Consider the following 132,500-nt stretch of genomic DNA (forward strand, 5'->3'; position numbering starts at 1 on the left):
AGAACCAAAGTGTCAGAACAAGAAAATTATTAGATAATCAGAGGAGAAGGATGGTGATGGTTTGGATGGTGGTTATTTATGCACGGAGGAAAAAGAACACAGCATTCCAACACAAACACTTTACTGCTACCCACAGTAAAATTTGGTGGTGGTTCATCATGCTGTGGGGGTTTGGTGTGATCAGTGCAGGTACTGGGAATCTTGTGAAAATTGATAATCGCATTTTGGGCTGTTCATGCTCAGAAACCATTAAACCTGACTGAACTGGAGATGTTTTGTAAAGAAGAATGGTCCAAAATACATTCAGCCAGAAACCAGACTCTCATTGGAAGCTGTAGGAAGAGTTTTAGAGGCTGTTATTTCAGCAAAAGGATCTACCAAATATTGATGTAATTTTTCTGTTGAGGTGCATACATTTATACACCTAATTTTGTTTAGAGAATTATTGCACACTTTCTGTAAACCCTATAAACTTTATTTCACTTCTCAAATATTACTGTGTTCATCTGCTATATGATATATTTAACTGAAATTGCTGATCCTCGAACATTACAATTAAAGGATGTATTGTAGGCCTTTTAACACATGCCGCTGCAGTGTTACAGATTCACCAGAGGGAGACAGTATAGAGTAGTACATAAGTGTAGAAGTGAATGCTGCAAAAAAAAATGTGTGCATGTTTGTGTGTGTGTGTTGGGTGGATGTGGGTGTGTGTACGAAACCTCCCTCAACTCCCAATTAAGGAGCAGAATGGGCGGACCATGTCCAGTTTGAGAAGGCCCTTGGAGCAGAACGTCCTTCATAAGTGCTCCCACTGACAGTCACTCCTCTGCAGCAGTGTGGTGGATCAGCAGGCAGCTTCTTCACTATGGGACTCACCAGCGACCCAAACTTCCAAAAACTTGAGCAATGGTACAAGGCCAACGCCGCCAGCCTCAGCATGAGGCAGATGTTTGAGGCTGACCAGCAACGATTCAGCAAGTTCAGGTAAAATTACTTTTAAAGATGTGATTCATGTAAAAGGGATGTAACAATATATCAAAACTGACTGATACATGTGTTAAAACCAGTTAAAAAGACAAAAGTTGTAGAGAACTGGAGAATTGCTGAAAAGTATTGTCTAAGCTTAATAACACTGTAAGTTAATACGAAGGTAACATTGTAATAACAATATAATTCAAATGTAATAAGAATGTATCAAAGCTGTAATCCATGTACAATGAAATACTGTACACACCCTCATACTGTAATCTCTGAAGCCAATGAGACACTGCATGTGCTATTTTTTGGCATGGTGTGTGTGTGTGTGTGTGTGTGTGAGAGAGAGAGAGAGAGAGAGAGAGAGAGAGATTAAATGCCATGGTTCACATGCTGAAATTGTGCAGTTGAAATGTCATGTTATTTAACACTGCATGTATCTTTTACAGCATTTGTAACGTTTTTTTTAAAAAGGAGGATAAAATAGACAGCTTTTACAGGGCACCATTCAACCATTCACCATTCAACTAATCCTAGTGTATTTGTGTCAGAACATACAGTGTTTGGTATTTTAAAGCAGCAATCCTTAAGAGTTTTTCTTTTGAACTTTTAAAAAGTTTTATACCTGAGTGGTGATAAGACAAAATATTATAATAAATGGTGTCAAAGTGCTCTTCCTACCATTCCTACAAAGCCAAATATATTGACTCTTAAGATTTGGATGTCTAGTTGGTCCCAGGACCTTTTAACTGGCTTTAACAATCTTTTCTGGTTATCTAAGTTGTCTGGGCATCTGCATCGCTGATAATGCTGCTGATACAAGAGCTGCTGCGTAAATGGAGATACCAGAACGGCAAACTCTTCTTTAGCTGCTCATTCTTGCATTTCTTAAACCAAAGAAACACAGAATTGGAAGTGCAGTGAGCTGATGAGCTAAAAGACATTTCAACAGATTCCTCAATAAAATTACCCACCAGATTCATCCTCTCTGAAATAAGATTGCACCTTAATAAATGTTTTAATAGTAATTTATATCATGGTTCGTTCAGAAAACAATTTTATATAACCCCTAAAACAGTTCCACTACTGTTATCTGGCTCACAGTATATTGTTAATGAACACTAGCATTTAAGCAATTGAAGTCACTTGTGATAATTCACTTTATGTTAACAAGAATAATACTATTCAACTAATTATATACAATTTTATATAATTATATAAAATCTGCATTTAGTAATTTCTGGATTATGAATGAATGTAGTTACACTTATAAAGCAAATTCCTAGAAACCCAAGAATGCTTTACATCCATTTTATATACACAGCCATTCATACTCAGCACTCATCCACACACCACTGAGAAGCAGCAGCCAATAGCGCACAGCGTACTCTCAACCGGAAACGACCGTCCACCTGGAGGACTGCATCAGGCACTACAGCATTTACCCAGGACAGAGCGACAATCCATATCTGGGCACAATCATGCATACATACCACACACATACACATACACTCCAGATCAGTTTTTCTGGGTACCTTTTAGAGTATCTAATTTACCCAATCTCCATGTTTTTGGACTGTGGGAGAAAAACAGTGTCCTTGGCGGAAACCCACACAAGCACATGGACAACATGGAAACTCCACCCAGATAAGGACTCGAACCCAAGACCACAGTGCTGGAAGGCGAAAGTGTTAACCACTAAGCCACTGTGCCGCCCTGATTTCTAATTCTGGATATGAAATGTACTAATTATTCTTTACTGTTCTACAGATTTCTCTTATGTTAAAATCACCAACAGCTCTGTTTTTGGACTCATTCACACATTCTTCTGTTTTGTAATATTTGTTTTTAATATAGTGTAACGCTGAAGACAGACGATGGGGACGTTCTTCTGGACTACTCCAAGAACCTCATCAACGACGAGGTTATGAAGATGCTGATTGAGCTGGTAATGACCTGACAGATCAAAATATGAAAAAAATGATGCACAGAAAAACAAATCATAAAGCAGAAAACAGTGTAAAAGCTGTTTTATGTTGCCCACCTCCAGTTCTAATAGACAGAGTGTGATTTTTCGGCTGTACTGCACAGAATGCAGAAGGTCCTTGTACTCATCCGCTTTGCCTGTGTCTGCAGGCGAAGTCCAGAGGTGTGGAGGCCGCTCGTGATAAGATGTTCTCCGGCGAGAAGATCAACTTCACTGAGGTTAAAATACACTCTCACATTTCAGAGAGAAATAGTGAGAAGGGCTGAACAATACTGGAAAAACTGCTACAATATATATTGTGATATTACAAAATAGTGTAATTTTCACCAGATTTGACCAACATTACATTATCCACCATTTCATTTTTTAAATAGTGCACTAAGCGTATGTATATATTTTTTGCATTACATGATTATAAATACAGTGCCATGAAAATGCTTTTTTGTCATACTTACATTTTTTCAGATAATCAAACAAACTTTAGTATCAGACAAACACAACCTGAGTTAATATAAAACAGTTTAACAGTTTAACAATTTTATTTATTAAGGGAATAAATCAATCCAAAGCAACCTGGCCCAATGTGAAAAAGTAACTACTCCCCATTAATTACCTGTGAATAATCACATTTTTTTTGGAAAGCTGGCAACATGAAGCAGGATAAAAGATCGCAAAAAACAACACATTATCTAAAAAAAAAAAAAACAGATTAAGTCTACAAAGTTTACAAAGTCATTTATAAAGCTTTGGGACTCCAGCGAACCACAGCGAGAGCTATTATTTACAAATAGAGAAAACATGTAACACTGGTACACTTTCCCATGAGTGACCGGCCCACTGAAATTATCCCAAAAGGGCACGGGCAACTCATCCAGGTGGTCACAAAAGAACCCAGATCAACATTTAAAGAATTGCAAAGAACACTGCTGAACAAAAAGAACACAAATGCCCGTCTCACCAGGAAAATATTTGACAAGACTAGTGAAACATTTTGGAACGTGTGTGTCCTGTTACGTCTGGCATAACACTAACACAAAATTTCATAAAAAGAACATCATAGTGAAAGTCAATCATGGGGGTGCTAGTGTGATGGTCTGGGGCACCTTTGCTGCTTCCAAATGTGCTCTCTCGGACTCTGACTACTGATGACAAGCAGCATGATCTGGCAATCTTCATATCATAGTAACAGTAATGGAGCAAAAATGTTACATTTATTTTTAATGTAGTTAAACAGTAATACAGTCATCTTCTTGTGTTCCCGTTGCAACATTGTCTACCAGTTTTGAAAGAAGCATGACAGATATTTTTTCTTTTTTATTTGTAAGTTATATTCTGGGACTAGATTTTTGCTGTTGTGACGTGGTATGTTGTTGTGTTTATGTGTGTGTGTTCAGGGTCGTGCTGTACTCCATGTTGCTCTAAGAAACCGTTCTAACACCCCCATTACAGTGGATGGCAAAGACGTCATGCCTGAGGTCAACAAGGTCCTGGACAAAATGAAGGGCTTTTGCCATGTGAGTGACTTTCACTGCATACAGAGCACAAACACATTTAGACCTGTGAACTACATTAATCACAGTGAACACATTATTACACACATTAATACATTATTAAATGGTATGTACTGTTGATAGAAATTACATGACCGCAACAAAACCTAGCGGCTGTTTATTTCTTTTTCAATTTAATTGCGAAAATGATCATTATGCATTAATAATTTTATCTACATGGGCGCCGAGTGGTCCAGCAGTCTAAAGTGCTGCCACTATGAGCGGGAGGTCACTGGTTGGAACCCCCGCTCATGCAGCTTTGCCATCAAGCTGCCGGCGCTCAGAGTGTTCGCCCTCCTGGTGTGTTGGGGCATTACTAGTGAGAGTCCTAATGAGAGGGTTGGGTAATTGGCTGTGCACAATTGGATTTTTTTTTTTTATTATTATTATTATTTTTTAAAAACAATAAATTATTTTTTACCTAGTATTCGTTCTTTAATGTGTGCCTTCCTTGATTTTTGTCCTGCAGAAAGTGCGTAGTGGAGAGTGGAAAGGTTACACAGGGAAATCCATCACTGACGTAGTAAACGTGGGCATCGGAGGATCTGACCTGGTAAGTGCAAAATTTTAACTTTATCCTGCTCTGTAAAAAGAACACAGTGAAATACACAGTCATTTGCTGGCGGCAGTTAGCTTGTACATATTTGTCTATAAAACTGTCATACCTGTCACTTTGGAAGCCTCTGTCCAACTTGTTCCAATCTCCGGCCAAGGTCACCAGATTTCTAATTGTTCTCACTTTGTTCACACACTATATTATACCCTATGTTTTCACTCACTTCTCGCAGAGTTTTATATTTAATTAGTTTGTCCTGTATACAAAGCGTTACTGTTGTGTTTTTTGATTCTCTATATATTATCTTGTACTTTTGACCACACTTTTTGTCTTGCCTATGATATTCCTTGCCGTGTACTGACCCTGTACGGTTTTACTCTTTTTGGTATGTCTAGCCTTTCTTATTTTTGCCTTCTGTTCCAGAACCTGCCTGTTACTGTTTACTGATTTTGATATATCCCCTTTTAGTAAAGGCTCTTTTACTGATCCGCACATGTCTCATCCCTGTGTGGCCATGATAATCACTGTAATTGTTTTACAGTAATAATAATTTTACTATAAGTATTATCATTGTAATTGGCTGATGAATTGTTATGACAGCAGACTACTTTAAAAGGCTTTACTAAATTCATTTTAACATTTTTTTAATTTATTACAATTTTTACAAGGAGAGGAAAGACTAGAACATGCCTCCTCCGATACATGTAAAGTCAGCCACCACCTCTTTTTGAACTTTTTCTGATGCAACATTGCTAAGTAGCATCACAGCGCACTCAGAGAAAAGTGCAGCGAAAAAAGGTATCATTTGCAAAGATGCTTTCTTGTTTTAACTGCTGAGAAAGAAATCATGCTCTAAAATGACTGTAATGTGATTCTGTAGAACTACTGTAGAATAGTTACCCTCAAATGAAGATCGACCATGCAGCTTTAACATGTAAAATGCTACTGTATGTACAGGTTATACTTAAAGCAATTGTTTATTATACAGTAGCAATTCTGTAAAAACTACAGAAATACAGTTTATTACAGTGTATAATTTACAGTGCCAGCATTTGCATCTAACCCATGCTCCTCTGTGTTGATTAGGGTCCCCTGATGGTGACAGAGGCACTGAAGCCCTACTCCAAAGACGGACCTCGGGTTTGGTTCGTCTCAAACATCGATGGAACACACATCGCCAAGACACTGGCACAGCTCAACGCTGAAACCACGCTCTTCATCATCGCCTCCAAGGTATCTACAGCTAAAACAACACTGCTCAGCTGGGCTTATCTGTGTGAATAGGGAATGAATGTTTTTTAGGATGAAGTGATGTGGAAAATAGATTGGTTTGGATGAAATTCCTCTTACAGAATGAACAGCAGTGCTGTTCAGCCCAGTGCACTCTCATTATGTGAGACATATTTTCCTCCAAGACAGTAAAAGGGCTCCAGACTAACATTTTCACAACCATTCCAAAACCGTCCAAGAAAGCTTTCTGTCAAATATTATTTTAATATATATGTTTATGACTCTGTGATGACAACAGTGACACAACGATAAAATAACTATACAATTATACTTTTACTTTTATTTTTAGTTCTAAAATGTACGTTCACCCACTGAAATTATATTTAAAAGTAGGAAAGTTATAGAACAAACCAGGAAAGTAATTAACCTAATGTAGACAATAACATGTTCTGAAAATATATTTTAAAATTCTGCAGTAACAGAACTGTGTGTGTTTAGCAAGGGCATGCTGCTCTAAAGTGGGACACAAAGAGAGTTAATGAATGTTTCTTAAACTTTTACACAGTGATGTAATCAACCCGTTTATTTTAATTAAATATACTTTATTTTATTTAAGAGTCCGGTACATTTTTAAACTGCTGGCACGTCAAAGTCCATTTGCTCATCCTAGAAGCTCAGTTCTGCCATTAGCCTGTGGGTTGCACAGTTTCTCTAATTACTGTTGTTACTTTTGAAGCTCCCTAGTTGACTGAGACGGCCATCCAACACAATTACTTATTTTCCTTTTGCCCACTAGTGCCACATTGACCCTCCATCTCTTACGCTGTTACCAGCAAGCTGATTAACTCTTTGTTGAAAAAGGTCTTTCAAGTAGCAGATCTTCTCAAAAACTGCTTATAACTGCTTACATTTTTACTGCACACAATTCTCAGTCCCAAAAGAGTCCCAAAATATTGCCATAAATTAAATCTTAAACAAATAAAATCTTAAAAAAGGACTTGTTTACATCATTAGAACTAAAATGCTTTATATCTCCAACAGGAGAGTGCTCAATATATGATTAGTCTTAATGGGGCTGTTTCTGCTAAAAATGAGCAATAAACTTCCTTTTAAAATCACAGATCTCACTGGTAAATCATCACATTACACAACCTGCCCATTTAAACGGTCCTGCACCTGAAAAACCCCAGTATGAAATCTCATGCCTTAACACGCCTAGAAATCAAATGGGATTAAACTGAAAACAGTACAGCAACAGAGATCAGCAAACTACTGTCTGAGACCTCCATCTCCTAAAATCATTGCATGGTATTGATTACACTGTGAAACTGAACACTGACAAAGGCTTTTTATTTTCTCAGACATTCACCACCCAGGAGACCATCACCAATGCAGAGTCTGCAAAGGAGTGGTTCCTAGAGGCTGCAAAAGACGTAAGCCCTGAGTCCTAAAACCAGTATATCTGAATGTGCATACTAGATGATTTTTATTCATGTAAAATAATAACACCAACAGCATAATAAGAAAACATATCACTCTAATGTAGTATGTAGTGAGGTTGGTCAGTTCTATGAAGCAAATGTTAAATTCAGTTTTTACTCTTTTCCACAGAAATCTGCTGTTGCCAAACATTTTGTCGCCCTTTCCACCAATGGTGTAAGTTTATTTACTTTTACAATTAAAATAAGTTTTAAATTGAGTTTATACCTGACCTTTACATTATACTTAGAGTAATAAAAATGTCATAGATGTTTCTGATTGATTTATAGTAGATAAATTGTTCATAGTGATTACTAAATAATACATAGTAATTTGTGACTTATTCAGAGTAATAATTTATAAACTACAGAAAAGTAAATTGTAGGTAATGATACTGAAAATAACTGTGGCTGTTTCAAACACGCACTGTGACATTCTGAAGCAGAGCATTCCCTCGGGGCAGTATTCCAACATAATAATGACTCTAAACACACCTCCAACATGACCCCTGCCATGCTAAAAAAAACTGAGGGTAAAGGTGCTGAACTGGAAAAGAATGTCTGCAGATCTAAACCCTATTGAGCATCTGTGGAGCATCCTCACGTAGAAGGTGGAGGAGTGGAAAAGTATTCCAGTGGCAACCTGTGAAGCTCTGGTAAACTTCATGCCCAAGAGAGTTAAGGCAGTGCTGGAAAATAATGATGGTCAAACAAGATATTGACATTTTTGGCACAATTTGGCCATTTTCACTTACGGGTGTGTTGCGTTATTTTGGGGGCACCGCAAATTTACCCTGTTATACTGTAGCTGTACACTGACAACTTTACTATGTATTAAAGTATCATATATTCAGCGATGTCCCATGGAAAAATATAATAAAATATTAACAAAAATGTGAGGGGTTTAATAACTTTTGTCAGATATTGTTTTTATTCATAGTATTTAAAGAATGGTTTATAGTAAATACTGAATAATTGGTTCTAGTTACAGAACGATCAATTAAAGTCAGTAATTACTAATATATATATATATATATATATATATATATATATATATAATATATATACAATTGTGCTAAGTTTGTTTTTTTGTGTCTGCTTTGGCCCCCCAGCCCAAAGTGAAGGACTTCGGCATCGACACAGAGAACATGTTTGAGTTCTGGGATGTAAGTTAGTGTGTGTTTGTGTGTGTTGGTGTATCACTGTGTAAATCGTTTAGCCTACCTTACTGAAGGTTCAGACTCAGACAGAGGCTATTAATAGGCTGGTCTTTTGACCTGTGAAGTAGGTGGCAGGACGCACGCACTGGCAGCTGCAGGGTAACCAGAGTCTCCTCTCTGAGCGCTGCCCCGCGCTCAGCTGATATAAATACTGCACAACCTTTATCCCCACAGAGGTCAGCCTAACGCCAAAGGTCAGCAGGCCGGCTTTAGTCACATTGTTGATATTTAAAGGGCGAGGTGTGGACCGCATGCCCTTTATGATGTAGGCCATCTCAGAAAAGGGCCGTACAGTGTGTGGAGTACAGTGTATCGAGTTCAGTGTGTGGAGTAGACTCAGTAGCACTCATTGATGTTTAACTTTAGACATTTTGCTAAACAATAAATGTAAATTATATCCTTATTTAAAACTGAAAAAATGCAGAGGACAGCTTTGCATTGGGCTGTGTTTATGTTGAAGAGGCCTATAAAGCAGTATATTAGATCTGTGTCTAAGCTCACTTCCCATCTTTCCCCATACCATACATCACTGCACATGGAATGTCCTGAGAGGGAGGAGATTAGCCTCAGAGGACTCAATAAGAAGACTCAATAATGCCTCACTAGGCAGAACTCAGCTGTGCAGAAAAAGCTAGAAGCCCTTTTACTGTAAAGCCCTAATAAAGCACTTGTCTGCATATTCTCATGTATTGTTTGTAAGTAGTACCTACACAGGGCCAGCACTAGCCATTTGGGTGCCCTAAGCACAACCCCCCCTCTAGAAATTAACAATAATTTAATATGTCCCTGCATTTCTCTTCATTTCCAAAATGATTCTCAATAGTTAATTGTGTTGAAAACAGTCCCACATAAGTAGCAGGTAATTTAAATTGTCATAAACCCCAACATAAAATAACTAGCTAGCCAGCATGAATTACTTGGATCATAGTACTTAGTAGTCTGAACATAGCTAGTAGGGCCCAAGGTTGTTAAATTTGTTAATGGTAGTGTTACCTGGGATTAGCATACTGTAGCTATGCAGGGCTAAATTGTACAAATTTAACAAGTTATTTAAAACGCTGTCCTACCTGCAAGCGACGCCCAAGCATCATCTAGCTGTTTGTTGTTTTTTCTCTTTTCTGCCCCCTTTTCTTTTTGTATTTTTGTAATGCTTTTAGAGGAGCAGTGGTCTCTAATGAGTGCATTGAAATCATAAAATCATGATTTTAATGCTCATTATTTTTAACTACACCATTTTCATTTTCCAGTGGGTTGGTGGACGCTACTCCTTGTGGTCAGCAATTGGACTGTCCATTGCTCTGCACATTGGTTAGTCATGAGAGTTGCAGTTTGTTAATGTTTGAATGTGAATAAAAACTGAATTCTGTAATTTTATCCTGATTCATTACATTTAACACTGTTCTGATCTTTTTCCTTTTTTCAGGCTTTGAGAACTTTGAAAAGCTGTTGGCTGGAGCACACTGGATGGTAGGTGTTCATATCTTTCTGTCTAAATTCCTTTTAGAAATAATAAGTGCAGGCAGATTTTCCTGTACCAAGCTGAATTAAATGGGGAAATAAAATTTGTGAATTGCATATATATACTGTACTAGTACTGTATAATTAATTTATTCAGTTTTAAATCAAACACATCAACAAAAATGATAAAGAGTTAGGGGTCTGAGGTCTTTCAGAATTGGTTTGGTGTGATGTTAAAGGAATTCACCTTTAATAATGTTACCTGATTCTAAACAGCAGCCCTGTTCTCCCCCTGTTCTCTGTAGGACACTCATTTCCGCACGGCTCCACTGGATCAGAACGCACCTGTTCTGCTGGCCATGCTGGGCATCTGGTACATCAACTTCTTCCAAATGGAAACGCACTGCCTGCTGCCCTACGACCAGTACATGCACCGCTTCGCTGCTTACTTCCAGCAGGTGAGCATTTAGAGCATCTAAAACCAACAAGGCTGGAAATAACATCAACAGTTTCATATTTTACCCCAAGTTTAGCTGCAATGCTAAATTAGCTCACAACAATGGACAGTTGTACTTTACCATTAGCATTGCATGTGTCTATTTCAGTCTATATATTTCAGTCTTTAAGTAAGCAATGTTAGGCTGGCCAAACAAAATGATTGGCTGAGAGATGTTATAGAAATGCCAGTATTGCACAATTCTGAAGCTGGTAACTCTGATTGAACTCTGATGATCTTATCCTGCACAACAACTTTTGCTCTTTCATTCTGGAGAGGTCCTGATAAAAGCCAGTTTCATCATAACATTTTTGATGGTCTTTTGACTGCACTGATGTATTCCTTTAAAGTTTTTGAAATGTTTTGGGTTAAATGACCTTTATTTCTTACGTTTTTTTTCTTTACTTAGTTGAGTATTTCTTGCCAAAATATGGATTAAAACATTAATTCAAATAGAGCTATTTTAGAGCTATATCAACTTTACAACTTTGTTTACTAGATAATTTCATATGTTTTATTTATAGTTTGGATTACTTTAGTATTAATCTACAACAGAAAAAAAATATATAAGTAAATTTAGTTGTGTCCAAATTTTGACTGGTACTGTATTTCATTCATGCAACATATTGTAGTAAGCACAAGTAAACACCAAAAAACTCTAAATGCCAGAGATTTTACTACAACTATCATTTATTACAGTGATTTTACCTGTAAAATTGAGACATACTAAACTAAATTATGTGGTAAGTTGAAACACGTTGAACCTACTAAACTACACATCATCTAAAAGGACATAGTCTGTATAATTTAATTGCTTTTATAACGTTATTACAGATATCACAGTCCCTACAGCTTGTTAAGGTACTTCTCATTCAATGTGTTTTCTTTCTATCTACAATCTGCAGCCATTGAAGCTATACAGCAACACAGGTTAAATAAGGTTTGTTAAATAAAAGTGTTAAAAAACAGAACCAGATTATGTTTAATACTTTAGATTCTTCTAAGTATCACATTTCTCTTTGAGGACAGATCTGCACACTCTGGTATTTTAATCTCAGTATCTTCATGAGGGAGAGTCACCTGGAATAGTTTTCTCATCTTAAAGGAAGGAGTTTCTGGAGGTGCTGAACAATAGTTGCTGGTTTACCTTCACGCTGTGAAGCTTCAGCTCATCTCAAATCACCTCAAATCACCACTTCAGTTCATCAGGTTTAGAGCAGGGGATTAATGTGGAGGACAAACACCTTCTTTGCTTACTGCGTAATTCCAAATGTGGCCCTTAATTGTTTTGATGTCTTTAATATTATAACAAATAATATTTTATATTTAATATTTATATTTAATAAAGAAAAAAACATTAAATTAGAAGGTAAGTCCAAACTGTTGAATTTTGGTACTGCATTATGAGCCCACTAACAGATGTCACTTATTAGCTTTATTAGCTATTTAACTTGAGTGCACTGTATTACAATGTTTAATTTATTTGGTCAATAATTACTGTTGATTCATGTTTAGGGCGACATGGAATCCAATGGTAAATACATTACCAATCACGGCACCCGTGTCAACTACCACACCGGACCCATCGTCTGGGGAGAGCCTGGAACTAACGGACAGCACGCTTTCTACCAGCTCATCCACCAAGGTAACGTCCAGATGATGCATGTTACAGCATGAGGACACTGGACTAGTGCTAAATACCTGTTATACAACATGCTAATAGCCTCACTGCACCCAGATTTAAATCATTACCTATTTGTCCTTTATAGCAGTGTAAAGACTCAAAATTCAGTCCTGTCACAATCTTCTAGTCTTTAACCAAGTTCCATAAACAATTCCACCAAAAAATACAGTATAATGCTTTTATGTACTATGCTGCATACACTTTATGGACAAAAGTATTGGGACTCACATCTTAATCATTAAATATAAGTGTTTAATTCAGTCACATTGCTAGTAGTTTGTAAAATCAAGCATCTAATCATGCAGCCAATTTAGCGTGTCAGACTACATGAAGTTATTTTTTTATAAATATATATTTAGATATGGATTTCACCTATAAATGGACAGTGTTAAACAAACCAGTATATGTTTTATATTTTAGATTCTTCAAGGTAGCACCTCTTCCTTAGATGACAGTTTTGCACATCTTGGCTGGATTTTCTTAGTCAGCTTTAAAAAGTAGAGTCATCTGGAATTCAGGCTTTCAGTTAACAGCTGTTCTGAACTTATCAAGGGTTAATAACTTTTTAATGACTTTTTATGTGCTTTTAAAGTGTTTGAGAGCATCAGTTGTAAAGTAGTGAAGAGGTAGAGTTACAGATATACAGTGAATAGCCCTATTTGAGTGATGTTCTAATCCATATTATGGTGAGAACTATTTAACTAAGTAAAGAACAGCTGTTCGGAATGCTTGGAAATGTTTGGAGTGATCCCTTCTGTCTTCTCTACAGGAACCAGGACAGTCCCTTCTGATTTCCTCATCCCAGCCCAGTCTCAACACCCAATCAGGAACAACCTGCACCATAAGGTAGCCTACAATTTTCTATTACCATCTCTTCACTTTATCTCTGTCATGCACTGAATATAAGGCAGTGATGGGAGTAACGCCGTTACTTTTTTCAGTAAGGAGTAATCTAACTAATAACTCTGACTGTCACTATAACGGCGTTACCATTTCCGACACCCCGTTACTGCACATTATTTTAGCCGTTCAATTAACTTTATTTTTTAACTTCGCACATACAGACAAAGACGCAAGTGTGTGTCACAAGGGAGGGGAGGATGAGATAAGGTAATAATTGGCTAAGGTATAGTAAGATTACGTCTTCAGCCAATCAGAGAAAATAGATGGGCGGGTGTTTACACCGCATAGCGAGAGATGGTGAGTGAGGAGGACTCCAGTGGCAAAACAGCCTTTTTTAGATGGAAGTACCGACACTATTTCAAACTTACTGAGGTCAAAGGTAGAAGAACTAAAAAATTGTCATGGACAAACCTCTATGCAGGTACTTGTTTTTGCTGTTGTGCACTCTATTCATCTGGCTTTGCGAATAAAGCAATAGTTACTTTTACTGGTAACTACTTACTTTTATAGTGGAGTAACTCAGTTAGTAACTGAGTTACTCTTTTGGAGAAGTAACTAGTGACTATAACTAATTACTTTTTCAAAGTAACGTGCCCAACACTGTCATTAGGGTTGTAACGGAATATTGATTTTGTATCGTAAAGTGATATTTTGTTTTGAAATGCTGTTTCGATTTTTAAAAACAGTATAGGTTTTTAATTAATAGTTTTATGTACTGTAGTCAGCTCGCTGTGCTTTCCTCTGAGTGCACTATGATGCTACTCGATAATGCTGCATCAACAGTAATTCAAAAAGAGGAGGAGTCTGACTTCACATGTATCAGAGGAGGCATGTGCTAGTCTTCACCCTCCTGGTGTTGTGGCATCACTAGTGATGCATACCGATGAGTAGCAGCTTAATGGTGGAACAATTGGCTTAGATAAATTGGAAGAAATTAAACTATATAAAAAAAAGTTTTAACTCCACCTGGTCTGCTAGATAGCACTGTTGTACTCTGATGTTAGATGTTAAAATTGTTATGAATAAAAAAGTAAACTTTCCCCTAGATCCTATAAATATACAGATATTGTGTTTTTTAGTTCTGTTACAGTTTTCCTAACATTTAATTTAAGAAATGCGTACAGTATTGTATTTTATTATGATATATTGAATTGTAACTCCTGTATCATAATATCAGTTCACATTCAGATGAAGCATATTCTTGCCAAAACACAGCCCTACTATACATACACTCACTGTATGGACAAAAGTATTGGTACACCCGCTTAATTTTTGTTTAAATAATAAAAAAAACATTTTTATCCTGCTTTTGTTGGAGTAACTTTCTCTTTTCTCCAGGAAAGGCTTTCGAATAGATTCTAAAGCATTGCTGTGAGAATTTAATTTCATTCAGCGAAAATAACTTTTTATCTGCCATTAGGCATAGTGCCGATAAGTTCATGTTTATCTGATTCTTAGGGTCCTATTCTATTGGCAGTACATTTCTACATGGACTAGACTAGCTGTATGTGTGCATTTGCACACATTTGCACCGAATGCATACATTTTGTCATATAGTGTACACTGTATTTTAGTGATATAGCTTACTGTGTTTTTAAAACATTTCCTAGTGTAATACCTATGTTTGTGTGTGTATATGTGTGTGTGTGTGTGTGTGTGTGTGTGTGTGTATGTTTTTTTGTTTGTTTAGATCCTGATCGCCAACTTCTTGGCCCAGACAGAAGCCATGATGAAGGGAAAGACGACAGAGGAGGCGAAGAAGGAGCTGGAGGCTGGAGGACTGAGTGGAGAGAAACTGGACAAGATATTACCACACAAAGTGAGAACCCACTTACAGAAACAGATTTTACGGGATTGTGATGCCTCCTAGTGGTGATATGAAAGCTAGAATTGAAAATTATGGTTAGTCTGACCCCTAGTGGAAATTGGTGTAGTTACAATATCAATCTTTTATTTTTCAAATTATATTAGACGAGATTCAACTTTATTGTCATTGTGTAGAATACAGGTACAGAGCCAATAAAAAGCAATACACATCTAACCAGAAGTGCAACATTAATTAGAGTTAATTACATACAGAGACTCTTTACATTTTTACACAATTATCTGAACTTTCTACTCCTTACGTTTTAAAAATAGCCTCTTTACTCCTATTTCATTTCAGCTTGTTTTTTTTTTCCGTATTCTAATTGTTTAAAAACTCTCTATCCATCCAGATAGAGTGAATCTGATTTATAAGCATTAGCATTTTATTATAACATTATAGTTATTATGGCTTTTAAAAAATGTCCCCTTAAATTACTTTTACTTTTATACTTTAAGTATAAAAAACAAGTACTTTTACACTTTTACCTGAGTAAAAAGCTTAATACTTCTACAGAAGTATTTTAAACCCTAGTATCTATACTTCTACCTACAAAGTAATGAATGTCAAAACTTTCCACAACTTTGTGTACACAAAGTGACATAGTAATCATGACAGGTTGTGCAGTAAGAAATATATAAATACATAAGTCTAAGCATATCTATATACAGTACATACTGAATATACAAATGAGATACAGTATATACCTCAAAGATATTAGAGAAATGCAGTATGCAAATGAAGGTTTGAACTGTAAGAGCAGTGCAAGTAGGCAGTGATATATAGTAGAATTGAACAATAATATCTGCAGTAGAATTACTATAAAATAACATTAATGTGCAAAATGAGTGACACAGTAAAAGGTTTGGTATTAGGTATGAATAAAGTGCATTAACAGTACAGAGGGTGTAAGAATAAAGATGAGTGATGTTAAGTGCAGTGTTAATTGTTAAGAGTCTACAATGCATCATGAAGAAAGACAATGAGCAAAAGACCATATAAAATGACATCTTTAACCCATAATTTGGGTTAATTTCATTTGTGAGTCTTTATATGTCCATTTATCTCTCTGTTTAAAGGTATTCCTGGGAAATAAGCCGACAAATTCTATTATCTTCAAGAAGCTGACGCCGTACACTCTCGGAGTGCTCATTGGTGAGATCTTGGTTTTCTTTTTATTCATCTGTACTCCAAAATATTAAGATTTCCAAGTAGGAAGTTTTAACTGGAATGCCCCCACAACTCAAATTACCTGCACTAAAAGTTGGGAGAAATAGTATTAAACAGTTTGTTAGTGCTTCTATCTATTTGTGTCTCATTAAAGCAGCCCTACACACAGTTCTGTCCAATTTTTCTTTTTGGACATGCTTTTATGCTGTTTGGATGCACAAAAAACACTGTATAATTGCAGGGTCAACTCAAACACAAAACATTTTGAGCATAAAAAGTGGGACATATTTTGTTTGGATTTGCCATAAAACACCAGAAACTGATGTGGTTATACCTCACGTTATAGCCCACGCCTGGCATTAGACAAAGTGCCAATTAGGGGTGTGCCATATCATATCGTACACAATAATATTGCCAACAATTTTGAATATCGTGAACGATATGATACCCTGAAATATCAGCCACCCCTAATTATCACATTAGGGTACTACTTTTATACTATTTTTAAGAAAGGGGAATTTACAATGTTCTCTTTTCCCATTTTATCTCTACTTCAGACTACTTCATTTTACTTTAATCCTAGATGTATGGAGATCTTTGGAGAGCATTATTAGTATCATGACATTCTGGATCATTGACTTCTGTTACAAATCTGAACAAATTCTTGTATTGTTTAATATCTCAGTTAGGGATGTTCAATATCATATTGTATGCAATAATAAAATAACATTTTTATTATGTTGCAGTAGTGTATTCTTGATTTTTTTAATGTAATGTTTTGTCATTGGCATACTGGCAGTAGTTTCCTACAGGGACTAGACAAGCTGTATGTGTGGTTGGATTCACCTTTAAAAACACCATAAATTGATTATTAACCCCCTGAAGCACTCAATCAACTCATCCTAGCTATTTGTGATTAGTAGGACCTAACAAATATAACAAATAAACTTTGTATTTGTTTAGCAAATTATTTTAGCAAAAAAAAAACAATTTCAAACATAAAATTGGATAAGAGTGTTTACCTGTCTGTTTTTTTCTGTTTGAACTGGCTGTAGAAACTTTTGACTGGGATTCCCGCCGTCTTGTTTTTAATCAATTGAGTGTAGTGTTGTCATGTGACCACTAGATGGTACAAACAGTATCTTCATTTAATGGCCAAAAGGTCAGCATTTAAAAAAATAAGTATCATGGTGCAGAGTAGCAGAAATGGAATGTCCACATATGAGGACGAGGGTCTCAAGAGGGTGAAAAAGTCGTGGTAAATTGTGTTTTTAAAACGTGTGACGTCATTCTCAGCTCTACAGGACCTCCACACTTGTTTTACAGAAGTTACTAAAATATGTTAATTGCAATATTTTCTATGTGTGTTTCTGCAGCCATGTACGAGCATAAGATCTTCATCCAGGGAGTCATGTGGGAGATCAACAGCTTTGACCAGTGGGGGTGAGTACATGTTCAGTCCGGAGGCAAATCAGAATTGTTTCTTAAATCAGATCTGTTGAAATGACTGTATCCACTGTTATTTGAAGATGATCAGATCAGATTTGTTGATGTGTACATCACAAATGTGCACTATATTGCCAAAAGTATCCATTTGTCTGCATTGCATTTGGTAATTCAAGGCTTCGTTAGAGCTGCTCTGCTATGGAAACCCATTCTATGAATCTCTCTACTCTCTACTGTTCTTGGGATGATCTGAAGCTACATGAAGTTTGGAGGTCTGTAGTGATGTAGTGACTCCTCAGTGCACTATACTCCTCTGCATCTGCTGACCCCGCTCTGTTTTAAACTGATTTTACACTGACAGAGTGAGTTGCTGTCGTGCCTGAGGAATATTTAGTTTAGAATAATATAGAAATTTCACGACTGCACTCAAGGTACCATGCTGGAATTCACTGAGCTCCTGAGAGAGACCCATTCCTTCACTAATGTTAGAATAATGTCTGCATGCATAGGTGTTTTGATTTATACACCTGTGGCCATGGAAGTGATTGGAACCTGAGTTCAGTGATTTGTTGGGTGAGTAAATATTTTTGGCAATATAGTGTTAATGCAGGGGTTTCTGTGGTATCGAGGTAGACCTCCTGCAAATCTCGTTTGAATCTAATTTGCAAAATCAGTTTTCATGTGGTTTCTAACTGTCCAATTTACCAAAACTCAATCTGGATACAATCTAGATTTGGGGTGGCAGTCTAAACATAGCCTTTGACACAGCCTATAGCAATTGATAAGAACAAGAAAACAGTCTGCTGTAGATGACCACAGCATTAAAATTCAGGCCTCAAGGTTGCTGCTGCTGCTTTATCAATATTTATGAATAATAGTGAGTCATGAAGTTATAAAACCATATAAGTAGGTTTATTAGAGGTTACTCAACATCTCCACACAGTCTGAGGAGATTAAGCACTGTGCTAAATATTGTGCATATGCTTCCATTAGATGTTAGCTCCATTAGCCTTGTAGCATTAGAAGCAAACTTTAGACATTTAAGGCGGTAAAAAAACTGTGGTCAGTGGTGTAGAAGGCGTGTCCAACCAAATATTGGAATTAGCTGCATTGATCATACCCAAAGATTATACTTCCTGACAAAGAAATATTCACACAATATTATCACATAATATTTGGTTGGGCCACATTTAGCTTTGATTATGAAAAAAAATCTTAATTTCAATTTCATAACATATATTTCTGTCCAGAGTTGCATTATTTTTTCCCCAAATATCTAGTATTGATGATGGGAGATTTGGATCCAAAGATTCTCAATGAGGTTAAGGTCTGGACTCTGTGGTGGCCAATCCATGTGTGAACCCTGCAGGAAAAAATCCACTGATGGAATAATCTGGTCATTCAGTATATTCAGGGAGTCAGCTGACCTGAATATATATGAACCAACTGCAGCAACCCCAGACAGTACAGTAGGTACTAGGCATGATAGGCGCATCACTTTACTTCAGCCTCCAGATTCCAATCTTTACGCTCCCTAGAAAATTGAAATTCTCTGATAAGTGTTTTTCTTAAGGCAGTTAACAGCAGTTAAGTCCCAATCCCTGATCTCCCTTCACACTGTGTGCTTGGAAATGCTCTTACTTTTCACTGTTAATCCTGGTGTTGTTTTTCTACAATTGTATTTTACCAAACGTGATCGCTGATCACCATTATTCAAAATTTACATGTGACCCCATTCCTTCTATGAAGGTGATGTTTTAATGCATTAGACAGATTTTAGTTATTTCAGCAATCTCCTTAAATGTTTTCTCTTCTTGATAAATGCCAGTATTTTGACACTTTTGAAATAGATATATATCATGAATCTTTCCACATGGTTGTTTAACAAATGAGAAGCTACTCACTGCATCAGTTAGGATTAAATAACTTTGCCAGCTGAAACATAATCATCCTTGCAGTAAGTATTCACCTATTTGATTGGTGATCTTTTTGGCCAGGCAGTGTATAGCCCTATCCAGACATGATGTTTCTTGGGTGCTCCACGAGTAATTTTTTCTTTTATTGGGGTCCTTTGTGATTTTATTCCCGTCCAGAACGACCATGTACAGATTTTTCTCAGACGTCCTCTGAGAAAATTACAGGCTGAATTACCTGCTGTTTTTCGCTGAACTCCGTGGTCCTCTGATAATTTTGGTAGCGTAAAGATCCACGTCTTAGTTTCCTCACCTCACATATAATAAAATAGCTATTTGTCCACTGCCATGCACCGTAATAACACTTTGCATGCGTGTTTCCACGGAGATACAGTTAAACACAACAGCGAGTGGAAATGGAGGAGCTACTGAACGCGATATCATGTGACTGAGAAAGACAAAAAACTCACTGGTCCTCCTGTTTTTTCAATTGCAGTTCGGATGCATTAGTTTTATCACTGATTAGAAGTGTAAAATATTTTTTTTAAACATGTGATAAGGATGTTGGATGATCACTACCTAACCTTATCCCAAAGTATTGGCATCATTATTTTAGAGAACACAGTTCCACTGATCCACAGCTCAGTTCTGGGGGTGGTTTATACCCCTCTAACCCTCACAGGGTCTAGACATGCTGTGCCATTAATGAGTGCAACATGAAGTGGCTGAATGAATTCATTAAAAGTGGTGACCACAAACATTTGGTCATATAGTACTATTATCTCTCTCTCTCTCTCTCTCTCTCTCTCTCTCTCTTTCTTTCTCTCTCTCTCTCTGCAGGGTGGAGTTAGGGAAACAGCTGGCCAAAAAGATTGAACCCGAACTGCAGGACAAGACTGAGGTCAGCTCTCATGACTCCTCTACAAACGGCCTCATCAATTTTATCAAGAAGAACTTTGCTTAGACATACACACACACCCCAAAACATGCTTCACAGGCCCCCTGCACCGACCCCCCTGCCCCCCCAGGGCCCTCTGGGACGTCTGAAGCCTTCCAGTAGATTCTGTGTAAAAACAACCCACACAAAAACAAACAGCACTTTGATTTTTTATTCTTTAAATGTGGAAAATAGTTGCAAATCAGTACAATACCTCAACACAGAAACTTCACTAGCTTGAAAAAAGAAGTGTGGAGTACATAGTAATAACCTGCATGTTTGAATAATCAATTACAATTGAAGCATTACTTATAACATTAATTCTGCATAATTTACAGTACCAGTTAAATGTTTTTTTTCTATTGTAAATTTTATATTGAAGATATTAAAGCTGTTCAGAGGAACATGTGCAGAATAATTCTGAAAACAAAAAGTGTTAAACAAACCAGAATATGTTTTATACTTTAGATTCTTCTAAGTAGCACATTTATGTTTGGGAACAGATCTGCACACTCTTGGTATTTTAATCTCAGTGTCTTCACGAGGGAGAGTCCGCTGGAATAGTTTTATCAGCGTCTTGAAGGAGTTCCTGGAGGTGCTGAACAATAGCTGCTGCTTTTCCTTCATGCTGTGAAGCTCATCCTCATCCCAAATAAATAACCTCAAATCCACCATCTCAGTTCATCAGGTTTAGATAAGGAAATTGTGGAGGACAAACCACAGTGTAGAAAATAAAAAGAAAAGAGAAATGAAGAAAAACATTGAATGAGAAGGTGTGTCCAAATTTTGACTGGTACTGTATAAAGGAAATTATATGAAGGGTTTATTTCATATCCTAAATAACATACCATATAAACTGAAAGCACTGTACTGAACCCCACTGTTGTCTAGTTTCTATTGTTGGCTGAATTCGCATCAAATTGTTTTGACTTTTCCACCTGAGTAAAAATATAAAAAAAATTACAGCTCTTGTCTTTCATTTCTATTTTTTTATTTCAATCACCAGATGCTTTTATTTAAAGCGACTTACAAATAATAATGTACATTTATTGAGCAATTGAGGACATAAATGTTCAAGGTAAAAACAGTTTAGACAGGGCCTAAATGAGATCAAAGGAAATAGTGGGATAAAGAATAGTAGTTAGTGTGTTAGCGGTGTTAAGAGAGTAAGTGCTCTTTGAAGAGCTCTGTCTTCAGGAGTTTATTAAAGATAGTGAGAGATTCTCCTGATCTGGTAGTAGAAGGTAGTTAGTTAGAGGTGTTAGGAGAGTAAGAGCTCTTTGAAGAGCTCTGTCTTCAGGAGTTTATTAAAGATAGTGAGAGATTCTCCTGATCTGGTAGTAGAAGGTAGTTAGTTAGAGGTGTTAGGAGAGTAAGAGCTCTTTGAAGAGCTCTGTCTTCAGGAGTTTATTAAAGATAGCGAGAGATTATCCTGATCTGGTAGTAGAAGGTAGTTAGTTAGAGGTTTTAGGAGAGTAGGTGCTTTTTGAAGAGCTCTGTCTTCAGGAGTTTATTAAAGACATCGAGAGGTGCTCCTGCTCTGGTAGTAGAATGTAGTTTGTTCCACCATTGATTTTAATCCCCGTTTGATTCATGAACAATGCAACTCATACTAGCTGGTTCAGCATGAAACTGTCTCCTGACAGCAGCACAACAGACAGTTGAACCACTTGACATAATTTGGGAAATGGAAATCAAAATAATATAGTCCTGTTATATGACCATCCAAGGCATACCTGTACAACTTTTCATCACTTTCAACCACTCAGTACAAACCAACTTCTTCAGTGGGTAGTTGTGGTGCCCATTCAAGACCACCAGGTGTCGCCATCTGTTTCCTCAACTACTGGTCAACTTTGCTGAGTTCCCAGTGCTCCTTCTGTGGAACACAAGGTCAATAGGCCAGTTCTACTGTGTTCTTCTCAAATCTCCCCAAAAGCTCCACCGCTGAGTTACAGGCCATCCTCAGACAGAGGGGGAAATCAATACCAAACGCATGTGAAACACGTCACATCCTGGCCAAAACCAGCCCACAATTAAAGAAGTCAGGAGTGGACGCTGTGCGAATCAGTAGGCCATAACTAACTCAACAGAACAAAGGGTTTACAGATACCTAGAAACCCAATCAGGCTACACAGAGCCATGGGGTGAGTCTAATAGCAGACAGAATCATTTATTTATATATTTATTTATTTCTCTTCTGAAGTGCACGGAGGGCTCCCGGGCGCAAAAGAAAGAAATCCGAACCTCTAAGAGACTGGCTAAGGGAGCCTGTTGCCTGGCAACGAGCCCTTTTTACTTCAAACCTAACCTAGCCGGAGTTATTTTCGGGCCCGGTTCACGAGCATATTAGATGAGTTTTCGAATTGGTTCTGAAGTGAGTTTAGCTCAGCTCCTGCAAACAAAACACACCTTAAGCTCCAGCCTTGCAGACTGATGGGATACCGGTTCAATGCACAGCTGAGCTGCATCGATTAGCCTGTTAATTTAGTAAATCATGATATTTACTCATTGTAATGAGTAAAAAAAAAAAACCCTTAAAATCTCAATATTTTCTAAAAAAATATATCGAGTGGAATAAAGTGTTGTCACTATGATCTGGGGATCACTGGTTTGAATCCAAGATTATGCTGCTTTCCATCAGCAGCCAGAGTCTGAGAGAGAACACCTGGCCTTGCTGTCTCGGGGGGGCTCTTCCGGAAATGTAATAATGTAATGTACCTGTATGATATATATATAAAATATATATGGGCATATAAAGTAAAAACATATATTATACATATGTCTGTCTGCCCTGCGATGGATTGGCGGCCTGTCCAGGGTGTATCCTGCCTTCTGCCCGATGCCTGCTGGGATAGGCTCCAGCACACCCCCAACCCCCCCCACCCCCCCCCCCCCCCCCGCGACCCTTAATGGATAAAGCGGTTGATAATGACTAATATATTATACATATACAGCTCCGAAAATGAAAAATTTAAAGACCACTTCAGTTTCTGAAACAGTTTCTCTGATTTTACTATTTATGTAAGAATAAAATGAACACTGTAACTTTATTTCATAAACTACACATTTCTCCCAGATTTCAAATAAATATATTGCCATTTAGTGCTTGTTTTCTTAAAATTTCCCATTTTCTCCAATTAAAAGCTCTAAATTACAGTATTTCTTTTTGGAATTTGGGAGAAATGTTGTCAGTTTTACGTTTTATTTTAATAGTCAAAACCAAGCACAATAAAGCACAATAAAACTTTTATGTAACTTGTGCTTTTTATCTTATTTATCGTATTGTATCTCATTTTCTCTGCAATTTTAAAGGGCCAATAATCCCACCCCTGTTCATATTAATTCCTACTATCACTAGCAATGCCTAGGAGAGTGAAGCTTAGCTCATGCCTCCTCTGATACATGTTAAGCCTGATTCCGCCTCTTTTACGGCAGCCGCTATGATGCAGCATTACCGGGTAGTCAACAATGAGTAGAGATGACATGGCCAGTTGTGCTATCTCGGACTCTGGCTGCTGATGGTGAAGCAGCATAATCTGGGATTTGAATCAAAAGCACAAGCCTCTCTACTGACATTCCTTCTTGCAGCTTCTTTATGTAAATATATGAAAACTTAATTACCTCACATTTTAAAAATCATAAAAAGCCAGAAATTCTAATTAAACTGAAATAACACTCTAGCATTACTTATAACTATCTATTTTGTTATAATAATACAGCTTAAAGTCCTGTGACTGTCCTGCTCAATTCAGGAAAAAAGTCCTGCAGTGGTTCCTGCAATAGAAGCATAACCTTTTTCAACCTTTAGGCCAGACTGTCCTGTTCACTCAGGATGCAGCTTCTCTAATTGAAGGCTTTTTGTTTGCCCAGATACTTCAGCTCTGGTTGCCATGGTAACATGAACTCCATCCCCTCACAATAACCTTTGTGCAAGACTCTGCAGTGAAAGTGTTGAAGATATGATGGGCTGATTATCTGATATGATGTTCTGAATGTCAAAACCTAAAAAATTCTGGTTTGAATCAATTCAGTTCAACTCGACTCAATTATTCATGGTCTTTCTGATCAGGGTGGCAGAAGGTCTAGTTCCCAACAGGAAACATTAGGCAACATTATCTCTGCAAGGCAGGAATAATCGATTCAATTTAACTCAACTCAATCTTATTATCTCCACTTCCTTCTGGTCAGGGTTGCAGTGGGTACCGACCTCTATGGAAAGCGTTAGGCAGGAATACCCCATACCCTGTTCAAATAACCAAGAGTTATTCAGATAATCAATCCATCTTTGATTCAATTCAATTAAGCAAACATTTTTTTTTCTTATGCACTTCTTCTCAGTCAGGCTTGTGATGGGTCCAGAGCCCAGCAGGAATACCCCATGTCCTGTAAGGTGGGGACATGGGGACATACCTCAATTGAGAGATCACTCTTTCATTTTACAACTCATTTCACTCAATTCAACGTAACTCTATTCCTAGTCAGGGTTGAGAAAGGCCAAGAGACCAACAGAAAACATTAGGCGGAAATGTGGACAGTTCACCTTACAATCAATTGCATTTAATTCAACTCAACTCAACTCAACTCACTTATTTATTATTTTATTACTCTGAACCGGGTTGCAGTGGGTTCAGACCCAACAAGACACATTAAGCAGGAACAAAGGTGTGAAAAAATGATTTACATTCATTACTCTGTAGGTACAAGTATAGATACTAGGGTTTAAAGTATCAATTAAATTTTTTTCTCAAGTAAAAGAGTAAAAGTACTGCTTTCAAAACTACTTAAAACACATTTTCTAAAAGCCATAATAACTATAAAGTCAACATTAATGTAGATAAATGTGGGAGGCACTAGTCTCCCTGTTTCAGCTGCGTATATGCTAATTATAAATGAGTGTATTTTAGTAGAATGTAAATATATTAAAGAAGTTTAGTTGGTCTGGAGTTTGTCTGGAGTTCTGTTGAGTCTCTGCACAGATCATCTTCATACTAGACTACATACGTCTGATATGTTCTTGCTGGAGTGTGTGTGTGTGTGTGGGGGGGGCGTGTGCAGGTGTGATGGATCACAGTATAAACCAACAGGAATGTTGGAATGGTATGTGCTTATACTTCTCTACATCCAATCATAATCAGATTCACTCTATCTGGATGGAGAGATTCATTTGGATAAGTTTTATTTTTGAACGATGAAAAGCCGGAAGGAAATAAAGCTGAAATGAAATAGCAGTAAAAAGGCTATTTTTAAAATAGACCTACTCAACTACTAAAACATATATATTTAAGAAATAAAGGTTATCCTAGAACTTTAAAAGTGTCCTAAATAGCAGTTGCAAAGACCTTCAAAAACATTATGATGAAACTGGCTCTCATCAGGACCGGCCCAGAAAAGGAAGACTGAGAGTTACCAGTAAGTTCATCAGAAACTGCAAGTTAACAGCACCACAGATAAGATCACCTAAATGTGTTTGTTTAACATAATTCCTTATATGTCTTTCCATAGTCTGGATGACTTCAGTAAATAAGAAGGTGAAAAAACTTTATTACTGTATTTGGTACTGTAGTTTTTCTGTCTGCAGATAAAATGCTGTATCATTCTCCGTTTTATCTGATTCACTCTAGTGTAGCAGCCCCTGAGTGTCATCATCTTTTCTGTAAAAGAGAATAAAGCCGGTGAGAGCTTCTCCAATTTACAGAGTGCCAAGAGTCACATATTTCTTCATAGATCTGTTCTACATGCCTAGAAATGCTGACTCACGTTTAATGACGTCTGAGAGACTCAGTTTCAGCTGAATCAGTGAGAATAAAATGACCTTTTAGCTCATTTTCTTTTGAAATTAAACTTCCTTTCCTACGTCTTGCTGGAGCATCTGTGACCAAGACAGAAAGTCTTTGTGATGTATGAAGAGCCACGGTATCCAGGGTAATGTCAGCATACAACCAAGAAGGACGAACCACATCCAACAGGATTAACTGTGGACGCTGTAAGAGGAAGCTGTCTGAAAGGGATGTTCGGGTAATAACCCGGTTTGTATCCAAACAACATAAAACCACGGCTCCACCAGAACTGTCCGTCTGGACAATAAATTATTGTGGTCTAAAACCAGGTGTTTTAGTTTCATTTCCAACCCCTGTACTTCAAGTGTATTAAAATGATGTAAAAAGCATACTTTAATCTGCATAAATTCAAAGAAGATATACAAAAAAAACACTTAAAGCACTTAAAAACACTGTTGTATTTAAATATAGCTTTTAAGTATTTAAGTATGTATTCATTTTAATGCTAAAAGTATGTACTTTTTAATGTTAAGTTTACTTTTAAAAATATACTTAAATGCACTTTCCTTTTACAAGGGAAGGCCTGGTGTCATTGTGTTAAGTGCAATTTCATATGATGCCAGAGTAACATTATGTTAATTAGGTCCTGCAACCAGTGGCTTTATGTATTTTTAGAATGCACTCTCTGGAGCACTATTCCAACAGGACAATGCTCATCCACCCTACAGCCATCTCAACAGCTCGCCTTGAAGACACGAATACTATGCCACGGCCAGCAACATCACCAGACCTATCACTGATTAAAAATGTATTAAGTGCTATTTATTTTCTACATTGTAGATTAAAAAAAAAAAAAAACATTAAAAATAATTAAGGGACACATATGGAATTACATAGTAAACTGTAAAAAAGTGTTTATCCTCCACATTAATCCCCTGATTTAAACCTGATGAACTGAGATGGTGATTTGAGGTGATTTGGGATGAGCTGAAGCTTCACAGCGTGAAGGAAAAGCAGTAACTATTGTTCAGCACCTCCAGAAACTCCTTCAAGATGCTGAGAAAACTATTTCAGGTGACTCTCCCTCATGAAGACACTGAGATTAAAATACCAAGAGTGTGCAGATCTGTCCTCAAAGATAAATGTACTATTCTGTTTTGTTTACAGAATAATTCAGCATGCGTTCCTGTAAAGCTTTAATATAATCTTCAATGTAAATAATAATTATAATAATTAAATAAATTTACAGTTTAAAAAAATCATAAAACCAAAGAAAACACACTGAATGAGAAGAGGTGTGTCCAAACCTTTGACTGGTACTGTATGAGCCGGTTTGTTTGTCATGTCTATTGTGAGGTATTGTCTCTGTTATCAAAGCATAGCAAGCGGTTTCATGTTTGTTCCTGTCGGGTTATTGATCCCTGTTTTTCCCCGGTGTTCTCGTCTGCTTCTGGATTTGTCTCCTGGTATTGAACTATCTGCTTCTCTCTCGTCTGTTTTTTGTCGTCATCCTGTTTTACTGCTCTATTAAAACTCACTCTAGCCCTTTTAATCTGCGAGCATATGATTTGGAGCATATGATCTCCAACTGCTTTTCTGTAAATACACAACCAAATCTTACTTTATTTTGCTTTAAAAATCAATATTTTTAGCTATGAACTATAAAGCAAATAAAGATCTAGATATGTTTAGAGGCTCGTTTTTTGGGCTGGTATTTGTATTTACAGAGTAGAAATTGATGACAGATCAGTGCTTGTTAGCAATGATAGCCTAGCTTCTCACTTTCTTAATTAAAAGGTTCTTAAGAAGAAATTAAGCAGTTTTTTGGGGTTTGTTCAAGGTTACAAGGACAATACGATTCATTATTTTAGGAGCCAAGCTGTGAACAGTTTTGTGGATTAAAAACAAAAAAATTTACACCAAAAGCACACTTACAATTCTTTAATTTTCCCAAAAATTGACATTGTGCCTCATAAACCGTTTTTTTTTGCCAGTCAGGTTGTAAGGAGCAGTAAAGCCACTTGATGAAGTAAGTTAACAGCTTTATACAGGACTGAAGTAGCATTAGCATTAGCCTCTAACCACGCTAAGCGCTAACTCTTTCGCCATTCAGAAGTTCATATTATCGGACTGTAGCCTGCTGTTAACCCTGGCTAGCACTGCAGAAGCAGTATTAGCATTATCCTCTAACAGTGCTAGCTCTTTTGCCATTTAGAGGTAAGTATATAAGACTGTAGTCTGCGTGTTTATTGTGTTAAAACAAGCTACATGCGATGAACCGCTCGCTAATATTGCCCTGGCTTTCCAGAATACTCAGGGTTCCTCAGTGTAGCGCTGTCGGGCAGCATTAGCTGCTAACCGCGGCTAGCCTTAGTGGAACTCTGGAAATCTAAACTTTACTGACCCAAACCAACAGTTTTCAGGAGAGAAATCTGTGTAAATTTACTTCCAGCACTCATTTGACTTTAAAAGATTTTTTTTTTTAAGAATTACAGTTTTACTTACTTAGCTTAGCTTTACAGGTCGCAAGACCTGCTGAATTAGAAGGAAAAATGTGTGTATGAAAATAGACCAGAAAACAGACGTTTATTGATAATGCAACTTATAATCCGGTGTGCCTCATAGTGCGAAAAATTCGGTAATAATCCTGACATTGACTAATAGAACAGATCTTAGAAAAATGTTATAAAAAGAACAATAAATGGAGTTCTTGCTCCTGTGAGACTTCAAATGGTTTGGTGAATGCTTGGAGAACGTTACCTGCCCAACAGTACTTTCCCAACAGTAAAGTTTGGTGGAGGGGGGATAATGATTTTCAGGTGCTGGGCTAGACCAAGGGGTCTCCCTTAGGGGGGGTTTCTTATTGAAGAAGAAAAGATTTTGGTTGATGATTCTGTTTATTGGGTAAGAAAGGTAAAAATAATATAAAAATCCGAATTTTAAAGAAATTAATATCTGTTTTGAAAGATGGCTTGAGGCCATAACAGTGAGACTGATGGCAGTCTGTGTCTAGTGTTTGTTAGCAATGTTAACCTAGAATCTCTTATTCTAAAGAAAAGAAGGAAGCTGCAGATGTTGAGGATGTCTCGGCTGGTCGACTCTCTCTGGGGTCAGTGATAAATGATGTTTGTTTCAGTTTTCTCTGAACTGTTCCTTTAATGTAATTACATCAAACAAAGCCCATGTGTTTTATATGATTCATCTAAATGATTCTGACCCCAAACTCATTCCTCATATAGGGTCCATACGCTTCCAGAACATGACGCTCTCAGACTCGCAGTCTCCACAACACGTTTCCTCAGCTATACTCATCTGGCACGGACGACCCGCAGATCCTTTCCTCCAGAAACCCGGCGTCCAGTTCCCACGGCCTGCGCAGCTACATAGAGGTCAGCGTCAGTACGTGGGCAGGACTAATCATTTTGCCCAGTCTTGTGGTCAGCCCTGTTGGGTGGTCTATGGCCCTTAGCGAGTAAGGGCCGTAGAAACAGGGTCCTGCTGGGAATGGAATTCCATTTCTATGGTGAAGACAGATGTAGTGGTCTGTCAGAAGTTTGGGAAATTTTGGGCCTTATTTACAAACTTTTCTTAGAAAGAAATTAAGCCATTTTTACATCGATTCTGAATTCACTATTTTTTTTTTTATTATTATTTGGGGTGTGTTCAATGTTACGAGAACATTGGGATCTGTCGTTTTAGAAGACAAGCTGTGAACTAGTGAATGGACTTTTTGCTCTTACATATCTGTGATTGGTTTGGTGAATACTTGAAGAAAGTTTGGTTGAGAGGGAGTAATGTTTTTCAGGTACTGGGCTAGACCAGACCCCTTAGTTCATTAGGTAAGGGTGAAATTTTTGGTTGACCATATTGTTTATTGGGTAAGTGAGATAAAAACAATATTGTTAGCAAAGTATTGTTATAATATTGTTATTAGGGCTATGTATTGTAATAATATTATCAGGGCTATGTATTGTTATAATATAGACAATGACATCTCTATCAATCTGGATGGAGAGATTTATCTGGACAGGGTTTTTTTTTAATGATGAAAAGCTGAAATGAAATTAAGTTTAAATTAAATAGGAGTAAGAGGCTATTTTTAAAATCAAAGGAATAGAAAGTTCAGATAATTGTATAAAAATATTTTAATTTATAAATTCGTTACTTCACACCTCTGTTAGTGTCTGACCTCATGTTGGCTATATTCCTCTGAATGAATTAGTCATGAGGATTTGATTGCATTCAGTGACAAAAATGTTAGTGATGTGGAATGATCACCTCCCCACCTCATCCCAAACTCATCCTTTAAGTACTGAATGGAGCTCCATTATTCCAGAGAACACAGTTCCACTGCTGGTGTAAAAAGCGTTTTATGGTGTAAAGTGTTTGTGTATCAAAACTGCAGGTAAACATTCCATTAAATTAAACTTAGTTTCTCAGATTAGTCACTATTTTCCCATTATCAAAATTACATGTAAACTAAGAACTGACATGTAGCTCACTGGTAATTTTGGACAGTAAATTAAATGGCTATATTTGTGTTGTAGTCATGGTGATGCCTGGATTCTATCACCATTACTATATATACATCCAAAGCTGTCAGTTTCTCTGAACTAAACTTTTTCCAATCAGACCCACTCTGTGTGACATTAACTGACTCTATTAACATCTCAATAACCTACTTTACCTATTTGATTTAACATTTGACTCTAGAAATGACTTCTATGGCCACCAGTGTATAAAACCAAGCAGCTAGTCCTGCGGATTGCTTCTACAGACAGTAGTGAAAGAATGTGTCTCTCTCAGGAGCTCAGTAAACTCCAGTGTGGTACTGGTATAGGATGCTGTCCCTGTGCAACAAGTCCAGTCGTGAAATTTCACTACTCACTACTAAATATTCCACAGCCAACTGTCAGTGATATTATAACACAGTGGAAGAGACTGGGAACGACAGTGACTCTGTGCTCTGTCAGTGTAAAATAAAAGAGCAGGGTCAGCAGATGCTGAGGAGCATATAGTGCACAGAGTTCACCAACTTTCTGCAGTCTTTCACTACAGACCTCCATATTTCATATAGATTCAGATTAGATCAAGATCAGTAGTGTAGAGAACTTCAGGAATGGGTTTTCAATGGTCGAGCAGCTCCAGCGAAACCTCACATCACCAAACCCAATGCAGACACGTGGATACTTTTGGCAAAGTGTATATCTGTCCTAAGTCATCTGACATCTTTGCTTTAGCCTCACATTTTTATTATATTATCCTAAATTCTATCTTATTGGTTTGTGTGATTGGGCATTCATCAAAGCAATTAATTGCCAGTTGTACCGTAAACATGTACAAAGATGTACAAAGCCTCTTGTAAATTAGAGAAAACTGATACAGGAAGAGTCACGTCTGACTGACCCACTCAGTTTCAGAATTGAAGAGAAGAATTAGAGGTCTTGCAACTTTGATCTAGAAAGCACAAACCAAAACTTGGAAAAACTTATATTCCCAATCTAGCACCCCCAATAACACTTACAATAAATTTAAATTTAAATTCTAATTTATGGCAATCATGTTTATTTCTAGAATGTAAAACACCCACATGAATAAATACATGTTATATTTTGTTTTGTGCTAACACAAAAAAACATGATAATTAGGGTATAAACAATATGCCTTTATTTGTTTATAGTCTGAATAAGTTTTTACTTATAAAAAACTCCTTCCCTCCGCCAGGACATTTAAAATGGGTGATGGTTGGGTCTTCCAGCATGACAATGACCCACAACATACAGCCAAGGCAACAAAGAAATGGTTCAAAAGAAGCACATTAAGGTCATGTGGCCTAGCCAGTCTCCATACCCTAATTCCATAGAAAACTTAAGGTGGAGAAGCGCATGGTCTGTGAGTTATCGGCCTACTACGGACTACTGCTTCCCCTGAGGACGGGCCTGCAGACCACTCGTGGCTACTCACAGCCCACTGTTGGTCCCTGGCCTACAGGTTGAGAAACCCTGCTTTAGAGGAATATTGGTGTTGTTGCACAGCTTACATTCACCTGTAAAGTATTTCTCACGGCACAGCCCACCTCACAATCACACACACACACACATATAGTTCACCGCTCCTCCCCCTCCTGAGGTATATACCAGAACCTACCTTCTCCAATAATGGCCTCTTTGTGTTCTCAATTCTTCACTCACCTCTATTACTCAAAGCCACAAAACTGCAGAAACATTCAGCTCTAGTTAGACCTAACCCTTACCCATACACCCCTTAAATATTTTATTTTATCTTTGAGTTTGACCACACTAAAGATATGACACTTTGATACAATGTAAAGTAGGCAGTTTACAGCTTGTATAAAAGTGTAAATCTGCTGTGCCCTCAAATTAACGCAACACACAGCCATTAATATCTAAACCACAGGCAACAAAAGTGAAAACACCTCTAAAGGAAAATTGACAAATTGTGCCCATTGCGAAGAAGAGCATGATCCCCTCACTTTGGAAACTGGGCACGTGCCTTTTTTCCAACGCAGAAAGGACCCCAAACACACAACTGCTTTGCTGAGGAACAAGACGATAAAGGGGCTGGACTTGCAAAGTATGTCTACAGACCTCAACTCTATTGAGCATCTGTGGGGCATCTTCAAACTGAAGGTGGAGGAGATGTAATCATGGAGGAGTGGAAGAGGATTCCAGTGGTAATCTGTGAAGCTCTAGTGAACTCCATGCCTAAGAGAGTTAAGGCAGTGCCAGAAATGAATGGTGTCAGCACAAAATATAAAAACTTTGCGTGCAATTTGAAATTTTTACTTGTCATACAAGCTGTTCACTGACTACATTACATGGTATCAAAGTTATATATTTTGGTGTTGTCCTATGAAAAGATCTAATATTTTAAAAAAAAGTGAGAAATGTACTTGCTTTTGTGAGAAACTGTAAAAATACTTTTTGCTACAGAAACTTTAGGGAAAATCTGGAGACAGGTGAACTAGTATTAATTACTAGCCAGTACAACTCAATAAAATAAGTTTAAATGTCATGGCTGCAGGAAGGACGGGAAAGCGTATGCAAACATTTCTCGTTTTAATAAACAAGAAACCATAAACTAAACACAAAACAGGATGAATATATATATATATATATATATATATATATATATATATATATATATATTACCTAGGAGAACATAGAATAAACTATGACAAGAAACAAAGCAACCAAACAGACATGTGAAATGTACAAGAAAAGACACCAGAAACTCTTGGGACAGGTACGAGGGGGGCAGAGTTACTAATGACACAGGTGGAGGCACAGAAGTATAGGGCAAAGGCACAGGAGAACACAAATAGGGAGCACATGGCTAGGAAAACATAAGGAGACCAAAAAAACACAGGGATAAATCAGGAAGGACAAAGAACAGGACCTAGGACATAACATCAAAAAAACTTGTATGAATTTTTACATACACCAAGGCTCTTTCCTCAGTTTGGGATCATTTATTCTGTACCAAATTTATCTCCTGGCAACATATATTTGTGCTAGTAGATAAATTGGGTATGGCCACCCTTTTTTATTTACCTGAACTTTTTGCAAATGTTCTCAAAACAAAAAAAGAAGTGATTTTTTACAAAAAAGTTTATCCGTTTGAACTTTAAATATCTTGTCTTTTTAGTGTACTCAGTGGAATATAACATTAAAATATATTTGCAAATTATTGTATTCTGTTTTTCTTTGTGTTATCCAATGTCCCATCTTCATTGGCATTAGGGTTGTATTGGAACTTGACCCTCGGTCTCTACTGTCCAGGGAAGGCATTCAACTCAATTTGGGAGCATTGCTGTGAGGATTTGATTGTGATCAGTGACAAAAGAGACAAAAGTGTGGTCAGGATTTGAAGCTCATCCCTTAAGTACTGTTCACCTCTTTCCAGATAACCCAGTTCCATATCAGTGATGGCTCAGTGGTTAGAGCATTGGGTAATTGGGTTATTGATAACAATGTTGTGGGTTTGATACCCAGGTCTGCTAAGTTAAGCAAGGTCAGACATCTCCCCCAGATCTGGGGAGCACGGAGGGTTAAGGCTCAAGGGCTTTGCTCAGGGGCACAACAGTGGCAGCTTTCTGAACTTTGGTATAAACCCACAACCCTATCATCAGTAAATCAGTGCTCTAACCACCGAGCCATCCCTGCCCAGAGCTTTTCACATGTTCCCGATGAATTAAAATGTATTAGAATTTATGAGGGAATACAGTACGTACGTATGTGTGTGTGTGTGTGTGTGTGTTTGTGTGTACAGGCGTAGATCCAGATCAGCTCAGACACTAGATTAAGGCTGGATTAAGATTTGGGGAGATTAAGATTATCTTGGCTATTGTCCGGCTACTTCATGACCTAATTAACACGGTGACGCTTCTCTGTGTGCTCAGACTGTATTACAACCTGCAGCAAAATCTCAGCAGATTAGGTTAAATCAGTGCAGACAAATTCACATTTGTGTTTTTTATACAGATAGTGACATTATAAATGTATATAAAACAACTGAAGAGTGTTTATCCTATGCTACAAATTAGGTAGACAAAATGTCAAATCATACGTCATTAACAGAAGGCACTACAAAGCAGCGGTGAACAGAAGCGGTCACAGTTAGCGCTGAAAAACCTAGTATTCTTCAGTTCCTGCTGTGAACGAATTAAACACATACTCACCAAAGATGTATGGACTTACACTATAAATGTAATTTCTGTGTAACAATACTTTTTTTCAAATGTAATCTTAAAGGTGAAAAGGTGCAGTGAAACTTGATAACGAGGTTAAACTTTTGTCGAATAGGAATAGCCCACCTCCTTTCACCCAGCACTCCCAAATACATCACTTTTGGCCAATGCTCCCAACAGGCTTACAATGCTAGTGATAGAAATCACCATCTTTACATCATCAACAAGCTCAAAGTAGCTCAACACTTCATTGATAGAATTCTGAGGGTCCTGATATGTTAAACAAGTTTAAAAGTGCACAAATAGTTCAGAAAATAGATTAAAAACAGTACCTTCGGATAGTTCTCCAGCCACTGGAATCTTGAATTTAAGTCAACTGGCGAGCACAAATGAAAAGATTGGAAAGGGTAACAGAATTCGGTGGTCTCATATTCTGCCATTCTTGCAAAATTTGCCAGCTCCTGTCCAAAACTAATGTGTGTATTCATGTGACTTATCAGCTGTAGGTTCTTTCCTGCTCATCAGTCGACTTTCGTGACCATGCCGCTTTAAGGAATTGATCTTTAAGGCATCTGTGACACCAAAACCTTCATACTGATTTATTTTTAAGGGACTGAGGACACATGCTGAATGTTTCACTTAATATGTTCTCATACTGTCTCCATTCCTAGCTGAGGTAAAGCTTAAGTTGCACTTTTAAAGTTCTCAGTGACTTGTTTTAAATGTCAGGGTCCTCAGAATTCTACCAATAAAGTGTGGAGCTACTTTGAGCTTTTCGTTAATGATGTAAAAATAGTCATTTCTTTGAATGGGCAATGATATTCCCCTGTCACTAGCATTGTTAGCCTGCTGTGAGCATCGACTGTAAGCTCTGTATTTTGGAATTCTGGAAATGACCGGAGGAGGGTGCAAATGCTCACAGCAATGCTCCACCATCTAGCAGAAAACCTTTCCTGGAGAGTAGAGACAGTTATTCCAACAAAAGCAGGATAAACTTTCCTCAGGACATTTGATTTCAGAAGAAACAATGAACGAGCAGATGTCCCAATACTTTTGTCCATTCAGTGTATATATTGGTAATTGCTGAATGAATGAATGAGTTGTATTTGTGGATTACTGGCTGCATTTATACTGGGCATTCAGGATGTTCCTGGTGGAACTGCTGGTGACAGAAGTTCCAGTTTCAGCTCAGTTATATTTTAAGTAAAGAACAGCAGAGTTCCGGCCAAGAACATTCCAGCAGTCTGTGGTGTTTTAGCAGATACCTCAGGGACGTGGTTATCTGGCATCAGGGCAGGGCGGGCAGTTAGCAGTGGGAGCGCTGTGGGACAGGGCGGGGGGTGGGGGTGGGGGTGGGAGGGTGGAGGCGTTGCGTGCTCCGTCCTGATTACTGTCCTGTAATGTCCTGAGCTCTGATGAGCAGCGATAGCACTGTTGAGTAAACACTGTGATCTCACTGATGGCAGGAGCATCTGAACAAAACACTGAGCTGGGCATCTCAGAGACCTAATAATGAGAAAAGCAGATACTTATAGGGTTAAAGATTATTTATAATAAGATTGCAGAATTAGATATTTAAAGAAACATCATCACATGTTTTTATCATGGATCTTTTAGGGCACTGCTTAAGAAAACACTGGCATGTTTACTTTTTAACTTGTAAGAACTGTGCACTAGGCTCTTAAAATTTATTTTGGGAATTTCTGTATTTACCCTTAAAACTGTACGGCCGTGTATAATATAAAGGATTATAGCTCTTATTTTTAGTGGCTACTGAAAATACATTGTAAATAATGAATAATTCATAGTATTTACTGCAGTTACTGAATTATTTATAGTAGTTATGGAAAAAATAATGTCCAATTAATATTGCATGGTAAACAATAAATCATTCATAGTATTTTCTAAATAATGACAAATACTGAATTATTCACTGAAAATAATTAAAAAGTACAGGGGATAAAATATAATCAATTGTATATAGTGTAATTCATAGTAGACACTGAATATGCGGTACGTAAACATTTGTTCCAAATAATTCACAGTACCAAATAATTCACAGTAGGTACCGACTATTTCACCTCAAGATTAAAAACGAAATGATAAAACAATTATCATTTATTATTAATTAATTTTAAACAATTATTGATTATGGGGTTTCTCTAATGTTATTAGATACATAAGCATAAAACTTTATGCACATTTCACTGCTCATGTAAATAAAATAAACAAGAAAATGCCTCTTAAAAAATGTAATCTTATTTCATCTGCTGACATTATTCTGTCTACACTCACTGACTGAGTCTCCTACCTAAACACTCCTACTGTTCACACTCAGCATTCACTCATTCCACTTCCTCATTGTCCATTTTTCCTGTAAATGAAAAGGAATCAGGTTTATTACACTGCAGTTTGAACTCAGTCTTTATTCAGTCAGAAAGAACCACACAGTGATCCGGATTAAGTTAACTACAAAACCATTTTATTGAAAAAGCAGATTATATCATCTACGGTTAAATGATACGTCCCAACTTTTAATACATTAAATAACTTTAAACTTTTCATGTTTAGATAAATAAATCTACTTTCCTTTTTTATTTATGAAATATCTAGGAAAAATCAAAACATTGAGCGATACAAAAGAAAAGGTGATAGGACAGAAGGCGAGATGTGCTTTCTGAGAACTACACGAGAAACAAAGCTACAGCTCACTGCCATTTCCAACAGAAGCAGGTAAATAATAAAACGCTAACATTGCTTATTTACAGGGACTCTATGTGTGTTCTATGAAATAGTAGTACATTTTAAAAGTGGATTAAGACATTGTGGAGAGGGAGTAAATAGCACTTCTTTCAATCGTTACATTTCGGCCTGTCGGGGAATGATTGGAGAAGAGTGCAGGGTTGTAGTTCTTGTGCATTTTCGGTTTAAGCTATCTCAAAAATATAGCATCTTTCTGGAGCTAAAGCCAGCCGTGTGGGTATGGTAACCGGGGCACGCTGGCCGTGTGGAGGAGCATACTTAGGTGAACCTCTCTGCGCCCCAGAGTTACCGTCTGTGTTATAAACAGTGATGCTGGTGCGAGGATGCAGTCAGGATCGGCTACAGCACACTTCAACCTTTCCTCTGCTTCTGAAAGCCTGTCGACTCAGTAGTACTACAGCAGGACTGTGTGTGTGTGTCTATTGGGAAAGGAAACACACACACACTCTATGGAGTTGAAAGGAAGTGTGTAGCACAGGCAGTTACTGCCATGGCTTCAAGGTTGCCCATAGCACACATACCCACACACACAAACACACCGAGCAAGCAAGCACACAGAGCGGTCCCGCCACTAAAGCATGTGGGAATGCTTGCTACACACACACACACACACACACACACACACACAAATACCAAGCCTACTGAGATTAGAAATGTTTAACAGGAAACGAAAACAAGGAGTGAAAGCCAACAGTACTTTTCACAGAACCCAATCAAATAAACAGAAACTAAAGATACAGTTAAAACTTTCTTTAAATGCAGTAAAATGTCCAACTTACATTATTACATCATTCCAGATCAACTTTTTCTGAACACCTGATCTAGTGTACATGTTTCTATACCACTTTAATGTGAACCCACCCTACTTTTGTCCTTAAAAATAGTTATTTCCCAATGCTGCTGTTGTTTAACGTACAAAGATCTAAAAGCGCAACTACGCTATATTTAGAAGTTCAATCATGCACTCATGCACGCTATGCCTTGGATGGAGAACCATCATTCCAGAGAACACAGTTCCATTGCTCCACAGCTCAATGCTGGGGGATTATACCACTGACTCTGTCAGTGTTATGTTTATCTGCTCTAGAGTGTCAGTACTTCTCTACGGGGACTAGACAAGCTGTGCCTTTGCATTTGTTTTGCATGTATGTTAGCAATGGTTGCAACTTAAAGTAGCTGAATGCTGAATACATACTCATATTTTAGTATCTTAGCTCTAATCTTATGTATATTTTATCAAATTAACTAACAAATAAACTGTACCCATGTCATGGTTCTATCCTACTTACAAACCACTAACTCAGCGGCAGACTCAGGGTCCTATATCTATAGGCGAGCCGTCAACTCCACCCTGTGCAGATTGATTTAGGGCATGTCAGTATATCTTTGCTATCATAACGTCAGGAAAAGTACACCTTGCACGGCTCGAAACCAGCAAAAGCCATGTACAAATTTTCTTAACTAATCATGGGTGTGTTTTGGGTGTAACATGAAGCAAATCAATGAGCGTGTCACTTGCCATTCCCTTTAAGAGCCAGGTGCGCTCTGACTTTGGTGCATTGATGTTTTCATGGTGCGATGCTTCTGTGCTTCTCAACAACGGAATCTGGCCAAATTAGTTTAAATTAATTAGTGGCGCACCTGTGTTTTTCTCTGCCAAGATAGCAACACGGCAGGAATGTAACAGGCTGGGTGTAAGATAGCAATGAGCATTGTGACGTACCTGAGCAGGGTGTCAGACAGGGCACAAAATTTCATAAAAATTATTTGCTGTTAGGGTTAATGGGCTTTAAAGCATATATGCACAGTATGTCATATCAGAGGAATTCTACTGAATTCCAATCTTTGTACTGCTGGTTTTTAGTGTTTCAGTGTTTCAATGATTAGGTTCTGTGGAAAATACTGTTTGTTTCATTGTAGTTCTCAGTACAGCTGCGATTTCCTGCAAATTAATGTGGGTCAAGTGTAAGTAGTCTCTGTGCTGCTTAGGTGAGTCCAGCACCTTCCAGCATCAGCAGAATCATTCAATGTCCAAACCTCCCTCATACAGATACACTTACTGGTAAAAGAGCCAATTAAAAACAGCAAAGAAAACAGCAGAACAGCTCTCCTCTCTGCTCTGCTCCTGAGGCGTGACAGCTCCACACCTCTACAGCGCTTCCTCCCAGACAAACCAGTGTCTGGAAACACTGAGCCCAATCCCAGCTCTCAAAAAGAAACACTCGTCTCAGACACATAGAGGCACTCAGATCCATAGAGGACCTGTCAGTGCCCACATCAGAAAACAAAAACGCCCACGCTTGACTTTGCACTGACTGACCTCGGTCAGAAAACACAGCATTAGAAAAATGTGGATCCCTCTACAGTACATTTAATACAGAGTGGGATATGAGACCGCAATGAGCAGCTAACTCTTCTCATAATAATATCAACACAGTGTACAGTATATGTGCTGCTCTTGTAACCTCTGGAACGTTTTATGGAATGTGCACCAAGATTTCAGCATCATTTCAGCAGAACTGTGGCTGTGGCTGCTTGCCTGACCCACTAAAAACAAAAACGTGAGGGTGTGTACGAGGTAAGGAACTGCATCTCCCACCAGCATCACAACACACACATAAAAAGCACACAGACACACATTAACGGTGCAACTTGAAGGCAATGAGTGAAAAAACTGATAAGTGCGAGATACTCATTGAAAGGCCACTTCCAAGGCTTTAAAAGTCTTCTTTCTCTCCCTTTTTTCTGTCTGTCTCTCTTTCTTTCTCTCTCTTTCAGAATATAGCTGTGTGGTGGTCTGTCCTTTAGTGCCTCTGTTCAGCAGATCAGTTTAAATGATCAGTTGGAATGTGCTGAATCTTGTTGGGAATGATCAATAGTTTGGTTGTGGTTGGAGGTTGGAGGCTGGATCCATGGTGACACTTGTATTGGGTTCTCCTCGTGGTCTTGCATTGGTTTCCATTTGGGCCAACACTGGTACTTTGCTGGCCCTGCACTGGATGTACATTGTTCAGCCCACATAGGGGCTGCAAAAGCTCTTTGCTGGCTGTTCCCTAGCTCCATGTTAGCCTGCATTGCATTGTTCCATGCTGGCCCCACACTTGGTTGCTCCTTCAATCCACATTAGCTAGTATATAAGCTCTGGGACCAGTCTGTAAGGGTTCATATACCTGAATCTTAATTCAAATATGTGATTTCAGTCCAGGCCAGGCCTCAGGGTCGCAGTTGCAGGATTTGTGCTGGAGAGGAGAGATGAGGTTAGAGGGTGAAGGGATGCAGTCGTTTGTGAAAGCACACAGTAATCCATGGAGAGAGAGACGATCACGACTTTCTTTACATTCACTTGCTTCAGAGAAGGTGGTGGATGCTCGGAACATCAATGCAGCCCCTTTAGTAGGAGAGAAAGTTCCTCATTGACACACACTTGCACTACGCTCTGTGCAGTGTGTGTGTGAGTCAGTTCACAGCTCAGTGACGTGGAGCGGGTAGCCGGGCGGCGGCTGAGAGGGGCCGGGGGTTTTTAACCTGTGCAGGTGGCAGGCATGGCACAGCAGGTGACCGTCCAACGGGTAACAGCGGTGACCCTCCTCGTCGGTTAGCTGCAGGCCGCAGTCCTGTTGAAAAGATCAGACAAACACAAGTATAGCTCAAGTGTTGTCATAGTGATGTTCTTCAGATTCTAATCATGGAATGAACGCTGAGGTAAAATTAAATGACTGCATCAAATCTATGGTACCGGTCAAAAGGTTTTTTTTTCTACACTGAATATGAATACTGAAGGAAAATGGAACACAAATAAATCATGGAGTAACTTAAAAGAGTTTAAAAAAACCAAAATACTCTGTGAAGCATTTAGGTGCTCTTATCTGGAGATCTGTTAACTTGCCGTTTCTGAGACTGGTGTTGAACTCTGATGAACCTTTTTTGTGCAACAGAGGTAACTCTTGCTCTTGCTTTTCTGGGGCAGTCCTGATGAGAGCCAGTTTCATCATAATGATTTTGATGGTGTCTGCGACTGTACTTTCAAGAACTGGCTTTCATTTCCTAAAGTGATTTAGTTCTGGCCCTAATATAGATCAGAACATTGCTCAGATATAGCTATTTACTGTATACCAACTCCACCTCTTCACAACTTTACAACTGATGCTCTTGACAAGTTCAGCACAGCTGTTAACTGAAAGCCATTCCAGGTGACTATTCCTCACAAAGCTGACTGAGAAAATCCAGCCAAGATGTTCAAAGCTGTCATCTAAGCAAGAGGTGATGCTTTGAAGTATCAAAGTATAAAACACATTCTGGTTTGTTTAACATTACCATGTAGAACCTTTTTAACTAGTGAAAAACCACTGAATATAAGGTGTATTCAAACTTTTGACAGGTACATTCAGTACAAAACAGTGTGAGCATTAATAAAATATATGTTATTACAAGGTCTTTGTCTAACAGCATTTGCTGTAGTGGGAAGAGTCACAAGAATTAACTGTCCTTGGATGAACATTGGTGAAAAATTACAAACTGGTAAAAATTACACCTAAGAAAATATCTTTTTGGCCCAGAAACATTAGTAATTGTTTGTTAAGTCATGTGGTTGTTGCAATTTCACACAATTCAAACAGACTGAACAGTGGAATCTGCCGGTAAATTATTTACAGAGGCGCTCACAGTATGTTTATCTCTGCCCTACATACACATACGGTTCACATAACTGAATCTTCAAAGCTTCTACTGCCTGGTTTTCTAAGTACAGGTGGAGCCTACTTTTGGCAACCACTGACTTTAAAGCATGTTAGCAGTTTCTGTTTAATCTAGTTCTAGTAAAGTTTATTCTTTACCCTATGGGGCAGTTTCCCAGGTAGGGATTAAACCAAGTTTGGGCCTAGTCTGTACGTCATTCTAAATGCAGATTTTCCAACGAAAAGTTAATACAGTCTACAACTAAGCTTAATCCCTGTCCAGGCAACCGACCCATTAATACTACAGGTTTGCTATTCAGGAACTGAGGTATAGGTCATGTACAGGCCATGTAGAGTTAATTCTAATCTAAAACCAGGAACTTTTGTGCTTTTATATTGAACCACGATGAAAACAACACATCCTTCCTTCTTACCTCACAGTGATAGCACTCCACATGGTAGTCTTTGTCCATGGACACAACACGTATGGTCTCCTCCGAGCCCTGAAGACACACATACAAAAATTCAGTGCACATAAGATAAACAAAAGTGTGTAAAGTGAGTAAGAGTGTGCGAGAATGACTGCCTTTACCTCGGCTGGGAGGATGGGTTGGTTACAGGAGGCACATTTTGGGGCAAAGACACTGCGGAGAGAGCAAGAAAGTAATGCCTCAACATTAAAAAGCTAATATCCATCATCTTATAGGATGCACAACACATGGCAACATTTAAAAAATACTTAGCCAAGCTACATTAAACTCAATTCATCAGTTAATCTTTAACACAACAGATAATATACATTGCATTGTCATTTTTAATACAAACAGTAGCACATAAACAATTAACTATCCCATAAGTCAGATAGCATTAGTAAGCAAGTAATAGAAGCACTACGCAAAATCTTCTAGCTTGATTTGGGTTTGCAGGTATCATTAAAGCTTTTATGCTTGGTAGTGTTTAATTAGGGACATTATTTTAAGACTCAAATTAAGGAATATTTAAGACCACTTTTTCAATAATAAAAGGGCAAAAAAAACAAAAACAATACTAAATAAATAATGTGAGTAATATTGTAAGCTATTTTGCATATAAAAACCAAAATTGCATTTACGGTCTGTGGCATTTTAAAAAATCGTTTTTAGCAAAACAAATATAAGATAATTTAAGAATGGTTTAGGACTTCAGACACCCTGGTAATTTATCAGTATTTCGACTGGGTGTGGCAGTTTGTGAAGCTCTTACGTGTGATAGTCTTTAACACAGTAGATGTTGTTTTCCATGTCAACAGTAAAAGGAACTCCATCCAGTCCCTCTTTACACACCACACAGCGGAAACAGCTTGGATGATAGGATTTCCCCAGAGCCTGGAGGATCTGCATGCACACACAGTACACAAGTATGCCAAACCATTAGATAGAAACAAACAAAACAAAAAACGCTAAAGAACGGTTAAAAATTATAACAATGACCATCCAAACACTTTCCTTATTATTAATAAAACTAATGAGCACAAAAGCATGTCATGTTCTCTACATATGTGTGAGTGTCTGAGGATGGCTGAGTTTTAAGATGGGTGTAAATATGACAGTATGCCTAAACAGTTTTTGAAATTAAAAAAGAAATGATCTCTCATACCATCTCCATGATGAGGTGTCCACACACAAAGCATTTCTCCGCTGTCTGCTGGAACCCAGAATACTGCAGAACACACAGACATCCATTTGTTGAGCACTTAGCTGTTTGTGACTTTATTCATGTCTGTGTTAATACCAATGTATATAATAAATAAGGTAAATATAATAAAAAAAGACCATTGTTAAGATAAATCTACTATTAAAACCCTAACAAAACATAATCACTCAACTTAAACAAGATTATACTGTATATGTATGTACAAACATGGATGCTAAGCTAATTTCCATTATGTGTCAGTCTCTAGGGGGTGCTGCTACTCTCTATAGGACACAACACAGAGATGCACAGGAACAGTCACTGATGCTGACAATACTGATGACAAATAAAGAAAGCAGATTTTAAAAGGAAAATGTATACAAATAACACAACACTAATAAGTACCAACTATCTTCAAGTTATTGTCAGCAACATTAGCATGTATGGTATGATATACAGGACTGTGTAAATGTTTCAAACACCATTGAAAAGTATTATTTATTATTTTGGCAATACATGTTTATTTGCTTGGTAAAATATTAACACAGAAGTGGTCATTTTATGCTTATCAATGAGACCATTACAATATATACAGAGCTCTCCTCAGGAGAGTCATATCAACACCTGGTTTGGTATTTCAGTGCTTAAACAATAGTAAATCAGGTTAAACAGCTGATGGAATTGAGTGGGTCACTGTGCTCAATTGTTTTTCAGACTAGATCACGGGATATGGACTACTTTCTTACATAATGACATAATGACATAATGATGTTTACCCAACATCAGTTTAAATGTAACCTTGGGTTTTTACAAAACTCTCTAATTGCCTAGAAAAATTGTGATTAATGCATTTACATTATGTGCATTATTACATTATTAATGGTATAAAATATTTGCCCAGTTATGTTTAATGCTTTAATAATAATATTAATAATATGAATAAATATAAACATTAAATAATATTAACAGTTATTTGAATCAGCCAAACACAACCCAACACAAATGACACTGCTACTTTAATTAATCGTTGGTAGAATTCAAAATGCTCTCTCCTTATACATTCTACTCTAGTTCACTGTTTTGTTGGTTCTTTTCTTAACATTCTTTATTAACAAAAGCAGGAATTAGTTTGAGTTAGTTTGGGTTTATCAGATTAATGTTCTTAATGGGCAAGTACAACTTCTTGAGTTCTTGAGCTCCCTTTAAACAAGTGTAGCTCTGACCTGAAGTCACTTCATAAATTGAAAATCTGTGTAGAGGAGGCAGATCAGATGAGTAAAAGTAGGGTGGGTCAGTTTATTGCAAAACAACGTTAAGAACCTTAAACAAAACTAACTAAAATATTGCCTTTACTGGTTATATCATTTTCTGTTAATACCTTTCACACTGTGTGTTTATGTACTTCCCCCATTAAAACATACTTGTCAGATCTACTGGACAGATCAGATACTCACTTATCGATAAACGATAATAAGCTCTAATGGTTGAGGTGGGAAATAGTACAACAGGATAGAATCATTGCAACAAGAACAGAGTAACCAACAAAGCAGACATGGGCTAGGCTAAGGCAGAATCCAGGAGACAATAGCAAAGTCCAAAACCAGTAGTCAAAACAACACAGAAACCAGAACTAGTAGGGCAAAGACAAAAGCGAGTAAGCTAGGAGACAAAATGGAGATCATACACAGAGTAGCAAGCAGACAGGGCCACGCTTGATATTCAGTGTTGGCAATCTAATCCATTGTATGACAAGATCTACTCAAATAAGTATGGAAAAAAAAAATACTTTAAGAAATAAAGGTCAGTTCATCTAAAAATCATCAAAAACATTATGATGAAACTGGCTCTTATCAGTACCACAAGAGCAAGTTACCAGCCTTTAGATACCGCAAATTAACAGCACCCCAGATAAGAGCACCTAAATGCTTCACAGAGTATTTTAGTTTGTAGTTTATTGTGAACAGTAATAGTTCACTATATAATTTCTTACGTGTTCATTTAATAGTCTGGATGACTTGAGTACTGTAGATTTGAGGTCATATCACCCAGCATTAGATAAAAGGGAAGCTCATGAATGCAGTGACACCAGTTGCTTGTCACATACACTGTGTGCACTTCCCGCACTGGCATCAGGAACTGGATAGCTGTAATGTCACAGCACTTAATCATTACTTCTCTAATTTAATCAAACATAAATCTACAGCTCAACAGCTAGAAGCAGCAGTCTGCACTCTAGCTAACGTTTACTGTAGACTACTTGTATTTTTGTTTGGAAAGATTGACCAATCATATTCCATATATTCTTCTGTTGTTTGTGTGAAATTTGTACAGACACTAATCTGACAGGTTGCAGGTGTCCTAAAGAGGAAAATAACCTCAGGCTGGCCATCTGCTTGCCCTCACCCACTGTGACTGGGGGCGCTTAGTGGGATGGTGTTGGTGTGTTTTTGACTCTGTCAGCAAATCAAATACAGAGAATTTGAATAAGAGAATATTGCATTGTTTAAATGCCCATATTCTTCAGAAAATCAATCATTAGATTATTCTAATAATATAATGTGTTTAATGTTTAATCTCTCAGACTCCTGAGGTAAGAAAAAGCATTTTATTAAAAAAAGAATCTATTCTAGTGACAGAATACGTCTTTTATTCCTGTCTTTTATGCATCGTGTCAATGACAGTCCTCATATTCTAACAATGATATATTACATTATTTGAACTCACTGTTCCTTAGCTTCCACAGAGTCAATTATTACATCACCTTTAGTCAAATAACAGAACATTTTATTGCTTTTTATTCTTGTGTTCTGTAGGTTCCACTGAGTCTAGGATGACAGCAGTCTTATTGATTACATTGTATTTCCTGCTTTGTTCTGCAGACAGAGGGAAGAGTGCTTGGAGGTGGGGGTTGAGAGAAGCAGGTGGGATTTGAAAAAAAGGCTGGTCAATACAAGGAAAACCCCCCTCCCACACCCTCAAACCCCCCTCTAGTCCGGCAGGCCATCTGTCAGACCCCCGGTGTCAGGAGCAGTGGTGTCCTCCTTAGTAATCACTTCAAAAAAGAGAGGTCATGAGATGAAGGAGCTGAGGTGTGTAATAAGACAGAGATCACAACACACTGCCGTCATACAAAAACTTGTATATCCTATTCACATAATAGGGGAAACCCTTTAAATGTTCATCTATATTGGCCCATTTTGGCACATTACATTAAAAAAGTCAAAAACAGCATTGATAAATACAGAGCTGGAAAACTAAAAACCTCTGGAATATAATCAAGAGGAGGATGGATGATCACAAGCCATCAAACCAAACTAAACTGCTTACATTTTTGCACCAGGAGTGGCGTGAAGTTATCCAAAAGCAGTGTATAAGACTGATGGAGGAGAACATGCCAAGATGCATGAAAACTGTGATTAAAACCAGGGTTATTCCATTAAATATTGATTTCTTAACTCTTAAAACTTTATGAATATGAACTTGTTTTCTTTGCATTATTTGAGGTCTGAAAGCTCTGCATCTTTTTGTTATTTTAGCCATTTCTCATTTTCTGCAAATAAATGCTGTAAATAACAATATTTTTATTAGGAATTTGGGAGAAATGTTGTCTGTAGTTTATAGAATACAACAACAATGTTTATTTTATCCAAACATAAACCTATAAATAGCAAAATCAGAGAAACTGATTCCGAAACTAAAGTGGTCTCTTAATTTTAATCCAGAGCTGTGCATATATATGTATATAAACAGGTCACTGAGTTTATCTGTAAAGAATGGTTGACTCATTGCGCTCTCTCTCCAGTTGCGTGTTTAGAATAGGGGGAGTAATTGTGGTCCATAGGGAGAAGTAGGGAAATGGGACTAAATTGTACAGGGGGCGGAGTTCTGTTCTAGTCGGTCACAACATCTGTTCTCCCTGGAGGCTTCAAAAATGTGCAAAATGTACCTCATTCCTCTATCTGACCATCCATCCATCCATCCCTCAGTCTCTCCAGCACCCATTGAGGCAATTTATGTATATTTCTTTGTTTGTTCATACAATCTGGTCCTGTTCTGTTTATCATTTAGCTACACTGTAAAATCAGGGTATCTGCAGGTATGGGGAAATTACATTTAAGACAGAGACTAAATTACGACTACTTCACCAATTACAAAATCGAAAAAGAACTAAGAGTAACACTAATATTTTATTAGTGTTTATATTTTTTTACAGTAAGAATGTGATTTTTGTATTTTCTGATAAACCAACATTTTAAACAAACATACATGCAAACAGTTTGGCACACTCACACAAAAAAGTTTGTCCACTGCAAAATTGGGGTTATCTAATCCTCTCGCCTACAGATTCCCAATAACTACAGTATTGTGTATCAGTGATAGCACTGAGCCATAAATAATATCATAGGTTCTGTTTAGAACACTTTACCATTAAACCAGTAAGCTAACTTGCGTACCTAATTTGGAAATTGTGAAATGCTATGTGCACTGTATTTACTGTGTGTGGAATTTATAGGAACTAATCTAAACCATGATCATAAAACCATTAAATTATATTTAAATAGAACAAATACTACCCACCCCTAATATGTTAAGTTAACGGTCTTGACAAAAAAAATATTAAAAACAAAATAATTACAACAGTATTCATTGCCAGTGTAAAGTTTGGACACATGAGAAGAGGTGTGTCCAAACTTTTGACTGGTACTGTAGGCGAACACCACTGTCTTCAATCTTCACACTGTGCTGTATGTGTGTGTGTGTGTGTGTGTGTGTGTGTGAGGCTTTAAACTCACCAGGAAGTCCTCCTCACAGTAGACCTTTCCATTCACATTGTAGAAGGCTTTCCCTCTCAGTCTCCTCCCTGAAGAAACAAAACACTGCATGAGGAGAAGAAACACAACCCTCACAACATGAAGCCCTGCGCCGGTCCTCCGTCTCAGGCTAAAAGTGGCAGCCTGTGTCAGGCCAGGTGTAACAGACGTGATTCAGCTAAATTAAAGTCTTGCTGCAGGACAAGTTATGTCTTGATTTGATGTGGCAGTGTGTGTTACTCTCTGAGCTTTAACTCACACCTGCCCCTCTAGTACAGAAAGATTAGATTACCCATAAACTAGTGCTGCGGGGTTAATCAAATTAACTTCTAATGTGATTGTCAAAATGGGACAGTGGAGATATAAATCTTTGTAAAGAATTGTTTTTTGAAGCAGAGATTTTACATTCTAGACTTTTCCTTATATGACAATGAGGAGGATATTTTTGTACCTTGTTTAATACAAATGCTGCTTGATATTCTTAAAAAAATAGCTAAATTAAACTGATTTTTTAATGTTTAAAATGTAAAGTTTTTAACTTGCCTGAAAATAAATGTAAAGAAACAATAATTTGCCTATTTGAAAGCTCTGTTTTGGCCCATTTGCCCTTCATGTGCAAAAAACAAAATCATATATTTGAATAAAAAAAGATTTTATTTTTATACAATGTCACTCAGCCCTACCATAAACTAATTGATCATTGCTGTAAGCATTTTTTGTGGTGTGAATGTTAACACATTAATCAATTATCGCAAATGATTAATCTGGAAAGTTTAATGCGTTCATTTTTTTTAATGCAAACAAATCCAAAAGGTCAAGTCCCCGCCTACTGAACCTACACTTACTGCCTTGTGAAAACATTAGTTTCAAAAAGCGCTATACAAATAATTTTTATTTGATTTGAATTGAAGGCAGAGACACTCGCTCTGCTTCTCGCTGCATCTGTCTCTTATCTGTTATTGGTGACTCCACAGAATATTGTATTGAAAATGGTGTTAAAAGAAACAGATTTAGGTCTTTTTTCACTTGGGTGTCAACAGAGTACATCTATCTACCCTTTCTTAATTGCAGAACACGTCATGCTCTCCAGGCTTGCCCTTGGAAACACTTTCATTTACCCAGAAAAAGAAAACACATGCTGGAACCAATTTCATGCTTTCTTGGCACAAACACACCTGATTCAGCTTGGCAATTATCTGGCGAGTTGAATCAGGTGTGTATGTGTCTGGGCAGAAGAAAAAAAACCTGACTTCACTGTGAAGCCTGGAAGCCTGCAGGTCTGCAGCTGAATAACTCCTATGTACAGTAGAATGACTGACAGCTCCTTCATTTCTGTACCATTAGCTTCAGACACAGTAGCCCTGCAGAAACACTGCTGCCTGATTTCATAAACCCTACAAGACGACAGAGACCATTTATCATAGACGAGTGTCATCTGTGTTCCATTAAAAGCATTATACCAGGACCATAAATCAGACATTAAATCACAGTGAATAAATCATGTAATTAAACTAGACCATGTCACTGAGGCATAAATCAAGACTCTTAACCAGCAGCTAAACTGCTTACAATAAAGGTATTCACTCGTCTGCTTTGTGTTTTGTGATGTAAGGTATGAATAGAGCTGCTTGACCATGAAAACTCTCTATTCCATGAAGCTCTCTACACTCTACTGTTCTTGATCTGATCTGAAGCTACATGAAGTTTGGAGGTCTGTAGTGATGTAGTGACTCTGATGCTTCTCACTCTGTTATTTTACACTGACAGAGCGAGTTGCTCGTTCCCAGTCGCTTCAACTTTATTATAATAGTAATAATAATACTGACAGATAACTGTGTAATATTTAGAAGTGAAGAAATTTTACAACTTGAATTGTTGCACAGGACACTTTACAGTTCTATAATAACAAATTGTAGTGTACTGTAGTAGTTTATCTGCATACTTCATAATCTTTCTTTCACCCTGCTTTCCAATGGTCAAAAAAAAAAAAAAACACCACAGACTATTAAAAGAGTCTATAAGAGTCTCGATAAAGTACATTCTTACATTAAATCAAACCATACTAAAATAAAATTTACATGAAATGAAAGAATGTCTGTGATAAAAATAAAAAATTCCCTTCAACAGAGATTCATACAACTCTGTATAATGCCACATATTGCTCACAAGAAATTCCTTCATGTGTGAATGATGATCTTTCATTAGGAAGCTTTCATCTCAATGCTTTTTTGCAAGACATTTTTTTTGTTAAGAAAAGGTAAAAATATATTGTGATTTTTTAGTTTGACTTTGGGAAACTTTTTGAAAGCTTGCTAAGGAATTTGGTCTAGAGCTCTGTGCACAGACTCACCCACAAAACCCACAACACACACACACACAGAGAGAGAGAGAGAGAGAGAGAGGAGTCCATAAATCAGTCTGACTGGTCTGCCTTTAACTGTCCCACTGAGCTGTGTTTTGGTTCCTATGGGTTTGTGGGATACTCCCATCAAGTCTCTTTTACACCCCAAAATTTATGCCCTCGTCCCATTCAAATGGAGCCCCAAAGCAGAACAGTGAGACACACACACATACACACTGCCCAGATGCTAGTTCAGTAACAGAGGCCTCTCCTGCAGCGCCAAAGAATCCTGACTGAGACTACAGAAGCCAAATATCCACCCTATAGTATAGCAGAGTATGCACCTGCAGCAGAGGAAAGATTCATAAACAGTGTATAAAAACTGTTTTGTGTGTTCTAAATGCTGCTGACCTTATGACAGACTGACTGCATATTCTTTTAGATATGACCAATCCACATTTCATATGATTTCTTAGGCATAAGGTAGACAGAAGAGAGAGAACAAAAAAAAGGAACAGTGAAAAAATACTAAAATGGCAACAACAATGGCAGTGCATAGCTGAATGCTTGATGCTTGCAACATTCATTTACAACAAAAGCTGAACAGTTGTCAGCTTTAAATAGGCTACATTGCACAAATGAAAACAACAGTGCCCTGCTGGAATACTGATGCTATCAACAAAAAAAAAATCATTCGTCCGATAGCAATTCGGTTAAAAACAGAAAGGTTTTTCATGGGTTACATTTTTACAGCATAGCAGAATGTTAAAAATTTAAAATACACTACTACATAAGACATGATAGGACTCTTCAGTCAGTATAAATTTGATCAAATAAATTACTGTTAAGTTAAAATAATATATCTAAGTGTTGCATTCATTTTATTTATTTAGGCATTTTCAATTGAATAATTTCAGTTGCCAAATAAGAAAAAGTAAGTTTAGTGCATTTCTACTTTTTAAGTTAATGGAACAGGTAGGTCTGGATTGTTTTTTTGCACTGCTCCATTCAACATCACCTGTTCACAAAATATAAACACATCATTTGTATTAAAGAAACACATAAATTATTAAAGAAAAACAGCCAATCTGTATAGTAACTATTAACTTTATAAAAAAGCCAAACTACTTGTATTAAAAGGCCTACACACCTAAGGTACGAACATTAAAGATAGTGAGCTCAAATATGCCCATTCCTAAAACGTGTTTAACAATATTAAATAATGTTTTGAATTGCTATTCTGCCCCATATAACTGCCTGATTTATCTGGGTGTGACAGTGACGATTTGGCGGCTGACCTAAAATGCCATGTAGAAGGGTGTTCATATAGAACTGAAATCTTTCAATCAGATGAGGAGGTACAGGACAGCAGGCTTGTAGACACTGTGTAGGAGTGAGACAGAGAAAGGGAGAGAGAGAGAGTAAATGGGGACATTCTTTCGGCCTGAGGTCACTGGCTGGTCCCATTCACCCACCTCCATTCCCCCACCCCACAGAGAGCAGGAGGGAGAGAGGGAGGTAGGGAGAGAATGAGGGGGATGGTAAGACCTGATTCTCCTGCGACTCCCTTCAGCTTTTGTCAGAGGCTCCGGCCATGGAGTCTCCCCATAACTCTTTATTCTCCTCCCCTCTGCCTGCTCATCTTCTCTCCTGCTTTTTCCTGTGGAGTTAAGGGCTTTCACCACATGATAAATTCAAATAAACAAATATTTTCTGTTAAGTGACTTATATGAAAAGCAATTTAGCGGAGTGGCCGATTTATTTGGAACACACAGGGCTAAATAACAACATGCAAATATGATATGGTTGTTCAGTACCAGTAAAAAGTTTGAACACACCTTCTTATTCAGCATGTTTTAAACCATGTAGGTTATTACATGGTTTAAAGACATGAACACATTTAAGCAACCTATTTGGAATAACATATTAAACAAAAAGTTTTCCCTCCACATTACCCTGACCTAAACCTGATCAACTGAGATGGTAATTTTGTGATCTGGAATGAGCTGGAGCTTCACAGCGTGAAGGAAAAGCAGTAACTATTGTTCAGCACCTCCAGAAACTCCTTCCTTCAAGATGCTGAGAAAACTATTCCAGGTGTCTCTCCCTCATGAAGACACTGAGATTAAAATAGCAAGAGTGTGCAGATCTGTCCTCAAAGATAAATGTGATACTTAGAAGAATCCATTAAAAGTTTCTGGTTTCTTTAACATATTTATTTATAAAATAATTCTGAATGTGCTCCTGTTAGAGCTTAGATTGTCTGCCCGAACTCGACCTGACCCGAGGCCCGTTCGGGCTGAGATTTCCCTCCACATTCCTCGGGCCGGGTCGGGCTCCAGAAAATAGTCTGAGATGTAGGCATCTGTTTTTTAAATATATTTTTATTTTTAAATAAAGCTCTGGTGTGATAATCACAATGTTGCTAAGTAACCAATTATTATTGTTAAAGAAAACGAACCATATAATGAAAACCAAAAGTGAAAAAAAGAATTTATTTATAAGCGCTGTTTTCACTCCCGCAGTTGTACAACGGGGGGTGTTGTGCCGATTCTGTCCGCGAAGCAGGAGTTGGATTCAGCAGGGAGTCGGATTCAGTAGGGAGTCAGATTCGGCACCTCGCGGTCCACGGTGTTAGTTGTAAGCACTCGTGCTAGCAGCAAAATACGACAGAAAACACTGAGGGAATTATGTATGGGACTAGAATATGAGCACGAGAAGATAAAAGAGAAACAGTATTTGAGAACCTTTACCTGTGAATAGCTCATACACCAGTACACGCAAATCTCTCTCTCTCTCTCTCTCTCTCTCTCTCTCTCTCTCTCTCTCTCTCTCTCTCGCACCTGAACTCCTCCGTGTTTGACTTGCAGCACTGTATTTAGCTGTCCTTAAAAATAATTTTAATTAAATAATAGTTTTATACTATGTTACAGTGTTAATTAACATAATTCTGATCATATTTCGCTCATTCAATCAGCCCAAAAACAGACATAATGGTTTATAATGACAGTTTATGGTTCGGGTTGGGTCGGGCTCGGGCAGAATGTGCACGGGCTCAGGCTGGGTCGGGTCGGATTTTTTGGGCCCGATCTAACCTCTAGCTCCTGTATAGCTTTAATATAGTTTTCAATATTACATTTAGGATGTTAAAAAGCATAAAAAGAAAGAAAACACATTGAATGAAAAGAGGTGTGTCCAAACTTTTGACATGTATTTTTTAAATATATTTTCACCAGACTGCCTATCCCTATCAACATCAAGACAATCTTTATAGCCTGACACTTACACTGAAAGACTGCTTTTAGCTTTTTGATAATTGGGTGTCAGTCTTCTTCTAAACTAGGTCTGTGTGCTCTCTCACTCTCTTTCTCTCTCTCTCTCTCTCTCTCTCTTTCTCTCTTTCTCTCACACACACACAGAAGCCCACCACATCTGAAGCACAATCCAGAAGAGCCAAACATCACACAGCTGGGCACTGCTGTGAAGAATTCTTTAGAATGTTTTTTTTTTCCTTTTCTTCTAAATTTATTTCAGAGTCCACCCAAGGACATTCACACAGAATCATACTGTGTTTCTCATGAAGAGACAAAAAACTGCACTATTCACACACAATGCCACATTTCTGAGTGAAAGATGCTCAAGTGAGTCTGTCTTGATCCTTATATTATCAGTTCCTATCTGTGCATTTTAAAGCATATTTTGACATGGCAGATAAGAAAAACATTGCCAAAAAAGAAAATTCTATAAATTATGATGCACAAGCTTTTGTAGAATAATCCATTTTTTTGTTCCGTTCCACTGAGCATAAAGCAGCTCTGTAAATACAGACTTCTGTCCTGTATCTGTTTTTCTGCACATTTATTTACTATCTTCAATGGGCTGCACTGGTTCTACTGAGGTTTTTAACAACTCAGTGTAACTGCTGGATACTGCTGGAGAGTAGTCCACCAACAGAATTCCTGTGGGCAGCTTCCTGTGATCACTGACGAAGGACTGGAGGATGACCAACACAAACTACAGCAACAGATTCAGAGCTTTACATCAACAACGTGGATGAGCTAAAGGTTGTAAAGCCATCCAGACTAATAAGTAACACATAAGGAATAATGTAGTACCTTAAAGTTTTTAAACAAACCAAAATACAAACCAAATTACGGTATCTTCGCTGGGGAGCTGAAACTGGCAGTTTCTGTTTCATGGGGTGGTCCTGATGAGAGCCAGTTTCATCATCATGTTTGATAGTCTTTGTAACGTGCCATAATATGGATTAGAGCAGTACTCAAATAGGGCTATTCACCGTATACCAACTCTACCTCTTCACAACACAACTGATGCTCTCAAACACATTAAGAGAGCAAGAAATTAATCTCTTGACAAGTTCAACTGTTAACTGAAAACCATTCCACACGACTACCTTAAAAATGCTAAAATATAAAACATTTTCAGGATTGTTTAACACTTTTTTGTTTGTTTTTTGTTTAAATGTATAGTTTGGATTACTTTAGTATTAATCAAACACTGAATTTAAGCTTAGTTCAAACTTTTGACTGTTACTATCAAAGAAAAAAACATAACGCTAATATATAAGGGCAAACAAAGAAAGTGCTGATTTCCTGAGCCGTTGTCCAGGTTAGCCAGATCATTCTGACTTTGCATATTTGTCATCAATATATATCTATATAATAAAACACAACAGCATCAACAAGCTCATTAATAAAGACATGTCTGTAAGATCACTTCACATTATCCGTGTCATTCTCGTACTGCTTTCACTTACAGTAAAAACATGCTCTCGTGGACCATTTCAACGCATTATTATACTCATCCATGTCACACAGTGTTTAAATATACACACAGTGTTTATATAGCTTTCATAAAAGTGATGAAAGTGCCCAGGAAGACGTTGGCACCTTAATGGGGCTTTACAAACATTACTCCTTTTAAAACAACAATCTAATGATTGTACAAATCACTCTTCTTACAACAGTAAAAAAACAACATGACAGCACACATCACAAATCAAACTCCACATTTAATCCCTTTGCAAAACTTTAGACACCACCAATTCAGCCTAGCTCTTTTATCCACCGCAGTCCTCAACGGATTGGCTGACTGTGGACAGAGTATAATCTGTCCAGAGACCTGTAATTCTATGGGTGTGTGTTTTTGTGAGGATGTGATCTAATGAGGCCATGAGTCCCTATAAAAGGCCCTACAAAACTCATTTAAATTTTTTTTGCAAATCCTGTTGTTCTTTTTTTTCTTCACATTTCAGATTTTTAGGTTTTTATTTTGCTGTCAGGTGATAAAAATGATTAATTAGATTTACAAAGTGATTAATTAATCAAAATTAATCAATTTTACTTGTATAACTGGACAATTCACTTAAATTTTAGCTGAGAAGCAAATTAATAAATTAATAACTTAAGACTTAGACTTAAAAAGCTCCCTGTAATAAACATTAGTCAGTAACAGATGCTGTAAATGCTGTATATTTCTTACAACACAAGACCAATTTATTACAGCTGCACCTTTATTCACATCAACATTACATACTATTATAGAAGATGCTCACACTGACCAGAGGTTATTTTCAGGAGATTATAGGCTACTCAGATGTCTTAAAGAGTAATCACACTATAATACATGTTTACATTAACAGCTGAAATATACAGCCCTGCAGTATACTTTACTTAGTAAAGTTTGAATAAAATAGTTAAAATAAAGCAAAATATTAGATTTTTTTTGTTGTTTTTTTGTTTTAGTACGTTTTAAGATGTTTTGCCATGGGACGCTCAAAATGAAGATTTTCCTATTATGGCTAATGACTAACTGGCGTTGCTAACTGTATACCATGCTGAATTAATTGCAAAGTTATGATAACAGATGGAGGCCATTGTGCTGGTTGGATTAGTAGGTTCTGGGGTTTGATATGATATGTGGATTATGGTTATAGCTCACTCAAGTCTTAGATACTAACCTCAGAACATTGGGATGCAGATAGTGGCTCAATACTAGCTAACAGGAGCCCAATTTATGCTTCTGCGTCGAACCTATGCCATAGCCTACGCGTATACAGCGTTTGTGTGTAACAGTGGCTCTGTGTCGCTCTGCAGTTTAAACGGTAAAGGCGGGAATGTGTGGGAGGGGACCAATCACAGCGTCAGCTATCTGCAGAGAGGTGGGCATCAGGCTATGGCGTATGCTACACGGCGATGTGTAGGCTACAGCGTAGGTTTGATGCAGAATTATAAATTGGCCCTAATCTTGATGTGCGTTATCTTGCATGCTAACTGTATTCCGAGATGAATTAGTGGCTTATTTTTTATATCACAATGATGTTACTGTGCTGGTTAGATAAATGATAAATGATGTTTGATGTGTGATATGTGTATGATGTTTGTACATTACTTTGCTCTTTAGTTATAAAGGATTTTCAGAACGTTGCTAAACTTTCTTATAACATTCTCTGTTAGCTGGGAAACTCCATGCTGGATTTATTTTTGGATACACCAAGAGTATTACTAACTAGAAATACAGATTTCTTAAATCAGCGTAAAAATAAAATTCTACTGAAAAGATGAAGTACAAAAAAAAAGTGACATACCAAAAGTCATGAGATATCAGTATGTAACTTGACCCACAGCTGTATAAGTTGTAAGGTGTTATCTTGTGAGTGAGATTGAACACTGGGCAGCGTGCTCAATGCAAAAATGCAAAACATTTTGTCTGGACAGAGCATTCTTTATAAGACACACTTTATAAGATTCTTTATAAGACACATTTATGTTCTTCCCTTGCCATAAAAAAGGAAAATCCTTGACTAAAAGACGGTTTTAGTGATGGAAAGATTAAATCCTACATTAATCGTGCAATAAATTAAAATAATCAGTTGTGTACTTGACTATTAACTAACTAATGACAGTTTAACAGTTTTTTTAATTTTACAAACACAAACCCAGAGCACATGTGCTCGACCCACTCTGCCTTACCCTGTTATGCTCTGTTCTCCCTCATATCCTGATTATCACACACTCATCTATTTTATATCAACAAATGTGCACAGTTACAGAGGAGCAATTAGTGCCAAATCTTTTCCCATGTGAGCAGTTACGCAAGCTCACTTAAAGTCCCTGTTTCACTTTAACACATTCACATTAAGCTCTTTGTTCTTGCTGCACTGAGCATTTCTTATCTGCTGCTGTTAAGTGCAGGCTCTCACTCTACACACCGCTGAGTGCTGCTCCTTTTGTTCATTCAGAAAAATGTGTGCATGCAGAACTACACGGCTACGAAAAACAAAAACAGGCTCACTGTAACTCTGACCCCCTCCGCCCTTCCTGTGTGCTCCCACATCCTCACACACACAGACTTCTCTTACAATGTCGGGACTATAAATACAGCAGACATCAGCTAAAGGTATGAACCACTACAAGCATAAAACACACACACGTATACACGCACAAAGTTTGACAAAGAACAAATCAGTCCAGATCATATTATGAATAAATCTATTAACCAAAACAACCCATGGTGACGTATGTGTGACACAGACCCTGTGTAAAAAAGCTGTGTAAAATCCCTACAGCACTCTGTCCTTCACTTTAACTCATGCAGATCATAAGTGACATATACTGATCATCCTGGAAGTATCATCACAGGACAGTGTGTGAATGTATGTTTGTTTACCTGACACCTTATTTACAGATTGTAGGAGAGCTGGATTAGTTATGGAAATAAAAGTAGCTACTTTTAAAAGTGTATTTCAGCTTCTACAGCTCTGGTCCAACCATTAAACAATTCAAATGCTTTAATTAAAGTTTTTTGTTCCATAGACAAACATTCTAGAACAAAATGTTAATAGATTATGAAATTGTTGTTGTGTCATTTACTGTACATGAGGATTTTACCCTAAAAATATTTACAGTCATGTTTCCACAATGGGAAAAAAACATGAATGAGCCTCTTACTGAATTTATCAAATTTAGTTTTGAATTTGGTATCAATGTTCAGAAATGGGTCTGGGCTCTCATTGGTTAAAAATATGATTACTTCAGCATTAACTGGCAACATACCTTACCATAACTTATAGCGGTGTACAGGTGTGTTTATTAGTAACAAATCAACACAGTATGGAAGCCACTGATCGGTAAACACAGTCGCATAGTTAATTTTACAAGCATGTGGGCCACATGGAATCATTATAAACTGTTGGATTTGCAATTTATTGTGGGAACAGTAGTGGTAACACTATTCTCGTTGGGCGTGTGTGTGTGTGTGCAGAAACACACTGAGCATTCTAATATTTACACTTTACTGCTTAATTAACACACTATGGGCTGTATTAATTAGCGCTTTAGGGCACAAGATAGAACAAACTGTGAGAATATGTAATTGCACAGAGCATGTAGCTCTTTGAAAATCAGTGTATTTCCGTCTTCAGTGTTCAATTTATTCATTTATGAAATACTATCAAAGCATAAAGAGCTATATCCTACTAAGCTACAAGACCACATATGCTGATACCAGTAATCTGAGTATTTTATCGCCTCCCCGCTTAGAATTACTACTGCTTCCTATTTAAAAGAAAAGAAATCATAAGAGCTGCAGACTTAATTGAAAATTGGATGATTAGTCATTTTTCCCCACTTATAAAATAATTGTACAGAACCGTGAGGTCCATAGCATGATGCAAACTATGAATTATGTGCTCTGTTACACTCCTCATATAAATTATGTGACTTGATTTTCTACAAAAACACAATTAAGGTAAGCATTTAAATACTTACATTAGATAAGCCTGTTTCCAAAAAAATAATAATAATGTGTCTTTGTCTAAAATGTAGTACTTAAAAAAGCACTTCATAAAGTCAAGACTTTTTGCTGGTGCTGTAGAACAGCTCTATTTTTGCTCTGATTTTCACTGGCTTTGCTCCAAAGTCAGAACCATTTTTGCCATGAAAAAGCACAAAAACAAACGCACACACATACACACACTCTCTCCGCAAGGAGAACAAGCGGGGCCTTATTACCTCCAGGTGGGCTGGGGCACTGTGCATGATGGGATGTTGGAGGTGATGACTCACTGAGTGTGTGTGTGTGTGTGTGTGTGTGTATATGTGTATTATTATTCGTGAAGGGAAATTCTAGCCTTCAGTTCGAAGCATGTGTAGGCCTGCTAGTTATACACTCACACACCCTCTCAATCTCTCACTCAGACACATACTTTCTGACTTAATTCACCACTGAACCCAAACAGGCAGATGTGTGAGAGATGTGTGCCTGCTGTTCTGTTGTTCCTTAAAAGCATTTAACCTGTTGCTGTCAGATCTAACACCTTGTCAGTGATCTATTCATTCATAGTCATAGTCTTTGTCTTTACCACCTTTAACTCTTTACACTGAGTAACCGATTAATTAAAGTCTGCCCCAGAGTAGTCGGTTACATGCCTGTCTTCACTGGTCATAATAAAATAGTATAAAAAATAAAAATAGGGTGTAAATTCAAAGCTTGCTTTGTGCTTTTGTGTTTTCTGTAAAATATATTTACCTCAGCTAGATCACATAAATACCTTATTTTTACAGAAACACTCAACCACACACTCAATCATCTGGCATTTAAGATGCTCACAGCTTTTTATGTAAGCAGAATTGCAAAGGCCAGCTGTTCAATAATGATTAACAAACAATGTCCTGTGTATTGTGCAGCCAAGATGATAAAGAGACGAAAAAGAAAAAAGCTACGGCTCTAGTGTACTGAATTTTGCTGAACTGGTGAGTTAACAGGCACTGTAAGAGATCACAGAGCGCCTGATGTGAAATAAAAGAATTACACATTCCAGACTGACAAACAAGAATCACTCGAATAAGGATATGTATGTGTGTTTTTAAAATGCAGATATCACTGTTAACACAGGTATCACATAGGTACTTATGAATACTTAAAGATATACACACTCCCATCCAGAGGTACTGAAACAGTGAGGACAATGCCTTTATTTCTGTTATAGACTAAAATCAGAAGATACCACCTGTGTCTGAACCCACACATGACTATCACCAGTGATTTCTGGCTAGAATGCAACTATGACAGAAATCACATACACATTTAATGCAGGAGAATGCACACATATATCCTGTAGGTCACTGCAGCATTCTTTAGCATTTGTTTGGCCAGGAGTGTACTGTGAATTGTGAGTGTGGTCAAGGGAGAATGGCAGAAAGTCTACAGTAATTTCAGGCGAGAACAAAAAGCTAAGGCTGCAATAGTCATAGAATCACCAAAATTACATAGCTGAAGTTGAAGACTGTAGAAGTAATCCATAGATCCAACAAACTATCTAAGCACTCTGGGGTTGTTCATAATAATCCTTTATCTATTAAATGCCATAGCTTGTTTTAGTACTGTTGCTGACCATGTGTATCCCTTCATGGCCACAATTTGTCTTCATTCTAGCTGCTTTTCATTTCCCAGTTAAAGCAGCAGAACATTTTTGAGACACACATATAGGAAATACATCGAACATTAATTGGCTGCTTAATCTCATGCCAGAGCTGCATGTTTGTGTGTGTGTGTATGTGTGTGTGTGCATGTGTGGTATGGAGTGCAGTGTGTTGACTGGAAGGGGTCCACAAGGGAAGCCAGTAAAAGGGGGGCCAGAGGGCTTTCTGATGAGAAAAGGCTGCAGCTGTGGGCCAAAGCCAAGAACACGCAGCAATTACAGAGAACTTGCGGGGAAAGCACAGCTCCTGTACAAAATGACCTGAGAGCACACACACGCACACACACAAACACACAAGACTAAATACATGACTAAACACTCATTTGCCAAATTGCACACAGACATCAATGCACTTCTCCTAGAACAGTATGTTCTAAAGACGATGAAAATCAGGATATTAAAGATGATGATTGCATTGGCTCTTTATAACTTATCCAAGTGTTTGATTTGTTAAATAATCTGCAGGAGACCAAAAATGATGTCTGTTGGAGAGTCTGTTGAGTTTTGCTGCCCATCGTGGCCAAGAACCTCCTACGTGTACAGAAAAGGACATTTGTCTGTCCATCACAGACTGCTGTTTTAGTCACAATTGTTTCCAAGAGAGATGTATTTCCTTGCTGTTTCTTCACATTTATGTATGTCCGCCCTGTGTGACTGCCATTTATGTGTCAAAAATTAGCTCCTGGGAAGCTAAATCTGAGTTTTCTTCCTAATTGGGTTGATTTGGCTCCTCTGGTTTCCTCCTGTCTAAACGTACAAAGTATTCCTAATGAACACATTGCCAAAGTCTAATAAATCTCTGCTGCAATTCACCACTGTCACTCTCCTCTGGATGTAAAATATGCGGTTCTTAAGGTGGGTCAGGCTGACATCAGAGGAAACCCTTACCAATCACAAGATTAACATAGCGCCACCCTCTCTTCGAGTCTGATGTATCGTGTTATTTTGTTGCAAATTTTGTCTGAATTAACGTTGCAGTTCAAAGGAAAAAGATTAGCGCTCAAGCTATTTGTAGGGAAGGGGTAGATGAATACAAGGGCCACAATAGGGAGCATACACATTCTAAAGCGGGTGTGGCTAAAAACATAAGCATTAATGGAAGGAATATAGACAGGTTTAAAAATGGGAATGAGTTACGAGTGGGAGGTCACAGGTTCTAACCCCTGCTCATGCAGCTTTGCCATCAAGCTGCTGGCGCTCAGAGGGAGCACAATTGGCCCTACTCCCTCCGGGTGAGTAGATGGCGCTCTCTCCCCATCTAGGGTGTCTGTGAGCTGATGTATCGGAGTCGCTGTGCTATCCTCCAAGCACGCTGTGATGCTACTCGGCAATGCTGCATCAGCAGCAGTTGAAAAGAGGCAGAGGGGAGAAAATGGGAATGAGTTTCTTAAACTTAGAAACCCTATTCAGAGAACCAGAGAACCTTTTTCAGTACTGCATCCCACCTTATCATTATTATTCATAGTCTAAAGAGCACAAGCTCTAAATGTATTGTAAGAGTGAGCATCTTAATGAACATTAAATAACTTTTTTTCCTAGAAGAAGGGCAGCCTTAAGGACATTTTGACTCTTTTTTGCCGCTAAAGAGGGAACTTCAGGCTATGGAATCGTTTGCCCCTGCTGTCCCCATTAAAAAAGATAAAAAGTGCAGATAAACATCTCTGTCTCAAGGCTGCGTGTGTTGCTATGATACTTTCTGTCGTCAGTGATGTACAGCTGTCAGTTAGGCACATTCTTTTGAATATTATATCTGAAGAGTGTCCCCAGTGGCTTTAAGCTAACCCATCATATCAAGGTAAAGCAGGCCTACATTAACAGCTATAATGAATGTGGTATATTGGCTTTGATTATTGAGTACCCTGTCCTACATGACTTCACAAATCAATATGATTATGATACTGTATAAACAACATTGCCAGAGTGTCCTGTCTGTAAATAGGAAAACGATAGCTAAAACAGCTGACTGACAGTTACGCTAGTGTTGCTTAGCAACATGCCCTGAAGAAGCATTCAAAAAAAAATCAGTGCATCATGCATCTTAGAGACGTCAGTAAACATATAATTTGTAACTGCTCTTAGTTAAGCCTGTACATCAGATGGTATCTTTGTGTACCTCTGTGGGTGGAGCATCTGTGGGTGATGCTGTGACTGACTGGCCAACATCAAATATGAAGCTATAATAATATAATAAAAATATAAAGACCCCAATCAGTCTGTACACTTCAGCTCCAGCGCAGTCCGAACAGTTTCGTGACTCGTTTGTCCTGTGTGTGTGTGTGTGTGTGTCTAAAAAGAGCGCTCCAGCGTCAATGACCCGCATTCCTCCCCAGAACAATGTGCTTGGAGTGGGAGAGCCAGTGCTGAGCGTAAACGATCTGTTCTGCCTCTAAAGGCAGAGGAAAGCGTATCTGTGTGTAGGACATGACTCAATGGAGGAAGCGCAGGTACAGGCTGACGTCTCCTAGCCTCCAATACACACCACTGAAATCAGACACCACTTTCAGGAGACACTGCAGAACTGACGATTGTATGATAGAGCTTACACACTCACACACACATATATACACAAAGTTGTTTTTAAACATAACTCTTACATTAAGCCTAATTTTAACTAGGGATGCACCAATACCACCCTTTCCCTTGCCACAGAGATACCAATGCTAGAATTTTAAGTATCTGCCGATGCTGAGTACTGATACCAGTATTATATCTACTATATTTAAAGCATACCATATTCAAAGCATTACAATTTGTATAGGTTTATTTTTCATAAATGCAGCATTCTGCATCCCAAATAAAATATATTAAGCTTAATAGAATAGCATTTAGGCTACTGATTGAGTAACTGCACATTTGAAAAGTTTCAGTTTAAAATTGCATGCAAGTAGAGAAGTATGCAAGTAGAGGTGTATAATAATCCTGACTTATCCACGATAACTATCAGCTCTATCTTACACAATGTGTAAGGTGCGTCTCAATGTTCATTGCTATCTTACACACCGTCAACACTCTATTTTCATGTCTTTTACCTACATAATTCAAATAGTAACGGTGCTTGTGAATATATCTATGCCATTGGTTGTGGTCTGGAAGTGAGGTGTGTTCAAGTAAATTTTTGGTGTATAGTTATCTTAGCAATGGAAACCACAGGTGTGCCATTGTCTGACAACAAACTAGACAGACATCAACCACCAGACGTTCATTACGATCTTGGTGCGTGCTCAACACACACATGGACACAGCAGTGCACAGACCCAACTTTTACATCAACAATAAACAGAATACAAAATAAAATAACATTTCTGTTACTGTAAATAACCTTCACACATCGTGAACATGCAGGATATTGAAAGAGAAGCACTATTGATATAGCAATCAAGTCTGAGCACACCTGGCTCTTAAAGTGAATGGCAAGTGACAGGCTAATTAATGGCTGATTAATTAGCAAAATTGTTATACGCCTTTTGCGCATGTCGAGCCGCTCAAGGTTTACTTTTCCTGTCTTTACAATAGCAAAGACTAATACCCTAAATCAAGCTGCACAGTGCACGGTTGATGGCTCACCAAAGGATCAGGAATATCTTTAGAATAGGGCCCAAAATCTGTTTATAGTTTAGTAATATACTGTTATCCTCTAGTGTAGCACAAACTGCCTGATAGTACTGGTACTCTACATATATATATCAATATCGGTACAACTTTAATTCGCAGTGGTAAACTTCCAACCTGAACAAAAACTACACGGCTAAAACTAATGTAGCCCCAACAAACACAGTACTTGCTTTCAATCACTCACACAGTGATAAGCACAAACGCATGGCTGAATGTGCGTGACCATAGGTTAGTCTGTGGAAGTAGGCAGGCGTGTGGGCACCAAGTTGGCAGGTGTGTGTGTAGGCGTGTGCATGCATAAACAGGAACGGAGGACAGGTGTGTGTGTGAGTGTGTGTACTTGTACGCGCACACAGAGGAAGCAGGTGTGTACCCAGGTCTGTGTGTTTGTCTATGTGTAAGCGTGTACTCACCACAAGAACAGCAGGTGAAACAGTTAGTGTGGTACAGGTTCCCCATCGCCTGACACGCCTGACTCGCTCCATACACTCCTTTCCCGCATTTTACACAGATACCTGAGAACAAAACACACACACAAGTTAAAACAAGCATTATATCTAGTATCAGATATCAGCACTCTTTTATTATTGACCCCTGGTGTAGATTTACAGGGGCTATATTGATGTTTTCCCAAGGTTAAGGTCATACTTCACCTTAACACGCATCTCTGGTGATTTGACCATTAGCGACCAATCAGCAGTGAGTACAAGAATAAACAGAGACACACTAAAATCTGACCACTCAAATCACCTTTAGAGGTGGTCAGGGAAGAATATGGTCACATAATGTATAATGCGAATGCTAATGCATCTTATAAATCACATAATTGCCCTAGCCAAAGAATCCATAATCATTATGAGATTGGAATCTGAATTAAGCAAGCTAGGCTAATCGGTAATGATGACTCTCTGGTTGGTGTGCAACCAAATATCTCATGTGTAGAGGTGGAAAAATCATTTCTCTATGTATCGATATTACCGGCCAAAAATTCTCTAATATTTATTTTCTGATTTTCCTGAGTGCAGTAGCTCATATTTGGGAAAATACTGTGCAAGGCTCACCATACAAGCTCACCATGGAGGCTCATCATAGAGGTCACAGGAAGATGCAGTTCCATATTCAACAGGTTGCAGTAACTACAGAGACCATACACTCATTAACAGCCAGCACTGTACTTCTCACTGTGTATGCAGGCTCTGCTGCATCAGACCTGGTGTTTTTTTCCATATCTGACACTAGTTCATATATCTGTAGAATGTGCAAAACTAAACATGCCTTGTGGAGGAAGCAGAGTGAAGACATTTAAGACCTCTAACTAAATACCCCTTTCAAGAGTACATCACTCAGCCCAGTACAGTGATTATTAGCACAGAAACACAACAAAGCTAACAAAGACCACTAACCACAAAGCACAGCAAACATTACAGACAACATTAAACCACAACCATGAGTACAGAAGCAATAGAAATAATAGCTAATAACTAAACGAATCATGTCCAAAGTGATGTAGATGTTAGCGCTTAATAAGCAGCCCCTTTCTGCTGTGTTTCCACTCAGAGCTCTACAGGTCAGTTTTGCATAGGAACTTAAACACTCTATCCACTGCATTTTAATGGTGGTCAGTTCTACAAAGTAAAACACATTTCGTCTTAGGAGACAATGCACGGGACACTACAATATCCCTTGATGATAATTATTTATATTATATTACAAAGTGTGTCTTGAACAAATGTAATGTAACACCTGCCATACCCTTGAACGGGCCAAAAATAAAAAATACAGATCGTTTAATATCTACTCATCTTTCTCTCAAGACTGGGAAACCTATTAGGTCATTTTGCAGAAAATGAATATGCCGTATTTCATCAGTGAATTTCCCAAGCACTACCTGTTCCCACCAGTCTGCACTTCTGGTGAACACCCACAGCAATCTTGTGGTTTTTGAGGAAGAGACAAATGCTGCTGCTTTATGTGGTTTCTTTTGACTTCTCCCATCCTATTCATTCATTAGCAGACGATGTGATCGTAAATAAAAAAAAAGCCAAAACTCAAGCACCAACAAGACTCGTAAGACATTTTAGTCTAAAATAATTGCAGGGAAACAACAAAGTTCCTTATATAGTAAATTAAATACTACACAAACACACAAGCACACACATACACACAGCCAAAACACACACACACACAAAAAATCCAATCACAAGTGGTCACTAGGGACTCATTCAAAATGTCAGCTGTAAACAGCGATTCATTTTGGTAGTGCCTTGTGATGAAATTACCCAAGACACGTGTAAATGCCAAAGCCCTGAGTGTTGTTCATTAGCCTTGGTCTTCAATGATGTTGACAGTGACAGTATGCAAGATATGGCAGGTGTCTGTGAACTCCAGCATCCTCAACAACATTAAACCACTGATTATTCAAGGTAATAATTTCCATCACAAATACGAGAAATGCAATGAAACTTTAGTCACTAAAGTATTTCAGCCAAAAATGGTCAAAAGCAGTATGTTTACATTTCTGCCAAATCAAATAAGTGGCTCAGATTTTGCTACAGACTCAGCTCAGCTCATTCAGTTTGAAGTTCGCTTTTCACCAGTTCTGTAGTTCGTAAGTGTAGGACTAATATGCCTTGTGGAGAAAAGAAAATAAAGATTTTAACCCCACTAACTGAATAATAGAGCACTTAACAGTGCATCTTTCAGACCATACAGTGATTACAAAAACTGACTAGCATCACCAGCCACACACAACACCAAACACTGCAGTCAGAAAGCTAAAGAGCAATCACACTCCTTTCAAACATTTGTATTGCTAAATAAACAGTAGTTTTCTGTTGTGTTTCCATTTTGAGCTCCAGGGTACAGTTTTGTGCAGGGGATTCACAGACTTTTCCAGCTGGAGCTGAGCAGGAATGTTAGATTATTGATGATTTTATAAAAATAATAACCTGTAATATTGGCATCTAGGTAAACCAAAATAATTATTATAAAAAAACTATTTACACATATAGCTCTCCTTTTTTGGTGAGTAAAGCACTTCTGTTTAAAGTCAGCTTACATTCAGCCCCGTCCCAATTGGCATCGATGATCCACCTAACAACCGGAAAGATAATAGGCGATCGAAATCAGCCTAAACTGGGTCCATCTCCAGCAACTCATGTTACAATATCTTTTCACCAGTACTTCATTAGCATGTTTGAAAACATACTGCGTTCACAATAATTAAAAAATATAATTTATTAAAATTATAACCTAAGGAAACCACTTAAAGTACTGTGGCAACAGGTTGATCATTTGAAGTCTGCATGTTAAGCTGTGATGCATGAAGAAACAGTGGTCAGTGTCCACCTTGGTTAAAGAGCAATCCCTAGGCATTATGGGAGAATGAGTCAGAGTATGAGTTTCACTGATGACCGCTGAGCTCTCGCACACAGGACGCAGCCTCCGCTGGGGGTCGCATTCCACAGCGAGGGCAGGGTCAAAGCCCAGGGTCAACCAGAGGTCATCATGCCTACGAGACACGATGTCACACTGAGGCTAACATACACACATACTCACACACTCCTACCCCCCCAACAGACGATACACGTGAATGAACAAATAAACAGGAGTCATCTGATATGAATCTTTAGGGCTTGCGTATTTCAAGTTCTTGCTGGTAAATGACTCCACACTGAAAACATTCATGACTAAAGCATCTGCAATCAAGGACATTCATACAGCTCATTACAGCACTGTTTCACACTGCAGTTCAAATACAGAAGGCCAACAGCTCTTACACTGCACTGCTATTCTTTTTAAAAAGCCTTTTTAATGTTTAATTATTAATAATGACACGTGATTAGTCATTCAGGGTGACTTGTGATGTGCTATTCAAGAACTTTTATTCATAACCAGATATTTAAACGTTCTGACTGCACAAGTAGTTATTGCACATATAGGGTCTGATGCTAAAACACCATTTTTATAATAGTTTATAATGAGCAAAGTTTTTTAAAAACAAATGCACTTCAGAGCATAGGGCTGTTGCAGTGTTAGCCTCTCAAGGTTAGAAGATCTGATAGTTACCTTGTTGCTGATCCAAAACACCAATTAAAAACAATTTCCATGTATTCTTTTTCTCTATTTGTAAGTCCTTTAACTACTGTTTTTCCACCTATTTTGGCCATGACCCTTTAGCTCACACTGAAACACATTAAAGCAGCCTACTTCATATTTCACCACCTGCTGAGGGATGTGGATTTCACAGCAAACGTTTGGCTGGCTCTGCAGTCCACATCACGTTAGTTAGGAATACCACCCACAGCAGCTACCAAACGGGCAGAAAACAATCAACTACATTGTTCAGCGTGTAAATATTATCTTCGAAAATATACACCTCATTCTGCAACAACCACTTTTTAAAAAAGTTAGCTTTGCTGACATAACTGTCCAACAGGCTATTTAACCTTATTAATCGGCTCTCACACAAAACACAAAAAGATGGTGGGGTGCTTTGAGGACATCACAAACACTAGCTAGCTATGGTATATCTATCATGTTCTAAAGAAAAGGAGCTGCATCTTTGGTTGAAGTAGAAATGTATGACACAGGGGGTTAGAAATTCAGTTGTGAATCTCTGGTAAAACAGATGTGGTGGGTTCTGTGAGGCTGTTAAAAAAGACGCTAGCTTAGAAGCTAATCTATGAGCATGGGTGTTCTCTGGTTAAGGATGTTAACCAGGTGTTGTTTTTTTCTTCATAAAGCAGTAAGAGCAGACATGTGGATGTTTCAAATTAAGCTCCTTTAAAAACAGACGCAGCTCTCCTTCTTTGGAAGGTGGTGGATGTGAGTTAAATGAAGTTCTTTAACACTGCAATCTGTTAGTGTTGTGTTCAAAACACTGCTGTTCAAGATACATTTTGTTCCTATTTCAATAACTGGGAGACCCTTTAACTATACTACTGTATTATACTACTTATTCTGTACACTCATTATAATTATTATCAAATAAAACAAACATGGCCACCCTTCTTGACATTAGGGCTGCAACAATTTGTCAATATATAGTCGACCATGTCGATTTTTTAAATTTGTCGACTAAAAATTTCATTGTTGGATAGGGGTGTAATGCAGAATACACAGTACATGCAGTCTTTAGAAGACTTGTGGAACAAATTCATTTCAAATAAACAAACAAATAAAAAAAAATAATGTTCAGCTGTTTATATTGTTTTTAGAGATGGAGGACATGGCAGAAATAGTCGTTAACAAAAAATCCGATTAGTCGACTACCAAAATAATCATAGTTGCAGCCCTACTTGATATCATGCAGAATAAACTGGATACATAATTTCAGTCATTTTGAACATTTTGTTTTTAGATTTTAGTTTTGTTTGGTAATAATCACGTTCTCACAGGTAACAAAATATGATCACATTTGCTCAGACACCGTTTTTCAAAACTTATATGGATAATGTGGTGATATCAGTCTGGGAGATTTAATAAACAACTAAAAATAAAAAAAACATTACTGTTCAAAGAATTAATCAACTATTAAAACATAACACAGCCAGTTTAATTCAAATCTTCTAAATATTAAATTTAAGCTGGAAATACATTCTGCAGTGCAAGCAACAAATATTCACTTTTTCTCAACCAGGCTTCATTCATATTTTCTATGACTCAGTTTAATCAGTCAGATTCATATTTCCCCCCGTAGTCAGCATACACGTTTAGCAATCATTACTGCGACAATCAGGGAGGATATGTGAGCAAAAGTTTGTGCATGAGGAAGAAACTTTGTGAGGCGCCAAGTTCAGAACTCTATGGACTGCAGAACAGCTCGTTCCAGCTTCATTTGTGCTCACCTGGTACACACTGGTACCACTTCCTCTCTAAGCCGTCTCTGTTTCTGACTGCTAACAGCTGGGCGAATAACGTGGAGGGATCTGCAGCGGTTCACATTGTTCTCTGCTCGGCCAAACCCTGTGTTTCCTGTGCCACGGCTGTTCATTCCAATTAGAGAGAAAACAGGAGAGCTGTATGCTTTCCATCAGGAGAAGCTAAAGATGCCCCTCACGCCCCCAGCAAAAGCAGCCTAAAAGGGTCTGAATCATCATTAAAAGCAGCATTACAGTAAACATCCTGAATCATTAATCCAAAATATCTCACAGACATCACTCAAATATCTTGCTTCAGTGTCTGTACACAATGTGGTCATGTGGATTGTTGACTACACTGTTATCTTATATATAATACAACCTTATTTCCCATGGTCTTACCATACCAGATTAGGCTTAATAAAAAGTATCATCTTATTTTAAAATACATGGATAACAATAATTTGCTAATTAATAATTGTGTTTGTTAATTGACAAATGTAATTAAAATAGTGTTTACTCAGCAAGGAGATCTCATTTATATGAATTAGCCCATATCTCTTGTGTCTATTTAAAACTAAGGGATTTAATTAGATTATTTTCCTGTCATATTATCATAATATTGACAGGGTCCTGTTTATCCTGTTCCTGTTTATTTTTTCAGGAACAAGATAACTTCCCCAAAAAACATTAACTTAAACTTTTTTAACAAACCAAAATACTCTGTGAAGAAGCTTTAAGGTGCTCTTATCTTAGGTGCTGTTAACTTACAGTTTCTAAATAAATGGTTTGTCCATCTTTTATTATAATAATTGAAATAAATAATAATTAAATGAAATCATACATTTACAACAATTCTGAGCAGTTATTTGTCAAAATATTTGATCACCACTGTTAAACAATAAGACAGTTTGGATGTTATTATTAGTCGGATTAATACATTTAAATTCCACAGATTTCTTAGACTTTTTTATAAAATCTGCAGGGCTTTTCAATCTGCACTTATCCCACTTTGAGTTTTCCAGCTTTCCTGATTCTCACTTATCTGTTTGGCTTTAAATTATTAAAAACATTGAGTTAAACCTGTGAATGGTGGACTACTTGGCAAGGACAAGAAGAACACTTCAGAAAGCCATGAGCCAAGTGGTCTCAAAGGGATATTCAATATGCTGGTGGAGGTTATGGAACCCCAGGATGTGGTCAGTGTTAGCCTGTTTGGGGAGGATGGTAGAAGCAATGAGCAGAAGCACACTCTTCATTTCAGACCCCCCTGGAGCCCCCAGGGTACATATCGCTCAATGTAACCATCACCAGACATCCCATTAGGCACAGCAAAATATGGGAAAAATCAGGCCACTCCTCAGATTACTTTATGTGGGAAAAATATAGTCACTGTAAAACTTTCACATCTCTAAATAATTTTGCATCTGTCAGATGCAAAGGAAATCACATATTATGTAAAAAAGTCTTAGATTCATGGCAGGAAAAAAACACCACATTTAGCAGTTCATCAAACTATATGTTAGCTGGTCACAGACAGCTACTCTGTAGACTACAAGATGCAGTCAAAGCAACCCCTCCCTATTATTGGAAAAAAAAAGAAAAATAATCATGTCTGCAGTTTGCAGAGCCACTGTTAAACCGGGTTGTTTCAAATAGGTGTATTTCTGTTGTAGCACATTTGTACAATTGTCTGTAGAGACAGAAAAATGTATAGGCTATTTATCTGTATCTGTCAAATTTTTAGCCACAATGTGTGATGAGGAGCATTTGTGTTTTTGCCATTTTTGATTCAAACTCCTATTTGTAGAATGTGTAAGATTAACACATTTTGTGGAGAGGAACAAAAATGAAAACATTTAGCGCGAATAATCACATACCCCTCTCAAGAGGGGTGGATCTTTTAGTCTATACAGTGAGTACCTTTTATCACAGCAACACAGCAGAGTTCACAAACACCACTAAACACACAAAAATAGTGAACAAGACAATGCAGACCACAATTACCATGGCCAAAGGTATTGCAGCAACAGTGAAAGACAAACACAAACAGTCCTATATAGGAATTCACTGAAAATAGCTTTTAATGAAGATGATACAAATAGTAAAGTATATTTTATTTTGAGAGACGATAAATACACAGTATATTATAATAGTCATGTAGAAGTATTTATTACTTTGCCTGAAAAGGGAAACTAATTTGTCATTTAGCTCTGAACTGGTATCAGCGGTCGAGCTGACAATTAAAATCCCTAAAAGTCCCTAAAATCACTGATCAGTCCATATCACACAAAAAAACAATGGTCTATGATATTCTACACTGGTCTACACTGACCTTCATCTTGAGAGAGATGACGTGTACAACATGATGCATGGCTGCCTATAGCTCAAACTCATCCCAAAGGTAACTAGATGGATCTTTAGGACTTCAAATATGCAGTTCCACTGCTCTATAAGCCAGTGCTGGCACATTATACCCCTCTAGTCCATGTCTGGAACTGACAATCTCTTGACAATGCTTTTTTATAAAAAGATTGTGAAAATGGTGTGGGTGCATCTTATAGCTGATGAGTTCACTAACTGATTATTCTGTTGTTGTTTTTTGAATCAAGTTAATTTAATGCATTACTTTTTCAGGTTATCACGTCCTGTACCGTGTTCAAGCTTTTATAGTGTTGCTTATCCTTTGGGCAAGAACACACCACCTGCTTTTATTTACCCACAGGAAAGGGGAGCCTGGGGCTGCATGTGGGCGTATCAACAGTGACACAGCCTAACATAACCACAGCAAAGCCCAACAGTGTGCATATGTGTGTGTGTGTGTTCATTATCATTCTAAGCAGATGATCAGACTTTACCCCCACTGGTTGTGTCTGGAGGCCGAGCCAGAGTTGTGAGCCAAGAGTCTGGTGTCAGGTAAAGAGATACAGAAAAAAGAAGAGGGGGGTTGTGGGACAGAGAGAGAGAGAGTGAGAGAGACAGATAGAGAAACAGAGCCATGGAGCAGAATGCTTACTGAGATCCTATCAATTTTAGGGGAGGCGTTGTCACGGTAACAGAGTGGGTTCTTTCTTACACATTAAAAAGGAGTACGCATGTTCGCTCTAAAAGCAAACCAACTCCACTGACCAGAAAGCTAACACACACACAGTCATACTCTATTTAACAACCAGAGACACACATTCTAAGAAATTTTCTGAATTTCCATTGATTTCCAAACTGCAGCCAACACAATAGCACCATAGTGGGTTTTCTATTCACACCAAGCTTTTGGGTATTTTTAAAAATTTTTGGAGGCACACTCCATATCACAAAAAAAAATCTACATTCGGATGTGTTAAAAAGTGTGAATATTGTTAACGCTGAATACAAAAAAGAGTGATTAAACAGGATTTTACGAATTAACAATGGCATTTAAATGTACAGATCAATTTTCTTATCAGTTGCAACAGGTGGCCAGTGATTAGAGAAACAACCATTTTTAAGGATGGTCTGGTCATAACACACAGCTTTTCAAACTCTACAAATTCAGAACTAGCATAATCTGAAAAATGTCCCTGCTCTGCTCTCTCAGAACTGTCTGGTGCATTTGCACTCCCACTCCTACTTTGGTGGAAATCACAAATTTCAGCCCTCTTTACTGGGCAGTGATCATCCTGGCCTGCATCTCTGAACTGCAGTAACAAAGCCATAAGAGATTGAAAAAATTAACCTGTAACTTGCTGTTTTCATCTCCATTCCAGCATTGTATATAGAAACACTTTAATTTAATTGCCAGATTGCTGCAGTGATTTTCATTCAAAACGTATTTCAAACCTTTGGGTGTACCACAATGACAGCATATAGCATTTGTTTGATATCAGTAAAAAAAATCCTCACCTTTTAAAAGACTGCTAGCTGATACGAATCCCATATGTCTTAAAACATGACATTCAGTGAAACAAGCTCACACTCAAGACAGCAAGGTCATGATATAAAAGAGTCTAGTCTTGACATTCTGGTAAGGAACAGCTCTTACATAACTATTAACCCCATCTGCTCCAGCCCACAGCCTAAACAGCAGCATCACTGCATCAGCTGGGAACAGCACAGCCTTTATTTAGCTCTTTACTGCAACAGGCGCTGAGTGAGGGGGTGTGTGTTTGTCTGACTGAGAGAAAAGATGAGACAGACGCAGTGCACGTGTGTGCGAATGTGTATATGAGTGACTAATTGAGTAATTGTGTGTATGACAGTGTGTGTATGTGTGTGTGTGTGTGTGTGAGACAGAGAGAGAGTATGTCTGCAGAAACTGCACAACCAAAACCCAGGAATTAGGATTTCCCTCAGAATGAAAACAGTCATTTGTCTCTTTCCAAGAAGCACAGCTGCTGCAGCTTGAGAATTCACACACACTAGCAGATACACACTCTAGCGCACACACACCCAAACACCTCAGGGGTGCTGCTGCTGCTGGAAGCATCAGGATACTAGAACTCTTTCTTCAATATTGCACTGATTGCTGGTGATAATAAAAGCATGAGTAATTTTAAAATAATATTCACTCTCCTTATTCAGTGAATAAATTAGTTTTAGCTGAAGTTTAAATAAGAAAACATAACTGCAAACTAATTACTTAATTATTACTTAAAAGTAATTAATGGCTTAATGAAATTGATTAATTAATAAAATAAATTTTTATATCCCACTAGTTTAAACCTATTTGTGCTCTAATACCTATATAACAGAGATGGAATCTTAAGGCTTTTCTGACAGTCCAACAGTCAGTCAACTCTTATTTATAAACAGAAATAAATCTTTTTATCTATGCATCTATGAGTTAGATTCTGACAGAGCTATAATTTGTCACAACACCTGGCAAAGCAACTCCTAACTAACATTCTACAAACCCATTAATATGAAGTATAGAGAGACTCCACCCACGTAGCTGATAACGACAGGATGTAGTAAAGCTCTTTAAGTCTGCTTAATAATGTGCAGTAAAACCAAAACTAACTGGACCAAATTTATTCAATCTAACAAAGACACAAAACACATTATAGCTAGTTGGGCTCAGTTGTTCAGTTCTGCACAGGACTTTATGAATTACAGAAAGAGCTTGAAGTGGTGGAGAATGTGTAGTCCAAAAGGTCCAAAAAGTACATTTGATTTTGAGAGACAATGCACAAAAAATCACAGATGCCCTTCACATTTGATGCATAACCAAGACTGCTAGGAACGGTCAGGCATACCCTTGATCGATAACAGCTTGGAATACACTGATCTGTACAGTTCTGTGTTGTAGTAAACAAGTGTCTGGTTAACCGTTGGAAGGTAAAAAAAAAAAAAAATAGAAAAAACAAGTCTTTCTTCCTGAATGAACAATCTTACTGAAAGACTATCACATTGTTTCACAGTCTTACTCTGGACGTAGAAAACCACAGAAAACTTTGATAAATATTTGAAATAGTCAGAATATAGTAACACTCTACTAAGATGTTTATCTTTTGTGTTAAAGCACCATTTTAACAACTTTTTGGGTTGTTTATTTGCAACTCCCATATTTTTATTTACTGGCACCTCTGACAGTAAAAAGGTTACAAAGTAATGGTATGCACAGCCATATTAACAGCACCATTTAGTTTTACAGTTTGCAGCAAACATTCATAAGAAGTAAGGCTGAACTGCTCTCTATTACAGACAAGCTGCCTCATTAACGGGGGGGTGTGATGGGTGGGACGTGTTGCCCACTGAGAGCCATGGCCCTTTTCAGACGTGCCAAGCGGGATGCCAGCCGTCTTCACTGTAATTGGTCAGTGCCCCTGCTACCGTGGCCTGGTATGACCATAACCAATCAGCAATCAGCTGGGTATACACGCAAAACGGGACACAGCATTCAGTTAATGCTCCAGTTAGTCTCTTCTAGCAGCTACGGGAAACACAACACAAGTTTGTTTTCACATTGTTCAGAAGGTGGGGTTAAAATAAGTACATAGCCCATATATATGGGTATGAGGTAGTACCAGTAAAAAAAAAAAGTTTGGACCCTTCTCACTGAATTCTTTATTTCATTTATTTTTACATACAATAATCAACAAACATTTTAAGGGACGCATATGGAATTACGTAGTAAACAAATGGTGATTTGGGATGAGCTGGAGATTCACAGCATAAAGGAGAGAAACTCCTTCAAGATGCTGAGAAAGCTATTTCAGGTGACTCTTCCTTGTGAAGACACTGAGATTAAAATACCAAGAGTGTGCAGATCTGTCCTCAAAGTTAAATGTGGTGTTTAGAAGTATCTAAAGTATAAAACATTGTTTTTTGTTTACAAAACAATTCAGCCTGTGTTCCTCTATAGCTATAATGTCTTATATGTTACATTTACAATGTAATAATCCTAAAATGACACACTGAAGCAAAGAGGTGTGTCCAAACGTCTGAGTGGTACTGTACACTCTGGATTGATGAAGTTGATTCCAGTATTTTTGGGATGAGTGGGAGTGTCAACACTGCTCATTCAACATCAGACCCATGACCTTACTCGTGGCTAAATGAAAGGTAGCCTTAAAGGCATTTACAACAGTACAGAAGGAGCAAACACTCTTTTAATACCTTAGTCAGAGGAAAGCGCACACATCTACAGACTTCTGGACATCTACTGTAGGTTGATATTGTGTTAAAGCTGTCCCAATTGGTTGTGAAATAATAACAAGCAAAGCAATGATTTACCAGCATTAGCAAAAGTATGAGAAGTTTTTTGTTTTCAGAAAAGACATCACTCTGGCAGGTTGCCCTCAGGTGGGCCAAAGTCTGGAAAATCCCATGATTCACATAGCTTTGTACAAACACACACACACACACTTAAACACTGATCACTGTTTTGCTTTGCATTTTTTACCTTGGACACCCTGGATTATAGTCTGTTGTTCACCACTAAAACTCTAAAATAATAGATATCACCTACGTTTAGTGGTTTTGTTCCCCAGACCAAGATTAAGCCTAAAAGCATTTACAATGGAGAGTCACTATGAACAAAACACCTTGGTCCCAAACTGAGCTTAATCCAGGAAATTACCCCACCTGTTTATGACTCAGATCCACCCTTTAAGAAGCACAAAACAGAGCTTTGTTTCAAACACTGTAATCTCCATCCTGACCAACCTGCTAAGTAATAAATACACACTAACCCAGTAATGAAAAAATCATCTACACCGCAGACAGTTCAATGCTTTAATCCTTTTAATTCCCAAACAAATGAGCTCCATGGGAGGGCTATTATGAAGTATACTGTTCCTGGGAGTGTCCCAAGGAATTTCTTTTAGGTTTGTTGGCAAACTGCGAGGTGTAATACAGCTGCACAATTTAACACTAAGAATCTACATTAGTCCAGGTTCCTACCTTAGATTATACACTTTACCTAAACCGCACAAATCCTGTCCTGTGAAATTGAAAAATTATTGTTTTTCAGCATTTGTGTACAACTCATTAATAAAAACAATGCACACAAATTGCACATTTGGTACCTGCGGCACACTGTCAGTTTGAAATGTTAGTACGATGTATGTTGCTTTAAAAAGCATTTTCATTTTCATTTTCATTAAAGCCATATACACAAAGGTTTTATACACCATGGGTCTAAAACAACTGAACAGAACAAAAGTAGAAGAATTCTTAGTTTTGCACTGAAAATGATAAAGTACAAGCTTACATTACTCATTACCTATAATTATTAACCCATGAGCTCATGCACAGTACTAAATATGCAAACATCTTGGCTAACTGACATCTGAGAATAAGGTGTTAATGGTGTCATACTGTGCCTTCAGTTTTCAAACAAATGAGTTGTTCTGTGGTGTTAATGTAAAAAAAACAATGCTCCAGAATATAGCCCACACATTTTCAAACTACTCTGCATATTGGGGAAATTCTGTTGTCATGATGCTCAGGTAAAGTGGGTCAATCATGTGACTGGACGTGACATGCTTTCTTTTCTGGAAACTGAAAATAAATACATATAATACTACATCTGTAAATATAATAAACTATACTCTACACAGAAGTAGTTTCCCAGTCAGGGATTACACCTAGTCTTGGACTACACAGCATTTAGAATGAAGATGCCTAATCCCTGTTTGGGAAACTAACTCTAAAACTCTTAAGACTCAAATACAACTAAATTAGTAAAAATGTACAGTACAAATGTTTGTGGACACCAATTAATGTATTTGGAATAAGATCCCAATATTGAGCTGTGGAGCAGTGGAACTGTGTTCTCTGAAATGACAGAGCTCTCAATCCAATATTTTAGGGATTAATTGAGAAACTGAGGATGAGTTGACACGCTGATCATCCCACATCCTGACCTCACTAAAGCTCTTGCCGCTATAAATGCAAACAAATCCACACAGCAATGCTCCAAAATCTAGTAGGAAGCCTTCCCTGGATAATAAACAGTTACTCCAACAAATGCAGGATAAACTTTTGAATGAGTAGGTGTCCCAGTACTTTAGTTAATATAGTGTAGCTTGTAGAAGTTTAATTACTGCATGACAATCTAACTCAAAAAGCTTGAAAATAAACTCAAATTAAAAGTGCATGACTATGATAATCTTAAACTCTAACTCAAATACCGCCACATGATTAATCTGTAGCCAACTAAACTTTAAATAACACTCAAATCACCAGTTACCCTAAAACAACATGACTAACTTTTAGCATTAACTCCAATCCAATAACATGACTTACTTATAGACTCAAATACAACAGCATGACTAACTTGTTACAATAAATCCAATAACACAACTTACTTATATAGACTCTAATAAACTTCATAAACTTAAGAAATGAAAACCCACTAATATGATGTAAACGCTAATGAACTCTACTCCACAAATTTATATATAATACTTTAACTAAAATAACTATGCAAGACTAATCTTGATTAATTAACACAGCTTCTAAATGGATGTCAATAGAACTGTCTGACTATTATTAAATATTAATAAACTTTTTAATCAACTTATTGACTTACTCGATGCTTCACCTCAAACACACTTAGATAAGAACAGATAGTTTTACTGTAAAGCAAGCATGATTTCAGTGCAGCACGGATCACAGATTCAGATTTTCTTTGCAGGGTTTGGCTCAAACCTGTTACTCACCGAAATACTCTTTCTTCATGTGCAGCTCGAGTTCTCTCTCGAGCTCGAGCGTGAGGGCCTCGAGCCGCCTCTCTGCCTGGCTCGGCCCGCACTCCCTGCTCGGGGTCACCTGGTAGGGCAGCTTCAGCTTCTGGCTCAGGGCGCCGGGGTCCGCCTCGCCGCCACCGTGCACGTGCTGGGCGTCTTCCAGCGCAGGAAAGCCGGCGTAAATGTGCAGCCGGTGATGGAGCCCGTGCAGCCCGTTGGCCTCGCCGCCGCAGTCCTGCAGCAGCAGCGGGTCCTCGAGCACCGAAGCCCGCGGCGACGGCAGCTGCAGCTCTGTCCCCGCGCTCATGGAGCCACGTGAGCTGTGGCTGGAGATGCTGGATCGCGGGCTGGCGGCGGAGGCGGCCGCGGCGGATGCGACGGAGGCGGAGTAGCTGGACCTGGGGCTCGCGGCGCTGGAGCGTGGGCTGGCGTGCCGCTGGTCGTAGCCCAGGCTGACACCGCTGGTCCGGTTGCTGCTTGGTCGGCTGCTCGTGCAGTCGCAGCCGCTCAGGCTCGAGTGCGTGCTCGCGTAGCTAGAGCGGGGGCTCAGCGCACAACTGCCGACACCGTCGCCGCCCTGCGCGAGACTGGACCGGGGGCTCGCGTACCGCTCCTGTTGCTGCTGCTGCTGTTGATGCTGCTGGTGTCCCGGCATGAGCACGCTGCTGCGCGGGCTGCCGCTGCTGCTGCAGCTCGAGCGCGGGCTCGTCGTTGCCCCCGTGTTGATGCTGCTGCCCCCTCCTCCGTTCCTGCACAGCTGTTTTCCTGTACCCGGTGCCTCATACGCACCATACCGGAGACCATGCGCCTCCTGCGGCGAGTATCGCCGGTGCCGGTCCCCGCCACCGCCGCTGTAACACGGCAACGCCACTTCAGACCGCGCGCAGAAGCTCCCACTGCCGCCTGTGTCGTCGTCCGCGTGAGCACCGTCCGCCTGTGTCGTGCGGGTTCCGTTCACGGAGCGCACGGCGGTTACCGGAATGGGAACGGGTACTGGAACAGGGACCGGCGCAGCACCGTGCACTTTAACGGCAGTCCCGGTCATGTAAGCTGCGTCCACGCCATGCAGCTGCTGCACGGACCCTCCTCCTCCGCTCGTGCGTTTAACGTTTACGCTACTTTTCATCCCGTGCAACAGCATCACGGCGGCAGGGGAGAAATCCGTCTCGAGCCCGCTGTCCCCGTACGAGTCGTAGATCGAGAGGTTCTCCACGAGCTTGCTCGCCCGGTGGCCCAAATCCTCGCCGTAGCGATGCATGACGGCTCGAGCCGGAGAGCGGAGACCCGAGAGCGAGGGGCGCGAGCCACGGCGGTTGAAGCGCGAGCCACGGCGGTTGGAGCGCAAGAGCCAGAGAGGTTTAAAAAATATTAACTAGCAGATTAGCATTTCACACCGAAAATCCCCGTGGAGGTTTCGTCCCGGTAACGTTTACATACATGATCCAGCTCCGGTACCGACACAGAACCGGTCTCGGTACACTCGTTTACCGAAGTTTTCCCCCTCTTCCCTTTCTCTGTCTCTCTCTTTTTCCGTTTGACAAATTTCAGTTTTTCTGTTGAAGTTGAAAGAAGGTCCTCTCACAGTCAACGGCGCGCGCGGCGCGGAGGAATTTCCCCTCACTCTTTTCAGGAGAGGGGGGAGTTTCTCCACACTCTTCAACAGAAAAACGAAAAAGAATCGCTGCTTTTGGAACAACTAGTCGTGTAAATTTTCGCAAGCGAGTGTTTCGCCCGTAGGAAGGTGTCTGTGCGAGTAAAACAGAACAGAAAAGTAGCAGACGGTCGGGAAAGGTAGAGGGACTATTTGGCGCAAGGAGGAGAGGAATGCGCGGAGGAGGACGGCGGAGGTGCACTGCGGCGCTTTGGTATGCGCTTAATGCCTGAGAGAAACAATGACTGCCACCAACTCAGCAAGGGGGTCCTGACTAAATAAAAAAACTCCTTTAGAGAGGGTGTCTGCGTGTGTATGTGTGTGTGTGTGTCCAAGTTTCATGGACCGGGGCGAGATTAAAGATTTAAAGATTGAAAAACTAAACAGACCAGCGCCCACTGGACTCAGACCTCTCTCTGTCCAGCAGAGCAAATAAACCAAATTACCAAACTCCAACCATTATTAGTTACAGGAAAATAAAAACCTGGATAAAGAGTCTTTGATGACCAAACTGGCCAGGGCTACTGACTACAGGGCTACAGGCTTTATGCACCTAAAACTTATACAACAATATACCTCTAACATAAGACCTTCTTAGGCCTTTTTAATAATTAAATCAAACTGGCTAGGCCTACTGATCTGGCCATCTTACTGAAATATATTGAGGAAATAAGGCTCATCAACACTTAAAAATGTTTTATTGTTTACTAATGATAAGGTAGAATGTCTTTTCCCTAGTTGATAACAGCAACAACATCCAAAAATCACAATAAGTTAAAAAAGGCCAATGGGTCAACCATTTTGAGTTGTATAAAAAAAAAGAACCTGGATAAATGGTCTTGACCAAACTGGCCAGAACTACTAACCTGTCCGCCTCTTACTAAAACATATTGAGCAAGCAAGCCTTTAAACACCCAAATCTTTATGAATGTAGGAAAATAAAAAGCAGAAAAGTAGAAACATCTACTTTTCATTAATAATTAAATATGTTTTCTAGATTACTAGTTGCTAATAATAATAATAATAATAATAATAATAATAATAATAATAATAATAATAATAATAATAATAAAAGATCCAAATAAGCTCAAAAAGTAAGTTTATTTAGTCAGTGGGTCAACCATTATGAGCTGCAGCACAATAAAATCCTGGATAACAGGACTTTGACAACCAAACAAATTAGCCTCAATTTCTTTGATTAGACAGCACATTCTGAGACATAAAACCTTATAGGGCACATTTTAAGGTTAAGTTTCTTTCTTTCATTTTGAACATTTAAAAGACTGCAATACAATGAAATCATAGTTAAAATAGCTGTGTTTGGGTCACTTATTCTTCACTATTCACTAAATAGTATTTGCTATATAGAAAACTGATTGTGCTGCTCTGAGGACGTCTGACACAAAACTGATACAAAATGTATTGCATAACTGTATATGTTGGACATTTTAGTGTAGTTTGTCTGTACTTTACAATTTGCAATCGATTATAGGTGTTTGATAGTGAATTATATAGGGAATAAAATGTACTGTTGAGATTTCAAACAGCACTACAAAATGGCTGATACACCATATAGTGCACTATTTCTGTAATAGGGAGTGATTCCCAACACAGCATACATATAGACCATGCATAAAAAATAAACAATGCTGGAAAACACATACAACTCAAATTGTTTTACAAAAACAAGGTACTTTCATTCTCCTTTGTGACGTTTCTAAACTTCCCAACACGTGTTGTGTTACAATAGTGCTCGAACACCTTATTCTTTATCACACGGCCTTCTATTGTAATTATTCCTGTATCAGTTTCATGTGCAGTCCCGTGTTGGTATGAATGCTTTGTGGGTCAATGTCAGAAAAAGAGGATATAAAAGAGAAACACATTATTTTTTAACAGTTACTTTAAAACTTTATTGCTAAAGATACCATAATTACACATCTTAAAGAGACAACATTACTGTAAAGAGAAAATGCTTCTGTAAACAGAAGTAAATTGAGCCAAATTTAAATCATTAACGCAAATAAAGAAACTGCACAAAACAGTCTCTTAACAGCTGCCCAGGATTAGCTCTAACATTGCTAATACCTGACTGGCAAGCATGATGTACACTACCAGTCAAAACACTGGACAAACCTTCTCCTATAATCGTTTCTTTATTTCTGTATTTAATGTTTCTTTTTTACATTGTGGACTAATATTGAAAGTCATAATAATATTATTAATTATTAATAATAATTAAAGGACACATATTGAATTATGTAGTAAACATATATTTAAAAAAAATAATATATTTTTTTTACATATTTATAAAATATGTAAAGCTCCAGCTTTACATATATATATATAAAAAAAAATATATATATATATATATATATATGTAAAGCTAAAGCTTTACAGCGTGAAGGAAAACCAGCAACTATTGTTCAGCACCTCCAGGAACTCCTTCAAGACGCTAAGAAAATTATTCCAGGTGACTCTCCCTCATGAAGACACTGAGATTAAAATACCAAGAGAGCGCAGATCTGTCATTAAAGATAAATGTGATACTTACAATAATCTTAAGTATAAAACATTGTTGTTTTTTTTACACTTTTTGTTTACTAAATCATTTTGTGTTTGTTCCTGTATAGCTTAAATATCTTCTATGTTAAATTTACAATGTATAAAACCATACATTAAATACTATTCAGAACAGAAGTCTCCTTAAGATTGTTTGTGTTTTTTACTTTTCTGGAGAACAAGTCAGATAATTTATTCATAGCTTATTTTGTACAATTGTTTTAAAGAGCCTCCTATAAGAATTGAATCTGCACTGAATTAATAGTTCCATAGCTTATATAGCAATGTAAACACCATAGAAGGCACTCATTTAAAAAATATATTATTTGACCGAAATTTAAGCTCATCAAATTCCTGCATATGACAAAGTTAGCTTGAGACACTTTCACACAAATATGCCTAAAAAGTTACCCTGCAACTGTTTTTCTAATGGATATGTGGCAAAATTTTTAACCATCTCTGTTTATCCACAATGTATATAGTAAACAGAGTGGCTTCAGATACCTTATTAATGAGGAGACTTATTAATGAGCCAATGACTGCTGTCAAAAAATCACATTGTTTGAGCATTTTTGAGCCAAACGTTACAAACCTTAATACATTTTTTCTCAGATTTTATCATTGATGTAGGGGGCAAACCGATCTCAGTACTGGCACTTCTCTATCAGGGCAATATGTGACAGGAGAAAATATACTGGTTCAATCAAAAGTATCTTTTTTTTTTTATTAACAATTAAGAAAAAAGGGGGAAACTCAGCTCACAGACACCTTGTGCTAATCGACATCACCTTAGGAGTGATGAGGGGAGAGAGCTCCATCTACCTGTCCAGAGAGAGCAAGGCCAATTGTGCTCTCTCAGGTTTCTGGCAACTGACAGCAAGCTGTATGAATGGGATTTGAACCTGCGATCTCCAGGGGCCAGTTGTTCAAAAAATGTAATCCGGATCAAAATTATCCAGATTTGGTAATCACATTTTTTGCTATCCAGGATCAGGTGATCTGTCTTACTTTTAAGACAGTTTTTCAAAGCAATATGGGATTGGATCAACCTGATCCAGAAACACAGTTTTCAGGATTACCTAAGCCGGATTACCAGCTATGTAAAAAAACAGATAGAAGAACCAACAGGGGTTGATGACTCCTTTTCTTGCAGTAACAAGATACTGCTTATTGCAAAACAATACGAGCAATCGAGTGTTCTGCAGAGACGCTTTGCATGCCTTAACTATTTGCGAGTCGAACCACAGGGAGCATGCAACATAACACTTGCATGTATTGTCCTGCCCAATGTTGCTACCAGACGCAATGTCCCTCTCTGTGATGTTCATGATGCACCTGAGCCTGTTGAAGAACCAGAACAAACTCTGGTGTTCTTTTCAATTGTTCGAAATTATTTTTGACAGCTTCATATCTGATAAATGTTTCTTTGACATTAATATACAGTGATGAATGACAGTGACGTAGATGAAAAAATGAATATATTATTTTTGTTTGTTATTGAAATCTTTTGGGGGGTTTATTTAATGGGGTCAAGATTGTTTTTATTTTTACGTTACTATAGAAAAAGGCTTAATTGGTAGCCAATGTCTACTTTATTACTGTAACAGTTAAACAGGTCAAGTGCAAAATAGAAGTAAATGTATATACACTAAATTGTACAAATGTATTTTTTTTTTACTTTAAAACTTTGATTTTAAAGTTTTACCACATTTACTTCCTGAAATCCCCCTTGAAATCCTACCCCTTGTTGGGATCAGGGTAATCCTGTTTTTTTGGATCAAAGTTATCCAAATCCTACTGAAAAGTTTTGAACAACAGAAACTGAAGGTTTGATCCATTTACAAACTAGGATTGGATTACGTGATCTGATCCGATTTCAGAATGCTTCTTTCCCTTTTGAACAACCCGTTTTCCAGATTTGATCCAATCCGATAACCAAAATCCGATCAGATTACCTCTGAACAACTGGCCCCAGATGACAGTGGGAGTGATTTAGACCACTGGACCACTCTGCACCCTATTGGTAGCTTATTCCGAACTTACTTTCTGTTGGTTGGTTGGTTTGTATTAGCAACTCTTTTTTTGGCACAGTCTGCAGGGTTCATACACCTTTTACAAGGTCAAATTCAAGCCATTTTCAAGCACTTTCAAGGCCCATTTCCAAGTTTTTCCAGCACCTTTCAGCTGTTGTAAATTAATGTAAATTAACAGTGATATCTCAAAACTGCGATTCAGCGATAATCAATATATCACAAAACTATTCTCCACACTTCACAGGGACTATGCTACTGAGAAACAAAATACTTCTAAGTAAGTAACCAGCAGGAATTATGGATTATTTGTGTTTTTGACACAATTTAAATACCAATGTTCTTCACCGCATGTTTACCCTATTCATTTAAATGAGCAGTTACTGTAATATGTCAAATTCAAGATGAGTTGAGAGCATTTATACATACATATACTAAAAATTATTAATTTGTTTTTTGTTATTATGTTTATATTAACACAACCAGAATTGTGTTTGATAATAGAAGAAAGAAGAAATTAAAGCCTTTTTTATTTTACGCTCTGCAATTTTTTCTTTAAGCGAATTTATTTAGTCAGATAGTTATTTATTGTAAAGTAAATGTAGTTAGAATTTCAAGCATTTTCAAGCACTTTCTCCAAAAGTCCAGCACTTTCTAGACATTTCTGTCTGTTCGGAATGTAACTACTGAGTGGAGAAATTGCCTCTTTTTATTTTTATTTATTTGTTTTTTATTCCATTACATTTCACATCCATGTGACACATGGCTCATGTGAGTCACAGCTGCTTGGTCTATAGGTTTTCATTGCAGATCTGCTTCCAAATAAAGGGAATTATTATTTTAAAATGTTACATAAACTGTCCATCAGCTGCCGGTGTTCAGAGAGAGCACAATTGGCCTTGCTCCCTCCGGGTGGGTAGATGGCGCTCTCTCTCCATCACGCTTAAAGGTGGCTCCGGGCGGCACGGGGCACCTGTGAGCGGATGTATGGGAACATAGCCGCTGTGCTTTCCTCGGAGCGCGCTAGCTGCTCAGGCAATGATTAATCAGCAGCAGCACGAAAAAAGGGGTGACTGACTTCACACGTCGGAGAAGGCGTGTGCTTGTCCGCATCCTCCAAGAGTCGCAGGTGCCACCGGTGATGGGGACGCACAAAGGGGTGGGACAATTGGATAACCAAATTGAGAGAATATGGGAAAAAATCTGAAATAAAATTATTAATAATAATAATAAAAATGTTACATAAACTGTAAAACTTTATTTTACACGCACCTATGTAAACCAGCCATTAAACTACTTAAAAAAAAAAATCAATCAATTACACAATTACGCTGCCCAAAATTGCAGGAAACAAAGCAGATGAGCACTACGCCTACGAAGAAACATTTTACTGACCTACAACTGGTAGGAAAGACAGTACTAATGCCACAATGACAGCAAACAGCACCACATCAAGGATTAGCTTCTTTATTGGCGAGTTGGCAGGTTTTCTCCCGTGTCCTCTGCTTTTAAACCACTCCACCACCTCTTTCAAATCATATTCTCTGGGTGTATAGCCCAGCTCTGCTCTGGCCTTGTCCATGTTGAAATAGTGGGTGACCCCTGTCTTGTAGACCTCAGTGCGGGTCAGAAGTGGCTGGAAGTTGTAGACTCGGCCAACCACGCTATGTACCATCTCAGTAATGAATGCAAAGAAGTAAATGAGAGATATTGGAAGTCGTAGCTTGGGGAAAGAGTAGCCTAGACCCTCCACTAGAGGCCTGAAGAACTCAAAGTTGTTGATTGGTCGCCCGTCAGAGATGAAGTAAGCCTGACCGGCAGCGCAGTTCTGGCGTTTCTCTGTTAGCGCTTCTGCTGCTAGCACGTGCGCAGAAACCAGGTTATCTACATGAACAAACTCCACCAGACTGTTAGGATCCCCATAGACAAACTTAAAGAGGCCCCTCTCTATGTATCCCACAATCCTGGGGAGGTGTCTCTGTTCCCCTGGCCCGTAAATTCCAGCAGGACGCAGGGAGCAGGTCTGCAGGACTCCTGCATGCTCACCTGCTAGCGGGGAACCATTAGCTTTTAACACTTTCATCTCTGCTAACGACTTGGTCCTGGAGTAGTGGTCTGGATGAAGGTGTAGGGGAAGGTATGGTAAGGTCTCGTCACCGTTGCGTATCTCCTGTCCACCGAAGACCACGTTGAATGTGCTGGTGTACACCAAACGGGGGACTCCCAAGGCCAAACAAGCCTGGAGAACGTTTTCAGTTCCCTGAATGTTCACCTCCTCAATTAGCTTCTTGTTAAGCTGCTCTCTCCCGGACATCCCATAGGAGGCGATGTGGAAAACGCAGGCTGCTCCCCGCAGTGCTTTCTCCACCTGAGCATAGTCCCGTACATCCCCCTGTACAAACTCCACGCCCTCAGGCAATGCCTCGCTCGGAGGCCTGGCGTCAAACAGGAGGATTCTTTCTGATGATTCCTTGTGGAGGGCGCACGCCAAACTGTATGTAAACAAAAAAACAAACAAACAAACAAATAATTATTTTTATATACACAGCATGCAGACTTTAATATACCTGTACAGAACTCTTTCATGCGACAGTGATTTTCATATTTTACAGGTTTCCAACACATTTGAAAATATAGTGCATCGCTACAATTACTTGGCCTGTTGCAATAATTATATATAGATATAATGATGCAATAATTACTGTTGCATCATTATATCATTATATTATCATTATATCAGTGATATAGAATAATCTTAAAATTAAAATAATGTTGTCTATCACAATTATAAGTAACCATTACTTTGCATTATTCAGTTACTGCTATAAAGTTATCTATAAAGTATAAGAATGGGTAAAAAAGTCTGGATCTGTTGCTGTGCCCATATATGGTAAAGCTGAAGTCACACATAAAAGTACCAACACGTTTATGTAAAAAAAAACTATTTATAAAATGTACGAAAACTTTATGTAACAACCAAACAACAATGCAAAATTTGCTGTTGTCTGAAAAAAGCCCCTTTGGTCATAGACTGAATGGTTTGGTGGCGCCCTCTAGCTGTGTTTTTAGGTTTTGCAAACACAGTATAAAGGCAGTAGCTGGTTATTACCTAACCTGGTATCCTGCTAAAAAACTTTGGGTCAAATTACCTTAAATTGTTTAATTTGGCTTGCCGGTAATATGATAAAACATGTTTTTAACAAATATCTTAGTCGACATTTCTGCAGCTGTAAATAGATAAGTTAGTAGAAGATTAACTGATCCCTTTCTAAAATTTAAGAAAAAAAAAGAAAAAGGATCTGGAATATATGATCAATCCTTATTTAGCTTGTAAGGGCTTTGTCTACAGTTTGTTCACAATGAATGTTAGAAAAGGTCAGGTGATGCAAACGTCAAAGCTTTGGAAATTGTCTGATGATTTTCAACACTTTGTCCCAACAATCAGCAGAATTTCTTTAAAAAAGCACCATGCCAATCCACCTGGCTACCTATGGTGCTGTCTGGTACTTTCCTCCTGATTAATTTTCCTTCAATCTCTCAACACAGTGTTGCTCTCACTGTGTAACTCACAAAAACGCACGTGCACACAGCTGATAGAACATTTATCGGTTAAACTCTCATTTTAAAAAACTATTGAGATATTATCAAAACTGCTGAGATATTAATAATACAGTAAAAAAAAAAAGCTTTAGTATATTTTGGATAAAGATCAGCCATTACATTAAAAAAAAAAATTCTGTATATACATTACACTGGTCAGCCATAACATTACAATCACCTTCTTGTTTCTGTTTCGTTAAAGCTGGTTTAAATGTTGTGGCTGAAGCTTGCATAACCATCGCCCAAACAACATTAATCCTAGATTATTGTATTTATTACTGTATTAGATTAATTGAAATAACTATGCTTTTTTCCCCCAAGTAAATTGAATTAGTGTGAAAGAGCTTATTAATTAGCGGGATTCATTATGTATCATTACATATACTTTACTTTATATTTGAAAATGGACTACCTTAACAAGTAATCTTTCTGAAAATTGTCATGATCTTCACACTCCCTCGAACTAAACATATCTAAAAAAAAAAAAAAAAAGATCTGTAGACAGCCCTCAGAAGAACGGCGCAGCAAGAGGCCCAAGAAATTCAAAGACCTAGAAGCCTTCTACAGGCCTGTGTTCACCCAAGAAAAGAAATAACAATGAAAAGTTCTTAAAAGCTGTGATGCATGTCAATGCAGCTGTTACAAAATACTGATCACGCAGTGTGCTCAAATGTATGTTTTATGTATACTTTCATTTCCTTTTTGATATTTTAAAACTGCAAAAAATAAAAAATTGGAAAATTTAAATAATTAAAATAATACTGCTAATACTGTGTCATAATTAGTTCAATGCCTTTTGGAAATCAGTTCATCTTTTACGCACTTAACTATTCACAGCAATAAACATTTTAACAAGTGATGCGTGAATTAATGCATGCCAGAGTAATGTTCCGCCACTCACTGAGAAACTTACCGAAATCCAAAGTACCCCCCTCCACCGGTAATGACGTACACGTGAGCTGCTGAGCCGGCGTTCATTGTATATCTATGCTGTGTCGTGATGCCAAAAGCCTGAGGAGAAAGGAGAGCCAGTAAGAGACAGAGACTTTGAGCGATATAAAGCTTGTTCTAACTCTTTCAGTTAGGGCACAAACCGCACTGGGAAGAAATGTAAAGTTATTATATAAGCATTCCTCCCTTAACACTTCTTGATAAGACATTTCACAATACAGGACTTCTTTTAGCCATGTCGAATAAGAAGAGTCAAGGACATTTCTACAGAATGATGAATGTGAATCAATATTGTGAAAGGTCTTATTGAGTTTAAACCTTCTAATGTACGTTTTTCATGTAACCGCAAAAACATGTCAGTCTTGATAGACCATGTGAAGGACGGAGAAAACAAAACATGATCAGTGTTTATATAACCATATCAGGTTTTTTAAAACTCAGATCTTCTGAAGACTTGAATGGCGTTTCTAACTCCACACCATGTCCCTTGTCATAATAATGTTATTTTTGTGGCTACATGTTTATTAATTTTTTTTTCTCACTTGAAGTAAATATAGACATAGAGAGGTATTGCAATATTTTTTTCTGCAATACTGTAATATTTTTTTGTATTTATTTTTTATTTTATTAATTATTAGTTTACATGTTATGATTGGTGTCAGACAATGACTCATTTGATCCACTGTCCTGACTTCATTAAAAATGTAACCTTTCTTTAATTTAAGTTTGCGATAGTGTGTTTATTATTCAACAGTTTTCATAAAATCTGATTAAACTATCGCAGTAAATCACATTCCTTACAGTATTGCAATATATTACTATATATTGAACCATAATCCCTGTATTGTGGTATATATAAAATCACCATGTACTTGCAAATACACAGCCTTAATAATACAATATAACACAATATGATAAAATGCAGTGTGTCCCTGTCCAGTTAAAAACAAGTATCTCCATTTTTGTCAGTTTTCAGTTTACTACCCTTAAACTGTGTATTTATGAATGAACCAATAGAAATAAACCTTAAATAAATTCTTTACATTGACTTCCACTAAAAGTTAAGAAGGTTTTATCTCTCTCATTTAAAGCTGACACCGATGAATTAAGTTAGATCAGAAGGAAGCGCTTAGGGGAGAGCGGGGTAATGTGAGCCATTTTTTACATTTGCCCCTTGCTAGCTGAGCTACAATGATATATAAGTAAAATTTAATTTTTTCCAATTAATTCAGGATGTTTCCTAGCTATTAAAGTTATCAGAATGTCTTCAAGACAAAGGGCAATGAAAATATGTTTGTTTTAAAAAAAGTGGTCTTGTGTCTCATTTTACCCCAACTCAGGGGTAAACTAAGACAGACCAGAGAAATTAAGGGGGTAAAGTGAACCAGTTGGGGGTGTGCTGTTCCACTTATGTTTTCCACTTTTAAACTACCATTAACATTACATGTTGTAACAATTACAATCCTTACAGCTAGATTGACAACCACACATTCCATAACTAATATCGGACTAGTGTTAGAATCATGGAGATTCAGTCCATTAATATTTTGCAGTTCAAAGTTTCACTGGTCATTATCACAACCCACTCACTATTAGTCTGTTATATCATGTATAGCGCACCTGCTGTGGTTTTTGAACTGTAAAGACACCCGTTTCATCCCCATTGTAAATCATGTGTGGAGGGAATGCGTGTCTATTAAAGATGAGAGACAAGGGAAGAACCTTATTGAAATCAAAGCCAAAAATTACAGGTAAAGTCTCCATAAAACTTATGCAACTAAAGAATTGATTCTGTCACCTGTCCATTACTACAGCGAGATTTTCGAAGAACTCCCTCACTGTTGTTTTATTAAAAGTTGTAGCCCTTCGCAGGGATGTTGCCTCAGGAGTTCATACAGAGAGATGTTGACATGCTAGGAATCTGCCAAACCACTCTTTTCCTAAAAAGTTGAGTATTCATTAGTATAGATTTTGCTTTTGGAAAGTTAACCTACAGAATCATATAGTCATGTAATCTCTTATCTATGCAATCACACTCTAGCCTACCTGCACAATGTTTCTCAGTCCAATTGGCTGGGACGGTGTTTCACTTTACCCCACATCATTTGTCTCACTTTACCCCACAGCTACCATTTTAGAAAAAACATAATCTCTAGCAAATCAGGCTAATCTTCAACTACCATCAATCACATGGTTTGATATGTTGAAAGTTCATAAGCATGTATGATATTAGTTTTTATACCTGAATCAATTTACTTTGATAAAATAGTTGATTAAGTTCAAATCAAGAAAATTTACTTTTACATGCAGAAAACACCTTTTTGTGAAAAAACCCAAAACTTTACAGCACCAGCAACAACTTTCTCTTCCTAGCAGTGGGAAATGGGAGGGACTTGACAACATAATGGTCACATGACCACAATTGTGTTCAGTTGCCAAGATACAAGGGTTGTCTCACATTACCCGATGTCTCACATTACCCCGCTCTCCCCTACTAGTTTTTTTTAGACGTATGGTAGCAGGGAATTGAATTACCTTAAGTCTCTCAGTGGATTTTTTTGAGAAGACCTAAAACCCAGAATCCCAGATACCAAAAGGATGTTGAATTATTTTTTTTCCTTGTTTAATGCATTGAAACAATCTCTGTTGATCTCTGATGTCAGAATTGATTTATTTGTGCTGAATCAACTTTGATTAAGCACAATGGTGTATGTTTTTAATTAAACTTCACTTACCGTATTTTTACACTATAAGGCGCACTGAAAATCCTTTAATTTTCCTAAAAATCGACAGTGCCCCTTATATTTCAGAGGTGAGTATATCAGTCTGTAGTAGTCTGTGTGTTTACCGTGTTAAAACAAGCTACGTGAGAAAAACCACTAGCTAATATCGCCCTGGGTTACGGGATCACTCAGGGTTTCTCAGTGTAGCGCTGTCGGATAGCATTTACTAGCGCTAAGTGCTGCTAACTGTGGCTAGCGCTGCTGCTAACTTAAATCTAAAGTTTAAAACATATTCAAATTGTCGACACAGCTGCTGTGATGAAATCTCTCAGGCTCTTGCTCACTAGTTGCTTGCTCTCTCTTGTGCTGTCTCTCACTCACTCGCGCGCTCTCTCTCGCGCTGTCTCTCCCTCACTCTCTCTTGTTCACTCTCTCATGTTAAGAGAATGAGAATGAGATTACTCATCTTGTCCACTGCTCTTAAAAAATAAATACGCTGTGTGAGACAGTGTATCGCTTCTTGTATTCTTTGGCTACAATTCTAAAATACGTTTTAAAAAAGTATTGTTTGTGTATGGGTTTAGATGTAGAAACTTCTAAAACGATACCTGTGTAGCTTTAATACAGGGGTCTCAAAGTAGCGGCCCGCGGGCCACATGCGGCCTGCGACGCGGTTTCATACGGCCCCTCACGGGTTAACAAAATAAACATACATCTGGCCCGCAATTCAATTTAATTATTTATGCTTTATTATGTTCGTTTTCATATTTTATCTTAACTTGTATTTTGGTGTGTGTGTGTGTTTTTTGTTTTTTTTTTTGCTTACGCTGCGTTGCCTGCTTTAGTCTTCAGTAGCCTTCAACAGTCTAACCTTGCTGCCGTGGTGTGTCCACTAAACTCCGTAGTTATAAACATCCTGAGGTTAGCAGCGCGCTAACTAACCTGTTTATAATGTAATCCGAGCAGTGCCTCCGTGACGCTGCTCTAAACTGCTGCTGTTAGCTGCTTGGGCTGAAAGATGAACTGTAGAGAGCTGTATTATCCGGTTAGTGGGGTTATTTTATTTCATACACAGAAGAACTTACAAATTTTTAAAAACGCTCCAGACTGGCTCAGCTGAGCCCTGTAGCCCGTGGCTGGGCTGCAGCTCTGACTAAGCAAAGACTGCGGGCTTGTGGTGCTGCAGCTGCAGCTCCGACTAGTGGTTGGATGAGGAACTGCTAAATCTGAGGAAATGCTAAATCTGTCACAGCTCACAATTTTTGATTTTATATTTATTAAGCCTTATTTCAGTATCAAACGTTTTGATCAAAGTTAATATAACTTATAAATTAAAAGGATTTATGTTAATAGAGCAACAAGCAACCATTTTTCCATGCAACTGTAATATTTGATTGAATAAATAGTATATTGAGAGTTATTTAACATTAAGGAGTAATTACATTCATTTTATATTACATCTGGTTACATTTTCTTATATTTATAAGTTACATCTGGCCCTCAGAGGACAGCCAATATGCCAATGTGGCCCTCGGCAAAAATGAGTTTGAGACCCCTGCTTTAATATCTCTAACTAGTACTGTACACTAAGTTAAAATGGATCAGGACAGAGGTGTGATGGCACAACACTGACTGAATCGAGCAGTTCATTCAGTTGATTCACTCAGAGAATCAGTAAAACTGAATCATGCAGCTGAATCACACTTGTAGGCAGATATGCTGCTGAACCTGGAGTCTGAACTACCGAGTCCAAATCAGCCCAGAACACACACACACACGTGAAACAGCTCGCGGAAAAATCACTTTCTATAACTGAAAGCTGCTGATTAATAGATGGCTGAAAGGCGAGCTGCAGAGTTTGAGGAATCACACATTCAAACAGACAGCAGAACAGAAGCTGAACAATAAATAAATTAATCACCTTCTCTCAGATCAGTCCGCCTGTCCGCCTGCGCGCTGCACACCAAACACTTCCTAGGAAACGCGCGAGGGGCGGGAAAATGAGGGCTGCACTCTGATTGGCCAGACTCGGTCAGACACTTGCTGTTATTGGTCAAAATCGATGATGCGTAAACTGTACTAAACAAACATGTACTGTGTTTTTATTGACAGATATATAATATTATAATATATAATAAAGAATTACAAAGTGTCATATTATGTCTTTTTATTATTTTGTAGATTTAATATTGATGAACAAAATTAAAGCTATACAGGAACACTGGAACAAAAAAGGGTAAAACAAACCAGAATATGTTTTATACTGTAGTATGGAGGCCCTAAGGTGACATCATGTAAAAAGAAATTATGCATGGCCACGATATATTAAGGTGTGGGAATGAGATTCTAATGCGTGGCCACGACTTAATAAGGCGTGGGAACAAGCTACTAATGGTGGGAATGAGTCATTAAAACATGTGAATGAGATAATTAATTTGTGTCCACAAAAAAAAATTAAGGCATGGGAACAAGATTACTAAGATGCAGCCAGAGAATAATAATAAAGCTTGCTTTTATGTAAATTAATGTCCATGAAGAAGACAAAATCTTACTTTAAAGCTCCAATCCAAGGACCCTCTTTAGTAAGAAAATGGGGAGTGTATTGGTTTCTTTTTATTTTCATCTTAGAATGAATTATGGAGATATTTTGCAGTCCCTTGCAGTGAGCCATGGTATAATTCTATGTAAAAGACAATTAAAGTGTCAGTCCATATTATTTTGTTTCTAAAGTGAAAGCAGAAGCATTTCTGAGTGGAGAAGGGATAAATTATTGTGTTTAATGGAACCAGTGCTAAGCCTTATATATTCATTCTAAAAACTGAGGTGTCGCTCGCTTTTTTATTGTTTAAGTTTTATTGAACACGAGAGGCTGGTGAAGCTATGGAGACTTCAGAAGAGGAAATTCAGACCTCATTAGCTCATACCAAAGTGTGTAGTTGAAGTGAAGTTTCTGACACACTCTCTCTCTCTCTCTCTCTCTCTCTCTCTCTCTCTCTCTCTGACTGAACACAACCTGGAACCAGATTCATCCTGTCTGAAAGGAGACCGCATCACACCCGCCCAGTAAAATGATTCTTCAACATGCTCTGTGCATTACCAATTCTCACCAGAACGGGCCCTTAACCCCACACTGACGGGCTTAGATGCAGACAGTATGCAGACCCGTTTACCTTCCTTAAGCATTCATATTTTGCACAACCCCTGAAAGCTGCTTGCTTTGTTAGCTCTGAAATAAAAGAACATTGTGGCCATGCCTTAATGGTTACGATTTAATTATCTAGTTCCCACGCCTTACTTATCCCTTTCTCATATTTTAATTATCCCGTTTTTTCACTAGCTTTAATGACAGATCTGCACACTCTTCATGAGGGAGAGTCCCCTGTAATAGTTTTCTCAGCATCTTGAAGGAGTTTCTGGAGGTGCTGAACAATGGCTGCTTTCCCTTCATGCTGTAAAGCTCCAGTTCATCCCAAATCACCTTCTCAGTTAATCAGGTTTAGATCAGGGGATTGTGAAGAACAAACGCTTTTTTACTGTTTACTACATAATTCCATATGTGTCCCTCAATTGTTTTCTTGTCTATAATATTAATCTACAATGTAAAAAGTCAATTTAAAAAAGCTCCACTGAGCATTAAGAAGCACTTTGTAGCTTTATACACTGCCTGGCCTGATGCAGTAATTAGCTTTTCATTTGGAGTCTCAATGGATTCCTCAGGCTGAAATTGTGAAAGTGTGGTCAAGGGAGCATGTGATCATCATTTTCACACATGGATTGGCCACTACAGAGTCCAGACCTTAACCCCATTGGTAATCTTTGGGATGTGCTGGAGAGGGCTTTGCAGTGTTCCAAATCTCCCATTTAAGGGAAAAATTTAAGGCAGAGGCTTGTGGAAACAATGCCCCGGAGAATACATGTTGTAATCAAAGCTGAAGGCAGTTCAACCAAATCCTAGAGTGTCTGACCTTATTTTGTCCAGTCATTGTAATTACAGACTGCAGTCCTATTTCATCCTGTTCTTTAATAGTCAGAATTTGAGATGAGGACCTCAGTCTTTCACATGGTGTGGTAGCTCACTAGCAGGTAGAGGTGTTATCCACTGCACTACACCAACCACACACTTACAAGGGAGTGTAGTGTAGTTCTCTTAATCAGAATCAAAAAGAAATAAAATACCTTCTGACACTACAAAGGTTTGGACAGTTCACTGCCAGTTATAAGTGTGTAGCTGTGTTGCCATTAGCTGTTAGTATTTTCTCCCAAAGAACTTTGTAATAGATATGACTTTCTGCTGTCCTGTCTCATAATCCTACTAAAGTCTGCCCTCTGCTGTCAGATCTACATTATTGCACTGCACTACTACAATAACTGCACTATTTGCAACTCGTTCCCTGTTTGAGGATAATCTTAATAGTTTCCTAAGCAAAGTACCTACTGAGCTTATGAAGAAGCATTTTTCCTGAGCTGCTTTGCTCCTGTATGCATGTAGATGTACCCCTAAAACCACCTGATGGAATTTGATGTGATTATTTTGGGTGATAATGGATAAAAAGGCTCTCAATAGATTGTATTTTAATGTAGGTTTGTGTTATAAGGGCACACTGTTCTTACACAGGGGGCATCAGCAAATGGAAGTCAGCAGTTTCTCAGGGTCAATGATCTCTACTGACAACACTATGCTAATACAGCAGAAATCATTGATTTTATTATTGATTAACAGATCAGATTTACTGGTGTCAGAAGCCAAAGAGGTACTTACTTGCATGATTTTTAAACATACAGTACAAAATACACATTTAAAATATATAATGTACAAACAGACAATATACAATTAAAACACCTCCAAGCAAAAGACCTGTTACAATATTTCATTGTTTAAAGATGTAGACTATGTGGTGGCACTCCACTGTGATTTCAGAATGACCATTGTGACAATATTACATTGTGATGCTATATGTGCCATTGTGATGTAATTATGACAATTTAATTTTACCCCATTGTGATGTCATAAACCCATACATTTTTTTTAACTAAAATTATTTAAGCCTGTTTTACATAAAATTAGATATTTCTAAAAAATACTCAACTATTTTGAGTTAGTTGAACATTTGTGGGCACATATAAAGTACATTCAATTTGAGATCTGAGTTGAACCACCTTATAATAACTGAGTTTAGTCTGCTGTCATTGGCAGCTTCTTTTCCATTGGCTTCTGTCACAATCTATTTGCATACTGGGTGTGTCCAACAGTTTCTGACTAACACTCACCATCAGTGTGTAGTGATTCTCTCTGGGCTACCTTACAAATAAATCAACTTCCCCTTTAGTTGTAATACCTTGATGATTTAATTTATGCTAACTTGAGTTTTCATTCCCTCTTACTTAAAAAAATTTGACCAATCTGTTCTTACAGTATAACAAAAATCAAAAAGTTATATCAACGTCCCCTTTAGTTGTAATAACTTGATGTTCTAAGTTATATTAACTTAAGTTTATATTACCTATTACTTAACTTTTTTAAGACAACCGGTTTCCTCAAATTTTTAAAGTAAATTCAACTCATCCGGGCTTACAGTGTAATTGCTGCTGTGATGTGAACGACAATTTAATTTTACCCCATTGTGATGTTTTAACGACCATTGTGATGACATAATCACCATTGTGATAATATAGTGGACATTGTGATGTCATAATAGCCATAGCAGACATTGTAACAGTACTAAATTGTGATGTCATTGTGGTCAATATTGTGCCATAATGAATATTGTGATGTGATCTCTTCATGATGTCATCAGGGCCATTGTGACAATACTACATTGTGGTGTCATAATAGACACTGTGACAATACTTAAACCTTAATTAATTTAAATCTTACCTTAATCCTTAAACCTTTATTAATTCATGTACCAAAATGTGTCTTAAATCATTTTATCATGAGAGTTTTCCCCTGGAGCCACACCAGTCCTTTGCAGGTTGGATGCCACTGTCAAAGAGACATGATTTTTGTTGCCTGTCCCATATTTTGCCTTGTTGAAAAGGTTCAGGGAACACTCATTATAATTCCAGCATGAATGGGCAATGCTGAATCAATGAATTTAGTCTTTTTTTTTATTTTTGTGACAGCATTTTATCAACAAGCACAAAACGTACTGGATTATCTACTAAATGTTAATTAAACTTAATGTTTACCAATATTTATTAACCCTTGTGTTGTCTTGTGGGTCAAAAGTGACTCGTTACCATGTTTAGCTGTAGAAAAATCACCTTAAACTATCTTTTGAAATTTTATGACTTTTCCTAAAGGCACCACATCATTAGAAAGAGAAACTCACACAGCATCAAACATCATAAGGATGACTCCAGGTCAACAGGGTATTCAGCTGCCCATGTCCAGGACATTTTATCCCATTTACCTTTCTCCTGTTCATCACACCAGCCATCCAAATAATCATCCTGAAGAAACAAATTTAATTAGGCTGCTTTATTTTGGGGCTTTGGTTGGGCGGGTCATTTTTGACCCGTAGGACAAGAGGTTTAAACAGAATGTTAAGATCACACAAGGGTTAAATATTCCACATTATTTGGTTTTCCAAATAGACACTAGAGTAATTAGAAGAAAATTGTACATCACTGAGTCACGTACACAGAGATGAAGTAGGTCATAAAGGCAGGTCATAAAGATCCTGTTTCTTTCCCAGCTCAGACTTATCGAATATGGATTACTTTGGGATGCAATCTGATCTCCATTTCAGTTCACAGAAAGAGATCTGTGCCTAGAGGAGCTGGATTTGGCTTCCATGTAATTAATATGAGTGTACACTTTCCAGAGCTGTCGTCCTCCTAGGAGTCAGTTAGTATGTGAATGACCCTTAAACAATATTGTATACAGGGTGAAATAATGGTGATTGGAACATAAAGTCAAATGAGACAGTTTAGATGTACTCTAAGGTCTATTTACTTGTGTGACAGTAAAAATGTATGTTTTTGCTGAGCCCTTATTGTAAAACCGCATTAAAATCCAAATGAACATTTTCAATATTACAAAAGTGGATCATTTATTTGGCTATTTTTGTTTCTTTAACGGCAAGAGAGCTCAATTGTTCCAATGATTCTTAATGCACCATACTGTGTTTATAATGCATTAACAGGTCAGAAATTAAATGTTTAATATCTCAATAAGGTTAACAATAAATATAATGTTTAATATCTCAATGATGATAACAGCACAAATGTTAATTTTTGCTGCACAAACGAGCACAAACGTAGCACTAACCAATGAGACCACTTTGGTGCGATTTGGCCACAAATGAGGGGCTGGGTTACATAACAGGTGAGAAAATTAAATGTTTAATATCTCAAAAACGATAACAGCACAAACGTTAATTTTTGCTGCACAAACCAGCACAAACGTAGCACTAACCAATGGAAATATTTTTATTTCATTTCTAATGATATGAGGGGCCAGCTTCACTGAGGTCCACACATGATATCTCAGCTAATGGTTTTTGGTTAGCTGAACATTTTCTAGTTTCAGTCTGCCATGTTTTCTGAATGTTCTTTATTTAAAGGTTTTTATTTAAATGTTCTGGTATTTCACTGCAGTATCACTTGTAAATGTTCTGTGAATGTTACTTTTTAATGTTTTCATTTAGTTGGAAAGGTTATGTGAGAAAGGTTCTAATAACGTTGTAAACCATTGTTATGTCACAAGTGTTTTGAGAACATTCTTACAATGCTCTCTGTTAGCTGGGATAAGCTTATCAGTACTTACTTATAAGTACTTTTAGCTACATACATAACATGTTGTTAAGTATAAGAATGCAACAAATTTCACAAAGAATTGTACAGTACCTGTCAAAAGGTTGGACACAGATCTTCTCTTTAATTGTTTTCATGTCTTTAACATTACCCCACTTTGTCTTTAATGTCTTCAATTGTCTTTAATGTAAAAATAAATTAAATAAAGAAATACTGAAAATGACTTTTGACTAGTACTATAATTTATATTTACAATTTTACAGATATTATAAGAATTTATGAATCTCACTTTATGTCATACTATAATTCACATACCTTTACTTTCAAGCATGCTTTGTATGTTACTGTAAGTTCTTTTTACTTATTATACAAGCTTTTGACATTCATTATAAGGGATTATGTGTTTCATATAAATGCATTCATTATGCATTATGACTAGGAAGTGTTACCAGAAAGCTTCCCGTCCCCGAATCGTGTACAGTAAGTCGTGGTAAGCAGCTAGTAGTTTTCCATGAACTCTGGCTCGGTTTTGAGGTCAGTAAGTCAATTATGTTGTATATCTTAGATAACAGCTGTACGTCCCTTCTCATAAATAGCGCTATTGCGTAATCAGGTCACGAGTGTCTGTGGAATTCCGGAATATACATTAGGAAATGAGATGTAAAAACATGCATGTGTTTGGTCTGGATAAAGGTTTTATAAATCTAACTATGAGAAATCATAGTCAATGAATAAATATTTTATACGGTGATAGTCACAAAAATCACAATGAATTACTAATAAACACACATCCCTTTAACAATAGGCAGCCAACTGGAAATATTTTATAGCACTATCCCAGCTAAAAATATTTTTATTATCAATTTTTACAATTAACATTTTTAGAACAATAGTTTAATCTGTATTTTTTTACAAAACTTTTATTTAACATCTTTGCTGCAACATCACTAGGTTTCAGTGTTTTATTTTTTGCTACTTTTAACGTTAGTATAATAATGTTAGTGTTTGTCTAGCTGGGAATGTTATGTGAGAAATGTTCTAATAATGTTGTGACACAAACCAATATTAAATCACATGTTTTCAAAACGTGGAACATTATGTCTGTAATGTTACAGGCTAACCTTCTTAGAACTTTTTCAATATCTTGCTAAATGTTTTTATAACATTCTCTGTCATTTTGTATCGTGGGCATGCACAGGATATCAGGGCACAAATGAGCAGAAAAAATGGTTCTTTTTATGAAACACACTTAGTTGTTTCTTTTACACTCTAAGCCAGACAAAAATATATTTCCTTGAATATATTGATTTCAGGGAGGTTACGATATCAAAATTCCAGGTAGGAAATTTCCACTGGAACTTCCCCACAAGTTCAACTTTCTACCATAGACTGTATATTTAATATGGACAACAGGACAGGGGTTGAGAAGTAAAGCCACTACGTCTCTCACGCCCTCTGGTGTCTGGCTCCAGTACAACTTTTAACCCCGCCTATTTCTATTTAACTGAATGAGAGATGGCGGAATCTTTAATCTAAAAGTACACATCCAGGATTTTTTTTTGGAAGTTTTTGGAAGAAGGTTCTGTACATTCTGGAAGCCTCCCTCCTGTGTTAATAACCCCCAGTGTTTTTCTTTACAGTTAATACATTTTATAGGAGTTATTCCGTTATATTTAAAGGGGTGTAGCGATGTGGTGATTGCCAGCTGAGGGCAAGTTGATTGACAGCTTGCCTGAGAGCGTGAACGCACACCGCCAGCTCACAGTCAGATCTTTCTGATATTCGGATTTTACTGTAAAAACGACATTTCTTAAGTAAAGCAATGGCTTGTTCAGCAGGTAACTGTTGTAACATATCCTCAGGGAAACATTCTCTGCAGTTTTTTTTAGTAAGTGGATAATTTCCCTCCATCATTTCATTAGTATTCATACTTTGTTCTTCTCCGTATCTGGGTTAGGTACTTAACGCAAGCTAACTAGTTAACTAACTCAGCTAGCTAACTCAGGTTAGCTAAGTTAAGTAACTTGTTTGATGAAAATGACGGTGAAACGTAAAGAGGAATTGAGGGGGAGGGTGGGGTTTGGGCAGTCACACCAGGTTTGGCAGTCGCACCAGTTTTTCTTAGTTCTATCTGTTTAAATCATACATACACACAGTACTGTTAAGCTTTGGTTTGTGAACACTGTGTTTTCATGTTGTTTGAATGTGTATAATACTAATTACTGCATTGTTTTGAACTTATATCGCTAACAGTGCTAACCATGTATTATGCTAACAACACTAACAAAGGCAAACATACTGTAGCCTATGTATTTTAGTTGGAATTAACATAAAACCACTAGTAAAGGTTAAGAAACCGGTTGTTTTGAACACTAAATTCTTTTTTTTTATTGTTTTGTGAAAAAAAATATTTTGAAATTGTGTACAATTATGGGATGGTTTAGCTGGAATGTGTTCAGGTCAGGTTTGACAGCATTCCCAGCTCTTACATCCGAGATTCCAAAACTAATGGGACACACCCTGATAGCAGACGACTCTGATCCAGATGTGGTTTTCCTCCGGCAAAACCACATTACAGTCAACTCCGTTTTTCAAATTTGGCGCAAATCCAATATGGGATTGTCTTATAATAGCAGTTTGTTATAGATCTGTCTGGATCTGTCTGCACATCGGCAAATCAAATCTGGCCTGCATCATTCAATCAATCAATCAACCTTTATTTTCACTCGGGAATACATTGAGGGTAACCCTCATTTTCAATGCAGCTGAGCTTTCACAACTTAAAATCAAGTATTAAATTAGGTTAAGCTAAAATAAGGAACTTTATAAACAGTACAATAAAAGTTAAATGGCAAACAATTACGATTTAGTTAAGAAGAACTAAATCATTTTGAATAAAAGAATAAGTGAACAGGCAAAATTTTGGGTAATTGGTGATGATTCAGCCAAGTCACACAGTAATTGATTTCCCTGAACCCAAAAGATAGAGCACAATATATCAATAATATATAAATAAATGAATAAAGCTTTTACTTTAAAAGTTTTTATCGCTAATTACTGTATTTCTAATTACTCTAGTTGTTAGACTAATTATCTTTAATTTAGCAATTATTTCTGATTACAAGAATATAAATGAATCAAATAGTTCTGATAACAGGGCATGAATAATTTAGGCACCAGTTTGGCTGAAAGGACAAAATGAGGGGAATAAAGATAAATTTGTTAAGGTCCAGGTGCTAGTAATCTCACAGTTAGTGAAATGGAGATCAGATTAGTACAGTGAATGTGTGTGGAAGCTCCAGTCACTGGTTAATCAGTATTACTGGCTACAAATACAGCATAAAGACAACATAACACTTCACTCAGCTTTGAGGAAATCTCATTTAAGAGTATAATTTAGGTGATGATACAAAAAGCAACATCTCTGAAGATTCCCTGAAGTTTAGTTAAATCCATCATTAAGAATTAGGAATAGGGATAGAGCACATGTACAAACTGAGTGACCCTGCAAAAAGCAGACTTATGAGGGAAGCCTTCAAGACTCTGATGACTACTGTATGTATTTCAGATTCATCCGTCAGCACTTAACAGAGCTGTCATCATTTTAGTGTCATTAGTAACCAATCAGTCATCTGGCTACTCTGACTATATACATTGACAAATCTTTTGTTTTGTGAACCAGAATCTTTATCTTTCACTGTATTGTGACACCAACACTACTATAATGTTAATACCTATAATTAAATTAATAAATATTGATTGTTGATTTAATATTTTGATTACATGTGTTGTTTAATGTTTATTTTATTTTCTATTAATCATGCAGCGCATTCACAACATTATGGAGTTTTAAAGAGAATAGAAATACTTTTTTAGAGAAAAGAAAAAAAAAAGTCCATCTGTGCTCTTTTCTGTACATACATTTCAAACAATCCCTTAAATAAAATTATTGAAAAAAATTGATTCATTTAAGAGTAGAGTATCTTTCCATTACATCACAGCGTGTCTTATTAGCCAGGTAATTTAGTTTTATTGATATTAGTGATTATGCATTTTCTACATAGTATTTTACACATAGACACACAGTGTATTTGCTCTCTAAAGCAAGTCTAAAGACTTGGCACTCTATGTAGGCAATCCCCTCACACACACCCACACACACACACACCTCCCTGTTTATGATGGTTATCACTTTAATCACTTTTTCCTCTGAGTGTCTCGTGACTCTGAGTCACCTCACACTGAGTTCACCAGGCTTCTCCTCCATTCTTACCAGTAGGGCTGATAATATTAATTTTATATGTGAAACATTGATTAAATGTTTAAAGGTTAGTTTAGATATTTGTTTTTATATTTTATGTATTTTACGTTTTAGCTTTATATATTCATATTTTATTAATTATGCAGCTTTTTAAAAATATATAGAGTTGAATGAAAACAGAAGATATAGCACAATGCGTTGTCTCGAAATTCATTTTCCCATCAATAATTTATTGCAACGACTGATCTGTGGTGTCAGAATTGATATATTATGCACATCGATTTGGTTTTGTATAATACCAGTCAAAACTTTAGACTCAGTTTCTCATTCCTTGTTAGTTATTAATGGCTTTTAATGTTTTTAGGGTTTGTCATTTTAATGTGCTGTTAAAATTAGTGTTTCCCTCTTGTTAAGCCCTGAATCTTTACATAAACAAGTGCTCCTGATGTTTATTTTTACTTAAATTTTTACAGTTTTGACTGAAGGATGTGATTTTATATATTTTTTATTTAACCATTTGGTTATATATATACATAATTTATAAATCGAGCTCTTTCTATATACATATAGAGTTGAACGAAATCTAAAGAAATAGTACAAGAATGTTGAGACTTTTAAATCCAAAAAAGTTAAAAGTAAAAATTACTTATTGTTCAGGATGCCAAAAAAAAAAATGTAAAAAACCTATTAATAGCTGGACTGTGCCCTAAATCTTCAAGTAACCAGACATACTAGTGCATCTCAGAAATTTGAATATAATTGAAAAGTTTAAAAATGTGAAACTCACATATTATATAGATGTATTACACACAGAGTGATCTATTGTAGTCGTTGATTTACTTTATTGTTGATAATTATGGCTTACAGCCAACGAAAACCCAAAAATCAGTGTTTTAGAAAATTGGAATATTATATAAGACCAATTGGTACTTTTGGCAGTGTGGGCAGTGTGACAAGTCCTGCTGGAAAATGAAATCCGCATCTCCATAAAAGTTGTCAGCAGAGGGAAGCATGAAGTGCTGTAAGATTTTCCAGAAAAAAAAAAAAAAAAAAAACACTGCACTGACTTTGGACTTGACAAAACACAGTGGATCAACACCAGCAGATGACATGACTCTCCAAATCATCACTGATTGTGAAAACTTCACTCTTGACCATAAGCAGCTTGAAATGTGTTTTTCTCCACTCTTCCTCCAGACTCTGCTCCAATGATTTACAAATAAAATGCAAAATTTACTGATGACCAGTGATGGTTTGGAGAGTCATGTCATCTGCTAGTGTTGGTCCACTGTGTTTTTTCAAGTCCAAAGTCACTTTTATAAAGGTGCGGATTTCATTTTTTTTTTAGCAGGACTTGGCACACTGCCTTAGGTACCTATAATTGGTCTTGTATAATATTAAAATGTTCTAAAACACTGATTTTTAGTAATAAAATATTATATAATATAATATGAGTATAATTTTAAACTTAATTACTGAAATAAAGTTACTTTTCAATGATATTCAGATTATTTGAGATGCACTAGGAGTATTTTGTTAAATTTTCACGTACACCCACAGTGGCGCCACGCCCATTTTACAGCTCTTTACACTCTGGTGGGCGGGGCGTTGCTGTGTGTGGGCGTGGCTTGTACCAGGGGCGTGTGCTGTAAGCGGAAGGAAAGAGACGGTAAGATGGCCAGCGCTGATGCTACGACACGTTTGAGGATCTAGCGGGCGGTCGGGACACTGACGGAGGAATTCCGCTTAAATTAACACATTTCAGGGCTGCTGTTCAGGATAAACCACTGGTGTAGTATCGTATCGGGCGACAAACTGAGCGATAATCCATGAATAATAATAATAACATGGCTGCAGTGGTGGTGCCGGAGGTGCGGGGACTCCATGCTGAGGAGGTAAGTTATATCTGAGAGACTTACTGCAGCCAGTAAACCTGATCTAATCTGATCCAGCTCAGTAATCTGCCTTTAAACCGAGAACACAGCGATACAGCTGCTTTACTCTCGAGCTGCTGGCAGCTTCACCTGCTTATGTAATGGTAATTATAGCAGCGATGATGATCTGCTGGGTGAGCAGCTCTGTTGTCTACTCCTGTAAATCCAGCTCTCATTTCATCCAGGCCTGGAAATCTGACATTCTCAGTCGTGTTTCAGACTGTGGGACATTTTTACATCATGTTTGGAGGCTAAAATGAGACTACACTGGTCTCCTTATCTCCAGACAGCTAGTTTTAGTGTGAGGTTAGCTGCTCTGTTTACATAACTACATTACTACAGCCTTATGTTTTCCTTTATTTTTTATTTCCTTTATTTTCTACATTGTAGATTAGTACTAAAGACATTAAGGATCACAGCTTGTGGCTTCTATCTAACGTATAAAACAAAAAATATTTTCTTAGAGAGCTTTACAGTATGTGTAAAGGCTGGATTCGTGTATTTATTGGCTTGATTGTCCATTTAGGAAACCCCCTCAAGAAAATGCCTTAGGAGACTAATTATTTTATGATCATTTTCTCAGATTTTCCAGGTAGCTAGTTTAGGTGTAAGGTTAACTGCTCTTTTTACATAATTACATTACTACAGCCTTATGTTTTCCTTTATTTCTTTATTTCATTTATTTTCTACATTGTAGATTAATATTAAAGACATTAAAACAATTAAGGATCACAACTTGTGGCTACTATCTAATGTATAATACAAAAAATATTTTCTTAGAGAGCTTTACAGTATGTGTAAAGGCTGGGTTCGTGTATTTATTGGCTTGATTGTCCATTCCAGACAGCTAGTTTTGCTCAGCTTAGCTGATCTGTTAACATAATTACACGTATTACAGCTTAATGGTTTCCTTTATTTCTTTATTTAATTTATTAAAATAATATTAAAAACATTTACGGGACACAAAGTGTGGCTACTTATCTGAATCAATAGTATAATACAAGAAATGCTGGTTTGTTTAAGATGTATTATTTACAAAACATTTGTTCCTGTATAGCTTTATTGCCTTCAATATTAAATTGTACTGTATGATAATTTGTTTTTTAGGGATCTTTATAGTATGTGTAAAGGCTAGTTGGTGTAATTATTGGCTGTCTAATAAAAACAAATCTTTGTAGTTTATTTCGAAAACCCCACAAAATATTCATCAGTGTCTTAAGAGTAGATTTATTGATTCCTTGAGTATTTTTAAGTATTTTCTCAGATTTGTATTTTATTAATAAATGCATTGGTTTAGGTAGGTAACCCCCTTACACACACACACACACACACACACACACTCCTGTTTATTATGGTTATCACTTTCCTCAGTTTTTCCTTTTTTGAAGTGCCTCGTGACTGTGAGTCACCTCACACTGTCCGAGTTCACTGTTCAATCTTCACCGCGACTCTGACCTCACGTTTGTTAGTATAGTATAGTATTTGTTTATTAGGTCACATGTCTTTGGGAAGTTGGGCTGATAATATTCATTTTCCATGTGAGTCAAGGGATTTGCATTTTGTTGCTGACCAGCTAATGGGGAAAGGATGCCTTTCCCAACAAGCTGTTGTTGTTTAATAACAGATTGATCAATCAAAAAAATCAGTCAGTTATTGATTATCATACAGTATAATTGACTATACACATTTTAAGTTTGAAGATTAAATGGGCTCTGTTTGCTATCTGCTTCTTACATTATATTTATCATCATCTTTTACCACTATCATACCTTAATTATTTGAACCATCAGTGCCATAACAACAGACTGTGCCTAATTTCATCAAAAATGTACAATATTATAAACTATATAGTGAAGTACATTCGTAATCCTTTTCAACCAAAATAAATCTGGTTCTAGAATTGGTTCTGTTTAGGCTTATAAGAACCTTTGTGCTTTTTAAACGAACCTGTCTGCATTTGCACTAGTTTTAGTGAAACCGAGGTTACGTTACAGGATTTGTCATCAACAGAGGGAATGGCTCCCGATTTGAACTGGAGAACCTACTATTGTTTGATTCCAGCAGGGAGCTATTTTTTTAGGTAGAAATGTGCCAAACAGTTTAAATATAGGTGCGCAAACAGGAACAAATATAAGGTTCTGTAAGAAACCTTTTGGAACCTTCTTAAAGGGGATCCTCCACAGTTTCAAAGAAACCTTTTTTTTTTAAAGAGCCTCTGATAATAACCTAGTTATATTAAAAGTGTAGTTTTAACCTAAAGGAGGATGGGTTGCCCCTTATGAGTCTTGGTTCCTCCCATTGTTTCTTCCTCCAGCTTTAAACATGATTTTTCTTGCCCATGTCTGCTTCTACTGAGGGCTTTATGTTTATGCTTTATGTATTGTTTATATCTTGTCATATTCTTGTATTAATGTAAAGCTGTTACATGACGTAAACTGTAAAAAGCTATTCAAATAATAATACAAGCAAGTTTTATCTGATTTTAAGTTATTTTCCTCCCACAGGATGAAGCCAGGATCCTAAGAGTGAAGGTCATTTCTGGAATAGGGCTGGCAAAGAAGGATATTCTGGGTGCCAGGTCAGTGTTATGAACACGATAGCATTTCCCTGTTTCTTTATCACACATGTTCACTTTGGATGCTGCTTATTTGTGTGTTTAAAATGGCAACATTGCAGTAGAAGTTTACAAAGATTGTATTCTGGGTTATTCAATTTTGGACAGTTCTTCAGGAAACTTCGATTTAAAGTGCTTTAAAGAGCAGCCACCAGAATGAAACTATGTAAAAAGATAAAAAAAAAAAAAACAGCATAAATAGAGATACAGTGACGATAAGCTAAGTTGTTTTTGGAATTACGTTGGCCAAGAAGGAAAAATTGGTTGCCAGGTTAGTCTAATAACCACAATCCACCATTTCTACTTTTCTTTATTGCACCTGCTATCCATGGATGCTGCTTATATCTGCTTATTAGGCTTCCTAACTTTATGCGTTATCTTATTTTGGAGCATTTCTATTGGTCAGTTAATCAAGACAGTTTGATTTAAGATGAAGCACAGCCAGCAAAAAGCTATAAAAGTATAGCCAAAATGAAAAACGGCAAAAATAGTGATCGAATGTTGATACGCTTAAACTCAAACTATCACCAACAGATTCGAAAAGCAGGTGAAACTTCTATCCTGTGGAGTGAAACTGAACTCTGTGTTTGTACTCTTCGCCTGTTTGGTGGTTTGGTTTCTGGGAGACGCTACCCTCCATGATGCCACGGCAATGTGCCCTTTGTTTGTGTTCACAACATTAAAACTCAAAACTCAAAACTATAGAGGCGCCTCTTGTGATTGTGATGGAGTAGATCTCGCTCAGGCTCGCACCAGTACTGACCTTTCTGCACTGTGAACTGCGTGAAGAAGCGTGGTCAAGTGTTGTCACAAGCTTTTGGGTGTTTCTAGGAATTTTCTCTACATGTTGAAAACACTGGCACTGAACACACACTATTGGCTGAAGCTGTGGGCTAAAATAACCAAGAAACCAAAAAAATTATCCACCATTTGTTGTTTGTGAATAGTTGAACTTAAATAGTTTATATACTGAAAATAATGGAAATGAGTGCTCTTGTTTTTAGTGTGAACTTTTCAGATTCTACCATTTAACGGAGAACTTGATTTTTGGTGTACTGAAACATGATAAAGAGTACTAACCTTTGTTGAATAGCCCACCTCCATTCTCTTGCAGCTTTCTGAGATCCAGTAGTTTTTTTTACAGTTTGTCCAAACATCCTTTAGAATGGATGATATGGGGCATATTTTGCCCCTGCAGATAAATTGCTTTTTACATCGTTATCCAGCCTTAAAGTAGCTCAACACCTCATTGGTAGAATCTGGAAGCCACCATCTTAAGGGAAAGGTAAAAGATGGCGGCACCCGTGGATTAAGTCACGCAACGGGTTGTAAACAGTAGTTTTTAATTAGCTTCATGTGCACTTTATAGTTATTAATGTCTCGTTTTGTGAGACATTAATAACTTTAAAATAACTATAATGTGAGGGCTCCTTAGATTCTAGCAATAAAGTGCAGAGCTTCTTTGAGCCTGGATAATGGTGTTAAAAGCGATTTATCTGCAGGCGCAAATTATGCCCCATATCATCCATTCTAAAGCATGTTTGGACAAACTGCAATAAATTACTGCATCTCGGTAAACTGCTGAAAAGCGGAGGTTGGAAAGAAAGAAAGGTTAGTACTCTATCATGTTTACTACACCCAAAGTCAATATTACACCGGAGTTCTCCTTTAACCTTGAGTTCAATAGCCTCTCTGGTATAGAATGATACCAGTACCTCTCTAATCCTCTACAGTTACGCTTCACTGGTGTCCTGTTAAGGAAACACACCTGAATGTTTTATACCAGGTCCTTCAGGTTCTTCTTGAGGCCAAGGAAACCCAGTTGTCTCCACAAGGGGTGAACTTTACAGTCGTTCTGGAGATGCACTGTTCTCTGCATTGATGAAGCTTTTGACATCTATTAACATCAGTCAGTATCTGATCAAATCTGATCAAAATTCTCCTCACAGCAATGTTCCAGCATCTAGTACCTCCCTAGCCTTTCCAAAAGAGTAGACCCTGTTACTAGAGCCTAGACTAGATAAATTCCCTATCGGTGCCTCTGATTTCAGAAGACACTGAAGGAACATTGAAGGAACGGGTGTCCAGGACCCTATGGCCGCATGATGATGGATTTTTTTTGTTTCCACAAACAAGTCTACACGATTTATGTACGATTCGTGAGCAGCTACGTACTCCGTGTTCTGTGCTGTTTCAACAAGCTCTTAACCTTCAGTCGTGTTCTGCGTCTGTTCTTTCTCATTCAGAATGGGCAGCCTGTAGGCCACGTGTCCAGCAGATGGCACCATCATCAATAGTCTGTGCTGTCCTTGAGAGAGAGAAAGAGAGAGAGAGACTCTTTTCTCTTTTCTCTTTTGACCTAAATAAAAGTGCCTTAGGTATGCAGTGATATCCACGCCTGATCACAGTGTTGTGAAATCTCAGACTGGGCTTTCTGTCCTAGCTGTTTCTCATCTTATTGAGAGTTGTAGTTTCCCCAGAGTACCAGGCCTTTTTAAGAAATAGACTAGAGCTGTGTATTGGCAAAAACTTAAGATATGTATCACAATGCAGGGGTTATAATTCAATATATTGCAATTTATAAGCAAGGCGATATACAGTACCAGTCAGTTTTTTTTATTTAATTATTTAATTTATTTTCAACATTGTAGACTGAATTTAAAAACATCAAAATAATGAAGGGACACATTTGGAATTACATAGTTAACAGTAAACAAAAAGTTTTTGGCCTCCACATGGTGAGATGGTGATGGTGATTTAAAGGAAAAGCAGTAACTATTGTTCAGCACCTCATGAAACTCCTTCAAGACACTAAGAACACTATTCCAGGTGTCTCTCCCTCATAAAGACACTGAGATTAAAATACCAAGAGTGTGCAGATCTGTCCTCAAACATAAATGTGATACTTAGAAGAATCTAACATAGTAGAAAACATATTCTGGTTTGCTTATTAGTATACCTAATTTGTAGCTAATTAGTATAGCTAGTTTACAATAAAAGGAAAAGAATGAGAAGAAGTGTGGTACTGTATATTGCGATTGTTGTAATCAGATTACAGAAAAAAACACTCAGGTGCTCTTCTGCAAATAAAAAAAATGCTATCGCAAAAACACCCTGATGTAATGTGATATTTTAGGGTCAAATTGCTAATCCGTACTGCATATAATCTAGATATACCCAGAACAAATCTGGATATTAAATGTATATTTAGCAAATATATTACTTTCAAATATACTTTAATGATAGAGGTCATTCCATTCGTTTTGGCATTGATCTCATACCAAGTAATACTCCACTGAGGCTAATATCTCAATACCACTGATACTTTAAAAGCTTTCATGCGCGCATAATAATATGCAATCAGTGACAGCCAGTCAAAGCAGATATTTTAAAATGTATTTGAAAGTGATATATTTGCTAAACATATATTATTAATACTTGAAATTAATTTTATGTGCATCATAGAGGATCCACACTGTATTATATGGCTTTTCCATACTTTAATTTGCTGCAATAATTTCATTTTGTTTTTAATAAAAGGATCTACTGCATATTCAGTTTGCTGCTTAAATTTGGCCCATGTCCAGTTTTTGTTCCTGGATTGTGTCGTTCTCGCTCCACTTATGACATATTTAGGTTTATGTACAAAAACAGTCATAAGTCATGCTCACGTAACAATTTTCCAACTGTCTCTCCAAACTATTCATTACACTTAAACACGCTGTTTGTGTTGCTGTGCTTTTAAGGCTGATCTATTGTGGCTTAAAAAAACATGTATCTTCGTTTTTGTTGTTTAGCTGTCAGTTACCAGTGTTATTGGCTGCCCTGAGGGCTGTAAGATACTGGGAAAAAAACTGTCTTGCATTATTTTGTTGTTTTGTGATATTTGTTGCAAGCTTACAATATTAACAAATAAGACTATTTTCACCAAATTCCACCATTATTTTATTTAAGTTGTAGCATAGCATGTATAATCACAGCATCTTGATTCTGAGGTACTCGGTCAGTTTTTGTAGATATACGCCCACAAGGGTAGCAGCTGTACAAGCAATCAAGCTCAAACTTTGCAGGTATCATCTTTGGCCCATATACTAATGATAGACAAAAATTTGAAATGAGTTTTAAGCAAGCTTTTGACAAGCTATACATTCACCAATCAGGATGAATGTTATGTACTCTATATATTGCAGGGCCTGCTATCATCTTCTAAAGTTTTGAAAAGGAGAACTTTACCAAATAAATTGATTATATTTAAATGTACATGTTGCCTAGCCATATGATTCTTGAGCAGTTGTATGTACTGCTGTAGCCTTCACGACTTTTCCTATACATGTCTTTACCAAAAATGCATTCTTTCTGTTCTGTGGCCTGTTGTGTAAAAATTGCACATTTCAAACTAGTTCCAGGCTTTTTAAGCAATCCACATGTATTTGGTATATAATTACTCAGGACGATGTGAACCTCAATTTTCATAAAAAAAAAAAAATAAATAAAATAAAATTTGAAAATAGTTTGGCCGCCATATGCAAATTAGTCCTTCTGAGGCGGAGTCAAATTTACTTTTGCTGGCTATACATTTTATCAGAACATGATAAAGTTACAAGCCTATTTTGGCAAACAAATGCCAAAAAGGGGGGTGTGGCTACAGCTGACCCATTGTTTCTCAGCAATGCTGCAGAAGAGGCCAGTTCTATAAATGCATGTGATGACATTTTGAGCTTAAAAAACATGTTTTCAGCCTAACTGGCCTTAGTGAGCCTCTTTGCCCTCTTTGCCCTGCTTAGCCCCTGTAAACGGGCGCTTGTGGCTGTATTTTTTCATTGGATTTTTAACAGCAGACAGGAGAAAAAACACAACAGAAAGACACATCAGGAAGCTGCCAGGAATCTTTATAAGGACAGAGAAATGCTTTGCGTATATTACATATTGTAAGGGTTTGCAGGCCTACAAGGTTTCCATAACGATGGATTGTTAGCCGTTACATTATGGTATACAGTTCCAATTCGACGAGGCAAAACATGTGAAAGGGTCTCACATACACACCTGTATTACTAAAATACAAACAGTGAGTAAATCAGTTCAGAGCCAAGTATGATTTCTAGTTTCTCCAGTATTTGTCACATCTTTTTATCTGCATATCTAAATAAAAGTCATTCACTCCATGACATAAGTCTCCTGAACTATTTTTAACCCATTCAAAGAGTGTTGGGGTTTCCTTGCTCAATCAACCTGCGATGTGACTTTTGAAGTTCAGAAATGGCATTACTGATTCCTGTCCCGCCTCTTTACTGCATGTCAGCCAATTCCAGGATTCACAGCAGCTTTATTTAACTGTACATGATCCTTCCCTGTGTTTACAGTCTGAACATCCTAATGCATGCAGCACTTTTGGGAAACCCGATTGTGACAGCTCAGTAAAGAAGGTGCTCTGATGGATCAGATCCAATAGGGAAGTGACTCAGGGAGGATGTAGCTAACGCCTTACTATTGTTTCTAAATATGTGCACAGAGTTCCCGCTCCCCTCAAGATTCAGGAATTTACTGTATTGGTTCATTTTTTTTATAGATTTGGTTGTGTAATTAGGCAGCATCATAATGATTCACAGTGTAATAATCATTTTAATTAGCCATGTGGTAATGTGTGAATGTTTCTGTTTGAAGTTTATTACAGCATTCAGTATTATAAAACTATAACATTGTAGATTCAATACAAAATAAAACATGAAGCACTGTAATTTCTTTAATAATAATAATAATAATAATAAAATAATTATAATAATAAGATAGAATTGTTATATTTGTAGAATGCTTAATGTTGTATTTTTGTCTTCATTATTTTGCAGTGATCCATATACAAGACTGTCTCTCTATGACCCTGTGAATGGAGAACTGACCAGCCTTCAAACTAAAACCATCAAAAAGGTGAGGGATGTTATCAGACTTTAATGTATCGAGTCATTAAAAGAGTAGTTATAAACATGATTTATTACTGACCCCAGATAATTGACACGTTTTTTTTGTCTACAACAAGAGATACCAGGCTTGATTTGCAAACAAATACTGTATTTAGTCTTAAAAATCATTTCACTAGATGAAAGATCAAACCTTGTTTTATTTTCTTCAAAAATGTATTGAAAGCTGCATAAGCAATCAAAACAGTCTTGCCTTTGGTCTGCGTTGTTTAAATAGCATTGATTCTTGTGAATATATCTACACTGATGGGTGTGGTCTGGAAATGAGGTGTGTTAGGGTAAATTTCTGGCATATTGCTATCTTGGCAATGTAAAACATTGTTGAACCCCTGGTGATGGAATGCACCAATACAGACATGAACAGTCAGACGTTCATTGCTATCTTGGCAACATCGGTGCTCCGTGCATGCCTAACGTGCGTACACCGCTGCATGTTATGCTCACAAGGACACCCAGCAGAGCACAAACTCAACGTTTACATTCACAATAAACAAAATCTAGAATATAATATCATTGATGCTTCAGTAAATGAGGTGCTAGTGCAAATATGGTCTTATTAATTGACCTAATGTAAAGATTTGAACTAAAACTGACACTGATTTATCTTCATGAAATAACTTAAATCCGTTGTCCTTGTAAGACAATGTGTTAAGAGCCCGTATTAGAAATGTACTGTATTTATGGTGAGGACATGAAAGACACAATTTAATGCTTGTTATCAGCTTTGGCTTAGCATTTCTTGTTCTGAACTCAAAAAAAAAACACATTTCTGTATATGGGATAAGTGATAAATCATGTTTATTTGGTTCTTAGCCAAACTATTCATTTGTTTCACATTCATACTGTATGTATTTAGTCAGTCATTGTCTTGTGTTTAAATGTTCTTAGACTTTGGATCCAAAGTGGAACGAGGAATTCTTTTTTAGGGTAAGTGATGATTTGTTCTCATGTATTTCCACTCTTTTCTTTTCTCTGCTCTCTGTCCATTTTTGCTCCCTTTAACTTCCCTTCTTCAAATCAGTGTGCATTAGCGAGGGAAGCTATAGTTCACGGTTCTTTGTGGAACATGAAAAGTGTGTCTCTTATAGACAAACTTTAAAAGCTTCATAAAGTGGCTGTAAAGTATGTCATTCCACAGACTTTCATCTCTGCTTCACCATAACCTCCACATTTTTATGGTCAGCATGTTGCTCATTACATAAGCGTCTGTGTTCTGATCTGAACAAGATCATCTGTTCTTCTGCTGCCTTCACACTCGTTTGTTTCGGTCTGCAACCATGACAACAGCTCTGATTGGCAAGCCTGATTTTAGCGACGCCAATAGTTCACACAATCAGACAGAATGTAATATAAAAGTGCATGTAGTGTCACTGTTCCTTAATTTCAGTCTACATACATACATACAGTATCAGTCAAATATTTAGAGACTCTATAAATTCATATTTTTTCTTATTTAAAATCGTCTCCATAGTACATTAATACTAGTCATTTAAACATATGAAAAATTATTAAACAAACCAGAATATGTTTTCTATTTTAGATTCTTCAAAGCAGCATCTCTTGCTTATTTGACAGTTTTGCTCATCTTGGCTGGATTTTCTCAGTCAGTTTTATGAGGTAGGGTCACCTGGAATTCAGGCTTTCAGTTAACAGCTGTGCTGAACTCATCAAGAGTTAATTACTAGAATTTCTTGTCCTCTTAATGTGTTTGAGAGCATCAGTTGTAAAGTTGTGAAGAGGTAGAGTTACAGGTATACAGTGAATAGTCCTATTTGAGTAATGTTCTAATCCTTATTATGGTAAAAACTACTGAACTGAGTAAAAAAATACTTTAAGAAATGAAGGTCAGTCAATCTGAAACATTTCAAGAATTTTGAAAGTATCAAGTGTAGTCTCAAAGACCAATAAAAACGTGACGAAGGAACTGGCTCTCATCACGACCGTCCCAGGAAAGAAAGAGCAAAAGTTACCTCTGTTGCACAGAATAAGTTCATCAATTACTTTTTATGTAATGTAATGTAATGTAATTTGTGTTTTTTTTTATCACTTTCGTTTAGCACAAGTTTACTTCATGATTTCTTATGAAACATTGAACGAGAAGGTGTGTCCAAACTTTTGACTGGTACTGTACTCCAATTTATTTATTTTTTAAACATGATATTAATTTAAACATCCAAAAAAGATTGTGTGAACGAGCTGTAAAGTATGCCCTGTACTCTGTAATAAGGCCTCATATTAAATACCTGTACAGTGACATCTATATCGTATTTAGACAGAAATAGTTTAAGAAAACCATTAAAATATCATCACTCTTAATTGAAATCTATTCAAGCTTTTAATTCCTTTTGTCTGAGATTTACCATCACACCCTTATCTCCTCTACGTTACACACTCACACACACACTCTCACAATAGTCAAAGCAAACATGGCTCTGGTTAAAAGTTAATCTGTCTGCACCGTGTGCAAGTGTTTTATTGAGTTTCGACTCAGCGAGTTGAATCGCTCTGTCTGCGGCGCTGGCTGTACGGTTTGTTTGGATTTTGGCCAGCGGCATCACTTAGGTTATGATGGTGTTATAACTGTAATGTTTTATTACCTGTTAGTACTCCTGTATCCACAGTGATTGAGGGGTTGGCATATGAAGTGATGTAGCGTGGGTCTTAAATGGCACAAATATAGTGGGTGAACTGAGGTCAGTTGCTAATCTGCAACAACTGTACCGGTAAATAGGATTATATACAGTACTAGTCAAAAGTTTAGACGCATCTTCTCATTCAGAGTTTTTTTTTTTTTTCCTCACCTCTACATTTGTAAATTAATAGCGAGGTCATCCAGACTATGAAGGAACACATAATGAATCATGTAGTAACTTTTTAAACAAACCAACATACTCAAAATAAGCATTTAGGTGCTCTTATCTGGGGAGCTGTTAACTTTCTTCAGTTTCTTAGACTGGTAACTCTGATGCTTGTCCTTTCCTTGAGCGATCCTGATGAGACCCAGTTTCATCATCACGTTTTTATTGGTCTCTGTGAATGCACTTGTGGATACTTTCAGTTCTTGAAATTTTTGGGATTGACTGACCTTCTTAAAATTCTTAAAGTAATGATTTCTTTGATTTGATTAGATTAGAATGTTACTCAAATAGGACTTCACTGTATACCAACTCTGCCTCTTCACAACTTTACAACTGATGCTCTCAAACACAGTAAAAGACAAGAAATTCAAGTAATCAACTTATGATAAGTTCAGCACAGCTGTTAACTGAAAGCCTGAATATCAGGTGACTCATAAACTTATAAAAGGTGACTGAGAAAATAATGACTTTAGTATTATTCAACAATAACATCTGGTACGGTAATGTACATCAAACTGTACATCAAACTGTGGGGATGTTAATAATCTCTAAGGTTATGTTCACACAGCAGTTAAAAATGTCTCAAATGTTTAGCCTAACACTGGCGTTACAACAGTAATACAACATATAATATAAACTTGCACACCGACAATTAGCATTCCTGCTAACTGCTTGCTTTAACCATCACATACTCACCTCACACTGTGAAGGTGTAATCTCTAAGTGTATGTTCACATTAGGGCTGCAATGATTGGCCGACACCACAAAAATGTCAATTAGAGAGGGCAGCTCACTCCATAAGCCTGGTCACCAAAAGTGACAGACACAACACATTATATTCACTATAAAGTATTTGTTCACCCATCTACACTATTGAACCAATCACTTCCATTGCTGCAGGTGTATTAAAGCAAGCAGCTAGTCATGCGGATTGCTTCTACAAACAGTAGTGAAAGAATGGGTCTCTCTCAGGAGCTCAGTGAATTCCAGTGTGGAAAAGTGATAGGATGCTGTACCTGTGCAACAAGTCCAGTCGTGAAATTTCCTCACTACTAAATATTCCACAGCCAATTTTATATATTATATATTATAACACAGTGGAAGAGACTGGGAATGACAGCGACTCTGTGCTCTGTCAGTGTAAAATAACAGAGTAGGGTCAGCAGATGGTGAGGAGCATAGTGCACAGAGATCATCAGCTTTCTGCAGAGTCACAGAAGCACTACACACCTCAAAACTTCATGTAGCTTCAGATCAGCTCAAGAACAGTAAAGTGTAGCGAGTAATGGGTTTCCATGGCAGAACAGCTCCATTCAAGCCTCACATCATCAAACATTAAGAAGGCAAGCGTATACTTTTGGCAGTATAGTGTATTTATTCCCCAAATATCAGCACATATTACATTTAATCATCTTCTGGGCATTTAAGGGCACTTAAATAACATGTTTAGCTGTTTATGAATCTGATTTAGTATGTGGTATTGAAATTCGACATATACTAGAGTATATCCATTTAGTGGCAATGCAGCTTAGTCTGAGCAGCCAGACTGGAATCCATGTCACTTTTACGTTACATTCATTTACAATGTAGGGAAAAAAGAGCATTGAATAAGCAGGTGTGTCCAGTCTTTTGACTGGTAGTGTATGTGATGATTACAGCATGCAGGTAGCAGGAATGCTTATTGTGGGGGTTTACATTGTCCTATCATTTGTTATCATTTGTAATATGAAACGTTGAAGCTTAACATCAGACCTCTTACCCAAACTATCAGTTTCAGTCTTTGAAGGCCTCAATACTCTCTCACGCCTGATTCAGGTCATTCTGCGCTCCACAGTTAACTCGTTACACAGAACCAAGTCGTCCCAGACAAATGTGTTTGCTGTAAGTTGGCGTATCTTGTTTCTGCACATCTGCTTCTGCGTTGGCGTGTTTTACGTTAAGGTGTTTATAATTAGAGCTCACGAGGGGCTGTTTCCAGACCGTGTAAGGTGAAATTGAGGCCCAGTGTGCTACGTGTTGTTGTGAAAACACCTCGCACAGGTTGGGAGAGAGGTGCATGCTGGGCCACCACTCCCTTCTCCTCCCTCTCGCACACAGAGCGCTCTCTGTTCAGGTGAACGTGGGGAGGGGAAATGCATCACAGTGCTTCTTTATAGGAGCGAGCTGACAGTAGAGCCATGTGTCTCAGGGCCCGGGGCTCAAAGGTCAGGGCATGGATGCGGCAGCCGAAAGCTCCAGTTGCGAAAGCTCCATTACACGCTCTCTCTCTCTCTCTCTCTCTCTCTCTCTCTCTCTCTCTCTCACTCCCTTAACGCTCCATAAGGTCATGTGATATTCTGCGATGAGTCCCGTGATGCAGTGGCTGTAATACTTCTGTCTCCGGTTCTTTCTCTGTGAGCTCTGCTAGATCAGACACAGCGTAGTTTCATATTTCTTTCATATTAGTTATTAGTCATTGTTGTATAAAATACTTTTAATGTTTTGTCAATAGCAACACACACTCCTTCTGTGATTCGTTTGCGAATAACAGGGACGGTCCTTGAATGAACTGGCTCAGTGCTTTCTCTCCATGTTGCCTGGGGATGGTGGAAGAAAGAAAACTTTATTATCACTTTACATTATTTTGTCCCAGGACAGGATTAATAATTATAAATAATGAAATATGTTTCCTTTTTCTTTCTTATGTCTCAAAATAACCTTCTGTTCAAATATCAAATGATTTAAAATACTACGTTACAATTGAAAATAAGGCAAAATTTGAGAAATTTAGATATTAAAATATTAATGGTTAAAACTGTGATTTTTTTTTATATTACGTGAAAACAGTTTAAAACAAGCCACGCTGTTCCAGTCTGCTTCCCTTAAATATCTACTAAAGTCCCTTATCTGTCCAGAATCATTTATTTCACTTCAATCCTTGATATAAAGTTTGGGCACCAAATTTATGCACATGCCTAATTTAAAGTTTAAAGAATTATTGCACACTTTCTGTAAATCCTATAAACTTAATTTCACTTCTCAAATATCACTGTGTTTTTCTGCTATATAATGTATTTAACTGACATTTCTAATCCAAACAACCAAAGATTTATAAAGGAAAATCATGAAAATGATTAGGGTGTTGTGTTGTGTCATATCACCAGGAACATTGCTATAGCAAAAATTCCCTGAAATAATTTGATATTAGTTTTGTGGCATATTGTCCACCCTTAGCTCCAACTTATGATTTTGGATGCCAAGACAAGATTTTTGATAAAACAGTAAGAAATAGTTTTGAGACGGTATGAAGAAAACAATCTTTTAATTTGGCATAGTTTGCCATTATTGCAAAATAAGTTAAGAAATTAAGGGACAAAATCAGTATTGTAAAATAGTAAATCACAAAGTCAGCATTTTGCAAAAAGTGTTATTAAGTGGTCACTTTAAGGGGAAACGAGTCAAATTACTAACGAAACAAAATAGAGATGAAATAGAGAGGTAATACTTTTGAATTTTAGTACACTTGGTCAAGATTTTTATTAAATAATAAGAATTATTATTATTATTAGACGATAAGTCAAAATTTGAGAACATTGATTTTACTGTAGTTATGATTCTAAAATATTAAGAATAATATTAATATTAATAAATAATATTAATATTAACCAAGATAAAAAAAAATCATTATTTTGACATGGCAAGTCTTTTTGAGAAAATATACCAAATCTAAATTTTAAGACCTACATAAAAACCTCAAAGAATTGTGTAATTTAATTAACTACAGAAATAGTAAATCCTGTTAAGTATTTTTTTAACAATAATATTAAACATTTAGATAAAAATTGGCATTATTATTAGATACAGTGGAAAAAAATATGGAAATAGCGAAAGTAAGTTTTTATTTCGTCATGGAAAGCCATTATTTTTGCATACTAACATTCTGCTGCAGGAAACAGAAGAGGGGAAAATTCACCTGGCAAGAATGAGCTTCCATACCAGAAAGCTAAAATGGAAAAATATCCCTATTGATTTAGTGATTCTAAGATTACTAACTTAAGAAATCATCCATTAGTTTGTAGTGTTCTTTGGTGGACAAGTAGTAAACGTGTGCTGCATCGTGACAAGAGTTTGGGCTGTCATGTTGGTATGGAAAAACAAAAAAGTTTTTACTTTCCTCTTAACTTGGAAAGAAGACAAGATTAATATTCTCTTCACATGCAGATGTGGAGCAAGGAAGTTATAACACGGGACTGGTTTTGAGCAAATTTTTACAAACAAATAAGAACTTTTAAAAAGCCTGCTGCGAATCTTCTTACTTACCTACTGGAAATCTTCAGGAGAGTTGAGCACAATAGCTGAGCTAAGAGCCTCCACAAAAATAATTTTACATTATTCATGATGCTGATGGTCTAAAGAGGAGCGCAGTGGGTGGGGTCTCAGTTTACCATCGCTCTATTAGTGTCTGTAAGTAAAAGAAAAGTTAAACAATGGGTCAGTTTCGGTTGCAAAACTGCGATTCCGGAAAAGTCAATATAATCAATATATATATCGTGAGACAATTTTCTACTAATTTTCTCCAACTGTGTTACTGAAGATGGTTAAAATACTATTAAATAAGTACCTTCACACCATTTGACAATATTATTGGCCTGAAGCCTGATGCTAACCCCGGCTAGCACTGCTTCAGCAGCATTAGCATTAACCACTAACCGTGCTAAGCGCTAGCTCTTTTACCATCCAGAGGTGAGTATATCAGACTGTAGTCTGTGTGTTTACCATGTTAAAACAAGCTACATGGGATGAACCGCTAGCTAATATCGCCCTGGCTTACCGGAACACTCAGGGTTCCTCAGTGCTGTCGGGCAGCATTAGACGCCAATCACAACTAGTGCTAGATGTTAGCTACTAAAATCTAAGCTGAATGTAAATAAACGGAAGCGCTTTACTCTGTAAACATTCAAATAAACAGTTTTGAGGAGAGAAATCTGTGTAGATTAACATCCAACGCTTGACTTTTTTTTTTTTTTTAAGAATTACAGTTTTGTTTAATAAGCTTAGCTTTATTTAACTTAGTTCCTCCCCCCACCACCACCCAGTGACGAGACCTGCTGAGTTAGAAGAAAAACCTTATGTATAAAAATAGTGCTGTGCGATATGACGATAAATATTGTGGGGGCAATAGAAAAGTTTCTACAATAATTTCATCAATTATTCATGCAAATATATATTGGATAAACTTTGCATAAACTCAGTTTATATAAGTGATAATAAAGTAATCTTTGCAAAAAAAAGCTTCATAATGTGGTTTTGCGACACATTGCTGTTTTACGTTCACTTTAAAAAATGTTAATTAAGTTTATTTTGATAACTCAATTTAAATACCTGTATAATTTTGAAAAAATCAGCTACTGCATCTACCTCATCTGTTTTCATTTGATACATATAAACAGTATTGCTGCACTAAAAAGTAGTAATTCTCATTTGTGAAAGTTTGGTTTAATGTCACTTTGAAATAAAGTTGAAAAAAAGTAAGCAATGATATTATTTTGTCATATTTTTCGAAGAATAACTGAAAACATGTGGTATATCATGATATATAGCTTTATTGTGATATAAAAAATTCCATATCGTGATATATGATTTTTCCCACATCGCCCAGCAATATATGAAAATAGACCAGAAAATAGACGTTCATTGATAGTGATGTTTCTTGCTTTTGAAAGAAACAATGAATGAGCAGGTGTCCCAATACTTTTGGCCATATTCTGTATTTATTAGTGTATGAACTTTACTGGAGAGCACCATTCGTAAGGCTATATGACACCAACACTGGCGGAGCTGGACGTGTTGGAGCAAAGTAAAGTCTGACACTGCTACAGATCTAAAACAGATTCACCGGCCGCCAGTGGCCTTAACAGGAGAGCACTGGTATGAGTCACTGTCCATTTACAGTGCACACACTCACACTCACACTCACACTTACACACACACATTCTCTCTCAGACACAGATCAGTCGAGGATAAAACCTCCCTCCAGAGCTAAACCGGAGACTGGACCCCCGACTGCTTCGTTTGCTCACAATTCACATTTTAGTGTCCTCTAATCCAGGCTTCTCTCTATCTGTCTGTCTGTCTGTCTGTCTGTCTGTCTGTCTGTCTGTCTGTCTGTCTGTCTCTGTCTCTGATATGTATACCTGGTTTATGGGCTTGGCTGTTAGTAAAAAGAGCTAAAGGGTCCAGTAACTGCTAATACCCAACAGTTTAAACAGACAAAGTCTTACTTAAAGAAGAAATCCAGTGTGAAATGGACTTGGGTTGTAGTAAAGTATAATAACGAGCATGAACTTTTGTGGAATAGCCCACCTCCATTCATTCCCAGCATTCTCAAAAACAAAACCAGGACCTTTAACCAGTGCTCCCAACAGGCTTACAACGATAGTGATTGGGGCATAGAGTTGCCCATACAAAAAATCACTATTTTTACACCATTAACAACAAGCTCAAAGTAGCTCCAAACTTTATTGGTAGAATTCTGAAGGCCCTGATATTCAAAACAAGGCACTGAAATTTGAAAATTCTGAAGATGCTCATAATTGAGGCAATCAAGCGATCAAGTTGATCTCGTAAGAAGTCCTTTAGTACTTACTTCCCTTTAAGTGTGGAGCTTAAAAAACATTTAAATTTTGACTCACCTCAACTTTTTGATAGGGCAAGTACAGTACTTTTACTCAAGTCTTCATAGTACTTCATACTTGTGTGGTTGCCATCCATATACTGTTTTTTTTTCAGGGATATTCCAGCAGTTTTTAATCAGGACAATGCCAAACCACACTTGCTTCCATTACAAGTGCATGGCGGAATGAGTAACCAAAATTTCCATGACAAAAACTAGACAAGATTAAGCTAGCACATTTTTAGTACGACTTCTTAAAAGAATCTCGACTTGAATCAAGTTTTGGACACAAAAATTTGGGCACAAGAATCACAATAACATGACTGGTGTCTTTTGGTGCTATTTTGAGTTCAAATTACCTGATTATGGTCTTTGTTCCTAAAATAAGCAAAATAATCTCACAGTTAAAGTCTAACTAAGACAAAACTCTTCTTTTCAGAGACAAAAGTAAAATGTCTTGTGCTTTTATCTTGCTAAGCTTTTGTTTGTTTGCAGTACTGTATGTTGTCATGTTGGTATATTCAAAAGTGTCCTCTCTGTGCACTTCTTTTTCTTAGGTGCATCCGAGGAAGCATCGCCTACTTCTGGAAGTGTTTGACGAGAATCGTTTGGTGAGTAATGCTTTACTTTCTACAGATTCGTAATGCCTTTAGGTGTGAAATAATATTTCTTATATCTGGTTGATTGAATTACAGTAATTTATTTACTGTCAGCCTGTAATCTCGGCGGACTTGCACTTTGCAGAGTCTTTATGAATGCACCCCTTGTGTTGCATCTCCGTTTGTTTTAGAGTGCCGAAGAATGGGTTCGGTTATAATCAGCTGTAATAAAACATAATACTCTGGTCATTAAACGACTGATCTGCCATCAGTGGCCCCTAAATCAAATAAACCCATTTACTATTATATGAATAGCACAAACTGCTCCTGGATCAGCACTCATAAACTGTGTTGGCTAATAAACCTGATCCCTTGCAGCGTTGTTCTGAAGCACGTTAGTATTGTTAGCTTTGGGGCCATGCCTAAACGGTGAGCATCTACCTGGGCCTTAATTTGTAGTGAATGGACAAGGATGGCTTTTTTTTTTTTTTGCAAGCCGTTGCTGTAAAGCGGCAGTACTGGAAGTTTAATACCCCCAGGGGTGGCATAAAGGAGGTGAGAGTAATTCGTCTGAAATGCTGTAAAGTTTGTGGCGTAGTGCTGAGTTGGGCTTTTTTTGTGTAAGTCACACGTGGATAGGCTCCTTTCTAAATCACAGCAAAGGTTAAACAAACTCCCTCATAATAGAAGTAGTGTTCCATTTCGCAGGCAGCAGTACTCTTTGATAAGTACTCTTTGTGTGTGTGTGTGTGTGTGTGTGTGTGTGTGTGTGTAAGAGAGGGTGAGATAAGTAGGTTAGGTCACACCTGTTGCTGGATAATGGATGAATAGTTAAAAAAATCTAATATATCACTTAGCATGAGTTTTGGCTGTGGAAGGCAGAGTGTCTTGTGTGTTCCTGTATAAATGTTTATTGTATTACTGAAGAGGATTATCGGTGTCAGCTTCACAGAATTTCCCAACCATTATTATTCACTGCAGGTTTACCCTGTTCATTTGATTAGTGCTACCACGTGGAGTAATGAAGCAGTAACTTTAGTAAGTCAAATGGTGAATTCATAGCACCTATGTTTAAGTAAAACTATCGATATTTGATGCCACGCATTGATAATGTATCACAGGCAAAAACAATTAGATATCATGTTATATTGTCCCGTGCCCAGTTTCTTTGATTTTACCAAACTGAAAACCTCTTGAATATAATCAAGAGAGAGATGGATGATCACAAACCATCAAACCAAACTGAACTGCTTGAATGTTTGCACCAGGAGTGGAATAAAGTTAACCAAAAGCAGTGTGTAAGACTGGTGGAGGAAAACATGCCAAGATGCATGAAAACCGTCTGAAAGCTCTGCACCTTTTTTATTATTTCAGACATTTCTTATTTTCTGCAAATAAATGTGTTAAAGGACTATGTTTATTTGGAATTTGGGAGAAATGTTGTCTGTAGTTTATAGAATAAAACAACAATGTTAATTTTACTCAAACATAAACCTATAAATAGCAAAATCGGAGAAACTGATTTAGAAACTGAAGTGGTCTCTTATTTTTTTCCAGACCAATGTATGACAATTATTTTTATTCTAATCTTACATTTTATTAGATTTTTTAGACCATTTTAATTTAGACCATGTAATTTAATGAGAATCTTACAACCATTTAAAGGACAGTGAACTTCTAACTGTAATATAGTTTTAGGGACACATCATTTTTTCATCACCTGCTGCAGTCCACTCTGTGTATGGAGCCAATATTTGGTGCACCATTTTTTTGTGCAACTGGCATTTTTTTGTATGTAAACAAACATGCAGGAAAACTGAATGGACGATATCACAGTCAGCAAAAAATGTTGCTGTCATGTCCATTCATTGTATGCAGGGCTCTTGTCTGGAAAGGCAGGGGTAGTGTTGGTGAGTGGTGTCCATGCACAGATGAGTGTCATACAGTTAGGCCCATAAGAATTTGGACAGTGACACAGTTTTCATTATTTAGGTTCTGCATGCAACCACACTGAATTTGCAATGAAACTACTGATTAATCAGTTAAATATCGACTTAGGTTAAAGGTTGAATTCAGGGGTTAAACAAAAATCCTATGAAACGTTTTGAAATTACCACCATTTTTCCACAAAGCCTCCTCATTTCAGGGGATCAAAAGTAATTGGACAAATTATCTGAAAAGCTATTTCATAGGTTCCATGGGCTAGTCTCTCGTTAATCCATCAGTTAAGCAGGTAAAAGATTTGGAGTTGATTTCAGGTGTTTCATTTACATTTGCACAGCTGTTGCGATGAACCCTCAACATGCGATCAAAGGTATTCTCAGTGCAAGAGAAACAGACCACCATTAGACTGTAAAAAAAAAAAAAAAAAAAGAAATATGGAAATATTGGATGTGGCCAAATCAAAGAACAGTTTGTACAGTCTGAGAGAGAAAAGAGCTCAGTGGTAAGTGGTGAGAGTGATTCTCACCAGAGAGGTCCCTAAAACCACTAACCTTAGGGACTCTCACTTTAAAAAACAATCAGATACACTAATGAACAAATATACATTTAGTTTTTTTTTTGTTTTGTTTTTTTTTTGGGGGGGGGGGGGGAGTATTTTGTTACAACTTCTTCAAGTTTCTTCAAAACCCATAGACTTTACTATAAAATTACTGCAAATATTAATACGTCAAGGGATTTTAAGTTTTTTTTTTTTTGTCTGCTTCATGTCTTCTCCACAGTCTATAAATTGCTCCCTAATAATGTTTTGATACCCAGATGCTCTTGACCACATCTCACTGTGGAGATGACTTCTCACTTTACATAACATCAAGCAGCATTGCTGAGATACCATGAATGACTCAATCATTCTTAAGAGCCGTTAATGTGTTTCCCCTCTGTGTTCCATATTTCTCAATTTCATTTTTAATATGTAGATAGGACTGTTTACTGACCCGATGGTCCGGAATAACTCTGCCTCGTGCAATTGTTTCTGATTGATGGGGTGGAATGGCACTGACAGAGGGACAGGCTTTAAGGCCATCATTGAATGCAACTGCGCAGCTCAAATGACCGGTGTGGTGGCCCCCGTCCATTTGGGCAAGAGCATGGTACTGGACCTCCTAAGAAACTTAAAGGAGATACTCAAATTTCTTTCAGAAATTAGTTCATATTCGCTGTTTTTTCCTTTAGGCACTTTTTCAGTCTTTTTCCTTAGTCTGCGTATAGCTTTCAGTCTGTGGCATTCGGTTTTGAGCCTAGTTTTTTTTTTTTTTTTTTTTAGCAGAGCACAGAAACCCACCAGCAGCTTTCCAAATATTTCCACAACCCGTGTGGCTTCCGAGGATGGACTCTGCTAGGAAACTTGAGCCTTGGTTTGATAAAGACTTGTGTGCGAGAACCATTCCTCTTGATTTCCTGTAATTCAATCCCAGCGGGGGTGAAAATATTAGCAGGGCGGCAGCTCGAGGGGAACCACCAGAAGCCGAAGGCACTGCTAAATGCGGTGGTTGAGCCACAACTGGCTCAGACTCAGCAGCAGGCAGCCAGGCACTTCCAGCGCTCTCTGGTCCTTCAGGCACACAAGTTTGTTGTTTTTGCAGCGGGGTGACCGGGAGCTGGGCTTTTGGAAAGGGGGTGGGGGCAAGGCCACAGCCTCTAAATCTGTTCTCGCAAAATTGCAGAAGGTGCAGTTAATGCAGTTGAGGTCTGCCTGTAGAAAGGAGAGAAAGGAGGGGACATGGTGGGGGTTTCTGCCTACCCGTTGCGGTTGCCTCTGAGAAACTCAAAGCCAGAATGTGCTTCAGCTCCTTAAAGAGATAGACCACCAGGGTGTTAGCAGTAACAGGCTTCTGCGCTATAGGCTCTAGTGGCTTCCCTTTGCAGTGCATTTGACCTGCAGTGGCCATTAGCGTCAGAGAAACCTCGAGAGGAATGCAACTTGTCACTGGAGCTATTTTGGTTATGTGCAGGCGCTAACGATTGTAATCACGGCGTGGGACCTGAACCAGTTGGTTTGCTGCTTCTTCTCTTCTGTTTATTCCTCCACCTTTTTTCTTCTGTTTCCATTTCCATGAGTGGCAGAGCAAGCTTTTTTGCTATGCCTTGTTTTTCCCTTCGATTCCGCTCAGGATTAGAGCGTTAGACTGGATGGCGCGACGTCTGCGTCTCCATTTCGCCGCAAGAAGAAGCAACACCGACCCTTTATCCGAGAGCCTGAGCCATGGTACGCAGGACGGGCTGGGGATACCTGCACGGAGCCCTGGTGAGGGACCGGCTATTCCTAACTCCTTTCATATGAAAGTGACTTCAGGGCAGCTTGCTCTGGCACTGCCGCCCCTGTCACCAGATTATGGCAGCTTGCAGCGGCACACTACTGTATTTGTACCGAAAGTGAACAGCGCAGCTGGTAGCAAGAAGAGCAGCATGGTGCAAATTTCATTGCAGCCTTGCGGCAAACAGAACGTGGATTTAGATGGAGGTGGCGGTGGTGTTATCAGTGGCAGTGACGAAGTAGACTCTGGGATTTGTGATGGAAATGCCGGGGCAAGTTCTGATGGAGGGTCCTGTAGTAGTAGCACAGCAAGCGACGTCGGCTACTGCAGCAGCAGCAGCATATTTGAAACTGACATCTTGGAACGCAAAGGACAGGCGCAGGACAGGGGCCCATGCCGACGGAAAGCAAAAGTTCCATTACGGCGTTGCTCGTCATTGGTCATTTTCCCAAGGAGTCCTTGTACCACTCCGCCTGCCTCACCAGTCAGTCCTGTGGCATCTCCTTTGATTCCCCCTCTTCCTCCGTCTGCCCGCGGCTCCTTTCAGACCTCCCACCAGCTGCAGCTGTCCGCAGCTGATGCATCACAGGATGAGGCGCAGCCCAAGGTCTCTGTGGCCTCGGCGGTGAACGGCCTGCGGCTGTCCAAGAGCAACTGCCCACCTGCCGAGTTTAGGGACGCCAAGCCCATCTTGCATTGCAGTGTCTCGACAGAACCATCGCAGAGTTCGGAACGAACTGAAAGACACTCCAGCGTGCTGGTGCACTACGCTAACCAGCCTCCACTCCCTCCAGGGAAAGGGAACAGGACAACAACGGTCAACATCGAGTGCTCCAAACTTCGGGAGCAGTCGGAGGATGCCAGCGCGAGGCCCGTGAACCGTAATCCAAAGCTTTTCCGCAGCACTTCAGTGTGCGGGCTGCCCACAGGGAAGCTGTCTGGAGAGAGGAGGCACCACACTTGTCCGACCATCGGCAAATCGGACGTGCCACAGGATTCCCACCGTGGCTTGCAGAGGAGCATTTCCCTGGAGGTGCCCTGCTCTAGCGCTGGGATATCATGCCATGTGTCTAACACAAAACAGCCTTGCTTCACGAACGGAACAGCGCATGTGCACATACACGTGTCTCGAGGCAGCGGTTCAAAAGTGCCCGACGCTCCAAAGGATGTCTGTGGAAATAGTAAACAGGATCAGGCTTTCACTTTCTCGGAGGAAACCAGCTCAGTAAGAATTCTGATCCTACTGCATGTAGATAATTATCTAGTTACAGGATGACTGTTTTGCCGTTTTTGCACAGTAAGATGATGGTGCAGTT

At 37.7% G+C, this 132,500-nt stretch overlaps 4 protein-coding genes across 5 annotated transcripts in view; 2 read left to right on the forward strand and 2 right to left on the reverse strand.

Moving 5' to 3' along the window:
* Positions 1-795: 795 nt before the first annotated feature.
* On the forward strand, positions 796-21,631 carry gpib (glucose-6-phosphate isomerase b). The gene is made up of 18 exons (XM_022679900.2): positions 796-987; positions 2,836-2,926; positions 3,115-3,183; positions 4,360-4,479; positions 4,985-5,068; positions 6,158-6,304; positions 7,663-7,734; positions 7,913-7,957; positions 8,892-8,945; positions 10,247-10,307; positions 10,423-10,466; positions 10,763-10,915; positions 12,469-12,598; positions 13,407-13,483; positions 15,231-15,359; positions 16,484-16,559; positions 17,951-18,017; positions 20,774-21,631. The coding sequence occupies exons 1-18, from the start codon at positions 869-871 to the stop codon at positions 20,895-20,897; spliced, it is 1,662 nt and encodes a 553-aa protein (XP_022535621.1). The 5' UTR covers positions 796-868; the 3' UTR covers positions 20,898-21,631.
* Positions 21,632-37,820: 16,189 nt separating this feature from the next.
* Positions 37,821-82,636, reverse strand: LOC103025707 (WT1 interacting protein). The gene is made up of 8 exons (XM_049483583.1): positions 80,737-82,636; positions 66,146-66,247; positions 49,261-49,328; positions 44,432-44,494; positions 44,039-44,169; positions 43,389-43,440; positions 43,231-43,299; positions 37,821-41,737 (listed from the first exon to the last, which is right to left on the reverse strand). The coding sequence occupies exons 1-8, from the start codon at positions 82,019-82,021 to the stop codon at positions 41,585-41,587; spliced, it is 1,923 nt and encodes a 640-aa protein (XP_049339540.1). The 5' UTR covers positions 82,022-82,636; the 3' UTR covers positions 37,821-41,584.
* A 3,952-nt stretch (positions 82,637-86,588) lies between these two features.
* sdr42e1 (short chain dehydrogenase/reductase family 42E, member 1) lies at positions 86,589-96,290 on the reverse strand. Its single transcript, XM_007251860.4, has 3 exons — positions 96,202-96,290; positions 91,520-91,617; positions 86,589-89,498 (listed from the first exon to the last, which is right to left on the reverse strand). The coding sequence occupies exons 2-3, from the start codon at positions 91,582-91,584 to the stop codon at positions 88,394-88,396; spliced, it is 1,170 nt and encodes a 389-aa protein (XP_007251922.3). The 5' UTR covers positions 91,585-91,617; positions 96,202-96,290; the 3' UTR covers positions 86,589-88,393.
* Positions 96,291-107,949: 11,659 nt separating this feature from the next.
* The window catches only part of nedd4a (NEDD4 E3 ubiquitin protein ligase a), a 64,351-nt gene continuing 39,800 nt past the window's right edge, over positions 107,950-132,500 (forward strand). Inside the window, exons 1-5 of one of the 2 annotated variants that reach the window (XM_007251863.4) lie at positions 107,950-108,194; positions 110,738-110,811; positions 116,691-116,769; positions 117,708-117,746; positions 126,887-126,940. In XM_007251863.4, the coding sequence (XP_007251925.3) occupies positions 108,129-108,194; positions 110,738-110,811; positions 116,691-116,769; positions 117,708-117,746; positions 126,887-126,940 (312 nt within the window). In that variant the 5' untranslated portion in view covers positions 107,950-108,128. Of the gene's footprint in view, positions 108,195-110,737; positions 110,812-116,690; positions 116,770-117,707; positions 117,747-126,886; positions 126,941-130,188; positions 132,410-132,500 lie in introns of those variants that run through there. The other variant, XM_007251862.4, reaches the window with a different exon arrangement.

This window comes from Astyanax mexicanus, chromosome 9, assembly GCF_023375975.1.
Source record: "Astyanax mexicanus isolate ESR-SI-001 chromosome 9, AstMex3_surface, whole genome shotgun sequence".
Taxonomy (NCBI): domain Eukaryota; kingdom Metazoa; phylum Chordata; class Actinopteri; order Characiformes; family Acestrorhamphidae; genus Astyanax; species Astyanax mexicanus.

Coding starts and splice junctions, on each gene's coding strand:
- gpib (XM_022679900.2), top strand. CDS start 869: ATGGGACTCACCAGCGACCCAAACTTCCAAAAACTTGAGCAATGGTAC. Junction 3,184..4,359: donor AGAAGATCAACTTCACTGAG/GTTAAAATACAC, acceptor GTGTGTGTTCAG/GGTCGTGCTGTACTCCATGT. Junction 7,735..7,912: donor TCCTAGAGGCTGCAAAAGAC/GTAAGCCCTGAG, acceptor TCTTTTCCACAG/AAATCTGCTGTTGCCAAACA.
- LOC103025707 (XM_049483583.1), bottom strand. CDS start 82,021: ATGCATCGCTACGGCGAGGATTTGGGCCACCGGGCGAGCAAGCTCGTG. Junction 44,495..49,260: donor ACTGTGAGGAGGACTTCCTG/GTGAGTTTAAAG, acceptor TGTGTTCTGCAG/TATTCTGGGTTCCAGCAGAC. Junction 41,738..43,230: donor TGGAGTGCTATCACTGTGAG/GTAAGAAGGAAG, acceptor TCTTTTCAACAG/GACTGCGGCCTGCAGCTAAC.
- sdr42e1 (XM_007251860.4), bottom strand. CDS start 91,584: ATGAACGCCGGCTCAGCAGCTCACGTGTACGTCATTACCGGTGGAGGG. Junction 89,499..91,519: donor GGGGGGTACTTTGGATTTCG/GTAAGTTTCTCA, acceptor GTTTACATACAG/TTTGGCGTGCGCCCTCCACA.